This window comes from Dipodomys spectabilis, unplaced genomic scaffold, assembly GCF_019054845.1.
Source record: "Dipodomys spectabilis isolate Male_0828 unplaced genomic scaffold, ASM1905484v1 ptg000165l, whole genome shotgun sequence".
Classification (NCBI taxonomy): domain Eukaryota; kingdom Metazoa; phylum Chordata; class Mammalia; order Rodentia; family Heteromyidae; genus Dipodomys; species Dipodomys spectabilis.
This window is the reverse complement of record NW_024870842.1, coordinates 2,263,288-2,407,466: the sequence shown is the minus strand read 5'-3', so window position 1 is coordinate 2,407,466 and position 144,179 is coordinate 2,263,288. Positions and strand designations below refer to the sequence as shown.

At 43.4% G+C, this 144,179-nt stretch overlaps 2 protein-coding genes across 12 annotated transcripts; both read right to left on the bottom strand.

Moving 5' to 3' along the window:
- Positions 1–39,218: 39,218 nt before the first annotated feature.
- On the bottom strand, positions 39,219–96,973 carry Cyld (CYLD lysine 63 deubiquitinase). Of its 9 annotated transcripts, XM_042693421.1 has the most exons (19): positions 96,902–96,973; positions 96,148–96,228; positions 87,972–88,597; positions 85,544–85,846; positions 82,931–83,036; positions 66,569–66,667; positions 63,961–64,077; positions 53,653–53,751; positions 53,369–53,562; positions 52,432–52,597; positions 51,480–51,621; positions 49,938–50,060; positions 48,216–48,307; positions 47,114–47,180; positions 44,252–44,384; positions 42,813–42,921; positions 41,899–42,017; positions 41,422–41,638; positions 39,219–40,207 (listed from the first exon to the last, which is right to left on the bottom strand). In XM_042693421.1, the coding sequence occupies exons 3-19, from the start codon at positions 88,473–88,475 to the stop codon at positions 40,023–40,025; spliced, it is 2,775 nt and encodes a 924-aa protein (XP_042549355.1). In that variant the 5' UTR covers positions 88,476–88,597; positions 96,148–96,228; positions 96,902–96,973; the 3' UTR covers positions 39,219–40,022. The 9 variants fall into 9 exon arrangements, with proteins under 9 accessions (XP_042549355.1, XP_042549351.1, XP_042549356.1 ...); XM_042693417.1 differs by having other exon boundaries at positions 53,369–53,751; XM_042693422.1 differs by lacking the exon at positions 53,653–53,751.
- An 8,283-nt stretch (positions 96,974–105,256) lies between these two features.
- Nod2 (nucleotide binding oligomerization domain containing 2) lies at positions 105,257–140,925 on the bottom strand. 3 transcript variants are annotated; one of them, XM_042693435.1, is made up of 12 exons: positions 140,889–140,925; positions 134,707–135,173; positions 127,341–127,446; positions 123,654–125,466; positions 118,900–118,983; positions 118,582–118,665; positions 116,008–116,091; positions 114,466–114,549; positions 113,914–113,997; positions 111,747–111,830; positions 107,699–107,782; positions 105,257–106,419 (listed from the first exon to the last, which is right to left on the bottom strand). In XM_042693435.1, exons 2-12 carry the CDS (start codon positions 135,163–135,165, stop codon positions 106,347–106,349), a joined length of 3,039 nt encoding a protein of 1,012 aa, XP_042549369.1. In that variant the 5' UTR covers positions 135,166–135,173; positions 140,889–140,925; the 3' UTR covers positions 105,257–106,346. The 3 variants fall into 3 exon arrangements, with proteins under 3 accessions (XP_042549369.1, XP_042549368.1, XP_042549370.1); XM_042693434.1 differs by lacking the exon at positions 140,889–140,925 and adding an exon at positions 137,348–137,431; XM_042693436.1 differs by lacking the exons at positions 105,257–106,419; positions 140,889–140,925 and adding an exon at positions 137,348–137,438 and having other exon boundaries at positions 107,698–107,782; positions 111,736–111,830.
- Between the last annotated feature and the right edge of the window lie 3,254 nt (positions 140,926–144,179).

Here is a 144,179-nt window from a genome sequence, read left to right as displayed (position 1 = left end):
GAGGACAAGAGAAAGTCACAGCTTCTGTTTCCCCTTTTCCCACCCATCCTCAGAGCCCAATGCCATGTTATAAGGAAGCTCAAGGCACGAGAAGGCTCCAGCTGGCTGCTGCAGCTCAGGTTCCTCCAGCATTTCCTGTCACTTACCAAACATCTATGGACAGAATAATACACCTCAATATCTCCATATTCCAATGCCAGACCTGTGATTCTTGTTATATTGCACAAGAAGGGCTTGCAGGAGAAATGAATGGACCTAGAACAAATCATGTTAAGTGAGGTAAGCCAAGCTCAGAGAGGTGAAATGGCACATGTTTTCCCTCATATGCCGAAACTAGATCTAACAAACTGGGACATGATAAATTATATAGGACTCTAGGCATTTGCACACAGAGAGACCAAAGGAGGATACTTTTAGGAGAGGAAAGAAACGAAATGTCTATGTGCATCTGATCATACCAAGTAATATTTATCAAAATGAACCCCAGGAAATGGAAATGGAAACCAGAGGATTTTTCTTTGTTGCTGTGGGACTGTTAGATCCCTAACAGTCTGTTCCTTCAGGTGAGGAGCAGCTTGCATGATCCAGGTGGCCCAGCCAAACGATCTTAGTGCACAATGTGTAGTGTCTTCGAACATCACATCACCTGAAACACACACAGTCAAAATGTTCTAAGAACATGTCACAATGTCACGATTATTAAGATAGGTGTGACCAAGAAAGAAAAGAAAGGAAGAGAGAGAGAGAGACAGAGACAGAGACAGAGAAGAGGAGAGGGGAGGGGAGAGGAGAGGAGAGGAGAGGGGAGGGGAGGGGAGTGGAAGGGAGGGGAGGACAGGAGAGGAGAGGAGAGGACAGGGGAGAGGAGGGGAGGGGAGGAGAGGGGAGGAGAGGAGAGTAGAGGAGAAGAGAGGAGAGGGGAGGGGAGGGGAGGGGAGAGGAGAGGAGAGGAGAGAGAACGCCAGGGAGGAAAGGAAGGGGAGAAAGAAAATGACCAGTGTTGGAGCAGGGAAAACCCTGGTACACTGCTGGAAATGGTTTATTAGCACCTAGGGAAAGCAGCATGTAGATGCCAAAACTACTAAACCTAGAATTGCCACAAACCGTCATACAGTGCTACAATCCCATCTCAGAGTGCGTGACTAAGAGAACCAAAAATGGGGACCAGAAGAAAACATGAGTCTTCGAGATGGTTGTGTGAATGGAGGGCAATCCCCTGGCTTCTGAAAGACCTAAGAAATGTCTTGGAAAGATCATTTTATCTGTCCCCTGGCTTTTCTCCCCAGATCCACATCCTTAAGCAAACTCAATTCCTTACACCTTTGCCATGACTGCACAGTGCTTTCAGTTCCAAGGGTCCCTCACAAAGTCTAGTAAAAGTTGCTGCTGCTGCTGCTGCTGCAGGAAGAAAAACTTTGGCTCTGTAAGGCAGTTTATTAGGTTGACTTAAATTTCAAGTCACCAGCTCAAAATGTGCTGGTCACAGTGGTAGAAAAAAAAAAGGAGCTAAGGAGGAGTCCTGGTCCTGAAGGTAAATAATCCAGCCTAGAAAATGGCTGGATTAAATATTCGTGGTGTTTTGTTTTTTTTAATCAATCCTGGGACTTGAACTCAGTCCCCCAGATTTTTGCTCAAGGCTAGTGCCCTACCACTTTGAGCCACAGCATCACTTCTGCTTTTCTGATGGTTAATTGGAGATAAGAGTCTAACAGACTTTCTTCCCTGGGCTGGCTTCAAACTGAGATCTCAGATCTCAGACTTCTAAGTAGCTAGGATTATAGGTGATAGGTGCCCAGCTTGTATTAAATACTTTTAATACTACTTACTTTAATCCTTTTAAACTGCTGTAAGTAGTTTCTGCAAGTAATATTTTGGAGCCTCTACCTCCAAGGCAAACAGGAAAGACAATTCTTTTCTTTCTTCTTCCATCCCTTCCTCCCTCCCTCTCCTCTCTCTCCTTTTTTTCTTTCCCTTCTTCCTTTTCAGTACTGTGGTCTTAGCTCAGGACCTTTCACTTACTAGGCAGGTACTCCACCACCTTAGCCACCCCTTCAGCCCAAATTCCACCTTACTTCTGTGAGGAAGAGAGCCAAAAATACTTAATAAACTGCACAATAACCACCAGAATAACTTGCTATTTCAGATACTATACAGATGCACTGCACGAGTTCACATGCTCCATTTGGAAACATCTAGAAGAGAGAGCACCATACTCCTTACCCATCACGCAGTTGAGGGAGGTGCCCAGAGTTTCAGGAGGTCCTCAGGGTTACAGGAGGTACCCAGGGTTACAGGAGGTCCTCAAGGGCACAGGCTAAATGTAGCAGCTTGGTACTAAGCCAGGGCTCTGGCTCCAGGGCATAGATGCAAGAGAGCAAGTCCTCTTGGCCTTGGGACCGGAAGGTGAACTGGAGGGGCAATGTTTGAGACACGACCACAACAAACACATGAAAAAAATGCTCAACACTGTGAGCCATAAAGAAAATGCAAATCAAAACCACAGTAAGATTCCATCTCACCCCACTCAGAATGGCATCCAACAAGAACACAACAAATGCTGGTGAAGGGAAAAGGACCCCTCAGATAGTCGGTAGGAATGTAAACTAGTGCCGCCACTATGGAAGTCAGTAGGGAGGGCCCTCAAGGTATATTAAATCCAAGGTATATTAAATAGGTAGGTGTCATTAGGTAGCCAATAAAGGGACCATCATGCAGGAAAAGTTTATTTACCAAACTGCTTCCCCTGCTGCTGTGAATGGTGAAGAGGCAGGGCTGAAAGGGGAGAGCCAAGACACATCTAGGCTGGGAGGAGAAGAGATGTGGCCAGGTGGGGGAAAGGTGTGGCCTGACCTCAGGGTCTGGGACCCTCCAGTGGTCAGATGGGAGGTGTGACCAGGGGCAGCCTAGGATGTGACCTAGCAGGAGGGGGAGGTGACTGCTTCCTGGTGTGCCAGTTACCTAGGTAACAGATACTGGATGGAAACTTAGCCAAGGGATAGGGAGGTGTCTGCACTGGGCCTGCATGACCTGGGGCAGACTTCACACTAAATAGAGACCTTCCTTATGGCCCTGCCATACCACAACGGCATGTACCCAATGAAGAGTAAATCAACATACAAGAAAGATAAATGCACACTGGTTTATTATTGTAGTCAAGTTGTGGAATCTGCCTAGGTACCCACAAATGAATGAATAAATCCAGAAAATATGGCATATGATGGAATATTACACAGTCATAAGAAAGGCAAATTATTTGCAGGAAAGTGGATGGAACCTGGAGATCGTCATCTTGCGTGAAATAAGACAAGTTCAGAAAGCCAAATATCACATTTTGACTTAAGTGTGAAATCTAGGCCTAAATAGTTCTTTAAAGAAATAACAATAACAGAACTTGAGTGCATAAAAAGGGCACTTTGGGGGTGGGAGAGTTTTAGTAGGGGGTGAAGACAGAGAGGGAAGAATGAAATCCCCAGAATACACACACTTACAAGAGATCCATGCAGCATGGCCATGCCCACAGCCAGCGTCAGAGGTCAGAGATCAACAGGCAGCCACACTTCTATCATTGCTCTCGTCACTGATTTTTGAACAAAAAGTGCTATCTGCCTTCTGTCCTGCTCTCGTGGGGGGCTCCAGAGCTGGTGCCCAGACAGTCCTCATCCACAGGCCTCCACTTGAGGATCTGCCAGGGAGGGGGCTAGGTGGAAATGTCACCACCTGGCTCAGCTCCCTCCATGAAAGGCACTGGGTCCAGGTCAGGCTCCGTCCTGCCTCTCTTCCCCTTTTCACAAGTTTCTTCAGTCCTGGGGCTGTCATCCCTGTCTTTGGATCTCAGGGCTTTGAGCCTCAACCTCCCCCCACAACATATACTCTGCTCTTTGCTGAAAAGCAGCCCTCCTGCTTTGTGCAGAGGCCTTCAAGAAATGGGACAGGGTGCGTTCTCCCCAAGCCTAGGGATGGACCAGGTCTCTCTCCTCCGTACCCCATTCTCTGCCCACACAAGTAGGGGCATCTCAGATGGGTCTGCACAGATGTACAAACATGCAATCTTTCTGCCCAGGTGTAAACAGGAGCCCAGTCCAGTCTGAGCTCTGCATCAACCACCTACAGCCACAGTAATGATTTACAGTGAGCCACCCTTTTCAGTAGCTTATTTAAAACACTGGTTTTTGTTGTTGTTTCTCCCACTACCCTGAGACTCTCCACCCTCCTCCCTCCACCTCCCAGGAGCTGGAATGAGTAGGCATGTCCCACTTTCTCCATTGCTGCTTTTGTTTTGTTTCTGTTTTGTTTATCTGTCTTTTGGCAGGTGGGTGGGGGGCACAGACATGGAATGACAAAGGGTAAGCAAATGCAGCAGTGGTGCTGGGGAAAATGGCCCCTTCTCTCCCTCCCCCTTTGTTTTCCATGCAGGACCATACCTGTCCTCCCTCCCAGCACCTGCGTGGCCCAGGTGACCAGCAGTTGGGGGAGTTACCACCCCTTCCTCTGAGGTCACATCCTGGACCATCCTGTCACGCCTCCTTCGGGCAGTGGGAGGTTCTCAGACTCTGAGGCTTCACCGTATCTGCCTGGGCCACTCCTCCTCTCCACCCCCTCCCTACAGAACCCCAATCCTGCCAGGTGTGGACCCCTTCTCTACACAGCTACACCATGTCTGGGCTGGCAGTTCAGATAATAAAATCTTTTCTGCCTTGAACAATCATGTGGCAGTTCCTTTCGGCAAACCTTACAGACACTATGTTGAAAATGAACTATACAACCTGTGGGTGGGGACGGGAGGGAAGAGCGAAAGAAGTGGTGACCTTGTCCAAAAAGAAATGTACTCAGTATCTGGCTTATGCTACTGTAACCCCTCTGAACCTCACCTTTATAAAAATCTCTAAAAGTGCATGACAAAAAGAAGTCTTCACTATCATTTGCAAGTCCAAGGGTCAAACAAGAAGTTCTACTATGAGCTAGGCCTGTAGACTCCACCAAGCGCCTGTGGCCACCTGCACTGCACGGATGGCATCGTGAGCCCACCCAAGTTCCTAGGGCTGGGGGGGGGGGGAAGTCAGATCACTGCTGCTCTTCTCTGCCCCCATGGTTGCTCCTCCTCTAGCAAGCCAGCCCGCAGGGTTCTCTGCACAAAGAAAAATGCCAGAAGAACTTACAACTGGCACATGTCAGTCAGTTCTATGGGATTCTATTGGCCAAGACAACTCTTGTGTTAAAAATAAACAGATTCTAATTCTCTGATACAGGGCTTTGCCACTGCTGGTGACAGCACTCGCTCTCATTACAAAACCCCCTTACCCCCATATCCCAGCACTTAGCACTGGTACTCTCTGGTACCCAGGCACTGGGACTAACTACAGGACAGGTGGGGCTCAGAGCAGAGTGAAAAATGCACATGCATTTACAAATGCAACATCATTGTCACTGGCCACCAGTGCCTCACACCTGTCATCCTAGCTACATAAGAGGCTGAGGATCATGGTTTGAAGCCAGCCTGGGCAGGAAAGGTCCTTAAGACTCTTATCTCTAATTGGCTATCAAAAAGTCAGAAGTGGCCCTGTGGCTCAAGTGGTAGGGCACTAGCCTTGAGCATCAAACCTCAGGGACAGCACCCAGGCCCTGAGTTCAAGCCCCAGGACTGGCACAAGAACAAATAAACAAACACAACTGTCAGGAAAAGAAGACAGCCAGTAGCAACAGGAAACATTTCTAAAAGTCACTCTGATAAGGACTACCACCCAAATATGCAAAGAACTCATCACATTCGGTAATAAGAACATAAGCTGATTTACAAATGGATCAGGGGCTGTGGATGTGGCCCAGTGGTAGAGCCTTTCCCTGGCGTGCCCAAGGTCCTGCATTTGACCTCCAGTGGGGCAAATAAATAAATACTAAAAATTAAAGTAGCCAAAAACCTTAACAGACACCCAGCAAAAATGATATGCACATGGAAAATAGGTGTGTGAACAGGTGCTTCAGGCCATGAGAAAAGTGCACATTAAAAGCAGGAAGACACCACTCAGCTGTCAGAACAGCCTCAGTCAAGCACACTGACAACACCAAGTGCTGACGAGGAGCCACAGGAACTCTCCCACTGGCTGGTGGAATGCAATGTGGGCAGCCAGCTTGGAAAATAGCCCAGTTATTTCCTATGACACTAAACACTGCTTTGAGGTCCAGTGATTGAGCACCTGATATTTACCCAAAGGGTTGAAATCTAAGTCTACATCGAAACCTGCCCTTGGACCTTTACAGCAGCTTATACTCACTACTGCTAAACCTTTGGTCTTTTGGTAGGTGAAGAGATAAACCATGGTATAGTCATATGGTGGAATATTACTCAGCACTAAAAAGAGATGGCATGAAGCTTTCAGTGGATCCCTTGGGTAGTGTAGGGATGAACAGAGTGCAGAGGATTCTGCTTGATACTAAACTGCTGTCATTATCAATTATCAATTTGTCCAAACCCAGGGGATACACAAGCCCCAGAACAAACCCTAACAGAACCCTGGACTCACCTCTAATTCTCTCATGCTGACCCTCCCCTGTGGCCACAAGGACCTCCTGTGGTAACAAAATGAAACAAGGGACCACACTAATGGTTGATGTCAATGGAGTTGGCTAAGCTCAGGCTGGGGCTGGGCTGGGGCTAAACGGACCACAGCACCACCTTCTGCTTTGTGTTGCTCTGTTTCTGAAACTAAAAACATCGTCTCTACCATGTGTGGAGTAGTGAGCAGTACTATGAAGAAGAGACAACGTAGGAGAGGGGTACAGTTTGGGAAGCTGGTCAAAAGGGGGGGGGGGGGATAATGACCAAGAGTGGCCCAGGGAAGCTGCCTGAGTGGAAAGGAAGGGCGGAGCCATGTCTAATCTCTGGGGGATTCGGGAGCGTTTTAGAAGGGTGTGGTACTTGCAAAGGCCCTGTGACAAGAACCAGAGGATGGCATGAAGGCTCTTGAGTCTGCAGGGGAGGGGATCAATGGGGAGAGAGCTGGAAGTGAAGGCAGAGCAGGAGGGAGGCCAGGCTACAGGGGGTGTTGCTGGCTGTGGTGTGGATGGTGGATGAGAAAGGGGACTGGCCTGACTTTCATGGGAGGGGGAGGGGGAAGCAGCCTGGCTGCTGCCAGGAGGAGGGGAGGGGAGGGGGATTGGGAGAAGGGAGTAAAGTAGAGGCCAACTAGGACATGTGAGCTCTCTCTCTCTCTCTCTCTCTCTCTCTCTCTCTCTCTCTCTCTCTCTCTCTCTCTCTCTCTCTCCTTCAAACCTTCACCTAGCACTTGACCCTGGAGGGCTGAGGGTGTTCACAGCCAGTACTCAGGTTTCTGTAACTAACGCCCAGGGAGAGGCCGGGAGCCAAAAAGGGTTTGGAGTTCTAGTCTCCGTCCCTGCCTCCTAGCCCCAGGTGGGTCAGACCCAACGTGGGACTGACAGCGTGCGTCCCGGGTATGGCTCAGGTCCCAGTTGCCACGAGCGCTCACCTGTTCCACGCTAAACCATCTCTCCTCTACCTCGATTTCTCCCAAAGCATCCACTGGCCCGCCAACCTTGCTCCCAGGATGCACTTCTGCAAGACGCCAACTCTGAGCATCTGGGTGGCGATGCGAGGTGGCAGAAAGCCTCGGGTGCTGGTCAGCATCGCGCATGCCAAAGCCTCGGGTGCTGGTCAGCATCGCGCATGCCAAAGCCTCGGGTGCTGGTCAGCATCGCGCATGCCAAGGAGTCAGACATTGGGCCCACAAGAATCAAGGTCCAAGCCCCCCAAGCACCTGCCCAAAAGTAAGCTACCCCTTGCTGACGAGGCCCCGCGCTGCCCACAGGCCCCGCGCTGGCCGAGCCGGTGGTCACCCGCAGGCCCCGCGCCGCCCGCAGGCCCCACGATGGCCGGTCCATGGCCGCCTGCAGGCCCCTGCACTGCCCGGGCCCGTGGCCGCCTGCAGGCCCCTGCACTGCCCGGGCCCGTGGCCGCCTGCAGGCCCCTGCACTGCCCGGGCCCGTGGCCGCCCTCAGGCCCCGCGCTGGCCGGTCCGTGGCCGCCCGCAGGCCCCACGATGGCCACAGCCCCCCGCGCTGGCCGCTCCATGGCCGCCTGCAGGCCCCGCGCTGGCCCGGGCCCGTGGCCGCCCGCAGGCCCCGCGCTGGCCCGCCCGTGGCCGCCCGCAGGCCGGGCCCGGGCCTCCGAGGCTGGGCCTCCGAGGCTGCACTAAGACCCCCACAGAAGCGCCCCGGGCTGAAAATGACAAACGAACGGCCCGTTAGCGCCGGTCCCGCAATTACTATCCGCTGGCTGTAATATAAATATGCAAATTCCCCGGGCTTGAACTTTAACACCCTCTGCGGGGACCATTCATCTCCTTAAAGTATTCATTTACGTTGCAGAGGGGCCCATACATCACCGCGTGTCATTTTGAAAACAAATATTAATCAATTTTACCCTCGGATTGCTGAGGCGGCGGCGGCCCGGTTCCCGCGGAACCCGGGGCTGCGGGAGCGATTTGCATATTCATCCGGCTTCGGAGGAGGCCGATAACGCAGGTTCGCGCGCCGACCGGGCCGCGGGCTTTATCTGCCGCGCCCGCCCCGCGGCGCGGCCCCGTCCCGCCGCCCGCCGCTATCTGGATAACCTTGAACGGGGACGGCGGGCCGCGCGCCTCGGCTCCTCCGCGCCCGCCGCGTGGCCGGAGGGAGGCCGGCCGCTCGCCTCGCGGACGGCGGCCAGAGCCTGCGTTCCTACCAGCCCCGGGGGTGGGTGGGGAGCCCGGGAGAGCGAGGCGCGCTGGGGAGCGAGGCCCGCGGGGGATCGAGGCCCGCGGAGGAGCGAGGCCCGCGGGGGATCGAGGCCCGCGGGGGAGCGAGGCCCGCTGGGGAGCGAGGCCCGCTGGGGAGCGAGGCCCGCGGGGGAGCGAGGCCCGCTGGGGAGCGAGGCCCGCGGGGGAACGAGGCCCTCACAGGAGCCAGGCGCGCTGGGGATCGAGGCCCTCAGGGGATCGAGGCCCTCAGGGGAGCGAGGCCCTCAAGGGAGCGAGGCCCTCGGGGGATCGAGGCCCGCTGGGGAGCGAGGCCCTCAGGGGAGCGAGGCCCGCTGGGGATCGAGGCCCTCAGGGGAGCGAGGCCCGCGGGGGAGCGAGGCCCGCGGGGGAACGAGGCCCGCGGGGGAGCGAGGCCCGCGGGGGGGAGCGAGGCCCTCGGGGGAGCGAGGCCCGCGCGGGATCGAGGCCCGCGGGGGATCGAGGCCCGCAGGGGAGCGAGGCCCTCGGGGGAGCGAGGCCCGCGGGGGGAGCGAGGCCCGCGGGGGAGCGAGGCCCGCGGGGGAGCGAGGCCCGCGGGGAGCGAGGCTTTCAGATCCGTCTCCCCGCTTCCACAACCCCACCGTAACTGCTCCGGCCTCGGTTAGAGAGTCTGATCAGTGGACCCGGAGGTTAACGTGACCGGCTCGTGGGGACAGTGCCAGGTACTGGCAGGAGAAGGGGGCCAGGGTACTGGCCTGAGCCTGCCATGAGCACCAAGGTTCGAAGCCAGCCTGGTCAGAAAAGTCTATGAGACTCCAATGTCCAATGAGTCACCAAGAAGTTGGAAGCGGAGGTGTGGCTCGTGTGGCTGAACAGGCAAGCTGAGTGCCTGTAAGTGCAGGGAAGTTCTAGAACTGCATTGTTGGCAATTGTGTGTTTGTTTGTATGTTTGTGTGTGAATTGTGCGTGTTTGGGTGTGTTGTTTTGTGTTGTGGGTTTGTGTTGTTTGTATGTTGTGTTTGTGCGTGTGTTGTGCACGTGTGTTGTGTTTGTGTACTGTGTTTGTATGTTTGTGTTGTGTGTATTGCGTTGTATGTGTTGTGTTGTATGTGTTGTTTGTGTGGTGTATGTTTCTGTGTGCATGCGTATGCTTGTGTTGTTTGTTGTGCTTGCATGTATTGTGTGCATGTGCGTTGTGTTTTGTACTGTGTTTGTATGTTTGTGTGTTTGTTTGTGTGACGTGTTTGTGTGTTGTATGTGTTGTGTTTGTGTGTTGTGTTTGTGTAGTGTGTGTACGTGTGCATGTTTGTGTGTTGTGTGTTGCATGTGTTGTTTGTGTGTTGTACGTTTCTGCGTGCATGTGCATGCTTGTGTGTTGTTTGTATGTTGCGCTTGCGTGTTTTGTGTGCATGTGTGTTGTTTGTGTACTGTGTATGTTTGTGTGTTGTATGGTTGTGTGGTATGTGTGTGTTTGTGTGTTGTATGTGTTGTTTGTGTAGTGTGTGTACGTGTGCATGTTTGTGTGTTGTGTTGCATGTGTTGTGTTTGTGTGGTGTATGTTTCTGTGTGCATGTTTGTGTGTTGTGTGTTTGTGTGTTGCATGTGTTGTGTTTGTGTGGTGTATGTTTCTGCGTGCATGTGCATGCTTGTGTGTTGTTTGTATGTCGTGCTTGCATGTGTTGTGCGCATGTGCATGCTTGTGTGTTGTGCGCATGTGTGTGTTTGTGTACTGTGTATGTTTGTGTGTTGTATGTGTGTGTTTGTGTGTTGTATGTGTTGTTTGTGTAGGGTGTGTACGTGTGCGTGTTTGTGTGTTGTGTTGCATGTGTTGTGTTTGTGTGGTGTATGTTTCTGTGTGCATGTTTGTGTGTTGTGTGTGTTGCATGTGTTGTGTTTGTGTGGTGTACGTTTCTGCGTGCATGTGCATGCTTGTGTGTTGTTTGTATGTCGTGCTTGTGTGTGTTGTGCGCATGTGCATGCTTGTGTGTTGTGCGCATGTGTGTGTTTGCGTGTGTTGTATGTTGCGCTTGCGTGTGTTGTGTGCATGTGTGTTGTTTGTGTACTGTGTATGTTTGTGTGTTGTATGTGTGTGTTTGTGTGTTGTTTGTGTAGGGTGTGTACGTGTGCGTGTTTGTGTGTTGTGTTGCATGTGTTGTGTTTGTGTGGTGTATGTTTCTGTGTGCATGTTTGTGTGTTGTGTGTGTTGCATGTGTTGTGTTTGTGTGGTGTACGTTTCTGCGTGCATGTGCATGCTTGTGTGTTGTTTGTATGTCGTGCTTGCGTGTGTTGTGCGCATGTGCATGCTTGTGTGTTGTGCGCATGTGTGTGTTTGCGTGTGTTGTATGTGCGCGCACACATGTTGGTACTGGGACTTGGGCTCAGGGCCCGGCTTTCTTCCACTCGGCCTTTCTCCTCGCGGCGGGCACTGGGAGGCGTAGCCGCGGCCCCTGCCTCCTGGGGCGCTGGGGTTACAGGCGGAGCAGCCTCCCGCCCGTCCTGGGCCCCCACCTGCCAGCCACGCGGCCTCCCCCTCACCTGACCATCCGCCGCGGCTCTCCGAGGCGCAGGGCGCCCGCCACGCCCCGGGGGTGAAAGGTCAGCCGTCCCCATCCACCGGGCCTCCTGCGCCCACCCCCGGGAGAGGAGACCGCGCCTTGCTGCCGTGAGCGACGCCGGGGGCCGCCAGCAGAGGGCGCGCCGCGCCGGCGCAGGGGCGCGGGACAGGTGCGCGGGTTGCTCTCCTCCACCCCTTCCCTGCCGCGGACAGCTTGGCCAGCGCGTCTTCTGCGCGTGCGCATCCGCGGTCCCCCAGGCCCTGCCCTTCCTAGCCCGGAAGCAGAGCTCCTCCATCGCCCCCAAGCCCGAGGCAGACCCAGGCGCACACGCGACCGAGAAACCCCTTCTGAACGCGTGAGGCATCCACTCGTGTTCCTTCGGACGTGAGTGTGCTGAGCTGTGTGCGTGTGGGACCAAATGGCATTTGGCATGCGCGTGTTGGCCCACCTAGGAGTGTGTGCACGTGAGTGCTGTGTTGCACATGCGTCTCTGGGTAACCTCACCCAAGTGCACACATAGTCCATCATGCTGGTCTATGAGGTCGGTCATGTACAAAAATTCTGGGCACCTATAATCCTAGTCTATTTAGGAGACAGATCTGGAGGAATACAGTTTGAAGCCAGCCTGGCAAAGAAAAGTGCAAGAGACTCTCATCACCAGTTAGCCAGAAAAATGTCAGAATGGAGGTGTGGTTCAAATGGTAGAGCACCAGCCCTGACCAAGAAACCAAGTTAACCCAAGGCACAAAGTTCACACCCCCAGACAGAGATAGGAAGAAAATTTTGTTCAAAAATCTAGTATGGTCAACATTTTAATTCACACACACACACTCGTGTTAGGAAAGAGCTACACGCTGAGCTGTGGAGGGTGGAGCAGGCAGCTGGGGCTCCTCAGGCTGGCAGGAAGCAGATTGCTGAGGGACAGTCCAAGTTCAGGCCAGCCACTTTCCCACCCAAGCAGTAGCCCCACACCAGGCCACAGTTCCTTGTCTGCAGACCTCCAGGTTCCTAGCAGTCAATGACCTGATTAGCTGAAGAGCAAAGAGAGTACTCCAGGTGCAGAATCCCTCCTCCAACATGCCACATTTCCATTTCCTCAGTTTCCTCCTCTGTAAACCAGGACGGCATCCTGACCGCATCCTAGCATCGTCTCAGCAGCAAAACCCATCCAAAGCGGTCCCCCACACTTAAGAAACACCCGGGTGTCAGCAATCATTAATCACCATTATCACAATTAATCAAAGCCAGCACACATTTTATCAACTAAATGGGGTTTTTTTTTTGGGTAACCTACAGGCAACACTAAAAACATTTTTTAATTAAATAAAAAAAATTTTTTTTTAAACTCCAGCCACCTGGATCTCGGGGAGCACATTCTCTCAGGGCAGCATTTGGCTGTAGGGGAGGGCGGCTGCCCCTGCAGAGGTAAGGCCCTCCAGCTTGCCTCAACAGTCCTTCCCACCCGCTTGCTTCTCCCCTTATTGCCTGACTCCAGTGCAAACACAAGTAGGAAAACTTTGACCTCCTTATGGCTCTTCCCAGTGTGTGTGTGTGTGTGTGTGTGTGTGTGTGTGTGTGTGTGTGTGTGTGTGTGTGTGTGAGACAGATCAGAGGGAGGCCAAAGTCTCAGAGTGTGTGTGTGTGTGTGTGTGTGTGTGTGTGTGTGTGTGTGTGTGTGTCTGGAGATAAGAGCCTGACAATCTTGCTTAGGCTGGCTTTGAACCACGATCCTCACATCTCAGCCTCCTGAGGAAGTAGCTAAGATGACAGATATAGCCACCAGACACAAGCCTCAGGCACCCCAGCGCAGCTTAATTTTGGAAAGCTCTGCACGCCCCCTTCTTTCCCATCCTCCATCTGAAGATGGATGGGGATCTCTGTGAAGGGCGGGGCTGGGCTACCACAGGAACACAGGCCTGTCTGGAATTTCATGTTTTCTCCTCTCTTCCTTGTACTTTAACATATTACCAATATTAAGGCAAAGCAGATCTATTAGACAATTACCTCAGGGAACTCAGCTGCTGCCATAAAGCCAATGAAGTTATGACAGCGGGGCCCGGGAGGAATCAGAGCTGAGTAAAACCTGTCGAGGCGGCTGACAAACGATGATAAAGTGATCGCTGGCGCCAGCGCTCAATGGAAATTGACAAGGCGAACCTCCTCCCCTAATGAACAGATCCAACCCTTGCTCCCCACGAAATGCACGGCAAGTTTAATCTCAATAAGCATCAAAATAAATTTGCTTCAGCGTTAGAAAGAGCACAGACACGTGGGCCAGAGCCATGGCCTTCCTAGAAGGGGCCCAGTGGGCCATGCGCGTGGTGTCAGCAAAGGGACCCCAGTGCACCTGCCACAAAACTACCTCCGAAGCTGGCCCCACCGGCTCTCCACACAGACACCAAGGCTCCAACGGCGCCCCCCGAACCTCTCACAGACAGAGCCACCGTCCTTACAACTCTCATTAAAGGGCTCTTTAAAGTAGTGTCAGTTACAAAACAATAACCAGCTTGCCAGACAAGACACGTTGGAGGAACAAGGCGGATGGCATAAAGGGGGGAGAGACACCCCCATCCAACCTCGGAATACAATGCACCAGCTGCACATTAATAAATATGTAATGTTTGATTAGAAATATGTATAGTATTTTTCCCCCTTCCCAAATGCCGGCTGGCCCTCAGGCGGAAGACGAGGATCTGGCCCGCACTGACGGGTTTCTTTCTTGCTTGCTTTGAAAATACCAACTCGAATGTTTTCCTGTCCCAGCTGTTTCCCATTGTTGCTGTTTATCAGCTTGAAGGATGAACAGTGGGAGAAAAAAACACGCTCGCATTTCAAATGTGCCAGTCAGTCGGCCCATTGTTCAAAGAAGAAAGCTTAATTGTCTGTGCTGGCAAACTTCTTCTTGGTGAATGTCCAGGTTTTCAGAACAGCTATTCAGCTGCGCAATTTGTTTAATACATGCAGAGAAAAGCATTGAAAATCACACGGGGGAGGGATGAGGGGGTAGCAAGAGAAATTAAATAAGGGGAAAAAGAGGGATTTTGGAAAAGAACAAATCACATACTGAAGTTCTCCAACTTGCCCCCGCCAGGCCCAAGTTTCTACATCTCTTCTGTTGGCCCCTCTCTTGAGGTGAACCTTACCCAAGTGGCTGATCTGGAAGTGAGAGAACCCAAGCAGCTCTGAACGGACATGGCCCTGCGTAGCACCATCCACAACTCTGCCTGCCCCACCAGCATACCACCAGCATACCGCCAGCTCCTGTTCCAACAGTGCGTGCTTTCGAGGAGCAAAGCACAGACTCCGTTAGTCACTCCTGGGGACGTCTCTCCAGGCTTCACACCAGAGAACGAAAGTTCCTATGGGTAAGGTTCAGTTTTCAGAACACGAGGTACTCACGTGCCAAGGGAGGACACAGCCCCGCCCCCCCCCCCCCCAAGGCTCCCAGCTAGCTGGTCTTTAGGGAGAAGCTGCTCATCCCTATCATCCCCACCTCCCAAACGAAGTCAGAAATGGAGCTTTCAAAGAACATGGTCTTCTGCTGTGAATTTGCTGGATCAACATGAAGCACTTGGTTTAACAGGCAGAGGACTTCTAGCTGATCCTTGTCTGTGGAGGAAAGAGAGAAAGTGGGAAGAGGGCACTCGGGACACGCAGAGGCTGGGAGAAAGGGCCCATGGTGACAGGGGAGGCAGTTCACACAAGCAGTGACAGTGTGGCTCTGTGAGTGTGTGCATGTGCCGGGGCTTGAACTCAGGGCCTGGGCATTGCCACTTAGCTTTTTACACTCAAGGCTGGCATTCTGCCACCTGAGATGTATTTCTACTTCCAGGTTTTTGCTGGTTAATTGGAGATAAGAGTATCACAGACTTGCCGGGCACCGGTGGCTCACGCCTGTAATCCTAGCTATTCAGGAGGCTGAGATCTGAAGATCACGGTTCAAAGCCAGCCCGGGCAGGAAAGTCTGTGAAACTCTTATCTCCAATAAACCACTAGAAAACCGGAAGTGGCGCGGTAGCTCAAGTGGTAGAGCGCTCGCCTTGAGCTGAAGAGCTGAGGGACAGCGCCCAGAGTTCAAGCCCCACGACCGACAAAAAAGAAGAAAAAATAAGAGTATCACAGACTTGCCTTCTCAGGCTGGCTTTGTACCACAAGCCTCAGATCTCAGCCTCCTAAGTAGCTAGGATTACAGGCAAGAGCTAGTCTGGCCAGCCTCATCTTTCCCTGTCACCCCACCCCCACCCCCATTTCACCCCTGCAGTGTTTTATCTGACTGGAAAGAAGTGATAGAGCCACCAGCTCCATTCATAACACCCACTCAAGTTCCTCAGTGTCCTTCCTCTACTGTGTCCCTGCCCCACTGGCAGTGGACTGCCCACGGCCACCCACGGAGGGTGAAAAGTGCCACCTGACAGCAGTGCTACAGAAGATTCCTGCTAGCCCAAGTCCTGGCTCACCCAAGCCACAGAAGAGTCCCCGGTAGAAAAGGCCAAACTACACCTTTCTGCACTTCAGCTCCCAAACCGACCTCTCATACTAGCGCTCAGGGTGGGCTGAGCAGCCTCTGCTGGCTGTGTGTCTGTCTTGAGTGCTGGCCCTCAGGAGAACCCAGGAGAAGCTTCCCTTTGTCCCTAGCCTGCTCAGTCTTCACAGCAATGACCCCAAACCCTACCCCTTTCCAGGGTCCCCTAGCTCTTCTTCAAGTCTTCCTTCTCTGGAAAGCACAGAGAAAACAAGCTGGATGAAGCGGCAGCAAGAAATCCACTGTGTGGGGCATCTGTGTGTGTGTGTGTGTGTGTGTGTGTGTAGGGGGGTGTTGCAGAGGAGTTTAGCAGCAAGTCCCAGTGGGGGGGGGAGGACCCCTCTCTCCTCATGGGCAGAGGGTGGGGAGCAGAGAGGACAAACACACACAAGCTGAGTCCATCTCTTCTCCAAGTAGGGACAAAGCTCCTTCCGCTTTCCCAGACATCGGGACTCGGGGTGCTCTGGCCTTTGGGCTCTGGGACCTGAAGCAGGTCTGCCCCCCTCCCATCCTTCCCCCCTCCCCACACCAGCTGCTTCCTGGTCCCCAGGCCTCGGGCTGCAGACTGAGAGTCCCACTGTGTGCTTCTGGTCCCAAGCCCCCAGACGCAGACTGAACACAGGACAGCACCAGCATCTCCACTCTGCAGATGGGGTCTCCATGCCACAGTCACATGAGCCAGGTCTCCTGACAAACCCCCTCTCGCCAGGCCAAGTCCCTGCTGGTTGTATCCCTGGGGAACCCTAATAGAACATATGGAGCCCAGTTGGTTTTCCATCACCAAATCTGGGAGTGCACACACACCTGTGCCTATCCTTGACCTGTCCTGCCTGTCTAAGGCCAGCCCCCCCCCACCTTCAGTACATCCCAGTGACTCAGTTACTGCCTCTTACTATGTCTTCAGCCCCTCCCCCCCGACTCCCCCCATGCCTCTGTGTGTCCATAGAAAGCTACCTTAGATTCTCCTGACTCCTAAGAAAGAACGTGCAAACTAGGTCAGGAGCACCAGTTTACTTGTCCTGCCCCAAATCCCTGAAAAGTCACATTAAAAAAAAAAAAAAAGTGGATCTATAAACATACAAGGAAAAGAAGAAGCTGCTTTTCCACAGTTCCTAGAAGACAGGAAGCAGATGGGAGTTGGCTGGCAAGAGAGAAAGGAGCCATAGCCAAACCGTCCCAGCCGGCGCCTGAGGAAGCACGGCAGAGCAAAGTAACTTGTGCCCGCTCTGAGGAGTGCGGGTGAGGAGCAGGGGCAGAGGGTGAGGAGCAGGGGCAGAGGGTGAGGAGCAGGGGCAGAGGGTGAGGAGCAGGGGCAGAGGGTGAGGAGCAGGGGCAGAGGGTGAGGAGCAGGGGCAGAGGGTGAGGAGCAGGGGCAGAGGGTGAGGAGCAGGGGCAGAGGGTGAGGAGCAGGGGCAGAGGGTGAGGAGCAGGGGCAGAGGGTGAGGAGCAGGGGCAGAGGGTGAGGAGCAGGGGCAGAGGGTGAGGAGCAGGGGCAGAGGGTGAGGAGCAGGGGCAGAGGGTGAGGAGCAGGGGCAGAGGGTGAGGAGCAGGGGCAGAGGGTGAGGAGCAGGGGCAGAGGGTGAGGAGCAGGGGCAGAGGGTGAGGAGCAGGGGCAGAGGGTGAGGAGCAGGGGCAGAGGGTGAGGAGCAGGGGCAGAGGGTGAGGAGCAGGGGCAGAGGGTGAGGAGCAGGGGCAGAGGGTGAGGAGCAGGGGCAGAGGGTGAGGAGCAGGGGCAGAGGGTGAGGAGCAGGGGCAGAGGGTGAGGAGCAGGGGCAGAGGGTGAGGAGCAGGGGCAGAGGGTGAGGAGCAGGGGCAGAGGGTGAGGAGCAGGGGCAGAGGGTGAGGAGCAGGGGCAGAGGGTGAGGAGCAGGGGCAGAGGGTGAGGAGCAGGGGCAGAGGGTGAGGAGCAGGGGCAGAGGGTGAGGAGCAGGGGCAGAGGGTGAGGAGCAGGGGCAGAGGGTGAGGAGCAGGGGCAGAGGGTGAGGAGCAGGGGCAGAGGGTGAGGAGCAGGGGCAGAGGGTGAGGAGCAGGGGCAGAGGGTGAGGAGCAGGGGCAGAGGGTGAGGAGCAGGGGCAGAGGGTGAGGAGCAGGGGCAGAGGGTGAGGAGCAGGGGCAGAGGGTGAGGAGCAGGGGCAGAGGGTGAGGAGCAGGGGCAGAGGGAGGGAAGCGGCACAGAAGTGAGCAGAGCAGCCCGGCGCACATCAGTTTGTATGGAACCAATGGAGCCAACCCCTGCCCCTGACCCAAACAATAGGCAGTGGTACCATTGACCCAAGGCCAAACCCCAAGGCGGCATGCTAAGAGAAATGAATCCATGCCTGCGGTCAGGCTCCTCCACTGGGGCACCACAGTGAAGTTCACTGCTCCACACAGGAGCAAGCAAGCAAGAGAAGCCCCTCCTTTTTGCACTGGTGATGGGGCTTGAACTTAGCCTAAGCTTGCTTCTTTCTTTCTTTTTTTCTTCCTTCCTTCCTTCCTTCCTTCCTTCCTTCCTTCCTTCCTTCCTTCCTTCCTTCCTTTCTTTCTTTTTCTTTCTTTCTTTCTTTCTTTCTTTCTTTCTTTCTGGCTAGTGCTCTAGCATTTGAGCTATACCTCCACTCCCAGCTTTCTGCTGGTTCATCGGAGATACCAGTCTCATGGACTTTCCTGCTCTGGCTGGCTTCAAGCCACAATCCTTAGCTCTCAGCCTCCTGAGATTACAGGTGTGAACCACTGGCATCCAGGCTGAAGCCTTTTTTTTTTTTTTTTTTTTTTCATTTTCGTTCCAGCTGAAAGAAACAAACCTGAGGTAAGTACAATCCCAGAACCCTCCCAGCTCATCCACAATGAAAGTCAAATGTGTGTATGTATGAATGTGTGCACATGTGTGTGCAAATGCACACATGTATGTGACCTAAGAATAAACCTACTAAGAAATGTTCACAATCTACGTGAAGAAAACAATAAAAATTTACTGGAGGGCATAAAAGAAGACCTGAATAAATGCAAAGGCCCAACCATAGACCTGGATGGAAACACTCAATATTATAAAGGTGTCACACACCCTCAAATTAAGCTATAAATCCAATACCCTCCCAATCATCACTATACCTGCAGGATGTTTTATGGAACTGAATAAGCCAATGCTGAAATTCACTGGACAGAGAAATATGCAAGAGATAGGCCAAGAAAAATCTGAAAAAGAAAAAAATTATTGGAACATTTATTCTACCAAATATTAAAATAGATTAGAGAATGTTCAGAAGACTGTGAAGTTGATGGTATTTGGCAAAGAATAAGAAGCAGAATAGAAAGACTAGAAATGGACATTTTTTTTCTAGGTTTGCCTTTTAGATTTAGCTTCTTCATCCATCATGTTTTATATGTGATGTGAGGTAGAGATCTGATGTTTCCGCCCCCCTCCCATACCATTGGACAGCTATGTGTGCAGGTCATCTATAGAAAACTTTATTGTCTCCCTACAGATCGGCAGTCCTGGCTATCTGCTGCCACTGTCTCTCCTGCTGCCCCCAGACTAACTTTTACAGTCAGGTCTTTGCATTCTCCAACTGTGCTAGGCCTGCTAGACACTGCAGGTACTGATGAAGAGGTCGTGGCAGGACTGAGAGAGGATGTTCCCATTGTAGCACCTTCTGGGCATCTCATCCTGAGGACACTAGGGTAAGGTGGGCAGAATAGAACCCTGAATAAAGAAGCATTTAGCCAGATGCCCATGCCTCATGCCTGTAATACCAGGGTTGGGTTTGAAGCCAGCCCAGGCAGGAAAGTCCATGAGACTCTTACCTCCAATTAAACACCAAAAAGCCACACATGGAGCTTTGGCTCAAATAGTAGAGTGCCAGACTTGAGTAAAGAAGCTTGGGAATAGTGTCCAGGCCCTGAGTTCAAGCTCCAGGACTGGCAAGAAGGAAAGAGGAGAAGGAAGAGGAGGAGGAGGAAGAATTCAAAATTCCAGATGGCTTTTGTAGAATTTGACAATCTGATTCTAAATGTACATGGAAAATTATGGACCTAGAATAGCCAAAGCAATTCTGAAAGATAAGAACAAAGATGGAAGACTCAAACCATCTAATATCAGAGTTATAATAAAGTGACATGTTATCATAGAGATGATCCAGGGTTTGCCTGTTGTGCATACAAATCAACGGAGCAAAACTAAGAGGCCAGAAATAAAACACATCTACATGATCAGTGTACCCGGACAAAGTGCCAAGGTGATGAAATGAAGCTATGACAGCATTTTCAATAAATGGTGCTTCAAAGTTGGAGATTCGACGCTGTCGAAAAGCAAACTTTACAACTTTGGAGATGGGAGGGCAGGGTTGGTAGGGGAAAAACAAAGAAGGAGGCAACAATGCTTGATAAGAAATGTACTCATTATCTTGCTCATGTAATTGTAACCTCTCTGTATGGTATTTCCACAATAAAAAAAAAACTTATTTAAAAAAAGAAAAGAAAAAAAAAAACCTTTACCTTACATTGCCCTGCTCTCAAAAATACCACTTGCAATGAGTCATAGACTTAAATGTAAAACTGAAAACAACAACAAAAACAAAACAGCTAGAAGAAAACATAGAGGGAAATGTTGGTGCTATGGGCTTAGACCTGTAATTCCTAAATGGAAAATAAAATGTGGAGCCATAAAAAATTGGAAAATTTATCAAGCTATTCAGTAGACAGTATGTGGAATATGAAACTAGGGGAAAGGGAAGGAAGGGGTAACATTGCCCAAAAAGAAATGTACTCATAACCTGACTTGCGAAACTGTAACTGTTCTGTATACCACCTTTATAGTGACCATAAAAAAGATGCACTCATTGCCTGATTTATGAAGTAATAGCCCCTCTGTACAACATCTGAATAAAAATTAAATTTTATTTAAAAATTGGTAATTTCATCAAAATTTAAAACTCTCTTCAAAAGATATTAAAATGGGCACCTGTATCTCATACCTGTAAAACTAGGTATTCAGGCAGCTGAGATCTGAGAATCACAATTCAAAGCCAGCTTTTGCAAGAAAGTCTATGAGACTCTTATCTCCAGTTAACCAGCAAAAAGCTCAAAGTGGAGCTGTGGCTCAAATGGTAGAATACCAGCCCTGAGTGAAAAAGCTAAGGGACAGCATCCAGGTCTTGAGTTCAAATCCCAGTATCAGCAAGAGAGAGAGAGAGAGAGAGAGAGAGAGAGAGAGAGAGAGAGAGATCTGTTAAGGGCATAAATCCTCGATGGAAGTAATATCCCTTCCAAGGGGGCAAAAATTGGCCCTGGATAAAAATCTTATATCTGAATCATGAACAAACTCTCTTACAACATAATAATAGTAAGACAAAGAATACAACTTAAAAATTTTGACAAAAAAATCTTGACAGATACTATACCAAGAAAGACCTTTGAAATGCAAGAAAAACACACAACGAAAGTCCTGAAAGATATGCAACTTAAAACAACACCTCCTAGCATAGAAAAAGAACCAGAACACTGACCATCCAGACTGTGTGGGGATGCGGGGAAGGAGTGTAGAGCACCTGGAGCTCCCTTGGGAAACATTTTGCCAGTCTATGTTAACACTGCAAGTGCACCTACCTCCTGGCTGAACAATCCATGGGCATTTACCTATGAGAAATGAACGTGTCTAGAGTCAAATGCTTGTGACTGCATTATTTGTAATGGCCTACACAAGAAACCACGCATGAACCGATGTGATGATATACTGCCAAACATCAAAAACAATCAGCTACTAACAACAGTATGCATAAGTCTCAAAGCCTGATGGTACGTGAAAGAAGCCAGACTCCATTTGTACCATTTATGTGACATTCAAGAAAAGGTGACTATAAGAACAGATCCGCAGATGCAGAGTCAGAGGGTGGTGCGGAAAAGGCGTTGCCTGAAAAGAGACAGCAGAACAGTTGCAGGAAATGTGGCTATTACGTGACTCAAAACTCCTTAAACTGGGGATAGGGGTATAGCTCAGTGGTGAAGCACTCATCCAGAATTGCAAGGCCACGAATTCATTCTCCAGCACCACACACACACACACACACACACACACACACACACACACACACACAAAGTGGACACTTTGATTATCTAAAAGTAGGGTTCCCCCCAAGGGCCTCAGTGCTGACAAGGTGAGCATTCTACCAGTGAGTCACACTGCCTCATGCTTAAAGCTTTGTTCCCTGTTTTTTTTGTAAAGCATATGTCCACTGACGGAGTGGCCCTGCTCCTGAGAAGTTACAACCCCTTAGTGATTCATGCGGCCTTGTCCCATGACCAGCCCCAAATCAATGAATGGAGGAAGGTTAGGAAGCAAAATCAACTCAGCAAGGTAGACTTGGGTCTTAGTTCACTTTCTATGGCTATGACAGAAGACCACAACTGAAGAATTTATGAGATGTAGGTAGGGGGACAGGGGGAGAACTTACTTTTGGCGGCGTGTAGTTCTGGAAGCTAGCGAGTCCAGGGTCAGGGTGGAGGATCTGGTAAGGAAATCAAAACATGGTAGGAGAAGCAAGGACATGAGAGCATGTGCAAAGAGAACTGAGCACAGCATTCCTAGTGTTGAGCAGATAAGCCAAGCTCCAACAGCCGAATCCCCTAGTGCCGGTTCATATGTGGATCTAGGCCTAGCACACATCCATATCATCAACATGTGCATATGTATATATACCTATATACATACATTTGTGCTTGTGTTATACGATTCTCACGACGGTACTAGATAAGACAATGAGAGGAAAGGGAGAGAATAAAAGAAAGATGGAAGAGAAGAATTTCTAAACACAGTACCACCCTGTGCGAACATGGCCCAGGGATCTCAATGAAAATCCAGGATGGATGGGGCGGGGGAGGCAGGGAACGAGGAAGCTAGAGCGGCTTGTTCAGCGTGAAGCGTAGTACCTGCCTGTCTGCTCTACTATGGTGACATCCACTTGGTTCAATTAATGCTAAAAAATGAATAAATAAAAGAATGACAGGAAAGTGAAACAGGCTCAGATTGGGGCAAAGGACCAGAGGGAGTAAAGTCACCACAGACCACTAAGAGGGGGTGACTGAGGATGAACATGGAAGAAGTCTGTTTGCATGTGTGAAAACAGAACAATGGCACCTGTTGGCATTGTTTTAAAAGGGGAAGTGGGATAAGGGAGAGGGACAGAGGCCACAGTGGCCCGGATACATCCCACCAGCTGTGGAGGTGTCACAATGAAAGCCCCGCCCCTCCCAGCTAATAGATAAAAATGAGCTCCTGCTTGGTAACTTACCCATCCGTGTGAAGGACATGGTAGCCACCACCATCGTCGTGATCAGACTTCCACACGTGTTTCTGAAGGGACAAAGCTTGCTGAAACCCTGATGAGTAGGGTCGGCTATGGGCTGTCAATCTCCCATCAATCACCCTGCTGGAAATGTTTCTCTGGCCATCTGATGAGGCCCCCAGACCACCAGGACCTGCGCCACCTAGGGGTATGGAGGAATGCCTGACACCACACCAAGCACCTGAGTGGGAATGAACCCGTGTTCTAAGCAGACCTGTGACAAGTTCCCCAGATGTGTTTCTGAGTCCCAGACGTCCCAGTAAGTTCAGTGGTCGTGTGGTAAGCTCTGGTGTGGTCACACGTGCTCCCATCCGTCTCCATACCCCACTGCGCATGGATAGTGACTAAGGCCCGGTGTGTGCATTCTGAGTTCACACGTGCCAGTGCTCCTTTTTGGGGTTCTGGAACATTGACTTCCTACTATTCGACCAGTGCAAGATGAGGGGAGACAGTGTGAAGCTGATTTGAATGTTTGTGGAAGATTCTAGAGTGGTGCTTCATCACTTGCTGGAGGCAGATAGGTTCCAAGACCTGCAGCTTGAGCTGACAGCGCCAAACCCTTCACATACAACCATCATAGCTGCCATCAGACTTAATCCATATATAAGGCGTAAGAGATTATCAACAACTCATAATAAAATAGACCAATGGGAACCAGACACTAGGACAGAACTCACACAAGAAGCTGGGTGCTGGTGGCTCACACCTGTAATCCCAGTTACTTAAGAGGCTGAGATCTGAGGGTTAAGGATTGCAGCCAGCGCTGGCAGGGAAGTCTGTGAGATTCTTATCTCTGATTAACTACTCAGAAAAAGCAGTAAGTGGAGCTTGTGGCTCAATGCTAGAGTGCTACACTTGGGCAAAAGAAGCTCAAGGCCAGCACCCAGGCCCCTGAGTTCAAGCCTCAGGACTGGCACAGGAGTGCACACTTGTGCACCCTCCCCTCCACATACATTTCACACAACACAAAGGCCCCTGAACAGCGAGAAGCCACCCTTCTCTAAAATGCACAACTATTCTCCCTCAAAGGACCCAGCAGCACTGATCAGCCATCAACATCTGAGTAACACCATCGCTCTGGCACCTGCTAAAGGCCAAGAAGACACTAGATGGAGGCCATTTTGGTTAGTGGGGCATTCTAATTGAGACTCTAGAGCATACTTGCTCCACAGGGCTCATTCCTGGCCCCATACAGAATTCAGCTCATCTTCCATATTTCCACCTTCAGCTGTAACACAATTCACTCTCCACTCTTCATAAATTCATTTGTTCATCCCCAAAGTACTCACTGATGACCCAATAGAATGGTCTGTCATGGTAGTACACACTTGCCATCCCGGCCCTCAGGAGACTGAGGGGCAGGAAAACTGAGACCAGGATGGGCTACATGGCAAGACTTTGTCTCAAAATAATGACAAAAGTTGGGTTTTTTACAGCCTCACCCCTACAGTCCTAGCTATTCAGGAGCCTGAGCTCTGAGGATCACAGTTCAAAGCCAACCTGACCAGAAAAGTCTGTGAGCCTCTTCTCTCCAATTAACCACCAGAAAACCAGAAATAGTTCGAGGGGAAGGAAAAAAACTCAACGAGAGCACCAGGCCTGACCAAGCCCCAGGACTGAGGGGCTCATGCGGGCATGGGCACGCGTGCGTGCGGGCACTGGTACGCGTGCGCACACACACACACACACACACACACACACACACACACACACACACACACACACACCCCAGGACCTGCAGAGCAGGGACAGGTCACCGATGGCCCTTGCACGGCATCCTCTAGGTGGACAAAACCTCCGCAGAGCCCCAGACCACCCTCCCGTCCCCATGGCACCTGGGGTGCACGGCGCGTGCCTCTCCTTCTTCTCCGGGGTGCTCTTCTCTGCCTCAGGATGGAAGCACCCTTTCGGGCTTGGAGGCACAGCACACACCTCCACCAGATAGGGACCCCCTCCCGCGGGGGGAAGGCTGAGCGGAGCTCCCACACAGCCTGATCCCCCCCAACCCCGCGTGCGCCCCCATCCACCCGCACCTGCTGACCCGCGCTGCGCCCTCCCTGCAGACCAGCAGGAGGCGCTGGCTGGCCCCTGGGGTGGAGACGCGGAGACCCGGCAGGTGCCAGAGTCCCAGCCCTGAGCGAGGGCAAGGCCTGGGCAGCCCACGTGGGGAACGGAGGAGAACCACTGTGGCCCGGGACAGGGGGGAGGGGGCAGGTCAGCATCAAGGAAATGGGCAAATGGTGCTTGGGTTAGAGGGTGAGGCCGCAGCCACGCCCTCCCGTCCAGAACATTCCATCCTCCACCCCCGCTGCCAGAGGGAATCCCCATGCTCCCTATCCATTACCTGACATAACTAATTGCCCGGTGACGTTTCCCGTGTTATAGACAAATGTGAATTATGGGCTCAGCTGCTTTTCTTTTCATGACCAGGAATCGGTTGATAAATATGTTTATTCGAGGTCAGCCTGGCCTCATCCATTAGAAATATTGTTTTTCTAAACATTACATTGATTTAATTTAACTCTAATCAATTTAAAATGGTTCTGACAATTAACGAAAGCTTCAAATATGACCTTAAAGTAATAGGATTCATTAGCTATGTTTAGGATTAAACTTACCCTAATAGGGCCATTTTTCTTCTGGGGGGTATTTGGTAAGTGACTAGTGGTCAGTCAAAATGAAATCAATTATTATAAATTATACAGTTACACTTGATTATGCATCCCCTGCTAATTTGTATAAATAAGGGTCTGACAATGAGAGTAATTTATTAATAACTATCTCTCCGCGAGCCTGAGCGCACACTTCATATTACAGCTGCCTGCCGGGCCTGCGGAACCCAGGAAGTATTCTTTTCCAGGGTGGCTGGCGATGTATGCTAATGAAGCCCATAATTAATTGGGACACTTCTAGTTAAAGACACAATGCTGGTGCCCTTTGCTCTATTAGACATGACAGTCCATTCATTCAGAAAGCAATGGGATCAAAAATTCATACGCCAGCCTTGATGCCCCAAAAGGAAGGCGAACCTCCCATAAAGTGGGAGGGCGGGGTGACAGCTGGCTAGTGAGAGGCAGATCTCCGGCCAGCGTGAGCGTTTCCCACCCTGATGTCACCAGCCCGGGAACAAGGGTAAGGCACAGGCCCTCTCCTGGGGCAGGGTAGGGTTGGCCCCTCCGTGCTGGGCCTTGGTTTGACAAAGAGGAAGGACTCACAGCCGCACTTACACAGTGGGAGGTAACTGCTCAACAACATTGAACTTTAAACCACAAAGAACGTTTGGCTAAGTGTGTTTGTTTCCATATGTGCACGTGTGTCGCATCTAGGTGAAGGTGGCTGAGAGGCCTAGGAGAAGGAAAGATGGAGACAGGAATTCTGCTTTAGAAAATGGCCAGCAGGTCCACTGAAGTTCAGCATGGCCTTTCTCCAAGGCCCAGCACTGAGCCTTCCAACCGTCCCAAGATTAATGTTAGAATTCCTTGCTGAGTTTTATTAATTTATTAGTTTATTTTGACAGTAGAGGCTTAACCTCAGGGCCTGGGCACTGTCCCTGAGCTGCTTTTGCTCAAGGCTAGCACTCTACCGCTTGAGCCATGGTGCCACTTCTGTCTGGCTTTACCTGTTGATGTGGTACTGAGGAATAGAACCCATGGCTTCACCCCTGCTAAGCAAGCACTCTACCACTAAGCCATATTCACAGCCCTCCTTGCTTATGTTTTATTTTTATTTTCTTGGTGGTACTGGAATTTGAACCTCATGCCTTGAACTGTCTAGGTAAGACCTCTATTACTTGAACTATAACCTCGCCCTCTTGTTTTTGTTATGTTTCAGGTGTGTGTGTGTGTGGGGGGGGGGTCCTATGTTGCCCAAAGCTTGCTCAGGCCACAGACTTCCTGTTCTGTCTCCCAAGGAGCTGGTATTGCTGGTATTATAGGAATGGTCTACAATGCCCAGAAATGTATATTTCTGGTAAACAGTCCTCCTATCAAGGAGGTAGAGCTTATAATAGATGCACAAATGAAAAATCACAGGTTACTGTGCATGATGTTCACAAGCTGGTATGGTGACTCTGTGGTCAGAATGTTAGTGTGGCTGGAAAGGAAGCTTAACTGGTTTGGGGGGGAAAAGGGAGCCTGGGTCATCCTGAGGGAGGACTCTAGGCTGCAGATCTCCAGGGTGTGGGGTTTGGAAAAGGCCCATACAAACAATACCCTTTAGATTTCTTTTGTGCCAGTACTGTATCTTGAACTCAGGGCCTTACACTCTCCCTGACCTTTTCTGTTCAAGCTGCTGCTCCACCTCTTGAGCCCCTCTACCTTTTGGCTTTTTTTGCTGGCTAGTTGAAAACAAGGCTCTCATTGGCTTGTCTGCTGGGGAGGTCTTTGAACTGCAATCCTCAGATCTCAGCTCCCTGAGTAGCTGGGATTGCAGGCATAAGTCACCACACCTAGCTGCTCTTGGCTCTTTACCATGTTCAACAGGCATCTTCCAAACATCTAATTGGTGTTTGGTTTACAGATCACAAATCCTCACATCCATCACTACCCTCAGCTCAGTGGCCTTTGCCCAGCCCCCTCCCTCAATACTTTGCCCTTCAGCCAACCACAGCTTTCAAATGAAGAGCCATTATGGTGACATAGATTTTCTTAACCCATTTCTTTCCCCTAATACAGTGCCAACCTTGATTCATTTCCTTCAAAGTGATGCTCTAGAAGAATGATGAATGACAGTGTCATACTCAAGAGCCCAGCTGTGCAGTGGCTTTTCCAGGACTCACACACTGAAGCTCACCAAGTCTGGCCCCCCATTGTAAATGATGCTGCCTGACTACTTACAGCTGATGTTGGGCTTGCCTGTAATTTGTATGTCCTTAGCAAGTTGCCCCAGCAGTAAAAGTTCTGGGCTATTAGGTTTATGGCATATTGAAGAGTTAGAAAAATAAGCCTGTGTGTATTATGCATGCACATGACTCACAATGACAGGGGGCAGAGGAAGAACCAAACAAGAGAAGTAAGCAGTCTGAACAAGGGTCTGTGTGCACAGCAGACTCAAAAATCACCAGAAGTGCCATGTGGGAGGTAAGGAAACTCATAACGCACCCCAGAATATCAGAACCAGAAGGGATAATGCAGGTTACAGTCAAATTCCTTGGTGAAGGATGGAGATAGCAGGAGTTAAAGTGGCCTCCATTGTAGGCTGCTTGTGTGTGTGTGTGTGTGAGAGAGAGAGAGAGAGAGAGAGAGAGAGAGAGAGAGTGAGAGAGAGAGCCAGTCTTGGGACTTGAACTCAGGGCCTAAGTGCTGTCCCTTGACTTTTTTGCTCAAAGCTGATGCTCTAACACTTAGCCATACCTCCACTTCCAGAGTTTTGCTGATTAATTGGAAATAAGAGATTTTCCTGCTTGGGCTGACTTCAAACTTGGATCCTCAGATATCAGCCTCCTGAGTAGCTAAGATTACAGGCACCATGCTGAGTTATTAATTTTCATAATGAGACCCTAATGAAGTAAACTACTGGAAAGTTAGGAAGTCAGGATTAGGTATACACTGAAAAGTGTGTACCCCCTTAAGGATGGGACAACATCATCCTGCTATTTACCTGATTTCCTGGCATAACGCTATAGATTCTGCATTCACCCAGAAGATGGCGCTAACTTGTTTCAATTCGGGCTGAAAGCTCAAGACGTGAAGAGCCAGACACAAACAGACATGACCAGTATTAACCCACTCTCCTGAAACTTCACAGAGGAAATGTAACCCCCTGTACATAATGTGTAACTGGACAAGCGGCTCTAACTGCCGCAATTGTTTTAAAAAGTTACCTGCTGCTTCCCAAATGTGGGAGTCTGACTGCTGTTAGTTAACTGCTTGGAGGAGCTAGGCGCACTGTCATACCCCCATAATGACCACAAGATGTCGCTGCTGCACGCAGGACAAGATGTGGAAGAAAGGCTTTACAAAGCAATCTAAAGTACTAGCTGAAGCTAAAATTGTGGAGGGAAAACAGAGGTGTTGATTGGACTGGCCATTTGCCAGCTATTGCAGTTGTTGTTATTCATAGCTACCATTTAGCCAGGGGGTTCTGAGCAACAAGTACAACACATGCGTGGTTTTAAGTTCATAGAGTGTTGAGGGAAAGCATCATGTGGGAACCAGAGACTTTGACCCTTGTTCTTTCTCAAGAGGAACAAGGACAGCAATCTAATTCTGACTGCATCAACAATAATGAACTGGACAGTGTCTTTGCATAAGAGGCTCAGCTGGACTTGGAGGCGTGGCTCAAGTAGTAGAACACGCACCTGCCTATCAAACACAAGATCCTTAGTTCAACCCCAGTAACTCCATCCAAAAACTAAAATAATTTTTTTTGGGTCCGGTTGTGGGGCCTGAACTCTGGGCCTGGGCGCTGTCCCTCAGCTCTTCAGCTCAAGGCTAGCGCTCTACCACTTGAGCCACAGCGCCACTTCTGGCTTTTTTTCTTTTTGCTTATGTGGTGCTGGGGAATCGAACCCAGGGCTTCATACATGCAAGGCAAGCGCTCTATCACTGAGCCACCTTCCCAGAACCTAAAATATTTTTTTTAAGTTCCTTCTTCCTTTCAACAGATTCAAACACATATTTTATACTAGGGGCTGTTCCCATGGCTCCTAGGAGGTATTGCTAAGTATCAGTGGTTAAATCTTCAAGATAAGTGTTAGCTAATTCTTAAGTACAAGTTAGGAAAGCTAAGCAACATGCACTAGCAATTCAATTAGTTATATTTAAAACAAAGGCAAACACTGCGCAAGCCTCAGCCCTTCCTAATTAATTTTACATTATCTGTGGCAGCGATAAGCAAACATTTCTGGGAAAGACCAGGATAGTAAACGTTTTTAGGCAGTGTGGAACACAAGTTTTCTGTTCCAGTGATTCAGTTATGCTGTTGGAATACTAAAGTGACGAATGAGCGTGGCTGTGTTTCAAGAAGTTACTTGATACACTGGTGGGTTGGTTTTGGTCAGCAGGCAGCAGTCTGTCCATCCCTTGTCTATATGTGGGTATTTTTTTCTCTTTCTCTGTCTGTCTGTCTGTCTGTCTGTCGGTCTGCTTCTCTCTCTCTCTCTCTCTCTTGCTCGCTCTCTCGATAGTGAAATGCTGAATAGTTGGGTATGCACCCCACTCTGCGCAGCTTCCCAGCTTCTCTATCAGAGATAGCCTGCCATCAGCCATAGTATGAGTATTTACATCACAAATCTGCAAAGGCCACAAACCAAGGCTTTTCCTTGGTATACATTTAGCCATACCTCACCAGCTAAAGGGCTGGAAAGCCCCTGCCCTGGGGCCCTACTCCAAGCAGACCTCTGAAACTGCTTTCAGTCTGTCATCCAGCAAGCATCCTATCCCACTAACCATGGAAACCTGCCAGATGGAAACATAACTGAATACAATACCCTAAAGTATGCAGAGATAGCCAGAAACATTCCTGTGTTATAACACCACCCTGCCCAACCCCCGAACTAGAATGCACAGACAAGACACAATACATCCTGGTCCAAGGCCTGGCTTGCTTGCTATCACCAAAAAGAAGCTTGCATGTTATACCCAGAGGTACCTTTTAGTGTCTCAAAGGGTTGAGAAGATGCTGGGTGCCGGTGGCTCACATCTGTAATCTTAGCTACACAGGAGGCTGAGATCTGAGGAATGCAGTTCAAAGCCAGCCTAGGCAAGAAAGTTGGTGAGACTCTAATTTCCAATAAATCACCAGAAAAACCGGAAGTGGGGCTGTGGCTCAAAGTGGTAGCAACTAGCCTTGAGCTGATAAGCTTAGGGACAGCATCCAGGCTCTGAGTTCAAGCCCCGTGACCACCACCACCAACAACAACAAAAAATGTTTGAGACGAGCCTAGGGAGGGGGGTATCCTGGGTTTCCATTTTCATCAATTTTCAATTCTTTAGCTCCTAGGGTGATTTCAAGCTACTCCAGAAAAGGCAGCATTTCAAATGGAGCTGGGTGTTTTTTTGGTAAGATGGTTTGACATCTGAAAATTAAGAGTTTTCATGAACTCTTAGATAAGTGATAACACTTAGATAAGTGTCTCAAGAGTTGCCACCACTTGCAAATTTTAGTTGTGAGGATCACTCTGCTAAGTTACCTGATTTTCACAGTGTCCAGTTTAGTCTTGGCTCACCTAAGTGCTGGAAATCGGCTCCGGAAATGACTCCTCTCCAAATTAAAAAATAAAACTCAGCCTGCAAAAGAGTCTACCAATATCCACTCATCAAGATCAGTTCAGGAGCCACAGACCCCTCCCAAGAACGACCTTCATCTAGGGAAACTGGATGGGATTTTCTTTGAAATGCTATCTGAAATGTGGATGTTAAATTCAAAATGCAAGGAGATATGATGAAGTTAACAGGACGCAAGAAACAAAGAACCTCTTCTTAATGTGGTGTATCATTTCTAGATGACTGTATGTTCTAGACCTCATATATGGTATGTACGTGTGCACATCTGAGGGACCCTAGGAGGAAGGCACAGAATCAGAGGGAAACAGGAGAAAAATTACAGCAGAGGGGCCATCAGCTGCACTAGACATTGATGAAAGTGAACTAAGCAACTCAGGGGCAGCGATGACACTAAGCAAAAGAAAAGAAATGTACATATCACCTGATGTGGAAGAAATAGCTGTAGTGTCAAAGTTTGTAGACTCCATAAGCTTTATAGACCATGCTAATAACAATGTGCCTCATGAAGCTTAGAATGTGCTTGTGACTTTAACTAAGTATCACTATCCCACAATACTGCGAAATTTATGTAATCACTTAATCTCAATAAAAAAAAATAAATGCTATCAGAAGCTTGTGATGCCTGAGGTTCACACACATTTTGAAATATTTCCTGCCCAAAGATAATAGCATCTTTGTGATAGTCCAGGACATCTTTTCTCAAGCACTCTTCACCAATACAGAAATTTCCATCGTGTTTCCAAACCAGCCTGGAGCACACATCCACCAAGTCTCCATGGCCAGTGGCTTTCTGACAGATTTTCTAGCCCCTCTTTGGAGCTGGTCTGTACCCACAGTCCTGCTGTCTACTGAAGCAGAAGAGTCCTGGAATGACAAGAGCTTCCCACTTGTTGAATGGTGGGCTACGGAAGGGTTTTGTAAGGTCCACCCATGATCTTGAGGTTGTAACCGAGGTCAGAGGAGCAGTGTAGATCACCAAGCTCCTAGGGGCCCTGGGTGGGGCCAGGATTCCTCCGGCCAGATCAGCTGTCTTCAGGCAGGACTTGTCTTCATTGGTCTGTTGAAGTCCACAGGTGCAAGTACAACCCCTGCCACATCTCTATGCCTGGGTATGCATGGAACAGTACACCAGCCCCAGAGTCCGACAAGGAAGAGCAGTGCTGTCAGGCAGCCTTGTTTTGGTATCGGTGTGTTCATTCAGCTCTGCCAAACACCAATCAATAGAACTCAGACTATTGGAGCTTTTCTACCTTTACACAGTGATACCCTCCAAGGAATTTCTGAGGATGGCTCATTTCCTCAAAGAAAACACAGTAAGAGTTCAGTCGCACCAGCCTTCCTCTGGCTCTTACGTTGTGCTGAACTGCCTCATTGGCAGCTGTGGGATAAAACACACTCACTATAGTAAATAACTCCGTGCCTGGGCTACAGTGATGAATGACACACAGAAGAATCAACTCTCATTGGGGCAGCTTAGAGACTGGGACAAGTGAGCGTCAACTAGGATCATAGCTGGGAAATGCTAGCCACATCAAGAGATTACACAGACTTATCATGCTGCAGGGGGTACTTAAAAGGTATGTGTGCAGGGTGTGATAATCCCCACCAAAAAGTCAAGGTACCTGAGTGATGATTCACTGGCAGAAAGTTCCATCTATGGTCTAGCTTTAGTCACTCCAGCTGCAGGAAACTTACTCTCTCCCCTGAGCCCCTTTCCCTTGCAAAAGGATATCCATGGGAAGAAAAATGTGAAATCAGAAACATCCTCGCTAGAAAGCAAACATCTCTCCCTCTCTCAAGCTTCCCAGACTGGCAGCTTTGCAGTTTACCACAAACTTTGCTGAGTTGCTGTATTAGTCAGCAGATAATAAAAATCATTTCTGTAAAACAGACTACCCCCACCCAAGGTTATATTTTGATTTCTGGAATCCAAGGATATGTTTTGGCTTTTTGTAATTAAGTATTAATAGTATCAACAGGACTGACAGTATTAATCAGGTGACCAAGTCAAGATTATGTTTTGCCTATGCTCTTGTAACTCAAGGCTCTGTTTTGCTTCTGTAACCTTGCTTGCTTGCTTTGGTAAACATCACCTATGCGAAACTCCTTCGCATAAAAATCCCCCTCCAAAGCTCTGTGAGGATAGATGCCACGTGGCATAAAAAGGCTTCCAGCCAGTTTGAGTGACTCCTTTTGCCGATTGTGGCTTCAAGTCCCACCAGTCCTGGGAAGCTGGAATATTACACTGGGCCCACAGATTAACTAAAAGCAGGAGAAAAGTATGACATCTCTGCCTCCATTTTGCATGTGTCTCTGCTCTAAGCCATCTTCTCTGAGTCCTCTTGCAATTACCATGGAATTCACAGAGGACAGGACTTATCAATAACATCTTTGAGAAGAAGAAGACAACACCTAAGGAACAATAGAGCCTTCCAGCCAGACCAGTTGTGGGCAACATGAAGTTTGCTCCCTTCAAGTAATGATGGTGATAATGACATCTCTGGAGCCCTTCTTAAGCTAAGGACTGAAATAATGTGACAGGACTGTTTAACAAGGATGCACATTTCTTTCTCTCCCAGCCCCCATTTCTTTTTCTGTAAAAGCTAAAGCTCATCTCTGTACCCCTAAGGATGGCTGGAGATTGGTGCACGTGCATGCCATGTAATACATCTTTTTCCACTCTGGTTCATCCGTGTGTGTGTGTGTGTGTGTGTGTGTGTGTGTGTGTGTATTTAACAGAGTAAACTCTGTTACTTCTGGAGTGTGGTTGGGGTTTGAAACCTCTTTTTTCAATGCCCTAGAATGCCTCCTCGAACACTGTAAATATAGGAGGTTTTCAACAACAATGGTAATGATGTCTTGGTAAGGAGATGCCCAGGACAGTGTTGCCTCAAGGACTCTACTTTCCTGGCACATCAGACATCTCAGAAGTTGTGCAGACCCGATTCCAGCTTTCCCATAACCCAAAGAAAGCAAGGAAAAGGCACCATAAAAATTTCATTTTAATGATACAGAAATAGTATATAGTACATTTCTTCCCACAGCAGCACTGCATTCCTTTCTAAAAAGTTTAACAAAATTAAGGCTAAATCAGAGCAATCTGATAGTAAAGGGGTATTTTATATGTAATATTTCAATGTTTCCATAAACATAGGATAACCTTCAGGCAAAAAAGAATTAAATGCTAAACAGGATATCAGAAAGGGAAAAGGCTGTTCAAAATGTGCTTCTATCAACTTAGTTATATAATCACAATGTCCCTGGGAAGATACAGTGTTTTTGTGTGTTATAATGAATGTCTATGGTATGATGCTAAGACTTCCCAGAGTCATTTTATAACATAAAGCTATAACATAAAGCCAAAGACGGTGGAGTTTCCAATATAATCCCACTATAATTTTTAAAAAGAAAAGAAAAGTACACAGTATTTAAAAGCACAAGAGAATTGTAGTAGAGGCCATGGGACCTCGTAGGACAACACAGCATCCATGGTCCTGCACCTCAAACTCTGTTAGGAAAGAAATCAAGGCTTTAGGATTGGAAGTGTGGCTCAAGTGGTAGAGGGCCTGCCTAGCGAGTAAGGTCATGAGTTCAAACCCCAGTACCGCAAAAGGTAGGGCCAGAAAGAAAAAGAGAGAAAGACAGACAGACAGACAGATAGACAGAGACACAGAGACACAGAGAGACAGAGAGGCAGAGAGAGAGACAGAGAGAGACACAGAGAAACAGAGAGAGTCAGAGAGAAAGAGAGTCAGAGAGACAGAGACAGAGAGCGGGACAGAGAAAGGACAGAGGAGCGGGGAAAGAGCCACAGAAGGAGGGAAGGAGGAGAGAAAAAGAAGAAAAGGAAAAGAAAGGCAAGGTAAGGCAAAGGGAAAGGGAAATGAAGCCTGTAAAATCTGGTAAAACAAAAACAGAAAGCCCAGGCTACTGGATGGACCTCTTGGGACGCTGCTACAGGTACCGACTGCCCTTTACTGTGCTCAGGAAGAATTTTGCACCATCCTCAGCCGCTCCTCTGCTGGCTACTTCCTATCACCGCTCTGATTCAAGAGAAACTCTTTAGCTGCTCCAGGATTAAGAATAAGAGGAAGATGCTCCATCACATCGTGCCTCTTCTTCCCAATAAGACACCCCAAAGGAGACAGATAAAGTCAAGGCCAGCTGCCCACAGGAAGAGGACACCAAGTCTCCAGAGCACTGTCCTTGTGTGGCCCCCCCGCTTCACTCCTAATATTACCAGCATTTGTAGTAGGGAATTCGAAGACTGGTTTTTGCTGATGGAGAATTGCAAATGTCATTAAGTGCAGCATCCCCAACCCCTAGGGAAGGTGGTCTTGTTTTAATTATAGGCCTTTAGGACTCCTGGACTTTAACGAGGACTTTTACTTTATAAGAAACTAATTATCCCAGAGATAAATCTTCCCATGTAACTTAAGGTAGTAGATAGTAAGAGTGATGTCATTCTCTCCTTTTAACATTGCATCGGATTTTTTTTTTTCTATTTCTTTGGCTCCCAGAGTCTTGATTTCCCTTAAAGATACAAAAGAGGAAAATGTTCAGGCAAATAATATCAAACATCCTTTTAAAACTCCGTTCCAAAGACTGCTAAGATCTCTAGGAGATAAAAGAGTTTAGTACATTTACTAAAGTGCATTTCTTCCATGTAAACACAGATGAACAATGTGATAAACATCCAATTGCTCACATTTCCCTTTACGAGGAACACAACAGCATTGTATGATCCCACAATCACAGAAGGGGAAAGGAACTCTGTGGTCTTCCACTCCAGGGATTTCACACCTGGCTGGGTCATTCGGGTTCACCTGCTGAGCTGACCTGCAGACTTCCTAGCTTCAGCATGAAATTAGATCCAGCAGGCACAGCTTGGGACCTCAGAATTGATACTTTGTTTTCACTATGAAATAGAAATAGCCTAACCCCCCCATGAGAGAAAGAAACTAAAGCCCAAGAATCGTCTGAGGCTACAGGGCAAGGGACAGGGCAAGGGCCTGTCTCCTAACTCCTAGTCCTTTCCTTCCCAGTTACACCATTGCCCCTCCCACAGGCCCTGCCCACCTGCCACTCACTGGCAAGGGGAGAACCAGGAGCAGATGCTTTTGTGGAAATCCGTGGCAAGCTGTTGTGAGCTCAAGGACCAGGTCTCACATGCTATGTGACACAGAACTGGAAACCTAATACCTGTCCAATAAACATGCATGGTGGTCATGCAGCTGCAGTCTAATACCATATTCTGCATTCTCACCACAGTCTACAACCATCCGAAACCCACTGGATATGACATCCAGCCTAGGAACCGTATACACGGAACCTGTGAAGACACCACACTCAAAACAATGAGACATTTACGTGACCGGCTCCATTGACAAGTCATGCTTCTTCTCAAATGACTGTGTGTGAGCCAAGACACAACGATGCTGGACGTTCACCTAAGTACTTGGCAACCACAAAAGTGCTGGACTATTCTAAGGACGAAATCTGGAGCAACTGTAACAACTCTATTGATTTTTTGTGTTGCTGTTTCTCTTGATTTTCAATGTGTTTCCCCATATGAGTCTTAGAACACATTTCCATGGATGGAGTCAGACACTTATAAAGCTGACAGTGAAGGATTGGGCACACTGAGCCACAATATTACAATGTGGTTACGCTCCCTTTCTCCCTTCCTTCCCCCCCCCTCCCTCCCAACCTCTCTTCCCATCCTCATAAACACACTTATTTGGAGGTGGAAGAATATTATTTCTTACATTTTCTATTGTAGTTCTGGATCGTGAACCATATTACAAATGAGTCTACATCTTGAATGTAGATAAGAAAGGATAACCAAAACATTTTAAAAAGCCAACGGAAAAATATTAAAGATAACTTAGGACTACAAAACAAATCAATAGGTACATGGGGCTTCTGTGCCATGCAAACAGCCCTAATCCTGCCCCAAACAAACCAAACTTCACTGAAACAAGGAGTAGAAGTGAGTTGTTCAGAGGGATAGAAATGCACAGGGAGGGAAGAAGCTTCCAGACTTTCTTATGGTTCTCAGAAGCTGGGCTAGGACTCAGATCTGGCCACTAAACTGTACCAGGTTCCCCAGTAAGCTGACTTGTAGACCTCCACAGGAAGTCAGATCCAACAAACATTGCTTGGGACCCTGAAATGTATACTTCTTTTCCATTCATAGGGAAGTGAATCAACCCTCTCACTGGACAGGTGAAGAAGCCAAAATGTGGTCTGAAACTACACAGACGCAGCTCCTTCCCCAGCAGTGCTGAAAGACAGATGGCTCCCCGTGGAGAGGGAGTCATTGAGACTAATCCACGGGTGAGGTTCCGCACACTCATGCACCCAAACAGATCTTCGGGCCTTCTACTGGTGTGCCTGCCAGCTAGTCTCTCTCAGTTTGGATTTGGATTCCACTTGCAAAATAAAGGAGTTGCCTTCGCTTGCCTAGGCTGATAATCCAGCCTTGCTTGAGCAGGGATGCCCCACTATTCCTCTTGACCAATAAGCTCTGCCATCCAGTGCTTCCCTGAGCACCTAACTGTTACACAGTGTCTAGCATCCAGGTGGCCAGAGCTAGAAGAGAGCTCAGACCTTGCATTCCAGGCCCTTGCTTGTCCCAGAACAATGAAGGCAGAACCAGGTGGTGGCCAGAGGTCCTCACCCCATCCAGCCCTGGCCTTAGCACCAGCCTATACACCAAGCAGTACAAAACCTTGTACAGAATGCACGTACTGTTCCATTGCAAAGGTGAAAGGTTTTATGAGAAGTTTTGTACCTTATGATTATTAAGCTAATACATACTAGCAAAATGGAATGACAAAACCAAATGGATACGATGTCTTTTAAAAAAAACTGCAGGGGCTGGGAAGGTGGCTCAGTGGTAGAGCGCTTGCCTTGCAAGCCTGAGGCCCTGGGTTCGATTCCTCAGCACCATATAAGCAAAAAGAAAAAAAAGCCGGAAGTGGCGCTGTGGCTCAAGTGGTAGAGCGCTAGCCTTGAGCTGAAGAGCTGAGGGACAGCGCCCAGGCCCAGAGTTCAGGCCCTACAACCGGACCCCCCCCCCCAAAAAAAAAAAACTGCAGCTGGGTGTTAGTGGATCACACATGTAAGCTTGGCTACTCCATAAGCTGAGGTCTGGGAAGGAAAGTCTGTGGCGCTTCTATCTCCAACTAACCATCAAAAGAGTTGGAAGTGGAACTGTGGTTCAAATGGTAGAGTCCTAGTCTTGAGCAAAAAAGCTAAGGGATAGTGCCTAGGTCCTGAGTTCAACCCCTGAACTGGCAAAAATGAATAAATAAATAAATAAACAAATAAATAATGAACTTCAGAGTTTGAAAAGCCTCTTTCTACCTTTTTTGACATTACATATAAAGTCATATGCTACACATATGACATCTTGAAAGGTGGGAAGTCACCCCAGAAAGACAATACCTGACAACGATACTCAGAGAATGCACATCCCACGGCACTGACACTGATAATGGATGGCTCCAGCCTACTGCCTCCACCGTGGCCTGTACATACACAGGGACAGTCCTCAGTCGATACCCATTCTCTACTGAGTTCATCTGGAGGAGAACAGAGCTTCTACTACCATGCCAATAACAATCTGAGGTATAACTGTCATTATCTTAGCTGAAACCAAGCTGAGTTTAGCGAGTGTTTAGTGAGATTGATGGAGCTGAAAATTACAGTCCTGTTTAAAATAAACCTCTTATTTATTTAAAATAGGAGGTTTAAATATCTAACATATCCCTTTAAGAAAGCATAAGTAATTCTATGTGCCCAATTTGTTTTACATGAACTGTATATTTTTATAAGAATGTATTATTTACTGATCACTACAATCCTTTCATAAAATTTATTATTTTCTATTTCACAAAATAATTACAGCCCCTTAAAAACAACACCCTTGCGTCGTGACAGTTACTGCTATGACCAGACAGCTTCAGTTGCTGAGTACCCTAATCCTCTAAGAAAATTACATTGAAAAATGGACATTTTACGACAAAATCACTCATTTATCTCAAAATCAGAACACACAGAGAACACCACCATTAAGGGAATTTCAGTATTTTCTGACCACTGTTGTAGAAACACAGAAGCTCATCAAATTGTGGACATGCAGGAAATCAGCACTATATAGGGAAGAATTAACAATTAAACTCACTCAAGTACACCTTTAACAACTGGACTCAAAGGAGATTCTTAATAAAATCAAATTGTTTCTTCCTCAAGGCAACTGTTACAATGGAAAAATGATTTCATAGCATTGGTCCATAAAGAAGAAATATTTATTTACATTCTCAATGGACTAAAAGAGGTTTGAAACTGTCACAATTAAAATTTTATGCTTCCAAAAATATATGATCAATGCACTTAACTTAAAGCTTCAGATATTAATAACTTCATTTAGACTTTTTAAAAAACCAACATAAACATTCTTTCTAGAGTGCAAAATGCTTCTTATTAAATACTTTGGGAACACAAAAGTAACTTTTTGAAACACAGGAATCCTTTGCTGAGAGCCATCACCACCAAGATGCCCAACGCCCATTGCCGGCAATGGACGCTGGACAGAACCACCAGTTGAAGGCCAATGCACACTGCAATTCTGCGCTCAGGCTGTGCCCTGCTCTGGAAGAGCCCAATTACTTGTACAAGCTCATTGTTGGGCTCTGGTACATGCACATATAAGCATCACAGAGCAGTCTGCGGGCACAGCCTTGGATTCTTCTGGAGTCCAATGAGTGCAGATCCTCTGGAGACATCTTCAAGTATTCTCCCACTTCCGGACAAGGTGTCACTTGAGGAATGTTGAAGCCATTCTGACCACCTACAAAAAAGAAGAAACAGAAAGGTTAAGAACTCTTTGGCCTAGAGCTTAGTTACACCTCTGGTCAAGAGGGGAAAAACAAAGGAGGGGGTAACAATGCTCAACAGGAAATGTACTCATTACCTTACTCATGTAACCGTAACCCCTCTGTACAGTATCATTAAAATAAAAATATATATTTAATAAAAAAAGAAGCTACTGCTGGGGGTGCCTGAAATGATTATAGAGTGCCACACCAGAAAACCTTGGGGATTAGAGCAGCAAAAGGGAAAATGGGGTATAGGAAAAGGAATAGATACCATATTTCCAACTTTGTTCGGGGTTGGCCCTGTTCTACAAACTCAGACAGGCAGGGCGAGCAGTATTTTCATTCCTGAATCCTTGAGTCTCTAGCACTTATGTACAAAATAATGCCGAAGAATGCTAGAAAATGGCCTAGAAGCTGGGTGCTAGCATCTCATGCCTGTAATCCTAGCCACTCAGGGGGCTGAGATCTGCCAGACTGCAGTTCAAAGCCACTCTGGGTAGAAAAATCTATGAGACTCATCTCCAAAATAACCAGCAAAAATCTGGGCTCAAATGGTAGAGTGACAACCAAGAAGCAAGCAAGTTGAATGAGAGTGAGGCCTCGAGTTCAAACCCCGAAACAGCCAAAAAGAAAAATAAAATGATCTGGAAGGTTCAGTTCATCACCCAATTCAGGAAGAAACAAGGCTTACTTTTCCAAAGAGGACATTTACTTCTGCTCTTAGCTTATAGTTTAGTATAGAAAACATAATTATCATATCAGAAATACTGCATTAAATACCAGACACATTAAACCTCAGCTTACTTAAATAATAGAAACCTAGGATTTCAGTAGAAAGATCAATGAGCTCCCAGATAGCTTAGTATGCAAGGTGCTCAGTTAGGCTACTATAATTTACACAAAAATAAAAAGAAGTAGAAGGTAAAATGTTTCAGGCCTAGGAACATTATACTTCTTCATTTTAACCAAGATCATATGCATATCAGGTTATCAAAACAATATAACTTTTTAGTTTAGGTATCAGGGTTGTTCATGAATTACAAAAAGTTAAGTCTCTGTCACTACATATATTCCTGAAAGGATTTTCTGACAAAGTATTTTATTAGTCAGAACAAGCTATCCTACTGTGAATTAATGCCACTGCAAACAGACAGGCTGTAGCCTGTAGAGGAAGGATTTTAGTTACCATCCCGATCAGCCATGCTGTCAAAGAAGAGCCAGGCAGAGTCATCCTTCCCATACTTCACAAACGCAACATAGTGGCTTGTTTCTATGCAGAGAACAGCAAACAATTCCATCTTCTGGCAGGGAATGCAGCTGTGTCTCCAGTCCCAGTCAGGCAAATCTTTGGGGAGGGACACCGGGTTGTATTTGTGATTCAGCCTCTTAGGATGAAGGTGGACCTGAAATGGACCACAAAGAGAAGACCATGAGTAAAGTAAATGCAGCATTTTAAGTGGATGGACTCCACAGATCTCTTCCAAATAGCAAGCAAGGACGTCACAAATGTCTGTCATGTCACTAGATAGAAGAGGCAGAGATGATACCATTTTATTATGGGTTTTGAAGTTAGCTATGATTTTGCAAACTTTTTAAAACCTAAAACTTGTGTTGACCTATGAATGACTTATTGTTCTACATCCAGTAGCGAAGGAAGACTCACTTGAGTGTTGCAGGTCTTACAGAACTGCTTGATCTTTCCAGCTGAGATGTCGGGGTCATCGTAGCATTCTCTACACTCGTACATTGCAAGCCCTCCACAGATCCTGCACTGCCTGGGAGCTGAGGTGGGAAAGAGGAGGCGGGGAGGGAGCCTTTAAGAAACGCATTCTTCCATTAAAAAGTTATGCTCTAGAAAGATAATACTCCAGGCTTCAGAAACACTCTCCCATTCTTCTCCTAAACTGTATTAAGCCACATTTCCAGCCCCCAATTTTTGACAACATATTCTAGTGTTTTTTCCCTCTGATCATAAAATTTCCAGTGATAAAAATTCTAACATGAGAAGAAAGCTGAAAACATATACAATTTTAGTAAAAAGAGATAACAACTGTCAATATTATGGATTCCCTCTCATAAAGTTACAACTGAATATTCACTATGTGTGCATATGTGTTTACACAGACACATCTATATTAAGCTCCTCTTGTAGAATGTACTAACCTTCTCACTTAATATTGCATCATGGTCATCTCCATACACATCGGTCTTCAAAAACAGGATTTTTAAAATGGTAATCGTTTTATTATATGGATATATAATTTTGTTCAACTGCTTCCCTCTCATTAACATTTGGGTTGTTTCTAATTTCTTAATCACATAACATTACAATACTTATTTTCATCTTTGATTCTTTTTTCAAAATGAAATCCCCAAACTAAAATTACTGGTTTAATATCAAATTGCCTAATAAAAGTATTATATCTAAAGTAAAAATGAGAAAGACTAGCTGGAGGTATGGCTCAGTAGCGCCTGCCTAGCAAGTGGGAAGCCCAACATTCAAACCTCCAAAAACAAGGAGGATGACCAGATAATTTCTAAAAAGCAAACAATACAAGCAAAAAGTCTTGTACTTACTGTCTTCAAGTAAATCTGTTATATTTAATTCCAAGGAAGGAAAAATTTTTTTGAATAGTTTGAAGTCTTTTCCAAACCGAGGCATCTGAATAATCAGACATGATGGTGCCTAGAAACAAAGGTACACATTTTTAGAAATCAAAGTGCTGAAAAAATGCTTCTCTATGAAACTGGAATAGGCACGGCTGTCAAGCAAGCACTGACTTTCACATAATGCCCGGAGCCTATAAAATGCAATGCGCACATACGTGGGGAAGCCGAAAGTCTTCTGTCCTGTCCGAATGGATACACACCAGGACCAGGCCATTGCACGCAGCAATAACCCCACAACAACAACACCATGGGCTGGGAAGGTGGCTCAGTGGTAGAGCACTTGCCTTGCATGCTCAAGGCCCTGGGTTCAATTCCTCAGCACCACATAAGCAAAAAGAAAAAAGCCGGAAGTGGCGCTGTGGCTCAAGTGGTAGAGCACTAGCCTTGAGCTGAAGAGCTGAGGGATAGCGCCCAGGCCCAGAGTTCAGGCCCCACAACTGAACCCCCCAAAAAAAAGAAAAAAAAACAACAACACCATGACTATGCTGTCTGCTTATTGTGGGTTTATTTTTAATAAACGTTCTGGAAAATTAGTTTTTTTAAAATATTACACAGAAACCATTCTTTAGAGGATGCTATTCGTATAAATAAACAAATAAGTGAATATGGCTGCTGAGGTTGTACTAAAACATCCCATAGTAAAAATAAACCACAAGCATGAACTACTAAAGTCCTATGGATACTTAGACAGTAAAGAAAGAAAATTAATCCAAATGGCTTGCTCATTAACAAACCAATACAGAATGAATTTATTGACATTTTGTCTCTTTAACAAAGAGAGAAAGTAAACATTCTCTTTTAATATATTGCATTAGTTAATGAAAGTATATAATTAATGTAACGTGCCTGGGTAAAATGACAAAAACATAAATCTTTCTCTTGTGTTAAACTACTTCAACATTTTCAAGTTGGAAATTAGGTTGATGTTTTCTTTGGCACCTAAAATCCAAAAGAGCTCAACCTTAAATCTAAGGCATTTTCTGTAATGAGGACAAAGGTGAAACACTGCACAATTTTAAAACTTTGCTTTCTTTTTCCTTTTTAAAAGTTTTATTGTTATTATATTGGTGATGTACAGAGGGGTTACAGTTACGAGTCAGCTAAGGAGTACATTTCTTTTTGGACAATAGCTCCCAAAATTTTGTTTCCTTAACAGTGCATGTTTCAAACTGTTCTTCGCTCAAGTCAAGTCACTGAGTCTACCAGGAGCCTAAGACCCCTCCCCACTTCCAGGTAAAACCCAGGGAAGGCGGAGTGAGGCCCAGTGGAAGGCACTTATTTCAGCACAGTGCAAATGCCCTGGTTTCATCCCAGCATTGCAAAGCAAACAAAACAGTAACACGAACCTCTGCGAATTTCAGGTTACTGTTGATAAAAGACCATTCTAGTAATTGCTGAATTGTAGGAACTCCAACTTTCTCATTTTTCTCCATAAAAATTTGATAGAAGTAACAATCTTGCACCTTTTGACCTGCCGATCTAAGAGCATGCAGAAAGAAACACAGGTAACTTATATATTAATTTTTTTTTCTGTTGAGATGGGATCTTGTGAACCATTTTTTTCCAAGTTGGCCTAAAACTGTGATTCATTTGATTTCAGTGTCCCAAGTAGCTAGGATTATAGGTTTCCAGCTCACCCATTATGGTCTGTTGTCACAGACCATAATGGGTGGCCACTGAAGTCCTTCATACATCTGGGTTACCTGGGATTGAATACAATATAGATATGACATGTCCAAGGAAGAGTCTCTGTAATGTTCTGTAATGAGAGACACAAGTCACACAACTGGAAAATTCCCTGTCTTTGCTTCTTGATTCCAGTGTTACCCATTTTTTGTCTGTTCCCAGCTACCAGCCTCCTTTGATAAGAGGCTATGACATTAGTGTCATTTTGTTTTTGAAGCTATACACACAATTAGTCACTGTTACCATCGCTGTTATTGTTTTAAATGTGAAGGTCTAATTTACCCACATTTACCAATTTCTTGACTCTTCCTTGTTTCTTACATCCCACTTCTTTATTCTAATTTCAGTTTATCTTACTAAAGTACATCTTGTAATACATCTGTGAATGGTAATTTAGTCCTAGTTCTTAAAGAATTCAGTACATTTTTATTCTTAGAGTTTAAGTCTGTCAAACTTCTGAAAGTCTCAGTACTGCTCTTCCTTCAGGAGCTCTGGCTGGAATCAACCTTCCACTTCTCCCATCTGCCTTTTCTTGGGTTGTCCTACACATTACCCCTGGGCTCCACTCAGCTTTTCTTCCCCCCAGTACCGGGGCACTTCCCTATTTGTGGAAATTCTATTTTTGCTGTTTATTTGTTGACCAAATCTGCTTTTGCCCTCCAATGTTATTTAGCCCATCTCTTGTCTCTTCGATTATTACAAACTACTATAAATTCTTTTGTAACATTTGATTAAATCTCATTTTTAAGGTACTCATCCTCCAACTTGTTCTGGAAGCTGACTCTTGCTGCGTTACCAACAAAGACAAGTACAGCAGGGAAATGACCCTTGACAGAAGCAGACTAATTTAAAATACTTTCTATAATCTTCAGATACAATAATATAGGAGGTTGTTAGGGGTAGAGAGGACAGTGGACCTCTCAGGTGTGTAAGAGCCCTCTAGGATCCTTCCCAAGCTCACAAGGCCTTCAGATGGAGCAGTGTCTGACCCTGACAAGCTCTCTTGAAAATCACTGCAGTTTTCAAATTGTTAATACTGGGAGTTGACATCTTTCAGGTGTGCTAGGCTATGAAAAAAAACTAAATATAAAAATAACTCTTTGAAGCATTGTTCCTTTGAAATTCTTTCTCTCCCCAATTGCTGGCTAGATGTCCTATTATATGTACAAAATATATACATACCTTTCCTTTCCCATTTGTGTTTGAAAACTGAATACTATAATATTGAACCACTGTGCTACTTTCTATTCAGCTGTATTAATAGTTCTAATTTTATACCAATATTACACACTGTTTTAATGCCTATTATTTTACAAAAACAAACTATAATGGAACTTATTTTTAGATAAAAGAATTCTTCAATATTTTCACCTACTTCATTTTGTAGAGAATTCTAAAATTACTTTCTGTAAGACCCAAAAAAAAAAAAAAAAAGTAAAGATTCTGCTTCTGTGCAAATTATTTTGTAAAACATTAATATTTTTAATTTTTTTAAACTTCCTAAAACACGATTAATCAAGTCACCTTTCAGCTTGCATAAATCCTTTGAAAACATCTATCTCAATAAAATCTCAGTAAAACTGATTTTACTTTCATGAACTGTAAGTTTATTTCTTTTTTCCATGTGCCTAAAAATGTACAAAGATGCTCTTAACTTTCCAACACTGACCTCAACAAAATCACCTACACAGAGAGGTAAGAACAAGAACTTGTCAATGACTGGCTTTAAGGGAAGCAAGGAGTACCTTACTAAGATTGTCAACAGAAGAAACAAGACTACAAGGGAGAAAGGTTCACCAATTGAACTGCAAACACTCAATATACGCAGCTCCATCACTGAGGCCATCTCAGTAATGTTGTAACACCTCAAATGTGACATGGGGAAGAAAAAGGCCAAGTAACAAAACTGAGAGCAAGAGATGTAATCTAAAGCTAACTTAATTCTTTCATTAACAGGTGGTCAAAAGTATAATGCTTTCACAGAGCTGGATTAGGCATGAATTAGATTCTCCTAAAAGGTTCATTAGTAGAAATATTCACATAGTTTCATTAAAAATGAATTGCAATAATTCCTTTCTAGGGTTTATTAAAAGTACACATTTACATTAGGCTTGTTCTTTAAGTTAAACACGGTACTATGAAGAAGATAATTATTAACATTAATTTGCATTATACTTGCATAGCATAATTAAGAGTCCTAAAACAAATAGAAAATGAAATAAGCAGTAAGGAAATCATCCTATTGAAAAGTTATAGTGGAAATAAGAGTGACTGATTTTCAAATCCTTCTATAACCTTTTTAAAAGTTACTGTATTTATTTATTTATTTTTGTCGGTCATGGGGCCTGAACTCTGGGCTTGGGCACTATCCCTGAGCTCTTCAGCTCAAGGCTAGTGCTCTACCATTTGAGCCACAGCGCCACTTCCAGCTCTTTCTGCTTATGTGGTGCTGCTCAGGAATCTAACCCAGGGCCTCATGCATGCAAGGTAAGCACTCTACCACCTTCCCAGCCCCAAGTTACCTTATTTTTAACAATGGTTCAACCCTTAAAATATGATGAAACAGGATGTTTAGGAATTCTTCAGGATCTAGCAGAAAATTAAAAAAGATCAAGTTAGTCTTAGGCAAAATCTTAATGTAATTCCAATCTTTGTTTATAAGTCTAAATTCAATTTAATTCATTCAATTGTATTTCAACTAAAAGAATAGTTTGAGAGTATTTGAGAGTAAAGTCCTTCACTTATAGAAAAACTTTCTATTTGAAGTATTTTAGATTGAATAGAATAAAATATGAATTATGATACACTTTTCCCTGATGTTTAAACAATTAGCAAATTTCTAAACATTACAACTGGTTACAATACACTGCTAACCAGTTCCAAGTCAAAAGCTGAATTTCTTTTTTTTAAAGTACTGGGTATGAACTCAGGGATTTGTACTTGCTAGGCTAGACCTCTACCGCTGGAGCCATATTTCCAGCCCTCTTTGCTCTGCTAATTTTTGAGACATGGCCTTGCTCTTTGCCCAGGCCTGGAACAGTGAACTAGGATCTAGGATGGTTGGAGTGAGCTATTGCACCTGACTAGGAACTGAAGCCATTAGCTATGTATAGATTAACACATCAACTATAAACATAACCTTATTCTTTCATTTGAGAACTCCCTTGGACAACAGGGAAAAAGTAAATGGGAAAGCATTGCTAACTCAATGCACCCTTCCTTCACCAGAGAAAGAGAAAGTAACTCAGAATATATCAATGCTGGATAGAAAGGAAAGAACTGCTTATTAATTTATCTAATGTTATGGAACCAGCTGTCTCCTTAAGAAGGTCCTTAATCCACATCACCATATACTTTTATATGAAAGGAAGAATTACACAATAGGTCAAAATTCTTACATTGGATTGAAAAAAACCTTATTTGTTAATTTGCTCTGTGGTGCTAGGGATAAAAACCAGGGTCTCTTACATACTGGGGAAGCATGATACCATTGAGCTGTATCTCAGCCCCTCAAAAAGTTCTTATTTAAAACGAAATACAAATTTCAGCTAATACTTTAGCATATAACTAAGTAATCTGCACTCAAGTTATTTTTAGTGATACATTATAAATTAAGATGGCCACCTTTTTCTTCAGAGGTAAATCCTGATGCAGCCTCAACTTTTTCAAGTATTTTCCTCAGTTTCATAATTTTTGTAGCACACACATATCCATATCTGCATTGATAAAAACTTAATTTAAGTGACATTGGCACTTATAGTATACTATATAATACCTCTTAATAATCACACATTTCTTACACAACTCTAAGATGACATAAATCCATAGACGAGGCAATTATTTCCAAGAATACAATTATATGTTTCTTATTGAGGTTTGAAAAATTAAGGATATAAGACAAAAACAGCAGATGACAATATCATATTCCCTAAAAATAATATACTATAATAAGCAGATAATAATATAATATGTAAGATATTATAAATGCTTTTATTATATTTTTAAAATTTGCTTAGCAAATGTCACTTTATAAAACTGAATGTACAATTTTGAGAGAGAAAGTCCTGGGAGGGGGACAGATTGTTTACAAGTTTGCAAAAGACAAAATGATAATGTGAAAATCAACAATTATAATTACCTTAAAAGGTAAGCTGATGGTGGAATTCATTACAGAAGGAAAACAGAAGAGTAGGTAATTTATTCTTTTAATTTTACTTTCCTAGTCATATGACATAGTAGAGGTCACTCAGAATATACATTGTATTCTAGTATTCTGTGGGTTTTTTTTTGGTTAAAGTCTTGTGCCAAACTATTTTGATTGTTAAATGCAAAAAGTATGTCACAAAATTTAAATTTCTCTAAATCTGGACTTTACATTCTATAGTTTGTTCTCTATATTCCTGAATGAACAACTTTGCTTTATGACTTGTGGCAGCAATTCCTCATGACTTAAATTTTATAATGTGTTTATATCACATATCACCACTAACACTTACTAAAAGTCCTTATTACATAACCTCTGTCAGTGTACTTGTACCCATTAAAATGGCTTCCTGTGTTCCCACCCCGAAAAAGAGACTGATTTATAATTTCTAAACTAGGAAATGGAGAAGAATCACTTTGGTAAAGGAGGTAGAGGTATACCTAAATGGATTCCTTTAAAAAGAAAAACTATTACTTAAATACATCTCATTGTTTCTAGTATGTGTCAAATACCATGGGTCTATAAATAAAAACTCTTATACTACATCAATTTCACAAATAAGCATAATTATTGTAAGGAATGGTGATGGAACAAACTATTTCAAAAGATCAAAAGCCCAAGTATAATATAAACATACTGCCATTGCTAACTTGTAGTATCCTCTTCTAAAATTATTTAAATCACTCATATTTTATGTTTTAGACATAGATCAGATTTAAGAAATTATATAAGTAAAAGAAGTACAAGGATCAAAGGTTAAAATAAATCAGTATTTTACCAAGATAACCAATTTTCCTTCTTTCTTTTTTTGTGCTGATTATGAGGCTTGAACTCATGGTTTGGGCTCTATCCTTTAGCTTTTCTGCTCAAGGCTTGTGTTTACCACTTAAGCCACACCTTCACTTCTAGCTTTTTGCTGGTTACTTAAAGGTAAAAGTTTCACAGACTTTTCTGCTCACACTGACTTAGATATGTGATCCTCAGACCTCAGCCTTCTAAGTAGTTAGGATTATAGAAATGAGCCACCAGTACCTGTCTTATCCCATTTCTTATTACATGAATACAATCACAAATTAATTACTGTACCAAAACCAGCAAGCAGAACCTCATCCAAAGGTAACATATATGCATCTTCTACTTACATTCTCAGAGGATTAACAATTTCTGTCCTCAGTAGCTCTTGAGTTTCACTATAATATTCTACATCATTCTTTTCTTTGGGTCTAAGTAATACAGTGTCCAGAACAGAACTAAAAGCAAATAAGCTGTAAAATAAAAACAATAATTTTCTTCTTGCTATAAACACAATCTTTTTTGAGAAACATTCTAAGAAGAATTTAAAGAAAAAAAGAACATAAAAATCATGGATTTTGTGAACACAGGTAGCCAGATTCTGTGAAGATTCCTATGGGTTAATTGTAAGGGCTCACTGACTTCCCTGATCTCCAGTTTAAGGAGATCATGAGTATTAAGTAGGCAAACAAACTATGCATTGACTGTGTTAAAGGATCAAAACATGCCAAGAGTATATTAAGAAAAAGACCTGGAAAAAATGCAAAGAAAGCCTACAAATCTGACAACACAAAAGGAAATTTGGAATTTATTTCTCAAGTCAAACACAACTCAGTATAATACTTCTCACTCTCCTTTTGGCCATTTAACAAAAGACCTATGTTTTTCTTTTAATTACTCGTGTGTGACTAAAACCAGAAATTTGTTGGTTATCAAAGAAAACAATATTTGGGCAATATTTATTTTTATCAGAAAAACTAAAGAACACTGTATTATTGTTATGAGGATTATTCTTGTCAAAAGTATTTATCAAAAAATGATCCAATATCTTTCTTCTTTGTCTACTTTTAAAATTCTGATATTCCATGTTAACTTCCTAACTCTTATGACATAGCTGCACACAGCTTATAGGTTACATGCAGCGTACCTTATACAGTACATAGGGCCTAAAGATTCAGAGCCTAATAATTCTTTCCATGTTAAGCTGTTCCTCTTTGGCAAAACCTACATATACGAAAGAAACAGTAATTCTATTAAAATGTTAATTTTAAGCCAGGCACCAGTGGCTCATACCTGTAATCTTAGCTACTCAGGAGGCTGAGATCTGAGGATCATGTTTCAAAGCCAGCCAGGCAGAAAAACCTGTGAGACATTTATCTCCAATAAACTACTCTGAAAAAGCTGGAAGTAGGGCTGTTGTTCAAGTGATAGAGCACTAGCCTTGAGCATAGAGAGGCTCAGGACAGTGCCGAAGCACTAAGTTCAAGCCCCAGGACTAGCAAAAAAATTAATAAAGTACTTTTATGATTACATAAAACAAATTCAGTACACACCAGCCACTGGCTTATTACAAATCATGTTTTTTAACATGTGCCTCAAGACACTGCACTTATTCACTGCAGATGCCTTCAGTGTATCTGTTCAACATGCGCCACACATCAGGTACTATTCACTCATTATTCACTGCATTATTTTTACATTACTTTTTTGGATACAGGAATAGGCTATAACATCCATAACTTCCAAGAAACAAATTAGAGAGTAGAGTCTCCCTTTCTTGACTTCTAGTTACACACACACACACACACACACACACACACACACACACACACACACACACACACACACGGCCCTGTCCCATGGCCCTACCATGGCATTACTTTTGAACTTACCAGAATAAGGTTGAGTCTAAGTAACAAGAATTGTAATGACCCTGGATTCCCTTCTTCTTTCCAATCATTATCTCCAACCCTTCTTTTTCCATTTTTGGTGGAGTATTTTCTTCTACTACTTCACTTAAGTATCCCCCAAAAGCTGAAAAGATTTTTAAAAATGAACTGTTTTAAGCTATTGTAGTATATTTTCCCATATGTGTGTTCATATCTTAATTTTAAAATATATTTTGTTATTTTGATGCAGTATTTGTTCCTCGACCTTTGATTACCTGCTACTCAACAAGGCTTGTAAAAAATGCTTTTGTTCATTTTCAACCTCACTTCCTCCATAATTTAAAAAGCACTTTAGAGTATTATGTATAAAAGTATCTGTCAAAAATATTTTACTTTGAAGTCCAAAAAAAGAGAAAAAATGTCCCATACTTTCAACATTAAGAAAAATATTTTCCATGTACAATTTTTCTTATTTAGGTCTGCTTAAACCTCATGTTTCACCACTATTATCCAGAATTGGAAAGACAAAACTAGGAAACTGCCACCCATCACAGGTGATGACAAAGAGTTGTCATCTATCCATCAAACTAAAGCTAATCAGATGGGCACGATTTCTGATAAGACATGCTGACTGGTATACTTAAACCACTCACTAAGGGTATGTCATGCCAGAAAGATGGCCACATTTCAATTTCTACCTCCAGTGTTGCTCAAAACTAAATGTGTGTAACCAACAATAAATCCCACTATTTTTCAGGTCCTACTTTCCTTGACTAACACTTAAAAAATGCTCCTCCTATCACACAATTACCTAGATAATAAACCAAGCAACTATACCAACTTAGAAGCTTGAAGAGCACTGGAAAGAAAACCATTTAAACACTGTCACCATCACTTAATACAAAACAGAATGAAGTCATTCCAGCTTGGAAATAAATGGAAAGCATCCAAATACCTAAAGAGTTACAGCGTTCAATCTGATTGGAAACAGGCTGCAGGGACGCAAACCTAGAGTCAGGCCTGCAGCTCTTCAGTTTCACGAACAGCGCCTTTTTCAGGGCACAGGTGAAATATCGAGTGCCCCTGAAGGTTCCATCTGTACAGCCTGCACTTTCATCCTCCTGTAAAAGAAAGGCTTCCACTTGCATTACCCCATACCTTACAGGGAGAGCACTTAAAAGGTCTGAGGTGTCTCAAAGCTGACCCTTTCACTAGATTCCCTTTCAATACCCGTATGGCAACTACATCAAGAAAAAGTTGATTCCTTAGTGCTTCAGCCCTAAGCTATTGAATTAAAACAATTAATTCCATAAGTCTGACTAGACTACCTTGTATTCATGTGTGGAATTCACAACTAATCACCTCCCCACCTTGTACAACGCTAATTTAAAAAGTCATTATGTAATTGGCCATGCTCACTCTTCTGTCTGTGTTGGCAATGCTGAAAGCATGGAGAAGGGATCTTACTTGGCCTGGGTCCTGCTGAACATCCCATATGGCCCATAAAAAATTAAAATTAAAATATTGGTAAAAAAAAGAAATTAATTCCTTAGTCCAGAAAGAAGTCCTCAATGTTATTTCCTTTTGGAGCATATACTAGACATTCTCTGGTCAGCTGGCTGAGAAACAAAGAGATTAACTGTTAACAGATTTGCTTTCCTTCATACATTCTCTTTAACATAAATTATTTTTATTCCTTGAACATAGATCAACCAATCTTTAGATTAATTGAATCAGAAGCTTGAGGAGTAATGAGGGAAGTAATAAAATTTTTCTCTTCTAATGGCTTTTTTGACAAATATAATGGTTTCCCCAAAGGTTTATAATAGGTAAAGATCTATTCAAAACCCCGTATTAAAAAGAATTGCAATTGTTAGGTCAAGTTAAATTACCAGTTCCAGTCCAGCTAGCACGTCATTGAGTCCTGGTGGCTGACCAATCCAACGGATCACACCATAAAAAGGAGGGTTCTCTCTCACTTCAGCCAGCGAGCCCACCTCGAGGCCATGTGAGTTACCAGAAGAGCTGGGCACAGGTGGGCTCTCCTGGACAGGCATGCTGCTCAGCTCTCCCATCACAGACTGAACTGACAGAGAAAGTGGGTTGTGACCAATACTGCCATTGGTGTTGGGCATCTTCGTCAGACTGAAGGGTAAAGAGTGAAATCTGTTCTCACTAGATAAGGAGGAGTTCATGGAAGGTGGCTGCAGTGGTGGTGAAGAACGTCCGAAATCTGGAGATAGCTCTGTAAGTGACTTTGCAGGATCCTCTGCAACTGTATAAAAATTATTCCTCATTAGAGAAGGTCATTCAAAAATGTTAAATGTGCCTAACATCTCTAAAAATTGAGATCTAGTCCAACTGTCCACCTGAGCTATGAGGATCCTTGTAAACATGACAAATGATATCTCTGAAACAGTGCTCTTGCTTCTCTTCCCCACCATTGCAGTAAATATCACCCAACTGCTCAAGCTAAAAAATCTGTTACTGATTGATCATCAAGTAGATTGTACTATTTGCCTATAATATAAATAAGCCAGAAATCAATATAAAAAGATGGCAAAAAGTGAGAAATTAATTGCAAATAAGTAATGGACAAAAAGAAGAGATGATAGTATAAGTTTTAAAAATTAATTAAAAAGGAAAGAGAAAACAAAAAAACTTGTAGAACACAGATAAAGGAGTATTTTCAAAGAAACTTTATAAACTATTTTAGAATGAATTCAAAATACAACTTAAAATGTTAGAAGAAATCAAATAAGTTTCTCAAAGTAGGCAAGAATAAATAAAAGAACAAAGATTAGTGAAGGAGAAAACAAACATACAATAAAGAAGCTTAAGCCCCAAATTAACAAAGACAGAAAAATCACTGAAGAAAAAAACATTCAGTGGAGGCAATCATAGTCAAAAGCTGTTTCCTTAAGATGACTAATAACGCTAACAGGCAGCTACTACATATGGAAAGATGAACTTCTTAATAAATAGTGCTGAGATAATCACATACCCATATCTTCTAAAAAATTAAACTGAAATCCTATTCATCAGCTCAAGGTGCTATATTCAACAAATGTGACAGGCAAAACTAAATGTTTAGAAGTCAGTATAGAAAAACATTCTCTATGACTTTGGATAAAGATAAATTTCTTATATATAAGTATATAAATCATAAAGGAAAAATGATAAATACAATCATATTACAATTAAAACATTCTTGTACATTAAAAGATACTATAACAAGAGTGAAATTCTGAACCACAAGAAAGAATATATTTGTACTACAGGTATGTGTGTGTGTGTGTGTGTGTGTGTATACATATACAGACATAGAAACACACACATATATGACAAAAGATTAGAACTTGGGAAAAGTCTATAAATCAGTAAAAAGAGAAAAATAACAAAAGAAGCAAAAGAAAAAGGCCAAAGATAAAAAGGTTTCTTTTTTCCTTTTTTTTTTGTCTATGAAGTTGCTGTTTATTTATTTATTTTTTGGCCTGTTTGATGTATGTGTGAAACAATGTTGTCCAACAATAAACTGGAATTTTATTTTGCTGAGTTGTTCTAACAAAACAAAAAAAAAATTAGCAAAAGACAAAGTAATTCATAGACTCTTAAATAATTAACAAATCAATGAATAGATTCTTGCTCTAATATATCAATAATAGCCAAAAGCACTAAACTGAGATCTCATCTAGAAAGTTATACATCTTACAGAAGCATTGGTAGCTCACATCTGTAACCCTAGCTATTCAGGAGGCTGGGATTTGGAAGATCATAGTCTGAAGCCAGGCTAGGAAGAAAAGTGCCCAGCTAAGTAAGGAAGCCATGCAAGCACTAGGCCTTGAGTTCAGACCTCAGCCCCCACCAAAACAATGTTATGGAACATTGATACTCAGTATGCTACAGTTTGTATGTTTCTATGTTGAAACATACAAATGCCTATGTTGAAACCTAATCTGCAATGTGATTGTATTAGGGCAGGACTGTGAGGGTGATTAGATCATAAGGATGTAAATGACATCAGTACTCATACAAACAGGCATCAGAACTCCCTTGCCCTTCTGCAAAAACACAGTTGCTTGTGAATCAAGACATGAGTCTTCGGGCAATCAATCTGTAAATGCCTTGAACTTGTACTTCCCTGCTTCTACAACTATGAGAAAAGTAGTTCTTATTTATAAACTTTCCTGCCCATGGGTCTGTTATAGCAGTCTAAATGGAGCATCACTACTTTAAGGAACATTTTCGTATCATTAGATGTGCAAATCCCATATCCCAATACCACCACTCCTAGTTATATACTCTTGACCTGTGTCAGAATACTAATACCAAAACTGTTTATAATCACAAGATAATAAAAACCATCCATATGTCCACCAATGGTAAAGTGGATATGTTACGTTTGTGCCACAGCAATGAAAATAAGTAAGTTACAACCACATACTACAACTTAATCTTATGAAAACATAGTTAAGAACACTACAGCTACTCAGGAGGCTGAGATCTGAGGATAGAGGTTCAAAGCCAGCCGGGGCAGAAAATCCGTGACACTCTTATCTCTAATAAAACCACTAGAAAACCAGAAGTGGTGCTGTGGCTTAAGAGGTAGAGTATTCGCCTTGAGCTGAAGAGCTGAGGGGCAGCGCCCAAGCCCAGAGTTCAAGCCCCACGACGGACAAAAAAAAAAGAAAGAAAAGAAAATTACAGCAAAACATATAATCTGATTTCTTGCATATATACTTAAAAAACATGCAGAACTAACAGTATATCACTTCAATATACGAACACAACTGGTACTACTACAATAAAAAAGGAACAGATTGATAAAACATGAAATTAAAGATGCTGGTAGCTCAGTGGAGGGAATCAAGAGAAAGATGGAATCAAGAGGGAATCAAGAGAAATGATCCTTTTTCATAAAGAGGAAAATAAGTACTTGGACATTCAGTATAATTTCTACTTATTATTGTTCTTTATACCTGAACCAGCTAAAATTCTTTAGTAATAAAATATTATACAAAACATCTTGGTTCTGTTTTTTTTTGTTGCTTTGTTTTAAGGTTTTCTGAGGTGTGTGTGTGTGTGTGTGTGTGTGTGTGTGTGTGTGTGTGTGTGTGTGTGTGTGTGTGTATGTGCATGTGCATGTGTGTGTGCACACACACTTGCTGGGCCAGGGACTTGAACTAAGGGCCTGGGCATGATCCCTGAGCTTGTTTTTTTTTGCTCAAAGTTAGCACTCTACCACTTGAGCCACAGATCCACTTTCTAGCTTTTTTGTGGTTAACTGGAGATAAGAGTCTCATGGATGTTGCAACAATGAGAAGTACAAGTTGTCATGTCCAAAACGAGCTTTACAACGTCAGTGGGGGGGGGGGGGGAGAAGGGGGGAAAGGAGAAGGACTGGGATTAGGGGGGAGGGGGGAGGCTGGGAAGGGATGTGAAGGGTAAACCAAAGGAGGAGGCTGCAATGCTTGGTAAGAAATGTACGCATTATCCTGCCCATGTAATTGTAACCCCTCTGTACAGTATGTTCACAAATAAAATTAAATTAAATTAAAAAAAAAAAAGAGCCTGGCCTGGCTTCAAAGCATGACCCTTAGATCTCAGCCTCCTGGGTAGCTAGGATTAGAGGTATGAGCCACCAGTTCCTGGTATAATCCAAGTGGTTTTAATCAGACTCTTCTTTCCCAAGCTCTCAAACCCCTAAGCCTGACACCTGAATCCATCTATCTGAAGTTTATCTATTCTACTTCTACCATCATCACTTTAGTCTAGGCCATTATAATGATTCCGCTGTGCCCCAGTCTCTCCCCAGACTTCCTTGCCTCCCTTGTTGCCCCTCTTCAACTATTTATGATACAGTAACAAGTGATCATGTTTCTCATCCCTAAAACTTAGGGAACCTTCCGATTGTTTTTCTGGTATTCCTAGATATATTCAACTTCTAAGCAAGATCTAGGAGATCCTGGATGATCTAGCTCCTATCTATCCTATATCTCTAACTTTTCCTTCCTTTGGTTATAGACACACTTCCTGTTTCTCTAATCCATTTGTTCAACATAGCAACTGCCCTATTTCCTCTACTAAGAATGCTCTTAAAGTTCTTTATTTATTAGCAAGTTCATTCTTATCAAATACACTTTCTTCAGAATCTTGTCCAAACCACCTGGTAGTCAGCTTCCCACTTATCTGAGATACCTTGTCAATTCCTTCACAATGTGTTATGACTATCTTATCTGTTATTATCATGGAAATTATAAAACTAGAATGTAACTTTTACAGAAACAGTAATTTTGTTCCCCTTTTCCATGGATGAATCTGCAGCACTCAGTACAACCACTAATGTTAAAAAAAAAGCTTGTAAATTTTTTTTAATCCAAATGGATGAAATATTGTAGGAAAAGGGTGTGTGTGTGCACACGCACTGGCACTGTTCTTAGAGCTTGAACTCAGGGCCTGGATGCTATCCCTGAGCTTCTTTTTGCTCAAGGCTAGCTCTCTGCCATTGGAGGCACAGCTCCACTTCTAGCTTTTTGGTACTAACTAGAGATAAGAGTCTCATGGACAGCTGGTGCCAGTGGCTCACGCCTGTACTCCTAGCTACTCAGGAGGCTGAGATCTGAGGATCGCGGTTCAAAGCCAGCCCGAGCAGGAAAGACGGTGAGACTCCAATAAACCACCAGAAAATCGGAAGTGGCGTTATAGTTCAAGTGGTACAGTGCTCTCCTTGAGCTGAAGAGTTGAGGGACAGCGCCCAGGCCCAGAGTTCAAGCCCATGACTGACCAAAAAAAAAAAAAAAAAAGATCACGGTTCAAAGCCAGCCTAGGCAAGAAAAGTCCATGAGACTCTTATCTCCAATAAACCACTCAGAAAACTGGAAGTGGCGCTGTGGCTCAAGTGGTAGAGTTCTAGCCTTGAGCTGAAGAGCTGAGGGACAGCAACCAGGCCTAGTGTTCAAGCCCCATGACCGACAAAGAAAAAGACTCTCAAGGTCTTTCCACCAGGCTGGCTTGAACCATAATCCTTAGATCTCAGCCTCCTGAGGAGCTAGAATTACAGGCATGAGCCACCAGCAGATAAAAGGCTTTAAAATGTATAAGTAAAATCAACTAAAGAAACTCCATTCTTTGACAACCAAATTACTTTTATTTCTTGGTTTAAGGATAAAGACCAACTCCATATAGATTCCATTACCTCACATGGTCCATGGAAGTCTTTTTAGGACAAATATTATTTCATGTTATTATACCTTAGACCAGATTCTAGGGGAACTAAGTTAAGTTAGGAATAGTCTAGTACACTATAGAATTTGTATTAATAAAAAACATAAAGTAATGACAGACTTGAAGAAAGAATCATTACATAGTTCATGAACATAGTTTTACTAGGTTCCTTTACTTAGAAAAAAAATAATCATAAGGAAAAGCACTAGTAAATTTTCCAGGAAAGGGAAGGGAAGAGTGAGCTGAACTATGGACACTCTGGACAGGCTCTGAGAACATTAGAGGCCAGCAGACCTGAGAGTTTCCATAAGGTCCACCACATACTCTCTAGAATTGTTAACTCTGCTCCAGAACTGCCAAATCCTATCTAAAAAAGTTACTAGAAACGGGACTTCTTTGGGGAACATCACTTAAAAAAGCCTCCAGCTCTGTGGCAAGGAGGAATTCTTAGGAAAGGAAGACTGCCTGTACTTACAGGATAAAAATAGGACTAGAGGCATAGAGAAAACAGAACCATATATATGTGCTATAGGAAACCACACTGCAGTCAGAAAACCACGGGTTGTAAAAGCTGATGAACAATATACCAGAAGACCAATGACTCCAATTCTCACTGACACACTTCCAGCAGTGGCTTTCAGTCCCATCCTTGAAAGAGCTGTAGTGCCCCAGAAACCAAGAATAATCATAAATTGTTATATGTAAGCCTGTCTTTCTATTTTGGTTCAATTGTTTTGAGTGTGATATTTAATTGAATGGCCTGTATCTTCTGTAAATCAGAGGAAGGCAATTTACCATTTAACTTCTAGCACAGACCCTTACCCTATCCCATCTAATCTTGTATTTTGATTCTGAATCCCATGATCTGTTTTTTGGTATTCTTTTAAATCAAGGTTCATTCCATGCCCACAGCCCCTCTCTATTTATGCCCATCTTATGTCTACAAGTGGAACTCTTCTCTTATTCATACTTTTCCCCAATCCAACTTGTCTATAATCCTTAACTCACTCTTAGCACTAGATTAAACAGACATCATTTTGTGCTTTACTTTTTGTTTTTTATTTTCTGGTTTGTCTGCCTGTCCATTTTTTCATTTTCTTTCTCCCTTTTTTTCCTCTATTTTCTCTTTCTTGGGAAAGTGCTGTTGAGGATTTTTAATTTGTATGTACATATATAAATACTCAACTCACCTCATTTTTCCTCTCCCACTCCCTAAGCCAACACATTAATGAAATTCTTTTCTACTTACCTCATTCTACCTTCCAATTAAGAGCTCCCACAAAGCTTAGTTCTTACCTTTTCCCACATTATATAAGCAAATACCAGATATTAGTCCAACAGGACTAACCCCTTTATCTCCTTTTTAATATTACCTTGGTTAAGGAAGATCTTTGAGCACAAAGATACAATCTTGGATCCTATATCCATCTAAAAAGATTAGAACACTAGGGGTGGTTGGTTGGTTCATTCAACTTAACCACAGATACAAAGCTAAGGTTTACCAACTACAGTAGTCTGTGAAACCAAATTTCCTCCCTTAAATGGAGAAGAGTCCCAAATATAGTGTCTCCAGGACTTAAATCAATTGTCAACCAAAACCCACCTTCCCAATCTATATGCCATCACTGATCCATCACCCTATCTCAATATATCCATAAGAAACCACCAGCTGAAAGTGTACAAGAGATTCAAAACTCCACAAATCCAGGCCTAAAATGCATAAATCCCAGTGAAAGGTCATAAAATTCATGAACAAACAAGACAACATTTCCCTAAAAAAACTCTCACTTAAGTGTGAGTAAAAAGAAAAAAAGTCTAAATAAGAGTGCAATAAAACAATATAAGATTGGTTAACAATATAAAAGAATAGATGTTTAAAAAACTGGATGAATTCAAAGAAGATTCAAACAAATAGCAAAATAAATTGAACAATTAACAAGAGAAAGCAAACAACAAGAGAATACAAACAAAAAGCTGAATGAATTAAAGAAGGCAATGCAGGATATAAGAAGATTCAATAGTGATGAAACCTTTGAAAAAAAAAAAATCTTGAAAATGAACTTAGTTTTCCAAATAAGAAAAGTCAAGGGAAAGCCTAATAGAATAGACGAAGTTGAAAACTGGGTATTAGAAGGTTGGAGATCAAGTCAAAGACACTGAAGGAACACATAGAAGATACTAAGGGGGCAGACTCAAAAGGTCAAACCTACAAATTGTAGGAAAGACAAGAAATAAAAGCTGAAGGCATTAAAAAAAAAACCTATCCAATGAAATAATGGCAGAGAACTTCCCCAATGTCAACAAATAGCACACCGACATGTGAGGGGGATTTACAGAACTACAAATAATCAAGATGAGAGAACACCCTCCAGATACACTACAGTAAAAACACCAGATACATAGAATGAAAATTACTGAAAGCTGCACAAAAGGGGAGACAAGCTACTTACAACGAAAAGCCCATAGAAAGATAGCAGAAAGGAGGGCATGCAAAGACATAATTTAAGTCCTGAAAGATAATTGCCAACCTAGCCTACTTTACCCAGTGAAGCTATCCACCAAAATTGATGAAGAAATAAAATCCCCTCCATGACAAACAAAAGCTAAAGGAATTAATGACAACTGAATGAGCACTACAAAATCACTTAGGAGAATCCTACCACAGAAGAAGATAATCAAAAACAAAAAAAAAATAGAAGAAAGCATAAATCTTACTAGAGGAGCAGACTTTCAAAGCAGAAAGAGGAAAGAAAACTATGGCACAACAAAAATGACAAGAAACACAACATTCCTTCCAATATTACTACTGAATGTTAACTGTTTAATTCTCAAAACAAAAAAACAGAGTGGTAACTAGGATTAAAAAAATAAGGTCCAACCACTATCTGCCTATAAGAAGCACATCTCACTGACAAATAAGCTTAAAGGGGCAGGGGAGGGGTGGGAGGAGTGAGGGGGGGGAGAGAAAAAAGACATTGCAAATGGATCCTGAGAGCTGGAGGAGTAGCTAAATATATCTGATGAAAGAGACTATAAGCTGAAATCAGTCAGAAGAGACAAAGAATGTCACTGCAGATTAATGAAAGGAATAATGCAAGCACAGGAAATTAGACCATAATGGACTTAAAATTTGAGCTCAACAGCAAAAACTACTACAGAAAATACTCAAACACATGGAAATTTAAACAATACACTTCTGAGTGACATGTGATTCAATGAAGAAATAGAGAAACTTAAAAGTTCCTGAAAACAAATGAAAATAAATCTTACTAAAACCTCTGGGATATAGCAAAGGAAGTGTTAATAAGAAAATAAGAAGAGAATTCATAGCCATTAATGTCTACATAAAAAAAAGCAAGCATTCCAATAAACAGCTTTGTAATGCAACTCAAACGTCTATAAAAACAGGAACAAACCAAACTTAAAACTAATAGATGGAAAGAAATAGTAAAATATTAGGACAGAAATTAATTGAAATATAAACTAAAAAAAACAGACAAAGAATCAATGAAACAAAAAGTCAATTCTTTGAAAAAATAAGACTGATAGGCCCATAATTTGACAAAAGGAAGAAAAGATTCAAATCAATAATATTAGAGATAAACAAGGGAAAAATCACAAAAAATACCCAAACAATCCAAAGGATCATGAGGGTATACTTTGAAAGCTCATACCAAAATAAGCTAGAAAATCTAGAAGAAATGAATACATTTTTATATACAGTTGACCCATCAAAACTGAACCAACAAAACAGAACTGAAATGGCATCTTCATCTCTCACCCTGAACAAAAGATCAATTAGTTAAGACAGTTCTCACCAGAGGAAGTACAAATTGCTAACAGATACATGAAGAAATGTTTAACATCCTTAGCCATAGAAGAAATGCAAATCAAAACCACACTCATATTCCATGTCACCCTAATTAAAATGGCAGCCATAAAGAAAATTACAAGTACTGTCAAGGATATGGGGGGAAAAGAAACCTTCATATACTCTTGGTGGGAATGTAAATCAGGACAGAGGTTCTTCAAAAGACTAACCATACACTTTCCCTATGGCCTTGCTTTACCACTATCAGACTATCTAAAGGAGAGTAAATAAGTATACCAGAAAGACAGTTGCATACATGTTTATTGCAGCACTGTTCACAATAACTAAATCATAGAATCAGACAAAGTGCCCAACATCAGATGATCAACATGTGAAATATTATGAAATACTAATGAATGTTACACAGTCATAATAAAAACTGAAATCATGTAATATGAAGGAAAATAGCTACAATTGGAAAACATCAAACTGAGTCAGATGTCAGGCTCAAAATACAAAATATCTTTTTATTCATATGTGGAAGGGAGACCTAAAAGACTTACATATTTATAGACATATACATATGCACATATAAACACATACATATTTATATAGCTACATATGGATACACACAGGATATGAATTTAACTAAAAGACTACTTAGGAATCTTCCTGAGACAAGAAAGTGGGGAGAGAAAAAGAATAATGGAGGGCAAAGAATTTTGAAATATATGTTGCGAGGATGAATACAGTAAAATAGATGATTTACAACTATGTATACAAGGAACCATGTTGAAATTATTTTGAGAAGGTGGGAAAGGAGGGTGAGTTTGATAGAAATATATTGTGAAAGTGTGGAAACATAACAATTAAATCCTCCTGTGTTTAGATAAAGTAAGCTGACAAAAAATTAATTAAAAATTTTTTTGACGGTTATCAGGCTTGAACTCTGGGCCTGGGTGCTATCCCTTAGCAATTCAGCTTAAAGCTAGCATTTTACCACTTGAGCCACAGTACCACTTCTGGTTTTCTGAGTGGCTTACTGGAAATTAGAGTCTCTTGGACTTTCTGGCCCAGGCTGGCTTTGAACCACAATCCTCAGATCTCAGCCTCCTGAGTAGCTACGATTACAGGCATGAGCCACCAACACCTGCTTAATTTTATTTTAAAAAGAGGTCAAGAAAGACCCAATCAGAAAAGTCTTTAATGAGTAAACTAACAGTAGAGACCTAACTTACGTAGATTGGCTAAGAGATCAGAACAAGCTACAATATAACTCGTTTCATTAATCTTAATATTAGTGCATTTTATATGCAATGTTTTAGTTCATCCATATTAAAATTGTCTATTCATTGTTTCCCCAAACCACAGAAATGATTAAAAAAGCAAATTTTCTCTAATGAAAACAGAAGATAATTAATTACAAACAACACTAAAATTATAGATTACCTTCATCAATGTACCATGTATTTTTTGATTTGGATTGTGGTTGTGAGTCAACAGAAGACCCATTTAAGGTATAAAATAATTCAGATCTGTTTCTATTTCCAGGGTCTGAGGTAGATCCTATGGAACAAGAAAAGTTCCTTTAAAAAGAAGTCAGTATGATATAAAAGATTTTTATTTTTTAAAGAGAAATGAATAGGCATATGGTGCAAACAACTGTTCACACAACCAGTAGGTACACAATACATTTTTATTGCTATCTTCAGCTTTTGAAAATTAGTAACCAATGTGGCCACAATAGAAAGATCGTTCACCCCTAGAGTTAATACAGAAAAAAAAGGAACAAATGAGAGCCACTCATTTTCTCATTTCTAGGAAAGTTTATTCTGAAGTGTCAAAATCACCGTTCCCAAGTTTCATTTTATGAATCTGTTGGTTCACAACAATCCATAATGATGCAGTTGATGTTTCAGTTGATGACAGAGTGCATATACTTCAGTGTTATACCACATGGCCTAGGTCTATAGTATATGACACTATCGAAGTCTGTGGAAATAACGCTGTTTGATGTTCACACAAAGATAAAATCGCCTAATGATGCATTTCTCAGATTGTATCCCCATTAGTGACACATGACTGCATTTTAAAACAGTTCATTTCCAGAGAAGATAATCTTTTCATGGGGCACAGTAGGTCAAGTCTATAATCCCAGCTACTTGGCCATGGTATGCATATCTCTCACCTCCACCAATGTGAAGAAGCACAAGTAGAAGGATCACAGCACAGGCCAGCTTAGGCATTAAAGCATTGTACACATAAATTAACAAGTTTAATTCATACCTTTATAAAGCTATTTAAAGATAATTTTTTAAAATGCCAGGTGCTGGCAGCTTACAACTGTAATCCCAGCTACTCAGGAGGCTGAGATCTGAGGATCTCGATTCAAAGTCAGCCCACAGGAAAGTCCATGAGACTCTCATCTCCAATTAACTACCAAAAAGCCTAGAGTGGAGCTATAGGATAATGACCAAACCCCAGTATCAATAATTGAGTAAGCAAATAATTGATAAACATAAGAGCCAACACAAAAGTGATTGACCCTGAGTTAATTCCTAGTACTACTAAAAAAAAAAAAGAGAGAAGCTAATCTTCCAGTGCTGTATATACTGATTCATGAATTAAGAAGCTTTAACACTATGGCTGGGGGGAGGTGTTGATGTGGTGTTTCTTTGTGGTAAAGCACTTGCCTAGCACATCTGAGGCCATGGATTCAATCCCCAGCACCAAAAAAAGAACTTTAGGGGCTGGCTGAGACTATATTACTAAGTAGCAGAATCCTGCCTAGCATGAGTGAGCCCTGGTTTTGATTTCCAACACTGCAAAATATTTATTTTAATTTAGAAATTTTTCAAGAGATTTAATATTTAAACATCATAGAATTGTTGGTCATCAAATTTTTCTGTAGTTTTCTCATATATAAAAAATGAAGTACTCATATATCTTATATATCAGATTTATTAAATTCAATAGTTAGTATAGCTATGTCACAAACATTTCCAGACTCTGTCTTGCCTCAGTATTAACAGGTTGTGTTGTAGTAAAGAGCAGTGTGGTCTCCAGAACTCATTCAAAAGCCACCAGCTTTTCTTTTTATAGCTGATAGCGGTATACTTTATAATTTTAACTCAAAATTGCTATAACACAATTAACATACTCTGCTGAGTATAACAGTAGCACTATTTTCCTCAGCTACTTGGGAAGATAAGGAAGAAGTCGATTGCCTTAGCTTTTCTTGGATTACCCAAGTCCAGGAGTTCAAAGCTAGCTTAGAAAACAAAGCCAAAGTAGCTTGAGACCCGATATAGCTATATGTTAACATAAAAAATACCATAACCTATATATCCTGCAATAATTTTAAGTTTGGGGGCCTAATATCACATAAAATATTCCTTAAATTTCCTTTAAGCAAGCCAAAGTAGCTTTGTTCAGAGGATAATTGAAGGAAAACATATTCTTCTCTTAACCCACATCTGAGTTAACAATAATTCTTTCAGTTTTTTAATGAGCTGTTTAGTTTAGCTATAAACTTATAAATCTATAAAGTATGTAGAAGCTAACAGAAAAAGAGGTGTGAAATTCACATTTATCATAAGGAGCTTTCTGAAAGTGACAAATTTCTTCCTTATCATTTTAGAACTTAATTTGTGCTTCATCTAACTAGTAAAATGCACACAATAAATCTCCAGAACATTTTATTCTATATAACATTATCCAGATGTAATCATTTTATACAGTTACAATGCTATAAATTAATTTCAGAATATAACTATTCTATAAAATACTGTTGCAGTAAGGGGTTTCAAAATCCAGCTGTTAGGGACCAGAAAAGACAAAATTCTTCATTGGAAACATCTCAATTATCAGGTTTTTTTTTTAAAGGTAGGCAACTTTTAGTTGGTATTAAACAATACCATGTGTATAAAATTTTAATTTATTTAATATATGTGACAGAACAAGTCTATATAATATTAAAGCCTATTAGCTTATAATCTTTGGGGTGGGGTAATCAGGTTATGTAAGTTACCAAGAATTGTACCCTATTAAGCCATACCTGTAACCTTTGGTTTATTATGACTGGATGAACCTTTGTCCCCAACACCTCTTGACATAAAGGCAAGTTTGAGAGGCCTCCTTTCCTGTGCCACGCTATCTGAAATAGTAAACATGCTTTTTAAAGATAATTCTTGTATAAAATTAGTTAAGCAAACAATGACAACAGAAACAAAAAAAATCCCTTTCTAACAAAACAGCATAATTCTTAGAGTTTTACAAATTATTTTTTTTAATTATCAAAGACATAGAGGGGCAAAAAAAATCAATACTATTCTGAAAGATGTAATTTCTACAAGACAATACACTCCAAAAAGTACAATTTGACTAATTGCTTCAAAATTCTGAACATGTAATCACATGCAGTCAATGTTACTTGATGTTTTTAAGCAACACAAATAAAACCTTGTATTTTTTCAACATTTCCCAAACCAGTATGCTCAGCACATACTTATGTCTCATGAAGTATTCCTTACTCAAATATTTCTAAGAGATGCTGAAATAAACAGATAAGTTCTTTCTTCCTTTTTTGCTGTCCTGGGATTGAACTCAGGCTGGGCACTGTCCCTGAGTCTCTTTGTGTTCAAGGCTAGCACTCTACCACTTGAGCCACAGCGCCACTTCCTAGACAATTTCTTTACTGAATAAAACCTGAATCTTTATGTATTAATGTGTCTTGTGAATCTCTCAAGATGGATATAATAAGGTTATTTAACAATATATTTTTGTGCCACTTTACTTAGTATCTTAGAATAATACATTTCTTAGACAAGAGTTTAAAAAAAATGGGTGGAAATGTAGATCACTGTTAGGAATGCACTGATGAGGAATATGCATGTTAAAAACACATGCATATTAAGAACAACATAGATAAATATACAAACACACATAAACAGCAAAACAGTAATTACACAGATATTTAATGCAGAAAGCCAGAGACACAATAGCGGTACTTTTTAAAGAAATCACTATAAATCTCCCTTTGTAATCTCTTTAGCAAACTTACTTTTTGAAACAAAGAACATTCTAAACCTTAAAGTCCAGTATCATTTATGAGCCACTCATAAATACTGATCATATAGATGTAGACCAGTCAGTATAGCAAGCTTTTCTCTTGGGAAAGTCAACAACACAGCTGTGAGGTCCAACATGACACTGACGAATCATACCTGATAAAGCTGTATATCATCAAAAATGGAATCACCCACAGTAGATTTTTTGAGGACAGAAAGAAAGAAACAGGAAAATTTTAAACACAAAGAAAAGGCCGTTGAGAAAAAGGTCATAATGAATAAATTGTGTGTAAATAATCTTGGTACATTTTTCCCATGGTTGGAGGAGGGGAATACATTTTATTAGACTATGTATCTTAAACATCTCAGAATATGATCAAATGGAATGCTAGAATATTATTTTAACTCAAATATTATACTTACTAACCATATTTTAATAAGAGCTAGAGCAAAAGAAATTATATTCAACAAGTGGCATAGTAAAAGAAATACTATTACTAATACTTTTATGATGCTATCACTCTGATATCTATAAATGTCATTTATGATAGCTACTACAGAAAGGAAAATGCCTCTAGGAAAAGTTCCCAAATTACAGCAGACAAACTGACTAAGACAATGCCCACTATTAACAGTAATTAAACGCGCATACTGTATTTGAAAAGAGATCTCCGTATTTTATATGTGTATTACATGGCAAGGGATCATTACAACAAACATGGCTAAGGGTATTCCTGCTGTGAAGGTGCAAAGGAAGCATGCCAGATGAGGGGATGAGGTCTGACACCAGTTCTGCTGCTGATGCTAGAGAAGGGCTCAAAGATCAGGAAGGTGAGCTGGAAGGCACTGGAGTTGGAACCTACGTTACCTTCTGCCAAAGGCAGTCTGGAAGAGGTCAAAAAACAACTAGGAAGAATCCCAACAGAACTCTATGCAGATAAAGGGTCATATATCACATCTACCTTGTCTCCAGCAACTACAAACCAAAGTTTCTTATTACTTTGTAACTAACAAAGCCTTCTGGCATAAATACAGTTAAGTAGTACCAATTTAGGAAAATGTAAATATGGGTAGTGAACAAAGTAAGTAGTAAATTCAGTAGACAATTTTATGAGATTACAATGATCCTGATTAGAAATATTAAAAGAGATAGCAAAATAGGTCTATCAAATACAAACTATACAAAGCAATCCCATTAATAAATAAAAGCTAAAAACAATCCATTCTACAGAAGAATAAATAAATTGTGGTCTATTCATACAGCTGATCATTACAGAGCAATAGAAAGGTATACATAACAATATGAACACTGTGATTAACAAAAGAAACCAGATCTAAGGAATACAGGACTGCATTCAAAATGATACAATAGCAGCTTATTTGTTACTTTTCTATTTCATCAGAAAAAGAAAAATCCTTTGGAGAATATTGGGCTGAAAATAATAATAGTCAATTATGAAAGAAGTTATTTTTTAAACCAGAAGAAATATGAATCTGAATGACTCATTAAATTTAGATAAATTGTTTAATTGACATGCTGTTTGACATCTTCAGTTGCAGAGCCTAATTTAAGTCCAAATAAAAAGTGAAGCTATCTTTATACCAATAGATTAAGACACTGTAAAACCTTACACTAGGCATACTACATATAGCACTTCTCCAAATATCTACAAGACTGGAGTAGTGGTCAAAATAAATACTTTACTTACATTTTAGCTGATGCTGTATAAAATATGTATCTACATATAACCTTACAGAAAACATCTGAGTTGAATACATCTCTTTTATTAGGGCTCTGGCTCAAATAATCTTAAGTCCAGTTTCTATAGACAGCATGCAAGTCTATTCAGATAAATATTCTTTATGAAAGGTATTTATCATTATCTACCAAACTAAAATACACATATCCTTGACTCAGCAATCATAGTCCTAGGACATTATCTGATAGTTATACTATACTGTCTTACATACAAATTAACCCAGACACACAGACACACATGCATACACATACACACATACATGATAAAGTTATTCATGGAAGCACTGTTTATAATAGCAAAAGAATGAAAGTAACAAATATTCATAGAGAATTGGTTAAAAGTTTATGATACATTCATTATGTGAAATACAATATAATAATACAAGTAATAGTTACATGATTTATGTACTAATGTGAAAGCATTTTATATCCATTGTTAACTTAAAAAGAGGGTACAATATCCATTTTTGGGAAGATGGAGTGAATGTATGTTTCCCTATTTTCCCCACTAAGTAGATACAAAAAGTCTGTATATAAGATATAAAAGCTGGGCATTGGTGGCTTATGCCTATAATCCTAGCTACTTGGAAGGCTAAGAACTGAGGAATGAGGAAATGAGGAAACCAGTATGGGCAGGAAAGGCCATGAGACTCTTATCTGCAATTAACCACCTAAAAACAGAAGTGAAGCTATGGCTCAAAGTGGTAGAGCACTAGCCTTAAGCACAAAAAGCTCAGGGACAACACCCAGGCCCTGAGTTCAAGCCCCACGACCAACAACAACTCTGAAGGTAGGAAGAGAAAGTTAAGCCTGCTAGGGATCTCTGGACTTAATGAATGATGTGGATGAGAGCTCCCTACATTTTCTAGATATATAGGAGCTAGATCTATAAGATAGGTAGGTAGGTAGGTAGGTAGGTAGGTAGATAGACAGACAGACAGACAGACAGACAGAGCTACAGAAGTCAGAAACCTAGAAATGACCATACGCAAATTAAAGAAACCTTAATAAAAGTCAGCTTTCTCTAGCTAAAGGACATCAATTCTCCTAAAAGTATACACAGATTTAATGCAACTCTCATTTTTTAAAAAATCTCATACTGAAGTGTATGTGGAGAGGGAGAAGATTTAGAATAGCTAAAATAATTTTTCAAGCAAAGAATAAAGCAAGAAGAATCAATTTCTGCTGGCAAGACTTAACATTTCCCTAAGGTAATTGAGTCTATATGGGATAATCAGGGAATATAACACATAAATCAATGAATGGAATGAAGACCAAAGAAATAGAGCCACAAAAGTATGTCCAGAGAGAGAGACAGAGAGACAGAGAGACAGAGAGACAGAGAGAGATATTAAGAAAAGAACTCAGGCCCTCAAGTTTACAATGCAGAAACTCAACTATTTAAGCCATACTTCTAAGCCTCCGACTTATTTATTTTTCTTAATGTATATTTTTTATTGTAAAGATACTGTACAGAGGGGTTATAGTTACATAAGCAAGGTAATGAGTCCATTTCTTATCAAGCATTATTACACCCTCCTTTATTTTCCCCTATCATCCCTCTCTTAACCCTCCTCCCAACCCCTCCCACAAAGTTGTAAAGTTCATTTTCAATATACTGTCTTGTACATCCCATTGTACATTCCCCTCCCCAATCCTATTTATTTATCTATCTATCTATTTATTTATTTATTGTGGGTCATGGAGCCTGAACTCTGGGCCTGGGCGCTGTCCCTCAGCTCTTCAGCTCAAGGCTAGCATTCTACCACTTGAGCTACGGTGCCTTCCGGCTTTTTTTTCCTGCTTATGTTGTGCTGAGGAATCAAACCCAGGGCCTCATGCACCCTTCTACTGAGCTACCTTCCCAGCCCCAATTTATTTTTGATAACAGTAAAAAAGCAATGTAATGCGGGGGGAGAAGACTTTTTCAACAAATGGTTTTAGAACAATTCGACATCCACAGGTTAAAAGAAGTTCGATTTGTTTCATTTGTTCTACAAAATTAACTCAAAAAGGATCATGGACTTAAATATAAATTATAAAACTTTGAAATAATTTTTTTCTTAAAAGGGCACAGTGCATTGGTTTGTCCTTTGTCCTTTGAACTGTGCCTTTTTTAAGAAAAAAATTTTTTTGAAGATTTTTTTTATTATGAAAATACTGTACAGAGGGATTACAATTACATGGGCAAGATAATGAGTACATTTCTTTTCAAGCATTGTAGCCTCCTCCTTTGTTTCCCCTTCCCATCCCTTCCCATCCTCTCCCTGCCCCCTCACCCAATCCTTCCCCCCCACCCCCCCCCCCACCAAAGTTGTAAAGTTCGTTTTTGACATAATGACTTGTACATCTCATTGTTGCAATGGGTCCATCTGTATCCCTATTTAAGCAATTTGTTTTTTCCCTTCCCCTCCACAAATTATACCAACATCAAATACAGTGAAAGCAGGGGTTATACCGTGGGGGAAGGACATACAAAGCAACAAAGAAATAATCTTATAAATGTGTTAGAAACAATCGCATGAAAGAAAAAATATTTGAATACATATCTTACAGTTCACTTCCCTAACATCAACTTATCTGACCTTTCCTACTTGACTCAGACATATACTAGTTATTGCAAATAAGGGAGACCATAGGACCTATGTTTCTTTGGGCCTGGCTTACTTCACTTAATATAATTTTTTTCCAAGTCTTTCCATTTCCTAACAAATGGGGCAATGTCATTCTTTCTGATGGAGGAATAAAATTCCATTGTGTACATATACCACATTTTCTTGATCCGTTCATCTACTGAGGGGCATCTGGGTTGGTTTCATATCTTAGCTATGGTAAATAATGTTGCAATAAACATAGTTGTGCTGGTAACTTTAGTGTGGTCTTGTTTGTGAACATTTGAGTAAATGCACAAAAGTAGGATTGCTGGGTCATAGGGGAGCTCTATGTGAAGTCTTTTGAGGAACCTCCATACTGCTTTCCAAAGTGGTAGAACAAGTTTACACTCCCACCAACAATGAAGTAAGGTTCCCTTCTGTCCACATCCCCTCCAGCATCTTAAGAAAAAAAATTTCATTTCAAAGTTTCACAGTTGATATACAAGTCCATGATCCATTTTGAGTTAATTTTATAGAACAAATGAAACAAACTGAACTTCTTTCCAATGCAACAGAGATACAAGACAATATGTTGGAAATGAACTGTACAATTTGGCGGGAGGGACTGAGGAGGAGGGAAAGTGGGAGAAAAATTTTTTGTTTTTTGGTTTTTTTGTCGGTCATGGGGCTTGAACTCTAGACTTGGGTGCTGTCCCTGCACTCTTCAGCTCAGGGCAAGCGCTCTACCTCTTGAGCCACAGCACCACTTCCAGTTTTTTGGAGCTTTATTGGAGATAAGAGTCTCACAGATTTTTCTGCCCGGGCTGGCTTTGAACTGTGATCCTCAGATCTCAGCCTCCTGAGTAGCTAGGATTACAGGCATGAGCCACCGACAACAGGCAACAAGTTTAAAAGGAAATATACTTAGTACCTTATGAATGTAACTGTAGCCCCTCTGTACATCACCTTAACAATAAAATTAAATTTAAAAATAAAGGCATGGTGGCTCAACTCTGTAATCTTAGTCTCTTAGGGGTCAAAATGTTGACCCCCCCCCACAATCATCCTACAATATCTAACATGAAAATTAGGATGTGGATATACTGGATCATGTATGTGTATATGAGATAGTATGGTCACCCTGGAAAACTGTAAGAACTTGTTTAAAAATGAACCATTTGCATTCACTAAAAAACCCGCACACAAATGTTTGTATTGGAGCAAACTACATGGAGCTCCAATTAGTGATCTGATAAACAAAGCATGGCACAACAGACACCATTAACAATAAAAAGAAGAAAATATTAACATATAAAACAACATAGAGAAATCTCCAGAGAACTGTGCTGATTTAAAAAAAAAGCCAGACCCCCCCCCACAAAAGTCACATTCTATATAACTGCATTTAAATAATTTATTTAAAATGAAAAACCTGGGAAAACTGGAGGCAAGTTTGGTGGTTGTCAGAGGTTGAGAAAGAAGTGGGAATAGGAAGGAAATGGTGTAGTAACAAAAGGTAATATAATACATAGTAAAACCACCAGTACAATCATGTTTATTGCAGCACTATTTACCACAGCCAAAATGCCCCTCAATGGATGAATGGATCAAAAACATGTGATATCTATACACAATGAAATTTTATTCATACATTAGAAAGAATGATATTGTACCAGTTGTAAAGAAAGGAAAAGACGGAAGAAATTATGTTAAGTGAAGTAAATCAGGCCCAAAGAGACAAAGATAGGATACATGTTTTCCCTTATGTGTGGAAACAAGATTTAGTTTATAATCTCCTAAGTAAATACACTGGGTGGTATGCAAGTGTATACAAACGTATTAACTGAAATATGGTACATTCAAGGACGAACTCAAATAGTGTAATCCATCAGAAAGGCAAAATCAATGTTCAGCAAAATAAACTACCAGGAAGTGTTTACTCAAAATGGGTGGGGGTAGGGTCAAGGGGAAAGGACTGTGCAAATGAAGAGAAGAGGAGGAGAATACAGCCAAAAATCCAATGTATATCCTACAACACTAAGAGGAGTAAGGGAAAAGGTAGGTCAGGAGGGATGGGTGAGAATGTTGAAAGAAGTAACACTGATCAAGATACATTGTATTAATAAACTGCCTTGTTAAATGACAACTCCTTTGTACAACTACTTAAAGATAATTTTGAAAATAAAGTTAAAAAAAAGTCAGGAACAAGAGAGGAGGCCTGTTGGCACCATGGACATTTAATGCTGTTCTGGAAATTCTGACAAGTAAAACTGGTAATAAAGAATGAATATATTATTGGAAAAAATAAAAAGCAATTTAAGAGATTGTAGTGGAGATGAGAATGTTTGTGTCATGACTATATTGTGTCAGTACTATACTGGGTACCATATTTTTGTAAAATGTTACCATTGGAACCAGGTACAGTAGCTCAAGCCTTTAATCCTAGTAACTACATGGCAGAGGGGATCAGGATTACAGTTCAAGGCTAGCCCAGACATAAAAGTTATGGAGACTCCATCTTGACCAATGACGGGCGTGGTGGTACATACCTGTCATCCCAACTACAAAGAAAGTACAATGTTTAGGCACAGTGGTGCATGTCTATCATCACGTGTGACATAGGATGCACAAGCAGGAGGATCACAGCATGGGCTAGGGACCTCCAAAATAACTGAATCAACAATGGGCTTAAAGGCATGGCTCAAAGTTGTATAGCACTTGCCTGGCAAGAATAAGGCTATGAGTTCAATTCCCAGTACTGTCCAAAAAAAAGTGTTACTTGAATTGGGACACACTAAGACTCTTTCTGTAGGCGGATTTATAAAACTCTCAAGTATTTGAAAATCATAATTATCTGGTAAAGGGCTTATATTTGGAAAATATAAATATAAATAATTCCCCAAATTGAAGAAAAAATAGGCAATTGTCAAAAGATTAAACAGATACTATATGAATTGAGATGTACAAACAACAAATAAGAATAAGAAGGTGGTTGACATCACTAGCCACTACTGAAATATAAATTAAAGCCACAATAAGATGTCAATATATATCTATGACAACAGCTAAATTTTAAAAGATCATAGCAAGTGGAGCAAGGATATAAAAGAAATGAACTCTCTGTACAATTTCTGGGAATGCAAAATACTATAGCCATGTTGGAAAGACATTATGGTAGATTTGGGGGTTACTTACTTAAAAAAATCACCTACAATAGCCATTCTCATTTACATATGACTCAAGAGCAATGACAGAATATGTCCATGCAATGATTTGTACACAAATTTTCCTAACAGCATTACTTGTAATAGTAAAAACCATCAGTAAGTGAATGGAATAATAAACTGGAATACTTCAATCAATGATAAGAACAAAGATGAGTCAAATAGCTGAGTAAAATAAAAATAGACTTTTACAAAGTATATCATAAATTATTCCACAAGTATACACTTCTGGAAAATATAAACAAATATACAGTGTCAGAAAGATCAGTAGATTCCTAAGTTGGGCCAGGGTAGAGGGAAGGATTCCAAAGTGCATACTTTGGAATGGCAGATATTTACCATCATAACTGCTGTCATTGTCTCATAAATGTAAGTATATGCCCAACCCGACCAATTTGCATGCTTTAAATGTACAGCCCATTGTGTGTCAGTTATATTGCACAAAGCTGTGATTTTTTTTAAAGACTCATGAAATCTAAAGGCATACAAAATATTGTATAACACAAAGAAAAGAACTGGAAGATAGCAAGAGAAGGGATGACATTGTCCAAAAGGTAATGCACTCATCACCTGACTTATGTAACTCTAACCCCTCTGTGTATCACCTCTATAAAAACAATAAAAAATTAAAAATTGAAATCCGTCTAAGAATGAACTGTCTGGTCTAGCATGAAAAACAAATAGTATTACACTCCTAATCCCACAATTAGAAGTTTGGAAAGCAAAATGTATAATTCATGGGTGGCACTAATTGATATACTTCATCACGACAACATCAAAAACCTGAACATAATGTCAAATTAGATGTATTCAAGTTTTTAAGCATTAGAAACAACAAGGAGCAAGGAACATTTGTATAGCACATTTCAGATTCTTGCATCTTTTCAGCAAAGGTATCCAGAAGCCAACAGTAACAAGCAATTGAGAATTATTCTGTCCTAATCTCACCAGCTGCTCAACTGTTCCAAAAAAGAATCTTTCTTAAGTACTGGAGATATTAATTTTGTCTCACAAATGATGGTAATTGGACATGAAAAAGAAACTAAGGAACTAAAGGAAACACTACAATTCTTTTTTTCCCTTCAAGAAAAGTGTTAATGATGACATGCAATAGGGATAAGGCTCATTCAAATAAAGTAAATTAATTTTCATATAAACAATTTTACTTCTTACAGTCTATTTGCAAGCCTTATTTTTGTTGGCAAATAAGTATAATTTATGTATTATGTTATAAAAACTGGTATCATTCTTAATTAACTCCTATTCAAGGATTATGAATATCAAGCTTTAAAAGAAAGGGGGAAAAAAGCATTATTTTCCTCTCATTACTGCTCTGAGCGAGCAACAATGTCAATGACAATCTGAGATGTAGAAGATCCTACTGTGCCTAACAAGTGACTTCTGAGCAGTTATGTGGCTAATTTTGATTGCCTTAATACTATACCAGTATTCAAATATAATTATAAATGCTCTTAGAATAAATATTACTAAAGAAGAATTCCCCATCAGGTTACATTCAATACAATCACAGAAAGATCTGGTAGATTTTTCCTTTTTTCTCTTCTTTACTCTTTAAGTGCTACTGCAGGCCCAAGATAATTTACATTTCAAATTAAATTGTAAGGTGGAAAAAATGTAAAGAAAGAAATACAGCTTCAGAATATATGGTAGGGAGTGGGGGGATAAAAGCACTTCAAATTTTTATTTTGCAACAGACTGAGAAAAAAACATAATCAATTACACACAAGTCAACTTCACAGTTCAGGTATCTTTCTTTCTTGAGAATACTGAGCTAATGATTTCTCAGTCTCCCAATTTACTATAATGAAGTCTATTCTGTTGTAAAATGTGGAATTCAAAGAAATGTAATTATGGTAGGTTAAAAGGATAGTTACATTCAACCTAAAATGCAATTAGGTTTTGAGCTTTCAAAAGTACCCTTTGTACATTTCCTGCCCCGCCCCCCAAAATAAAAAAGAAACCTCCAAACAATATTTGATTTGCTAAATGAAGTGAAAGTACATTTCCATACATGATTGTGGAGAAATACTATCAGCCAGAATTGGTTATCCCTGCAAGAATATTTAAATAGTGAAAACATTTCATAAGGTATTTCCCTTTGTCATCCAGCAAGTTATCATTATAAAATTAGCATAACTCCAAAAAGTTTTTTAGAACAGGGTGTCTCAACTCAGCTCTACTGACTTTCAGAACCGGTTAATTCTTTGTTGTAGGGGCTCCCTTGTGTAGCGTTTTTCTCTTCTTCCTAGAAAGCAGTATAGATCCAGGTACAGATCCTACTACTTCAGATATTACAAGCAAAAATATCTCTATATATCCCAAGAGCGAAAGCCAACTACTGACTTAGACCTAAAAGGATCTTCTATTTATAAAGGTTTTGTTAATAGTGAAAATATTGTATTTCAAATAATAAAATACTAGAAATAAAGCCTAATCATAAATGTTATTATACCTCCAAAGGAACCCCTCCTTTTTGGAATATAAATGTCTATATAAATCTGATATAAAATATAAATATATGACAATAGATAAGTACCTTTATATTCTAAAAGGTACAATACTAAAAATTATAAGTGCACCTACTAGCCATTTCTCCTACCAATATTGAACTCTGATAAAGTATACAAAACAACTATCTGCAGGCAATGCTGAGTGAATAATAGCAGGCAGACTGATGAGAATCAAAAGTTAGAAGAAAGTAACAATACAGATAAACAATTCAAAGCTGTTCAATCTACAGAGAGAGAGAGAACTGACTTGTTCTAAAAAATCACTATGGCTACTAATCTACATAATTCTTATGTTGGAAATAGTATATAAAGGTTTATAAAACAGCCATCTTCTATGAGGCTCTTACCAGAAGTCAAACCAATCTGATACTCAACCTTGGACTATCATGAGCTAGATAAAGCTCTATTCTTTATAAAGTATCCAGTCTCAAGTATTTTACAATAGCAACAGAAATAAACTAAGATAGATGAGTTATATAACATACTAAGGAAAAGGTCAATAATATTGAAGACATACTAGCAGAACTTACCTGAGGAATAGAAAGAAATTATTTGAAAAAATAACAGAACCACAAGGACTCAAAGGACAACATCAAATATTACAGCATATATCTAATGAAGTCACAAAATGAAAGAAGACATGACAGAATAACATTTGACGAATTAATCATTAAAATTTTCAACCTTGTTGAAAATACAATCTTTAAAATTTAATAAAATAAATATGAGAAAATAGAAGTCATTTATAGTCAAACGACTGCCAATAGAATATAAAACAAAAGTCACCAATGCATCGAGAGTAAATAAATAGATCAGTGATCATTTATGACAAACACCAAGGTTTAGGGAGATGACAGCTAAAAATACATGCTCTGTACAGGGAGATGAAATGTTTTCAAACTGACCTCTCATATCTGTAAATAAAATACAGTACATCAAACTGTACACCTAAAGTGAGGAATTTAAACATGTGAATTAGTTCTCAATAAACCTTTTCCTTCCTTAAGACAGAGTGTGACCACATAACCCAGACTGGCCTCAAACTCATGATCTTCCTGCTTCAGCCTCCTAAGTGCTGGGATTACAGGCATGTAATATACTATGCCTGGCTAATGAAGCTATATTAAAAAAAGTTTTCCTATATATTAGTAAAACACAACTAAAAATGTATGTTTTACTTTATATTGTATCAATAATGAATATAAGCATTTCAGGGACAAATTATGTTTTTATTAATAACAAAGGAAAATAAATGAAAAGGTATACATTATTACTAGTTTTATAATAGAAATGTCAATTTTCCTCAGATTGCCCTAAAAATTAACTGGAATTCCAATCACAATCTTAACTGAACACTCTAATAATATTTGAGAAGCTGATAGCTAAGCTTACTGGTGACGAGCCAAGAGCAAAGAATTGCCAAGGAACTCATTAAGAAAGACACAAAGAACAAGAAGAGAAATGTACTCTCATTGTTGAAAAGACTTCTAAGGTGAAATAATGAAGGCAAAAAACCTTAGTATATACATAGAACAGAGTTCAGATTCTAGAGATCCATACAATCATATGTAGAAAATAGATTGTATGTAGCATGTCTAGCAGATCAAATTGAGTATTTTAACTGTGCTTCATATCCTATAAAAATTAAATCTAATTAGATCATAAACTCAAATAAGACAAGTAAAACTATTGTGCTTTTAGAAGACAAGTCAGGTACCAGTTACACACACCTGTAATCCTAACCACTCTAGAGGCTGAGATCTGGAGGATGGCAGCTTGAAGTCAGCCCAGGCAGAAAAGCCCGTGAGACGCCATCTCCAAAATAACCAGCAAAAAAATGGCTGGATGCTTGGTTCAAATGATAAGAGTACTAGCCAATTGAACAAACAAGCTGAGAAAGTAAAAGTCCTTAGTTCAAATGCCAATAACAGGAAAAAAAGTACTCTTAGAAGAGAATGTAGTCTGGGAAAATTCAGAATGGTGATGAAAGGAGACTAGCATTGCTAATAGTTAAACATATCACAAGCTAAGCGCCTAGCTTCTCAGGAATCTGAGATCTGAGGATCACAGTTTGAAGGCAGCCTGGGCAGAAAAGTCCATAAGACTCCTATCTCCAATCAACTACTCAGAAAAAGCTGGAAGTGGTGCTGTGGCTCAAGTGGTAGAATGCTAGCCTTGAGCACAAAGAGGCTCAGAGACAGTGCCCAGGCCTTGAGTTCAAGCCTTAGGATTGGAAAATAAAAGCTAAACAATATAGTATATAGGCTTAGAAAGAAGATTAAGCTATATCATACAAAAAAAGTCACTGAAGAAATCAAAATAGTGGTTTCTGATGGCAGGAGATTGCAATCCTAAAGAGAAGATAAATGTGTACTTACTAGTTATGTCTTATTTCTTAATCTGGATAATGTTTTATGTATCCTTTTACAAATATATCCATAATAAGTTTCTTAAATATGAAAAATTTCAGCACTACTACTCACTGTAAGGATTAAAATATTCTTATAGTATTTATGTAAAAAGTCAATTTAAATTGTTTAATAGGTATTTCAGTCTTAACAGGTACTCAGTCCAACTTTCATGGAATCTTTCCCCTCTCCCGCTTTCTTCACTCACTCAAACCCCATACATAAGTCATATACAAGTCTTGTTACTTCTCTTTAAATTATCCCCCAAATCCATTCACTTTCCACCCACTTCATCAGACCATCACCCAACAGTGAAAGCTACACCAAACCCTCATAGGGCCCTTTGTTTCTGTCCTTTATACAGTACATCCTTAAAATACAGCCACACCAATCATTTCAAACTGGGAAGTAAAGTAAGCTATCCCTTTCTCAAAACCCATCTGAGGCTCCATTTCTTTAAGAATAAAAGCCAAAAACATGTCCAACAGCTCAGTTGGCTCTACCTGTGCCAGCTCCCACTCCCTGATGTCACTTTCTCACTGATGGCTACAATCATAAAGAACTCTTCATATTGTTCAACAGCTGGCTATAACCTTGGGCCCTCTCTTGGAATCTGTGTGCTCATTACCCAATTTTCTTCATGTCATAAGCTCAAATGTCTTATTAGAGAAGCTCACTGGGACTACTGAATATCAAATAGAAAAAAAAAAACTCACCCTTCAGCACTTTTCTCCCTTTCACTTACCTTGTTTATTATTCTCCAGCTTCATCTCCATCTAACTGAACATATATTTTACTTATTTATTGTCTGTCTCTACTCACTAGAATGAAAGCTCCATGTGAAAAGACTTTTTATCTTCCTTTCTTTGTACATCCCCTAAAAGAAATCTATATAAGGGCTCTTGTATATTATAGTAATGCTTTTTAAGTAATAGCATTCATTCTAATATTAAAAGGAATTTTGATTCATAAAATCATAAATGGTGTTAGCTCCACAAACAGGTATGGAAAAGTAAATTAAATACCACTGCTAAATAAAATATGAAGTACATGTATGCTTTCCCTTGAGTATAAACCAATTCTTTCCAAATGGAAACAAAAAACAGCTTGAAATCCAATTGGCAAGAAATTAAAAGCTGGCTTTAAAAGAAACCAAGAAAAGCAAAGTAGGTCAGAAATTTCCAAGGCAAAACTGAAATAAAGCTATCATTTGAGTCTTATACCTCCAACTAAATTAATGTACTTTTGCTATGAAGCTAAGTAAAAAGCATTTCCTAATGTTGTAAACTAACTATTTACGACTTGCCATGTCAACAGGAAAACAAGAAGGCCACACAGTGAAGTCTAGAAGGAACCCTAAGGTTCATCTTTTATTTTTACAAAAGAAACTGGGGGCTTGAAATGACCTGTAGGAAACAGAACAGTGCTCTGTGTAACAAGTAATGGAGTAACACAGAAGGAAAACCAATTTAGTCTGCCTGTTCATCTGTGATCCTTGCTACTGTAAAAATTCAGCTTGTATAGAATTAGAGACAAAATGCATCTCCATGGAAACAATGTTCGCAAATATGAGAAACTGAAAAGTATGGTTTTCTATGCAGATTTTTATATCATCTGTGCACACATAGAACTTTGAGTTTGGAGAGGAGTGGTACTAAAAAGAAAGTCAAAACAGGTCTAGATTTGAATTCTGACTCAACCACTTACTTGGACCAGAGGCAATCTTAGCCCTATTTGAGTCTTATCAAATGGGAATCATTAAAACCTACCTTTTTTGGCTGGTCAAGAATGAAAATAGGGCTGGATGTGATGTACAAGCCTGAACTTCTAACTACTTAAAAGCTAGCAGTAGGATCATGAACAGATGCCTGCCCAGGCAAAAGTACAAGCCCTACTTGAAAAAAATAAACTAAAAGCAAGAGAACTGAGGGCACAGGTCAAGTGCTAGAAATCTAGAACAAGGACATAAATTTAAAATCCAGTATCACCAAAGCAAACAGAAAAGACAGTATAAGTACAAATCATCTCACTGAGGGCCTAGCATATACCTGGCTACAGAAAGCTCAATGTCAACACTATCTCTATTGGCTTTATTGTACTCTTACAGGATTAAGGAACCTTTTCCTGCCAGGACCATTCCCCTGTGTAGCCTATCACTGGGGATTCTAACAGCAAGTAATAGTACAATTGATACTGCTATTGCTAAGACTCTGTCCATTACCTGACAGCAGCCATTGAAAGAAAGCTACTTGTTTGAGGCAAAATAAGGTTTTTAGAATTTTTTTTAAGATGTAAAGTTCAGGACCTAGGGAACAGCTTAGTAGTAAAGTGTATGCCTAGCATGTGCAAGGGTTGGATCCCATCCCCAGCACTAAACTGCATAATCTGTTTCTGACTACAATCATGAAGCATTATTGATTATCTCAAACTAGAAAGGATCTGAGATCATTCAAGATTCCTGTCTAGCATTAATTAGCTTCAATGAAGTGATCAATTTCTGCTTAATGTCTTCCAGCTTAAAACAAGCTCTTACTCTATCAGGTAGCAGTTTATTATTTTCTAAACCTTCTAATTATCATGAGGCTTGCTTTTTCTCCACTATGATTATTAGAGAAGAAAAATATATATATATATATATCACCCCATACTTAAATACTTCTGGAAATACACATTTTTACTGTTTTCATTTGGGGGTAAGAAAGGATATTCTACTAAATAATAATCCTATAAATCGAATTCCAAAAAAATACATCTTGAAGGGCATATTTACATTTCATTAACAAAATGTGGTAGAAACTCTGCTTTACAAATATATAAAACATAAAAAAACATACCTGGGATGATATCATTGATGTGTAAGAGAACTGTACTTTCGACACTTGCAAAACTACAAAGTTGTACTCCATTAAATCTTCCATCCCAGTTGCCAATAGGGTTATCCTAGAAATTACATAATAAACTTTGATATTCTCCTTGATAAAAGTTAAATATAAAAGCCTGTATTTCTACAAAAGAATCTTCCAAACTATTTTACATCAGAAAATTTTAACTATTTTGCCTAAATGAAAGAGAGAAAATGTTAGAAATAATTGCCATAGTAACAAGACTTTGGGTTTTTATTTCAGCTTTTTGTTTGTGTTTGGAAAACTAAGTACCAAGAATAATGAAGTTATAGCAAATAATAGAGGAACAAGATGGGTTTCCTTTACTGAACATTTAGTACTAAATAAATACTAGTCTTGGACTAACACTCATCTGGTGTTTAAAAAGACATTGTTTTCATGAGAAAATTTGCTAATAGTATATTATCTCATGTAGAAACCTGCCCTTAAAAGCTGATAATAAAATAAAAAAACCTTTATATTCCCCGAGCACTAAGTCAATTGTACATCTTTCTTTCCATACATAAAAAGTGCTCTTTTGTGATTTCTTGGCTACACAAAGACTTCCTAGAAAATGGTTATTTCCTAACATTTCATGTACCACTAATTGTATAGTGTTGTTTGTAGAGAAGCCAATCATACAATTACCCTGAGCACCAATATGTGTATATGCTTAAAATGTCCCTAGAAACAAGCTCTGAAGAAAGGTACACTTGCTAGAATCTTCTCTCAAATTGTCTGTAAGAAGTGTTTAGAACAAACGTCTGCACAAGCCAAATGGTGCCAGGACAGAGCAGAGGGAAGAACTTTAGGCAAACCTTTAGGTATGCTGTCAGGGGTAAGCAAGATGATTTCTAGATCACCATCTAAGCAGGGTAAGGCCTAAACAGCTTGTGCCAAGTATGGAATCCAGGCCATAGGACTGGGCTTAAAGGGCTCTCCTGAAGTAAGAGGAGACAAGCCCCAATGACCACTGGCTGTCTTTCTCCAACCTCTCATCTTCCCAGCCTATGATTTCTCCTCTAAGCCACTGAATTAAGATTTAAAGATACTGATTATTCTTGATTGGCAAGTCCTTGATTGTTAGCAAATCCAAGGGAGATATGTTTTACTCTGGCTCCAGCTTCACAGAGTAACAGCTCAATAAATGTTTGTTTAGCACCTTACAAATCTCAAATAACACAATTTTCTGGAATTTCTAAGCACATAACAGAAACATGCTAGAATGTTCACTCTCTACCAATCTACTCAGATTATCCTAAATAGATTTAAATAATTATTAAAACCATCCCCATCATGAATACAAACAAGTCTATTATTATATCCTCTCTTGCATACTAATGTTCAACAATTCTGTGTGAATCTCCCCCACTTTGTAACTAACAAAAATTTTCCTGTGTTTTCTATGATAAAAATGATCTCATACTTTTTCTCTCATGCTCCTAAAGCCACATGTATAATTCAATGTACCACAATGAATTATTAACAAGTATGAATATAACATTAAAAATAAGACAAGTAAAAGAGCAAGCACCATATGATTCCACTTTTCTGAGGTACCTAGCACTAGCAAATTCAGAGACAAAACGTAGAGTAGCAGGGGTACAGGCCTAGCACCAATGTCTTACGCCTGTAATTCTAGCTACTCAGGAGATTGAGATCTGAGACTCGTAGTTGAAAGCCAGCCCAGGCAGGAAAGGCCATGAGACTCTTATCTCCAATAAACTACTCAGAAAACTGGAAGTGGCACAATGGCTTAAGTGGTAGAGCCCTAGCCTTGAGTTGAAGAGCTGAGGGACAGTGCCCAGGGCCAGAATTCAAGCCTCATGACAGACAAAAAAAACCAACATGGAGTAGAGAGAATGGGCAGAATTTACTTAATAAATATGAGGTTTTCAGCTTGAAATGATAAAAAAATTCTAGGAAAATTATTATGAGATTGAAATGATATTGTACTTAATACTCCTGAATTGCAAATTTCAAAGTAGTTAAAACTGTATGTCACATATATTTCACCTCAATAAGAGGTATTTTTAAAACGTGATAGCCTAATATCATATTCCCTAAAAGCAATATAAATTTCCCAAATGTACTCAGGTATTTTCTGTAATTTTTTTAACATTACTCATTAGAATCAGATTAGTAGATGAAATTTTATAAAATATATAAGAAGAAAAATACATATCACAAAAAACTTTTCAATACAAAGGAAAATAAGGTATCACATAATATATTTGGGTTTGGTGGGGTTTATTTGATTTTGTTGTTGTTTTGTTTCTTGTTTTTGTTTTGTTGTCTACTTGTCAGCTTTAATATGACAAATTTCCAAGATTGAGAACATTATTCTGGTTTTATTCAAACCAGGAAAAAAGGAGTAAAGGTAATTCTGTATCTAGACTCCTGTGCCATTTCAATGTTCTGCTACCAAAGACAAATAATCACATATTCTTTAAAGTATTCAAAATTTGTCCATTTCAAACACTTAAAGTATTCAATTTGTATCTAAATGTATCATAAAATTAATACATATATTTACAATGACAATATAATCCAAAATTTTCTTACCATGTCTACACCAACAAAATATCCTAAGCTCTCTTTTCCTGGTAAAACATCACAGAATATTACTGTTCCAGATTCTATAGTTTCTCCAACCTTCAAAGAAACTCTGGAGTTTATTTCCAAAGGGGGGACTTCAGACTGCATTGTGTCCACTGGGCCTGCATAATCACTTTCCAGCCCGTTGTCATCGTCTTCTATAATTTCTAGTTTGTCCAAGGCAACGAACACTCCACAATCTTCCTCACACTGAAACAGCTGTTTTCCTTGATATACCCCATCAGTGAAACCTTGACCACGGCCTTCTTCCTAGTTTTTAAGAGAGAGATTTAAAAATGATAATAGTAGGGCTGATATTAGAAAGGTTATCCACAGGTAAAAGGATGTCCTGGGGGTTTCAAGGAAATTACTTTGGAAAAATTCCAAATGACTCATTATAATAAGAAATACAATGATTAACAGCTGTTACTGGATATAAGGTGTTTAAGGAAGAATCTGAAATAAAATTACCTATCAATTTTTAAATCTCTGGTAAGAGTTGGACTGAATTCACCAGATACAGTGACTCATGTATACCTGTAATCCTAGCTACTTAGGAGACAGAAATCAGAAGTATTACAGTCATCCTAGGTGAAAAAAAAAAAAATCCTCATCTTAACCAATAAAAAGCCGGGCAGTGTGGCACAGGCCTATCACCTCAGCTGTGCAAGAAGTATAAATAGGAGGATTATGGTCCAGAGCAACCAAAGCATAAATGTAAAATCCCCATTAGATAAATAACCAGAGTAAAACTGGACAGAGGCATGGCTTCATTTTCTTGAACATAGTTCAAAATGGAACTTTTTAAGCCTAAATTCAAGGTTGGAATAGATAGGATTATGGTGAAACTCTCATGTAGTCATGTGAATAAAAGCTACATAAAGACAAAACTTTCCAAAGAAAGGGGCAGTCTAAAATGAAAACCTAGGGCTTGGAGGCATGGCTCAAGCAGGAGAGTACCTGCTTAGCAAGTACAAACCTTAAGTTCAAACCTCAGATCCACTATAAAAAGAGTTGGGCTGTCTACAAAGTGATCCTAGCACTACTTTTGTCATAACACTTCATCTTAAATTAAGTAATTCCATTTATTGAGTACTTACTATTTGTCAATCATTTTACTAAATCCTGTATCAATGTTTCACAAAAACACTTAAGTTGTGCTGTGTTATCATCATTTTACAGATGACAAAGTAGATTTATAGAAGTTAGATACACTGGCTAAGTAACCTGACAACATAACTAGTAATGTCAAATCCTTAGTAATTTTACAACTGAAAATATTGAAATATTGAATCAAGAGGCAAATAAAGCCTGAAACTGTATTCATCAAGAATGTCAAATAGTAACTGAAATTTCAATTCTTGAGAATTAATATTCATCTTAGAAATATTCACAAAGATATTGGGTCTGATTTAATACAAATAGTTTCTAAGCTGATTTTCATATCTATTATCATGGGTAATTATCAACAAGTTAAATTACTGCAACTTATTTTAAAACCTTAGATCTAAATCGTCATTAATAGCATACATTAAGAACTGAGAAAGTAGGGGTTGGGAAGGTGGCTCAGTGGTAGAGCGCTTGCCTTGCATGCATGAGGCCCTGGGTTCGATTCCTCAGCACCACATAAGCAAAAAGAAAGAAAAAAGAACTGAGAAAGCTATAACTGATAATGTCACAAGGTAACGAATAATTTTGATATGATTAATTATAGTTGGTGGCGCTAACTTATAATATAGACAATGTTAAATTTTCTAAAAATTTGTCAGGCATTATAGCTCATACTTATAACCCTGGCTATGGAGGCAAAGAAGATCAAAAGTCCTAAACTATCCTGGGCAAAACGTTACCAAGACCCTATCTGAACCAATAGCTGGACACCAGTAGTGTACACCTCTTATCCCAGCTACATTGGAAGTATAAACAGGAGGATGGAGGTCCAGATTGGTTTATGAATAAATGCAAGACACTATAGCAAGAAAGAACTAAAGCAAAAAGGGCTGGGGCATGGCTCAAGTGATAAGAGCACCTGACTAATGAGAATGAGGCTCTGAGCACAACCTCCAGTACTAGAAAAAAAAACAAACCCTGGAAGCCAATAAGTGTTATATTCTTACTGTAGTAAGCAGTTTTTAAACATTTTCAAGCATCATCTTTACATCATTTCTACGCAAAGATGGGGGTCTTAGTAGATACAAGGCCCTGACGTACATTCCCACCACTGCAGCAACAGCAGCAAAAAGTAAATCATACGGATCAAGAATTTTAAAAGTTACAGAAGACTTCTGAAAAAACTTTTGTGTTTAATGAGGAAAAATACAGCTATGCATATAAATACATTTGTATGCCTATAAGTAGATACACACAAGGTACACAAATGGCTGATCAAACTTACCAGTAATTCTACTCCAAAGAATATGCCCGACACTGTTCTCTCAGCTAACAAGGGTCCTCTGAAGCGCACGACTCCTGGAAATTTCTCTTCCCCAGATCTCAGCTGCACCTTCACAGGACAGCCGACATCTATCTGGAGGCCTTTACTTAGTCGGCTTCTGTTTTTAAACAGGCTGAGCCTCTCCTCACAGTTAGTAATTGCCAGTAGTAACTCTGTGAATTTTTCATTTATTTCTACAACATCCTTTTCATCAACAAAAAGAACTGCATGAGGTTGCTCTAGAATCTTTAATCCAATCTGATTTTTCTTGCCTTTCGCTGAAGGAATCCTTGAATGCCCCACAGAGCGATCTTGGATGTACTGTCCTATACTCCCCTTCGGTACTTTAAGCAGCTTTTGTGTCTGTTTGTCTGTCACACTGCATTCTTGAAGAAGCAAATAAAATATCCGCTCTTCCCAGTAGGGTGAAGTGACTTTTTCTTGGCTCCATAAGCCTGAACTCATTGTGACAGTAACTTCAGAACATTAACTCAGGAAAAGGAAGCACTAGTAAGTCTGTTGTAAGACCACAAAAGATACACTCACTGGCAGTCCCAAAGCATGTTTTTAGCAACTTGGTAGCCATGCTGTAAAAAGACAGCAAATCAAAATGTTTGTTGAACAAGCAAAGCAAACTTGACTACAGTTAAAGATTTAAAGTTTTCATTTGATTAATACATACACAGATAGACACACACATATATACATACACTAAGTATTTCTAAAACTATCTAAAAGGACTAACTTGTATCTACTGTGATGATTTAATTAAGGAAATCTAATGATAAATACAATAATGATTGTTTCCAAGGTTCTGAAATTGATAAAATCAGATCTAGCAAAAAATGTTAGATGTTAACTTCATATGCACACACATACACCACATATATATAGTTTGACATTAAACTTCAAAAACATGATTTTATAGATTCTGACTAACTTAAACAGGTGCTATATTTGAGCATAACATGCATAATCTAGCCTTTTTAATAAAGGACATTATTTCTGAATACATTTTAATAATTACATTATAGTGCTTAACCGCTTTTACCAATAAAAAATATCCTAATATATTATGAAACTTATACCACAACTCATTTATGTAAGCTCTATTTTTATGATGGAACATTTTTACCTCTGACTCAATTTCATTTCCTTAATCTTGAACATTTTGTTCTTAGACAGACAAATGTTAGCCACATTAATCATAGCCATCATTTAATTTCTCAAATCAAATATCAGGCATTAAAATATGATTATATTAAAGACATTTTTGAAAATCACTTTATAGCATCATAACTTGGGACTTTGTAACAAAAATACATTTGCAATATAAATGATGCTGATCTTTATAACAAACCTAAAGTGTTTTTATACCACAATTTAATCTATGTATAAGAGGAGGAGAATATACAAAAGATTCTCTTCCAGCTTCAAATTTTCATTTTTACAAAAAGCAATCTTTCACAACTAAGTAGCTTCCCCCTCAAGGCTACTTTAACTTATGATTAAAAGCTACACAATTTCATTCATTCCAATTGAAAAACTGGTTATTTTAATTAAATATTTTGCTGAAAGTAATAGCTCCTGTGTAATCTCGGCCACAAGAATGTAGCTATTTGGTTTCTAAACATAGTGCTTATTCCGTCCCTCTTGGAGATGGAGCTATCAACTTCCATTATTTTGGCTGATGGCAGCAACTGATATAGCACCATCATACTTACCCACTTTAAGCTTGCAATTAAAAAAAAACACCTAAAACTAAAGAACTCAACTTTTAATCATCTAACTTAATGATCAAACAATCCAGAAAACCCATACACAGAAAAACAGTATTTCTCTTAGAAAGAATTATTAGGTAATGAAGTATTCCATCACAGTAAAGCTTTCACAAGTCTGTCCTTTGACAAGCCAAAATGAGCCACATAGCTTACCAAACAGGCTAAGCAGGGCACCTTCTAAAACCAGTATTCTGAACTACGTGTGCAACAACTATGTTTAGTGAGGACGGAGCCAAAGGTAACTTCTCTCTCTCTCTCTCTCTCTCTCTCTCTCTCTCTCTCTCTCTCTCTCTCTCTAATAGAATGTGCTTGCTTGAATTCCACTTGAGGGCACTGTCTACTTCAGCACAAACAGAATCAATTTATATCTACCACTTATGTAAGACACCTGTGGACACCTCCATCTTGTAACCACAGAAACAAAACCTTAAAGAAGAGTGTCCAAGCAGCTCTGTACCTTTAAAGTACCAAAATGAAGTGTGTGTGTAAAGGGGGTGGGGGGGGGAGGAATAACAATGCTTTAAAAGTGTCAGCATTTTTTTTCAACAAGAAATTATGTTTTCCTTAGTCACTAAATTATCATTAGGAATATAAATAATCATGTGTGACTTTCACTGTGTTTGTTACTTTGCTAAAAGGCTTTATACCCCACCTTCTGGCTCTCCTCCCTGCTTTCTATAGAACTGCAATCTATACTTCTCTCTTGCAATCAGCCATTTTCTGTGGTTTCCTGCAGTCTGCAGTAGACTCCTATTGTGGCCTTGCTGCTTTCCAACATACTGTTTTTAATCAATTCTAAGAAGCCAGATGATGAGATGTGCTCGTGTATTTAAAAAAGCAAGACCAGTTTTGGAGCAGCTCTATGTCTTATTGCTCTAGCTAGACATTGTTGGTAGAAGTGTAAACTCGTTCAACCACTTTTGAAAGCAGTATGGAGGTTTCTCAAAACGCTACATATAAAGCTCCCCTATGACCTAGCAACCCCACTTTTGGGCATTAACCCAAACGATCACAAACAAGGCCATACTAAAGCTACCGGCACATCTATGTTTATCATAGCATTATTCTCCATAGCTAAAATATGGAACCAATCCAGATACCCCTCAGTAGATGAATGGATCAAGTAAATGTGGTATATATATAATATATAATTCATACATATATATATGAATTCTATGCCTCCATCAGAAAGAATGACACTGCCCCATTTGTTAGGAAATGGAAAGACTTGGAAAAAATTATAGTAAGTGAAGTAAGCCAGGCCCAAAGAAACATAGGTACCACCATGGTTTCCCTTATTTGCAATAACTAGTATATGTCTAGGATAATCCTACACTAGACAAGTAGAAAAGGTCAAAAGCTATGTACATAATCATATAAGATGGTGCTAAGTGAAATGAATCCCAAGATAGGGACACAAGAGGTTTTTTTCTTTGTTGCTGTTGTTTTTAAAGTATTTATAATGTACTATATGATTTCTTTTGATTCTTTTGTATGTTCTTCCCCTGTGGTATAACCCCTATTTTCACTGTATTTGATTTTGGTACCCTGCATCTTGTATATACAATTTTCTAATCTGGGGGAGGGGAAGGGAAATAACAAAATGCTGAAACAAGGATACAGATTGACCTACTGTAAGATGTACAAGACACTATGTTGAAAATGAACTTTACAACTTCGGAGTGGGGTGTAAGAAGGGAGGAGCTGGGGAGGTGGGGAGGGAAGGGAAAAAGCAGAGGGGGTAATAATGCTTGAGAAGAAATGTACTTATTACCTTCTCATGTAATTGTAACTCCTCTATACAGTATCTTTACAATAAAAAAAATATATATTAAAAAAGCAAGACCATAATAACAAAGGGGGATACACAAACTCTGGTAGGGTGTTGAGGCTTCATTTCAGTACATTATTTTGATTGTTCCCAGAGGTTGAAGTAGTCAAAAATTATTATCTAAAAATAGTGAGTTATAACCAGGCACTGCTAGCTCACACCTGTAATCCTAAATACTTAGGAAGCTGAGATGTGAGGATCGAAGTTCGAAGCCAGCTCAGGAAGAAAAGTCCTGGAACTCTTACCTCCAATTAAACACCAAAAAGCTGGAAGTGATCTATAGCTCAGATGGTAGAGTGCTAGTTTTGAAACAAAGTTAAAGGATAGAGCCCAACTCTGACTTTAAACCCAAAGACCATTACAAGAAAAAGTAAGTTATTATTTTAGTTCTCTTTAAGATATATTTAAATTTTGGAGACTAAAATAAAATTTTAAGGCACTATCTTCAAAAGAAACTTTCTGTAATTTCTAAAAACCTTCACTTTCAAATATTAAAAGTACCTTTCTTAAATTTTTTTTTTTTGGTTGTGAACTCTAGGCTTGGGCACTGTCCCTCAGCTCTTCAGCTCAAGGCTAGAGCTCTACCACTTGAGCCACAGTGCCACTTCCAGTTTTCTGGTGGTTTATTGGAGATAAGAGTTTCATGGAATTTCCTGCCTGAGCTGGCTTTGAACTATGAGCCTCAGGGCAGCCTCCTGAGTAGCTAGAATTATAGGCGTGAGCCACTGGCTTAAATCTTAATAATTGTTTATATAACCAATTTCTATCTTAGTGGTTCTCTAACAAAACATTTAATGTCACAATTTAAATAAAAGCCATTACTGCTAATAAATTATCAAGATAAAACAAAATTATTAAATGTAATGCATCAGGACTCTGTGTGTGTGTGTGAGTGGGTGGGTGTGCATGCACGCACACACAAATACCGAGGCTTGAACTCAGAGTCTGGGTATTGTGTCTTAGCTTTTTTACTCAAGGCTGGTACTCTATCACTTGGGCCACATCTCCACTTTTGGCTTTTTTGGTGGGCAACTGGAGGTAAGAGTCTCATGGACTTTCCTGCCCAGGCTGGTTTTGAACCATGCTCAGCCTCAGCCCATTATATTTTAAATTACTTTAAACTGCTTCCTGTAGATCAATTAAGAAAGGTAGTCTACAGAAAAATTTAAAATAACTACTAGGTTTATAAAAAGGTTGAGGGCAATATAGTAGCTTTCAAGTACCACTTTTTAAAGTGAACTATACAAAAACAATGGTACATTTTTGCTAACTTGTAATAACACAAGTGGAATGAGCTTAGCTTCAACAGCAGGATGGGTCAACATTAGACAAACACTAGTTAATAAGCAAAACAAAGATTATAAAATACTTTAAAAAATAACCCAAAGCTAAAAAAGCATGTGGTCTTTCCCATTTTAGAAAGAATATATTCAGGATAAATTTGAAAATATCATATTAAAAGTAATTCTCTTCATTACAACTGGTAGGGAAAGCTGAATGCAAACTTCTCTAGAGATAAAAACAGTCGCAAATTTAATGGCCATTAATAATCTCAAAATATGGCATTATGTTTCCTCCCATTATAATAACACATGTAATACCAATATTTTTCTTTCACTGGAATATTCACAGTAGATGCAGTCGTAAGAACCCTAAAGAGTAATAACTAGCTCAATATGAAGATTCTTGATGTAATGGACCACACCTATAACCCCAACTACTGGGAGATGGAAACAGTTCAAGGTCAGCTCAAACAAAAGGTAGGGAGATCCCGACTCAAAAAACAAAGTTTAAAAAAAAATAGAGACTGGGGCTGGGAAGGTGGCTCAGTGGTAGAATGCTTGCCTTGCATGTCTGAGGCCCTGGGTTCGATTCCTCAGCACCACATAAGCAAAAAGAAAAAAGCCAGAAGTGGCGCTGTGGCTCAAGTGGTAGAGAGCTAGCCTTGAGCTGAAGAGCTGAGGGACAGCGCCCAGGCCCAGAGTTCAGGCCCCACAACTGGACCCATAAAAGAAAATTAAAAAAAAATAGAGACTGGGGGAATAGATCAAGTGTTAGAGCCCTTGCTTAGCAAGCAGTAGACCTGCAGTGCTACCAAAAACAAAACAAATAATAATATGAAGGGAAAAAGCCAAGCAAGAAAGTGAAAGGCCCCAAGTTCAAGCCCCAGTACAACCACAAAAAAGTTCAAATCACATGGTAAATAGAGTATTTATCATATAATTATGGAAGCTCTACGGCAGTACTGCCCTCAACAAGTCATCCCATTTCATTCAACTTCTGTCATTAAGCATAGGTCTTGGGGGCAGTAACAGAACACAAAGAAAAAGAAGCCTGACTAAATTCAAAATGGGAGTGGAACTGGTCAGTGTGAAGGAGAAATTTCCATTTGTAGTCTCATTACTTTGCAGGTAGAATCATTTTGAGAGTGAGTATACCACAAATGACTCATCTAAATACTACCTTATTCCATGATGGATAATTGAGTGAGCACGAATATCTTGGTTGAAATTGCTATATGTAGTGAATGAAGACTGCCAGGGAGCTGGAATACAAAAGTGCAGCCCCCAACTGTTCAGCCCATTATATTGATGAACCGGCCTTTCCTTTAGGGACACTGAAGATGGAGAAACAATTCAGAGTCAGAGATTTGAAACTATGTCTGATTATCTGAGTTTGCTAATAGTCTGGACTTGGAGAAAGTAAAGGAGGAGCTAATTGTACTCAGATAGAACTACTAAACCAAAATGAGGGTTGTATGCAGGAAGTGGAAAGGAGGTGATCAAGAAACATGTCTTATACAAAAATATTAAAGATTAGAAATACTAAGTACAAATTTTTGTACAGAGTACAAATGCATTCATTAGCTACATAAAATGACTTGTTCTAAAACTCACAAGAAGCTCTGTAAACCAGAATGAAAATCACAATACTAAAATACTGCCACTGATCACAAATGGCAAAAGGATAGGAATGTCTTCATGAACACCCAAGAAAAAAAGACACATGAGCCTTTTCCCCAAATGCTTCTAGATATCTGGAACAATTATCATTTTAAGAAAGAACTTCTCTTACTAAAAGAATGAATTATACTATTTATATTATACTAGATAAATGTATATGTACTATATATACATATATACTATATATGTTATACCAATATACTATATATATGTATATATAATACTAACAGAAATTCAGGACCAGAAAAGATATAACCAGTTTTAGTTTTCTGACAGATTAATTTAGGACATAAAGACATAAAACAAGCATATTCTGGCTCTTGAACCTAGAGGTTTGTTTCAGAGAAACAAGGAACACTGCTGTCTCCCTAGAATGAAACCTAACCACTCCATTCCCAAACTGTGGGCTTCCCAATTCCTCCATCTTTGTAACTTTGGGGTACATTCTGCTTAAGTGACTAACAGCATCTTCCATGATAGGAAAAATTAAAAGGAAACAATTGAGGAGTTGGGACTATTTAATCATTTTTGTTAACCCATATTCTCTGACCAAATCAAGTCGTGACCACTGATGTACTATATCCTGTGTGTGACACGCACACAGGATAGGAACAAATGAGATTTTTAACAATGGTGAAACCAAGTTGTTTTGAGGTTAATTTGAAACTAGCTTTCTAGAACCTTACACTATGTGTGATGCTTATAAATTTTGCATGAATAATGTAAAATCCCCTCTGACAAACAGATCATAGTTTGAAAACCAGGGACAAAATACTAATACCTAGTTTGAGTAGCAGGATAAATACTCTCTTTCTCTTCTCCTATTAAAGACTTCTTAAAAGCACCTAAAACCACAGTTGAGGCCTGCTACACCAAAGAAATCATTCTGCCTTATATAAGAAGTGCCCTGGCCTTATCGGCATCTCACAGAAGTTTCTGCCTAAAACAAGGCTTCTTTGCAAGAATATCTTAAAATTCTGCAGCAAACAGAGAATGTTCTGAGTATTATCAACGTTCAAAGTACATAAACTTCACTAAGAATTTCCAGCACATCATTTTCTCCTAATACTGTTCTAATGTAAATCCACCCACTACCCAGTGGGGAAGAAACTGAATTCTTGGGGCCATTCAATCTCCTTGGGGTGTGAGGGGGTGTGCAGGAAACTGATGCTTGGATGCATGCCCTCTTAGGGCCTGAGTTTTCTCTAAGGAGCCAATGATTACAAAATGAGCAATCATATTAAGATTCCTAATTAATCCCAATTCAAAAGCAAGGAAGGAATGTTGCTCTAACCTGAGCAAAGCTAAGAAGCCAAGTGCCCAGAAAAAAATCGAGGGAAGCAGTGGTGACAGGGATAGGGGTACTGGGGGCTGGGAGACTGCAAGACCACAAGGCTTTGGTGCCTGGAAGATGACAATCATCCTAAACATTGCAAACACCGAGGGGAGGGACAGAAGAGATGCCAGGGATATGAAGAACCAGCAGGGCAGCTGAGTACCACCCTGGGTACAACTGCCTTCTAGCAAGTCTTCAAATGACACCAGAAAGGAAGGAGGAATACCTGGCTCACCAGGGCACACCTTGCAACGACAGAACTCCCAGCTGCCGAGGGGAAAACATCCTCACCCTGAAAAGGGGGAAACTGAAAGAAAAAGCAGAAAGCGCCATTAACCAGACCAGAATCCCCGCCTGCTCTTCCCTTCCAAGAGGGAGGCCATAGACACCCCCTCTCCCCCACCCCCAAAACTGCCAAGCCCAAATGCCCCAAGGCTCAGAGAAAGGTGAGACACTACAATCCGGGTCTCTCCACGCCAACTGGGACCCTCCGGGAACCAGCGGCCCGTGCCTCAGTTTCCCCACCTGCAAATGGAGCGCGCCAAGGAGGAAAACTGAGTTTTGCGCTACTCCTACCCCCAAACCCTCTCCTCTCCAGGGGTCCTGGAGGTGGCGATCCCTCCCGGGACTCGGAATCCCTCCCCCGAAGGCCGGGGGAGGGGGGGAGGGATGGGAGGCGGGGGGCGGGGGAAGCCCGGGCTGACGTCAGCGGGCTCGGCACCGCGCGGGCCTGGCGGGTGCAGCCGGCCCGGGCAGCTAACGGGCCGGCGCCACGGTGCCGCGGTCGCGAGGCTCGACTCGCAGTTCCCAGAGGCCCCCGTAGCCCCGGAGGACTGCGCCGCCCACCGCTCGGCCACCGCACTCTCCCTCACCCACCTCCGGCGGCCCGGCAGTGCTCCCCGCCCCGCCCCGCCCCGCCCCACCCCGCATCCAGGCCGGCCCCAGGCCCCGGGCCCCACACCCACCGCCCTAGTATTTACCTCAGACGCGCGGACCCCGCGCAGCCGAACCTGCTACCTGGGCCCGCCCCCACCTGCCCCGCCTCCTAACTGCCCGGGGCGGAGGGAGGGAGCGGGGGCGGTGGCCGCAACCGCCGCGCAGACCAATAACAGCTGAGGCTGCGTTCCTATTCACGTCCTGATTGGTTTTTCCTGTGGCAAACCTTCCGCCAATGGCAGCCGGTGTGGAGCCGCTGAGGGACTTTCCACGGTGTCAAGCTCGGTGGAGCCAAAGGGAAAGCAAAAGGGGGTGGCGGAAAAAAGCCGGGGGTGGGGGCGGAGCGCCAAGGCTGATTGGAGGAAAGGCTGTGGGTGCCGCCTCACTATTGGCTGCTACAGAATACGGGGCGGGGCGCTGTCTTTTCCCAGCTCCACCCCCCTGCTCCAGGTTTGGCGCTTGCCTTAGCTGTCAAAACTAGGGTGGGAAGCAGTCCAGACAGCTGGGAACCGTTTTCCAGGAGTCTGTGAAGAGCAAGCATGTAGAGTCACCTCTAAGACTGAATGTTTTGCTTTCCCCACTCGTCGCCGCGTGACATGCGGACCTGACAACCCCGCTGAGCCTCAATTTCCTCATCTGTAAAATGGAGGTGATGGGATCACTTGTCTGACGGGACTATAGTGAAGTGCTGCATGGAAGTTGCTGACACTACGAAGGGCTCTCCCCTCCCCTTCCACGCGGCTTTTTGACCCCTTGTGTTTCTGAACTGTTGCCTGTTTGGTGCCAGGTTTCCTGCAAGTGGAGAAGAAGGGATTTTCACCGGCGGGGGCTTGCTCGGTCCTGCGCCCCTGGCCACTAGCCAGGACTTGGAGTGTAGTTAAGGATCTTTCAATTAGAAGGGAGGCTTCTGATTCCCCAAAGTACTCAAAATATTTAAAGGAATGCTTTTTTATAATCAGTCCCAGAGCCTTGCAATATCTCTTCCTGCACTGGATACTCCTGTTAATTAATTCCTTCTCCTTTGACATTTTATGTACTAATTATGGGGAAGATGATTAATAGTGAGAAAGGATGTGTGTGTGTGTGTGTGTTTAATTATGACACAAAATTTCCCCCAATGGAAAGTAGCATATTTCTGAAGATCGGGGGAATTTTAACCAAGAAGTACTTAACCACACAGGCAACTGCAAGCACTCCTTAAAAAAAAAAAAGCCACCCGTCTCCCTCACCAAAATCTACCACAATGAAATGGGAATCTTTCAGAAACTCAAGCATCAGTCCACTCCTATCTTGTCTCAGTCCATTCTTGTCTTGTTCCCCAGGCTTTCTAGCATATTCTAGGTGGAAGCAATGTGGCCTTAGGCCTCACCATTTTCCTCTATATTACATTCTTCAGTGAAGCTGCTAGGATTTACATATCACAATCAGGCTTTCTGGGGGAATTTTTCCTTCTGTGTTGGATACAGGAGGAGGAAGAAGATGAGGAAGCAGAGGAAGAGAATGTTTGAATCCTTTACACAAGACAAGCATTCTCACTTTCCCCAGTTTGTCACACTTCTTACTACTCCCTATTGATCCCCTGGATCACTGCTCTCATGAATATTAACTCTTGGTTGTTTATTTTTTTACAGGAACTAGGGCTTGAGGTTAGGACCTTGCACTGTTGCTTGGCTTTTGTGCTCAAGGCTGGCATTCTACCCACTTGGGCTATACCTACACTTCCAACTATTGATTCTGGAAGGCATTTGCTTTGCCACTCCTGGACAAGAGCATCTTTACTTCCTTTTGAACAGTGACATAAAAGTGGCCAGTCACCTGGCTCACTGTCACACATTCACTGAATCAGTGTCAGAAGCTGACTTTATCCAAAAGATCCCTACCTCAGCCAAACCTGACAAAACAGGCTTATCTCAATTACCACGGCCTGTAGGTGACCAGTAATAGAACTGTGTGTTGACATGACCCTGAAATTGTATAGTCAAGCTCCCAGGGAGAAGAGATGCCTGCCAATGGAGAGTAGTGTCATGATGCTATTTATTATTTACAGTCTCTCATCTACCAGCCTCTCATTGTACAGAAGGGAAAGTAAGGTCAAGAATGGGGAAGTACTCACCCTGCCTTCCCCTATCACAGAGGAGACAGACTACTGAGACCTAGAGTCTCTGGATTGCAAGTCAGAGATCTTCCCTCACCTCTGTTTAAAATGGCTTCTTTCACTGAAAGGCACATCCTCTCTACCCTCCCAGAAACCTCCTTTATATGGTGTTCAGCCAAAGTCCAGCCTCTCCCAGAAGTCTTTGTAGATGGCTCTCGCCCTCACCAGTCACCTCGTTCCACCTACCCTCAGCCTGTTCCACACAGCTTGGCCCCAGGGTCATGCAAATGAGTGAATGACGTACTGAGCAGGTACCAGGAAACACAACAATGAACAAGCAAGATGCCACTCCTGCCTCTAGCAAGGAAGGCAGACGTTAAATAGCTAATTACACAATCACCCATTTAACTGCAGTTATAGTAGACCGGAAGGAGAATGTCTTTGAGTGCATTGGAAGGGTGGTACAGCTCCCAAGGAAGGTTGTTTGTGGAAGGCACCTTTAAGATGAGACAGGAAAGATGTCAGAGTTGGAGTGAGGGGAAGCACTCTAAACAAAGGGAAGTAGACAGTGTGTCACTTGTTGAAGGAAGTGAAAAAGGGGAACATAGATTATGAACCTACATTCAGGCAACTGCTCCTCATTCCTAGGGCCCCTTTGAAGGGTTTTTAGCCTATCACACATAGTGCTGTGATTGTGCCCAACGGGAGACTAGAAAAAAGCCAGGCCTTGGTAAAGTCCAGCGTCTGGTCATAGCCTATGACAAGGAGTCACATAGTCAAGCCTCTAAAAAATAACCTTTACACCAGATGCTGGTGATTCACACCTGTGATCCTAGCTACTCAGAAGACTGAATCTGAGGATCATGGTTTGAAGCCAGCCCAGACAGATAAATCTGAGATACTCTCATCTCCAATTTACCAGCAAAAGCTGGAAGTGTAGCTATGGCGCAAGTGGTAGAGCACCAACTTTGATTGAAAAAGCTAAGGAAAAGTGGGAGGTCCCGAGTTTAAGCCACAGAACCAGTACAAGAAGGAAAGGAAGGAAGGAGGGAGGAAGGAAGAAATGGAGAAGGGAAAGGAAGAGGGAAGGATGGAGGAAGGAAAGAAGAGAAGGTGGAAGGGAAGGGAGGAAGAAAGAAAAAGAAAGAGGAAGAAGAAAGAAATAGAGAATGGGAGGAAGGAAGGAAGGAAGGAAGAAAGGAAGAAGGGAGGGAGGGAGGGAGGGAGGGAAGAAAAGAAACAAGGAAGGAAAGAAGGAAGGAAGACAAGCAACACTGCTCTCTGTATAGCAACACTGTCCATATTACGGAGCAGATCCTGCTTGTGCTTTCTAGTGGCCACCACAGGCCCCCTTCTTCTGGCTCACTAAATTCCATGTTGATTTCTTATGCTGTTCTGCTACTGCAAACAAGGCTGCTGAAAGTGACTTCCCCTAACCTATGTAATCCTTCTGCCCTTCCCATTACAGCCAATGGAATCCCCCAGTTATTCACCCAGTTTCCTTCCATAGTTCTAGTCACTTTCACACCAATACAGTGAATATGACCATTCAGAAAGTACTCTGAGCCAAGGGGCTTCCTGAATCAGGCATTCCACAGGCCAGGATATGATACCAGTGCTTTCTCCGTAGGCCTTCAATGTGATGCCACCATCACTGGATGAGGAGCTGAGAATTCTTTATCCTATAGATTTGCTTAACTCTCAGGGAAAGGAAACCCTAATCATGGGGGGTCTTTACTCTAGGCTCTTAAAACCTCCTTTTCATGAGATAAAAAGAATTACTTTAATCATATTTAATCCAGCAGAACTGTAAGCCCATACTCTCCTGTAGGAGCTATTTGCTGCTATTGATGATGAATGATCTGTGTGTGTGTGTGTGTGTGTGTGTGTGTGTGTGTGTAAAAACAAGAGCAGGGCTAGAGCTATCATCGAGATGTTTGTGCTATATCTGCAATCCTATTTGGAGCAGGTGTTACACTAAGAATGGTCCCATGTCAGCACAGCCTCCCTTTCAAAAGAAGCACTTTCAGAGTTAGAAAAAAGACAATCCATCATTATAATCTGCCCCAACTTTGATTTTATGCTCCCTTTAAGTAGATTCCTCATGTAAGTTACCCAATAATCAATGAGTGCCCACTATGTGCTGGACACCCTTTTAGACTGGAAGACCATGCCATGACCATGATCTGGTGGCTGACATTCCAGGGGATTTGTGTTAGTCAGCTTTCTGATGCTGTGACAAAATACCTGAGAAAACTAACTTATAAGGGGGAAAGGTTTGTTTTGGCTCACAGTTTCATCCCAGGGTGAGTTAGCCCTATTATTTTGGGCCTGTGGTTGTACACATTACCTCATAGTGGTGAGCATGAGATGGAAGAAGGAGCTCACCTCCTGGCAGCCAGGAGACAAAGAGAGAGGGGGAAGGGAGGAAGGAGAGAGGGAGAGAGGGAGGGATCAGAGTCCCAAAGCTCCTTCAAAGACATACCCTTAATGACTGAAAAGGCCTACTAGGCCATATCTTTTGAAAGTTCCACGACCTCCCAAAGGCACCACAGGCTGGCAACAAAGCCTTGAACACATGGAACATTGAAGAACATTTCAAGTCTAAACCTCATCTGAGAGATCTTAGAGATTCACTCCCAGGGTCTTTGGAGTCCATCTTCTTTTCTCCATCTCCACAACCCACCCTGAGGTGGGCCCACTACCTCTTTACTTGCAAGAGCTCCTAGGCAGCCTCCAAACTTCTGCTTCCTCCATCCTCACTCCTACACATTCCAGTCCCATTCCCAGCCAGGAGCCAAGGGAACCCTATTAAGTGTAAATCTGGCTGCACCTTCCCTTTTAGAACTCTCTGTTAGCGTGCTAGTAGTTTAAGATCAAGATTAAGTTCTTCACCATGGACATCTAGACTCCTCAAGATTTTCACCTGTGGTGGGGGTCTCTGAAACATAACTCCTGTGATAGGTAAGGGATCACTATTTACCTATCTCTTTTTAAACCCACAATACAGTGAAGCCACAATAGGTGAACTGCCATAGAAAAAGGATGACTGTAATTAGTAATACTTTAATAATATTCAACAGTGCTCTAAATATGCTTATTTTATGTCCCAGTATCCCAGGAAGAGGTGGGTCCCTAACAATCTGTATCAAAGGCAGCACGGTCAAATGACCTTTGACCAAACCTCAGACTTCCGCAAATCCATCTAGTGTCACTCTTCTGAGCTCATCACAAACAGACTGTATTAGCTTCCTACAGCTGCTGTAGCAAACTACCACAACCTGATGGCTTCAAGTGACACCAGTTATCCTTTTACAGTCCTGGAGGCCAGAAGTCCAAAGTGAGCTGGAGGCTAGGTAGGCAGGGCTGTTCTCCTTCTTAGGCTTTGTAGGACAATCTGGTTGCTTGCTTTTCCCAGCTTCTAGCACTGTAGTCCTTGGTTCCTGGCTCCTTCATCCATCTTCAAAGGCGCGAGTGTGGCATCTGCTTCAGTAGTCACAGTTCCGACTTCTCCTGACTCAGCTCTCCCTTTGCGTTTCTCATAAAGACATTATCATTGCATTTAGGACCTAGCAGATAATTCAGGATCATCTATCCTTAACTCTCAAGATCCTTGACTTAATCAATTGTACAAAAATAACAACATTCTTCATGTAGGGCAACATTCACAAGTTCCTGGGAATTAGAACCTCAAAGTTTTTAGGGTCTACTACTCACCCTGCCACACATACCATGTTTATTCCATAACAAGAGTGTATAGATAGATAGACAGACAGACAGACAGACACACACACACACACACACACATACACATACACACACACACACACACACACACACACACACACACACACACACACACCTGGCTTCCTGTGACAAAGGTTCTATCTCCCTGGTCACTCATGGTATGGCCAGCTTCTTCCCATTCTTAGGAAGACAGTTTACCTGATACCTCTTCAGAGAACCTGTCTTGGACCAATCTTTCAGCAATCTGAAGAAGGTCCCTTTTACCTAGTGTCGTTATTTCTGTGTTAGTCAGCTTTCCTTAGCTGAGATAAACAATACTGGAGAGAAACAACTTACAAAGAAGGAAAGATTTGTTCTGGGCTCCTGGTTTCTGAGGTTTGGTCAAAGGTCATTTGACCGTGCTGCCTTTGATACAGATTGTTAGGGACCCACCTCTTCCTGGGATACTGGGACAGAAAATAAGCATATTTAGAGCACTGTTGAATATTATTAAAGTATTACTAATTACAGTCATCCTTTTTCTATGGCAGTTCACCTATTGTGGCTTCACTGTATTGTGGGTTTAAAAAGAGATAGGTAAATAGTGATCCCTTACCTATCACAGGAGTTATGTCTCAGAGACCCCCACCACAGGTGAAAATCTGTGAAGCAGCAATAAGAGAAGCATGATATAGTGAGAGACAACTATATAACGCTGCTACTTACTAGTTGCTAGCTGCTAGAGCCTTCTACATGACCTCAGCTACCTTGAGAAAAGACTGCCAAACCAGTCAGTCAGAATGTCCTGATGCCAGCTTCCAGTGCACTACTCTAACACCTCAAGATATTGCTCCGATAAGCATCTTGCAACGAACTCCAGCTGAATATAAGATGGACTATTACTTCTGCTCAGGTGTGGGGGGTGGAGGCAGGGATCGCACTTCAATCCAAATGCAGGTATGTGATTGGTGTAAACATAATCCTCAGTGAGCATAATAGATTATCACTTGATTGGTGTGTAAACACAGTGGTATTTCCCTCAGACACACCCTTGAGCCCTCCCCATCCTGGCTATCCCCCTTGGTATTTTAAAATCAGGATTACATAAAGACTTTCTTGTGCATGGGCTTGCCCACCTTTGCTGAACTCCTATCATGAAGAAAAAGAAAAGAGAAAGAAGCAGCTGTGGCAGGAAGGTAAGGCAGTTCAGGCCAGCAAGCTGATTAGACCAAGTGAAACTGATGCAAGTGGCAGACAGAGAGTAGCTCATCTGGTTGAGCCTCACATCCTCTACTGCCACCTTAGCTGTACTTCATCCCAGTTGTCAATAGTCCAGGAGAGACTGCTACTGCATTCTAACATTCACTCTTCCACCTACAACTATCCACCAAGAGCACTAGAAAAGCTTTCCTTTGCCTACTCACAATTTCTGTCTGGGGAGAGCAGAAGGAACTCAGCCAGCTGTTTATAATACTTTGGGCATGCGGCAGCATTTTACATTATGGCAAGAGTATGTGGTGGCGGAAACTGCTTACCGCATGGCAGCCAGGAAGCAAGAGAGGTGGAGAGCGGGGTTCCTGATATGAACCTAACTTCCTTCCACTAGGCTTCACTTCCTAAAGGCTTCACCATCTCCCAGTAGCACGCAGGCCAGGATCAAGCCTTCAATACATAGGACTTTAATGGACATTTCAAAACCAAATTAGGGCAATTTCCTTCCTAACACTTACTGCAATGGACACGTGTGGGGGGAGCGTGCATATGTATTTTAATATATTAGTTTTCTGCCTGCCTTCCCCTCTATGCACCTTCAGAGGCACCAAGACACTATACCTGCTTTGTTCATCTACTGATTAATAAGTAACTGATAATAACATAACTGATTAATAAGTCATTGATGAAGATGAATTTACAACCCATTATGGTGCTCTGCAAATAGGCTTGTGTGTTTTCCTTTCAGAGAAAGCAGATCAACCTCTCCCTTCCTCCTGATCATCTATACTAGAAAGAATAGTCCAACCAAGACAAAGCCCAATAACAAAGAGTGCCACAGACAGGCTCACATTAGGAGCCCAGGGACATGCAACAGCATTTATTGAGCCAGATGCTCACAAAAACCTTTCAAGAAAGCAAGAGTCCACCACAGGCCAGCAGTCACCTGAGCCCTTGCTCATTAAATATAGCTAAGAATGATCTCAGCAAGGCCTGCACAGGAGGTTGCTGGCAGAGGAAAGCTGAACACAAACCTTCTCCATCCTTCTCCTGTTAAAAGATTCCTGGAGCCACATGGAGAGACTTGAGAAAAGACCCAGAGGCCTTTCCACATTTGCCATAGTCTCTCAGCCCAGGCACTGCGGGCTCCTCCTGCACAGCTTAAAACTTCACGCTGGTTAGACTTTTCTATGCTGAAGCCAAATGTGTTCTGATTGCCAGCCTATTTCTGAGAACTGCTTTTGCCTTAAGCAGTAAATTATCTGGTTGAACACCCCCCAAAATTCAAGTAGAACATTGTGCTTTAAAATTTGACAAGCTTAAGGAATATTTTTAAATGTTTGATCACAATGAAGAAAGCTGGGAATTCGATAAGCATTTTTCTTCTGTATAATTTGTGCTATAAAGTTCACAGGCATGTTTTCTACAAAATACCAACTCGAGAGAATAAAACAATTGCATTTACAAATATTCACCAGTTTTCACACATAAATAAGATTTACAGTAGTAACATCTGCAGAGCACCTAACAGTTTACAAAGGTTTTGACCTACATTATTTGGAAAAATCCAGAAAGACATTTACTCTGAAGGAGGAGCTTGGTATTGTCCCCATGCAAACTTCTAATCCCCAACTAATATATCCCAGTGCATTCTGTCACAAGTGAAATATCATTATTGCTTTATGGTTGTGTTTCAGAAGTCTGTTGTCAAAGTTCAATTCATAGGCATCAGCCGGAGGCCTAATAGGGCTGTTTGAAATGCTGGCCCAGATTAATTTTAAAAAGCTGCCTTTGGACATGTTGCTGCTTCCAAAGGCTTAACTGGAGAGTAATTGATTTCACTGGAAATAAAATGTCCATGTGTGATCTCTGCTGGAGTGTGGTCACATTTTTCTTGCAAATCTAGAATGTCTGAGGGACAAAATGCTGCTGTGTTTCTCCTTCCAACAACGTTTTAAGCACCAGCGAGGAGAGCAGGGCAACCGTATGACCTGAATGCCAGGGTTAGGATGCTGTTGGGTCTCGGGCAGAAGAAGTGGAAGAACCAGGAAAGAATAGATGCTTTTGGTGTGAGTCCAGGCTACGACAGATGACCTGAGTCAAGATGTGGCTGAGAGCTAAGAGCGCCTCCTGAGACGTCTCGGGGCACCTTTCATGAGGGCCCAGGTTTCTAAACCAACAGGCATTTATGGGTCCCCTTGTCTTCCCTTCCCCAGCAGCCCCTCTGTGCATTTTATCCATGGTTTAGGAAGAACTTGATGTCAGAAGCGGGTTTGGGAAGAGTTGATTCTAGAGGGTCCTGAAGAGCCTTCAGTCAGAGTAAGATGACCTGCATTGCTCCCAGAAAATAAATCCAATCCTCAGCAGGACAAGGCATTGGCCAGACATCCAGCTTCCAGAGTCCAAACCCACAGATAGCTCACAAACAAAGTGAGATGAATGTCAGCCCAGAAACATCAAAGCAAGAGTCTAGAGTCTGTGTGGCTGAGCATCTCCATTTCCTCTGGAGAGAAAGTATTCCCTCGGAGCCTGCAGAGACAAAGTGAACAAAATTAGAACAGGTCTTTCAAAGGGAAGCTGCTCCTCTTTAAACCTATGCCTGGGAGGGGCTGGCCCTTGGGCCTAGCTACAAGCGAGGAATCATGAATGTGATGCTGTTTTTAACCCTCTGTCCCCAGAGCAGTTCATGAATTATTGCCCATGATGAACAAGATGCAGTGACCTGGCAGAAAGACTACAACACTCGGCCCAACGGGGCATATACTCCCCAAGGCTGGTCAATCTTTTTTTCAGGCAACAACCAAATCTGTCAAGAATGCAAGGATCAAGTTCTGACACCCAGCCCCATCGATGAGGACATCACAGCCCTTAAATATCAACCTGAGGCTGGCTGTTCCCTGAACACAGAATGTGACATTTCTTAAGATTGTGCAATGATTTAAAAACAACCCTCTTGAGCCTTTGTTCTGCTGACTTCACGGGCTATGGACTTGCTAAATCATACCAAAAGCAAAAGCTTTCCAGCCCTGGGGACAATTGAGAGTTTTTGCTTTGAATTTCAACATAAATTTGTTCTTACCTTGATATACTTTTTGAGGAAGACACAGGTCTATCTATAAGCTTAAAACAAGGGTCACAGGCTCTCATGGAGAGGCAGACAAAAGGTATCATCTGCATCTCCCATTGCCTTGGATCCTGGAGGTTCTATAGGGTGGAGATCATGACACAGCATGGCCACACCTGTATCATTAAAAGCTATAGTCTTTCATAGACTTAAAACAAACTAACATCAAGTCACAAAGATTTACACTCATTTCCAGGGACGTCAAATAATAAATAGAAAGGATTTCTTTAACTCACAAGTGAGTGTTAATATATGTTTTGAGCAATATATACCAATATTTAAAAACTTAACTTTCCTGCTCAGAATTGTATTTCAGACTAGGTATGAGGGCACATGACTCTGTGAAATTCCAATACTTGGAAGGCAGAGACAGATTTTGAATTTGAGGCCAGCCTGCCTAGGCTACATTGGAAGACTCTGTCACAAAGCAGGAGGGCGGGAGCTATATTCTTTTCATTCTCCCATTCTTTGATACCTACTTACCCTGTTGCTTAAAATAGAAAATAAAAATACTCCTGGTTTTAAGTAGAAGAACCATTCTCTGCTTGGAGACCTGATGTCTCTCTTCCCAGCCAGAGATCTGGATTCATCACAAGCACAAGGGATGTGGTCATTTCTCTCATCCCTCACCCCATTTCATAGATAGGAAAAAATGAGGCTCAAAGAGATCACCAGGAGCCTTACCAGACTTCCATGATGGTGGTGTTCATCTGGAGGGCCTGCAGGAGAGCTTCTGCACCCAGGTGGGTGATGCCATTGTTGGACAGCCTAGAGAAGAATGGAAGGCTTCAGGTATAGAAGCCAACGGCAGCCACCTATCCCTAGACATGTCCCTCTCCTGACTGAGATTTCCAAGGAGCACCTCTACAAAGACTCAGAACCTTTAGAACCTTCTTGCTTCCATTTAGATGATTACTGCTTCCACCTAGATGATTGAATTAGGCAGCCCCTCCCTTAAGGATAAAACTATAGTGTTGTGGTAAGAAATCTGAAGTTTAGCTCCAGAATCTCAGAGATCAAATCCAACCTCTCCCTCTTCCTTTTGTTATCTCAAACAAATTTCCCCACCTGTAAAATGGTTCTAAGAAATATATACCTTATGGAGTATTGAACATTGAACAAAAAACTGCCTAAGTCAGCCCAGTATCTAATTAACAGTAGATAATAAGTGGATAGATTGTTTTTGTTGGGGGGCCTTTGGGGTGCACAGGGTCACAGGCTAGAGACAACAGGAGGCTGGGACAGGAGGGAAAAGATGAGCCTTGATCAGTGAGGGCAGAAGAGCCCAGTATTTCCCATGCTGCCTTTTGATTACAGCTTTGCCTTCTGGTAACTTCTGGTGCCTGCCCTCCCTCTCCTTGCCATGCCAGAAAGGTCTTACAGCTATGTCAGCCACCAGCGTGTACTAAAGTTTCCTTCTGTGCCAGCTCTTTGCCTATATTCTGCCAGTGAATGTTCACAGCTCCATGAAGAGGGGTAATTAGTACCCCTATTTACACTCAGCAACTAAGGTGCTTGAGCAAGGAAAGAGACAGCTGGCAGTGGGGAAACCAGGGTGCAGATCATATGGCCACAATCCCAGATGCTCACCAACACTTGGCAGAGATGATGCTGGGAAAATGAGACAGGCTCTCTCTCTCTCTCTCTATACATACATGTTTGCAGCTGAGGTTTTATGGGGAAACAGTGAAGGAGAATGAAGTCCAGATGCTGAATAGGTGGCTGATGGCAAGATAGGGTGGTACACCCCTCCCCTTCATCAGTTGAGTGCCTGGCCTCCTCAGTTGGGATTGAGTGGAGGTGGGGTAGCTGTCACAGTAAGGAAGGACAAATTTGCTACATCTAAACCTGGAAATTAAGGCCCAACTATGGCCAAAGGCCCCCAGAGAGCAAAGCGAACATCTAGCTTGGACAAAGCGAGGCTCCCCAGCCTGCTTGCTCTCAAGTGAGGCCCTGTGGAAGTGTTTTCTCCAAACATTGGCAACTCCCTAGCCTGCAAAGCACCACAAACACACATTGCCAGAGCGGATGACAATCTGGCAGCAAGGCCAGAGGCAGCTGTCCGCCTGTCTCTGAAGACAAGTATATTCTTTGGGCTATATTTGTCAGGGCAGATGCCATCTTCCTCTAACCAAAGAAGTCACTGCTGATGGGTGTCCCCAGTCCCCGAGAAGAGAGACCTTTGCCTCAGTCTCTGGATGTACAGACATAAGTCTGGCAGTCTCGCATCTATCATCCCTGTCCCTGTGGTACAGGCCCCTGGACATTGAGTCTACCAGAGGAAGCCACAGCATGGCCTCCATCATCTTCTGGCCCAGGCTGCTTTCAGCCCTCAACTCCTACATCCACAGGGCCATGATCTCTGCCCTTTAACCTCCCTGCTGCCATCAGCCTACTCCAAGCTACTCTCACCTGGGTCTCCCACTTACTTTCTGTTTCTACTGGGCCATTCTCCAGGCTTTGGCTTTCAGAATAAGAATGACCTTCCTATGATATAGAGCTGTCAAGATTGATTGATTGATTTTGGTGGGGGCAGTAGTAAGGTTTGAGCTCAGGGCCCTGTACTTGCTAGGCAGATACTCTACTATTGAAGCTATGCTCCCGGTTCTTGGCATTCTATGATTTTTCAGCTAGGATCTCATGACTTTCTCTGGGCTGGCCTGAGCCATAATCCTCCTACTTGCTTTGTTCATAGCTGGGATCACAGGTGCTCACCATCATACCTGGCTTACTTTGTTCAGATGGAGACGAAGTCTCACTGTTAACCTAAGCTGGTCTCAAACTATGATCCTATTGACCTCCACCTCCTGGGTCATTGGGATTACAGGTGTGTATCACTGGACCCTGTAAAGCCCTGGCCAAAGTCCTAAATGTAAATCCCAAATCCTTCCAAGGCCTGTTCCCCACCTCTTGCCCCATTCCACTCCTGTTGCATTCCAACTGTCCAGTTCACTTTCTGTCCCCAAAGCCACAGGCCTGTCTGTCTCTCTGCCTTAGTGCATTTGCACTCACTGTTCCTTCTGCCCAGATTTGGGGCATGTGCCTTCTTTTTGTTCAGGTCTCAAATCAAATGCCATCTTCCCAGAGAGATCTTGCCCAAGGTTAACCCCACCCTCCTGCCACATGTCCCTCTTGAACCAGGAATGACCTAACTTACTGGTTCACCAGTTTAACATCTGTCCCCTCTTAGAATGTGAATGGGGGCTGTTACGACCTTTTCACCACTCTACCTTTGGTTCCCAAACAGTGCCTGGCAAAAGACAGGCCACAAGAGCGCGCGCGCGTGTGTGTGTGTGTGTGTGTGTGTGTGTGCGCGCGTGCTGGTCCTAGAGCTTCAACTCAGGGCCTGGGCACTGTCCACAAGACAGGCCACAAGAGCGTGTGTGTGTGTGTGTGTGTGTGTGTGTGTGTGTGTGTGTGTGTGTGCGCGCGTGCTGGTCCTAGAGCTTCAACTCAGGGCCTGGGCACTGTCCACAAGACAGGCCACAAGAGCGCGTGTGTGTGTGTGTGTGTGTGTGTGTGTGTGTGTGTGTGTGTGTGTGTGTGAGTGTGTGTGTGTGTGTGTGTGTGTGTGTGTGTGTGTGTGTGTGCGCGTGCTGGTCCTAGAGCTTCAACTCAGGGCCTGGGCACTGTCCACAAGCATTTTGCTCAAGCTTTTTGGTGGATATTTGAAGATTAGAGTCTCATGGGCTTTCCTGCCCAGACTGGCTTTGAACCACAACCTTCAGATCTCAGCCTCCTGAGTAGCTAAGATTACAGGTGTGAGCTACCAGTGCCCAACAAGAGACATTTCTCTTTTTTTTGGGGGGGGGGGTCTGGTCGTGGGGCCTGAACTCTGGGCCTGGGCGCTGTCCCTCAGCTCTTCAGCTCAAGGCTAGCACTCTACCACTTGAGCCACAGCGCCACTTACGGCTTTTTTCTTTTTTTGCTTATGTGGTGCTAAGGAATTGAACCCAGGGCCTCATGCATGCAAGGCAAGTGCTCTACCACTGAGCCACCTTCCCAGCCCCAAGAGACATTTCTTATAGAGATACATTAGTGGTTTGTAAATGAATGCATGAATGTCAACAAAGGGTACACTTGTAAATACAGGCAAGTGACCACATCTGCAGTCCAGATGCAGATCAGCCAGGAGCCTCCTTCCTGAGCAGTGGTGGCCTGGAACAAAGAGAGACACCCTGCCAGCCACACAGTGGGGTGCAGTTGGCAACCTGCCTATCCCTGTTCTTTCAGCTTACTCTTCCAACTCAAGAGTTGCATGCTGGCAGACTTCCCACACTTTGTCTGGAGCCTTTATGACAATAGCTGGAGAATGGTGGATGTGAGCTGAAACTTACCCAGTGACCATCAGGTCTGCAGGAGAATTTTCCCCGCAGAGTTCCCTGCACCACAGAGGTTGGGCACTTGGAGATCCAGGTCTATTGTTTGGGTAGTAACTAGGTATGTGTGAAGCTGGATGCTAGAAGCCTCATCCACGTGGAACTCCAGCTTCCTTCAGGGCTCATTGACTCAGTATCGCCTCACTGGTGACCTTCCTTTCCTGACTGTGTCCTACTATAGTGGCCCCACACTTCCTGGGGCCACCTCTCACACTGACTGCCTCGTGTAGTGCATTCCTCCCCTCCAAGACCAACACATGTTGCTTTCATCTTTATCTGGGCTAAGAAGCTGCCCTGAACTCTGCTTCACAACCCGGCTCCCAAGATCTGGCTCCTGCTTACAGGGTCCTTACTTCAGGACTCTCAAACTCGAATTTCTCTTCAGTCCTTCGGCGAGCAAACACACTCCTTCATCCCCGATATGGTTCTCCTCCAGACTGACAAGAACAGAGAGAAAATCAGGCTGATCTGATAATACTTACAATGGAAGATGTCAGTAATGGTTTCCCTATGTTCTCCATTCCCCACCCCCCATTTTGAAAATCCAAGCTTACAGATATATTATCATTCTCAATTCCAGGACATCTGTGCAAGGAATTCACTCCAAAGCGCTACTACGTAAAATACCCGTCATCCCCAGTTAGCCAATTCCCTTGTTTTTGTTTTTCATATTAATAGAAAGCTCATTTCTTTTCAGACAGCCATGTGCTGGATGGCAAACAAAACAAAACAAAGAAAACCACCTACATTTCCCCCTCCACTGCAGCCAGGGTTAGCCAAGTGAAATTGATATATGGAAATTTGACAGCTGCTGCTTACAGCAATGCTTTTTAAAGGACAGGACCCTGCTGACCTATACCTTTAGCCCTTTTCAGATATACAAAGTAGATCCCAGAATACAGAAGTAGTAGTTAAGAGAAGCAGCCATCTTGTGATAATGAGGCAATCTGCCATGAGAACTGAGGGCCTTGGTAGTCTTTTGTAGACACCATAGCTCCACACTGCTGAAGCCTAATGCAATGTTAAATTAGACTAAATTGGCTAGAAGCTGCTTTCACGTGCTCCTATGCAGCAAACTACAACCTAATTTAATATCTAAACAAACTGTGACCTAACTAAGATTATATTCTGGTAAAAAATAGCTAAGTCTCAGCCAGTCATAGGTTGCCAACTCTTCACATCATGCCCAAATAAGGCCAATGAGGAGCTGTAACCAATCAGACTGTTTCTGAATATCAAGTCCTTTTTCTGTCTGTCAACACCACCTGCCTACATTGCTATGTGGGGCACTCTGAACCTAACCTGGCTCTGAGTGCTGCCCGTTCATGAAACTTCTTGGCTCAAATAAACGCTGCTAATTTTAATTTGTCTGAAGTTTTTATTTTAACAGTAACCATAAGTGGCACACTCATGGTGAGGTGCTTCTCTATCAAGAAATGATCCAGTCAGGATATAATCAATGACAATTTAGCACCAAAGACCCCTGCCAATAGCCAGTACCCATCTGTAGTATCTGTAGTAGCAAATAATGTTTCTCTGCTTCCTAGAACTATCAAGCAGTCTGCACCTTCTCTCCCTGGTATATCTAGAATCTGAAAGATGTCCCTGGAATGGAAGACCCTACAAGCAGCACCTAAAAGAGGATAAGTTTGGAATCTGCTTCAGGTCAACAGCAGAAGCACAAATCAGGGGTCATCTTTCAGTCCCCCATATTCCATTTATTTTTCAAAGTGACTTTGGTTTAAATACTCAGGGGTCTTAGGTACTCAAACGCACTTTGAAAAATCAAAATGTCCTTAATAGTAGTAGTCAGAGGACTAGTAGAAATTGTTGTCATAGCACCAGCAACTGTAGCAGTAAGCTTGCCACAGTTACAATTTAATACTTAAGAACTGACACATATGCCAAGCTATATTAAGTCCTTCACAAGCACTACCTTACCTAACTCTCACAAATGTCTTTTTATAGTTAGAAACAGTCTTATTTTACAGGTAAGAAACCTGAAATTCAGAAATTGTTATTTAGCTTGCCAAAGATCACAGCTTGTATAAATCCAAAGCCTGTGATCTCCACCATTATATCATATGCAGGCAGTAAACAAACCAACAAAACAATAAATATAATACATTAACCCTAGGCTCTATAAGCTTCATATGACAAAGGACAAAAATGACAAAATCAATCACTCAGCATTCCACCTTTCTCTTATCTACGTAGCTGCTCCCATTGATGAGGTCGAAGTCAAAGACAGGCAATTAACATCATTCCAGTGATCCTATCTATTCAGGAAGCTGAAAGCTGGTGATCACAGTTCTGAGTCAGTCCAGGCAGACAAATCTGTGAGTGAGACACTTATCTCCGATTAACCAGCAAAAAGCTGGAAGTGGAGGTATGGTTCAAGTGGTAGAGAGCCAGCCTTGAGCTGGAAAGACCACTGCAAGGGCAGAAGGCCCTGAGTTCTAACCCCAGTACCAGATGTTGCCTGCCTCCCCCCGGAGCAGGGGAATCTCACAAACTTACCAGAGCTCTTCTAATGCTATGTTCTTCTCCAACATGAGTGCTAAGGCTTGGGCACCCACACTGCCAATGTTGTTCCCCACCAGGCTGACATAATCATGAAACAATAAAAAAAAAAAACAACATTTTAGAGCAGGGGAGACCTTGAAGGTGGAGATAAACTTACCTATGATAGGCAAAATAAATGGCACACTAACCACCACCCTCCCAGTGTGCTTCATTCAGACATTACTAATAGATTTCAGTGCTTTTTAAGACCAGGAGCAGTCTTTGGAATTAATCCTTAAGGCAAAATGTGACTGGTAGAGCTCAAGATCCTCAAGTTGCAGGCAAGGAATCAAGACTCTAATGAGGGAGGAGTCTCTCCTAAAGTCACTCAGACATTCTCAAGTTTCCTGACTCTAAACCCAATGGTCTTTCTCACCCTACTGCATAATACACCAGGAGGCATATTGGAAATGAAGTTCGACAACCCTCAAAATACCGCCACATCCCTCCCCCCTCCCTCCTCTCCTGGTTCTTCCTGTAACAATTCAGTACAAATCTGCAGCTTACCTAAGCCACGTCAGACTCCGGTGATCTGTTAAGGCTTCAGCCAGGGCTTGGGCACCTTTGTCACCCACACTGTTGCCCCAGAACCTGAAAAGGCCAGCAGAGGCCACAAAGAGTATATATGAGCACCTACTGCGTGTTCTACATGCTGTTCTCTGCAGCCCCAGTGCCAAGGACTGGACAATCCATTTTGGATAAGTCTGATGGGGCACAGGGGTCCCAGCAAAGTGGTCCTGTTACCGTCTTTGATGTGGGATAGCCAGACTTCGCTCAGACTTTTTAGTAGCTTTAAACCACAGACTTACTAATGGGGTCCCATCTACCTCATACCCTCAAGGGCTGGAAATTCTCAATAGCAATTCACATGACTGTGACTTTTTCTTTCCTGACATATACCAGATTTTCTTCCTGGTAGCTCTAAGTTTGTAATTACCTAGGGATCACCTAGAACAAGTCTAACTCTTCTCTCACAAGATAACTCCCTATCTTTTACTGATTCTTAAAATATCCAGTTCTTCATAGTGTCCAGCTCCTTCACATTCTGGGTCCTCCTCTCTGACCCACTGTAAGTTGGAAAGATCCCTTTTGTAAAGGTGAAGCCAGCACATAGCTTCCAATCCAGCTGCTTATAAGTGAGACAGCGCATGGCTTGCTTGCTGCACTTCTTTGACTCCTCAGGCTATGTGTAAACATTGCTCTATGCTCTGTAGATGGGGCGCTGTAATTGCAGAAACAAACTGGAAACAACCTAAGCAGGCATCCCTAGGTGACATTAAATAATTAAGGGCATCCAAGTGGTGGAATAGTATGCAGCTCTTCCTCACAAAATGAGGGCACAGTGGTGGCTCTTGCATACAGACTGAAGACAGTGAAAAGCTCTGCCACAAGCCAGTCCTACTCCTGGTTTACATTGAGCTTTTAGGCAACTTCCCTGCCATGGAAGTGAGTTAACTACCTGGGCATTAGGGTTTTCTCTCTACAGTCTTGGGATTCTAAAAGCCCTACTTCTTGTCAAATGAGATTGGCTTGCACAGGACAGGAAAGGGATTGCTGGGGGTGACATGGGTGAAAACTTAGGGTATAGACAGAGACAGTTTCCCCTTTGCAGTCCTGCTGGATGTGGGTCCTTCCTTTTGACTGGCTTGGATTCTCTCATTTCCCTAGTAGTGGGCAGTAGCTCTGAAGAATCTAGAACAGCCCCTCCCATTCCAGATCCTTTCTCATCCTCTTCCTCATCCTTCCCCACCTCATCCTTCGTTTGGCCAGGGATTCTGGCTTGATTACAGCTGACTGCAGTCTGGTGGGGTTCTTCAGAAATGCAGAGTAGTTCTAAGCCACAGCCTGGTTCTCAGCAGCCTCAAGCACTAGAGGTCTTCAGACCCCCAGGGCAAGGCCCTCACCACCCCTACCCTGCCATGTTGAACTTCTGGTTTATCAAGTGAAGACACCAGCATGGAGGCAGCCAAGATTCACTCATTCTCTACCCACCTGATCCTCCTTCAAACTGCCTCCCTGTAGGCCCCTTTGCCCTGAGCCCCAGCCTACCCGAGGAACTGCAGGGAGGTGTTGTCTTTGAGGCCCTGGGCCAGCACCTGGGCTCCTGTAGCTGTGATGTAGTTATTGCCAAGCCTGGAAGGAGGATAAAGCAGGGTGAGAGAGCACAGCCACAGGCAGGGCATGAGTGGGGCAGGGCCTTGGGTCCAGAGCCCTCGCCCACCTCTGAGCTTACAGACAGCCCCCACCACTTCAACCTCGTGGTCCACCAGTGAAGGCTAAGCGTGAACGGCTTGTTTTACAAAGCATACCAGTCTGGACAGGAGCCACAGTAGGGAGCTATTGTGGGAGCTTGGTGTCTGAAAGGAACCCAGATGACTTAAGATTTCCTCTTAACCTCTTTCCCCTTACCCTTAGCCATCCTCAGTCTACACCCTAGAATGCACTGCATGAACTTCCCAGATCCACTGTCACCACAAGGAACATTTTACCTCTGCTGGGAGCAGCGGGCAGTGGGGAGGAGGGAAGGAAGCAAGGGAAGGAAGGCTCTAGGGACAGCCAAATCCAGCCACCTCTGTGAGTTCAGAGAAGTGTTGTTTGTGGAACTCAGGGCCTGGATGCTCTTCCTTAGCTTTGTCACTCAAGGCTGGTGCTCTATCACTTGAGCTACAACTCCACTTCCAGTTTTGTTTTTTTTTTTGCTAGTTAATTGGAGATAAGAGTCACATGGACTTTCCTGCCAGGGCTGGCTTCAAATAGAGATCCTCAGATCTCAGCCTCCTGAGTGGCTAGGATTACAGATGTGAGCCACCAGTGCCTGTGAAGGGCTTTAAGCCTCTCTGGTTCACATGAGAAGGCATGCGGCACCATGGGAATGCACCTGAAACACTTCCAACCACATTTCCCTGAGGTGACCACAAGCATGGCATGCTAGGTTCTGGAAATTAACATCAAGGTCTTGCAGCAAGACTTGCTTCCTGCAGACTGCTCCAGCAGCAGAGGACCTCATCCAAGACTCATGGGGGTCTGACTAGGCAAAGTGGTCTTGAGGGTGCCCCAATGGCCTTGCAACTTCTCACGCTGCATCAAAGCCTAGAGTGCTTCCTCTCCACTCTCCTTCCTTCCCTGCTTTTCTCCTCCACTAGGGGCCTAACACCCTAGTTCCTCCAGCTCCCTTCCCTGGTCTCCCCTCACAAGCATTTCCCCCAATACATTTGTTGCACATCTAATCCTTTGTGGACTAAAACAGGGATAACAAGCTGTGAGCTTACATAATTTACCCACGATCCTTCAGTCCCTGAGCCGACTATATAAAGAACAGCCTGGACTGCACCAGCTCCTCATGCATGCTAACTCAATTCATCACATTCATCTCCACAACAACCTATAATAAGATGGCTGTCATTATGATCCTCAAAGGCAGAAACACTCGGCTGGTCAAGGTCCGTCCGAGAAAGCTCATGAGGATTCAAATCACAGGCGTTTCTAGACTCCAAACCCTCACCGTGGGCAGCCTCCCTCCCAAAGCCCTGGTTCCCAAGTCTGACCAGGTACTGGCCACAAACTGAGGCCTCCAATTCTGAATCCACCACCCTTATGACCCTCACAGCTCTCCCTGGTTGGACAGGCCAGGTGAGTCTCAGGGAGCAAGTGATAGTGAAAGAGCAGACTCTTTTGTACATAATGGAACCTTGGCCTGGGACTCTGCAGCCTTGGATGAGCCTGAGCTATGTGGCCAATTTAAACATGACAGCTCCCCAAACCCAGTCCAGCATCTGAGAAGAACAAATAGAAATGATTCAGTTACTGCATTACAAATCTCTGTGAGAGACAGGGGGAAATGGAGGGGAGATGGGAAAGGAATTGAAAGAAGAATAGGAAGAAGAAGAAGAAGAAGAAGAAGAAGAAGAAGAAGAAGAAGAAGAAGAAGAAGAAGAAGAAGAAGAAGAAGAAGAAGAAGAAGAAGAAGAAGAGGAAGAGGAGGAGGAGGAGGAGGAGGAGGAGGAGGAGGAGGAGGAGGAGGAGGAGGAGGAGGAGGAGGAGGAGGAGGAGGAGGAGGAAGAGGAGGAGGAGGAGGGGAGGAGTGGAGGGGAGGAGGAGGAGAGCAAAGGAAGGAAGATGAAGAGAAGTGAGGGGAAGGGAGGGAAGGGGAGGAGTGGGGAGAGGAGGTCTCAGAGGGACTAGCTGGGAGGCATTTAAGGGCATCTGGTAGGATAGAGACTCTAGTGAGACCAGCAGGTTCTGGAGCAGAACAGCAGACTTCTGGAATAGAAGTGCAAACCTTGTCTATTCCGCATGGTAAAAGGAGCTTGGGAGAGCATCCCAGCAATTGAATGCCACAGCTGTGGTGGTAAATGACTACTAGGCCTCCCACAGCAGGACATATTCAGTGTTCATCAGTAACCCAGACAGCCTGACATTCATAGCCACGGGAAGGCCTAGAAACTCCTTTTTTGCCTTAGAGCTAAAGTTCTAGCAGGCAGGAAATCTTGATGCTCAGGAAATCCACCTCAAAGCTAGAGAGTCCTACATGTAGTCAGGGATCACAAGCCAAGCAAGGCAGACCTCAGTGGAGACCAGATGACACTGATTCCTCTGTGGGGATTGGGGAAACCCAGAGCTCACCTCAATGCCAAGAAGTTCTGTTTGGATGCAAGGAGCCTGGCCAGGGAACCCGCACAGCCATCAGTCAACTTGTTGTTGAACAAACTGTTAAATTTCAGAAGAGAGAGGATATGGTGACAAGGCATGTGGCCAGGGAGGACAGATACCCATGAGTGTCGATTCTCTCTTCCATGCTGTCCTCCCAGGAGCCACCCTACCCCCTCTAGCCAGGCAATACTGTAGCCCAGTTCATTACCCACTCAGTTGGCCCAGCAACACAGCAAAAAAAATTAGACTTGAGGACACCGGACCCAGTGTCCACAGCTCAGGCCTACTTACGCTAATTTCTGTAGCTGTTCACAGTGAAGAGCATGTTCAATGAGCTGGCAGATGCCTCGGTCTGAGATATTGTTATCTCGTAAACTAAAAACATAAACAACCAAATAAATAAATAAATAAATAAACAAGACAGCAGAAATTTGATTAAAAATAAGTGCTAGCCTCTCTGCTTCTGGAAATGATCACAAGGTCAGGATAACCCCAGAAAGGAAGGAGATGGTCAGTATCTCTGGGCTAGGAAGCTGATCATGTAGAGGACAGTCCAAAGAGTGGGGGACCTAGAACTTTGAAGAACACTGGATTACATTTCAGGCCCTGTTCCCATCTGTGCTAAAGGCAACGATCATCACAGCAGTCTCACAAAGGATCCAAAGATATGGCCCATGGGGGAGATGCATCTGGAACCAAGTAGGCCACCACTGGGATACCTGTCATCACCATTTTCTAGCAAGTAGTAGATGGTAGACCAGTTAGATGAGAGTGACCAAAACTTTGGGAGCATACATGTAGTTGTGGTTAGCTGGGCCCTACTGGCTTTCACTGCTGCAGGCTACATCCTGCAGAGCAACCCCTTCCAACAAGCCTCCAGGGGGCACCATTTCCAAATCTCACCTGGTCAACTAAAAGTTTTTCATATATAGATATAGATAGATAGATAGATAATTTGCCAGGCTCCTTCCCAATACTGGTGATTCCATACCTGTAGACATATTCCAGACTCAGGAATCTGTTTAACTGCATGCACATGACTCTTTATCTTCAGGCACTTGGGAGGCATTAAGTGGTCAGCCATCAGCTGACCATTGGCAGGCCATTTACTATGTGCTGGTCCCTCTAACCACAAGATGGCATTGCCACCTGCACTGGGCTGTGTACGTAGCTAGATGCTCCCAGAGCATCTAGCACATGGTCAGAGTATTCATGGACACTCACAGGCATAGTGCATTTGATATTCCTGACCTAGGCACTTCCCTAGATACTTCTCAACAGTAATATTATGTAATCCTCACCATAGCCCATGTAGGAGGTGCTACTATAACGTGAAGAAACTGAGACTGAAACAGGTAAAGTAACTTGGCTGAAGTGCCTCAGCACCAACAGGGTTGAGCCCAGGTAGTATGGCTGCGAATCTCAGCCTTAACCAGAGCACCATGCAGTCACCGTATCACCTTTCGGGGGCCCTCATGATCCATGGTTTGCAGATTGCAGGTTATATGACTTGTTCAGGGGTCATAAAACCAATTTTGAAAGTCATGAGCAGTATTTTAAAGCTGAAATAGAAGACAGAAGAAGAGAGTAGAGCATATCCAAGTTAATTAGGGAAATCATTCACTAAGCTTTGTTTCAATCCCACACACCATGTGTCTGGTCCTCTGACTTGCTGTCTCTTGCTCTCTCTCACTGTAAGTGACAGTGGAAACTTCGAAACCTATCATCCTAAAGGCAGAGAGCCAGGTCTAAGGAGACCTGCATAGGGGCACTTTGCATTTGTCGTTTTATAGAGGTTGAGGATTTTGGTTGGCATGGAAACATGGAGTGGGAGCAATGTAGCCTGGCACTGTGGGGGAGGAGCCCATCCTCCTCCCTCCTCCCTCTTTCAATCTCTATGTGTGTGTGTGTTTGTGTGTGTACATGTGTTTGTGCATGTGTCTGTGTGCTGCCTGTTTCATTTATCTCACACACACACACACACACACACACACAAAATGCCCACAGCAACCTCATGGTTGTGCACAAAATAAAGAGCAGGAGAACTCAGTCAAGGACAAACTGTTGTGTCAGTCAGCTTTTGTAACAAAATACCTAAGACAATTAATTTGTAAAAAGAAAAGGTTCATTTTGGAGATTCCAGTCCATGGTCCATAGATCCAATTGCTTTGGGACGTATGGTAAGGCACATATCACCGTGGAAGTGTCTGAAGAAATAGCCTGCATCCTAAGGCCAAGATGAGAAGGAAGAGGCCTGGATCTCATGATTCCTTTCAAGGGCATGCTTCCAATAACCTAAAGACTTACCCCAGGTCCTACTCCCAATGATGCTACCCTGGAGATCAAGTCTTTATCTCATGGACCTTCATGGGATGCTATACAAACCATAGAAATGAGAATGGGAAAACCAAGCTGATTCCTTTAGAATACTTGTTCTCACAGTGAGAACTAGAATCAATACCTATACTAGAATCAACAGCAACTCTGTCAGCCTGGACCACTAAATCTACTGAACAGGAATTCCTGAGAGAAGTCCCCAGAATGGTTGCATATTGCAGTCAAAGTTCCAGGCTAGAAACAGGCTGGCTTCCCTCTGATGTATAGCTTCAGTAGTAATGTGCCAGCCTCAAACAAGAAAACCTAGTGAGAACATAAAGCCCCAAGTTCAAGGCCCCATACTGGCATGTACAAGTGTGTGCACACCACACCCCTACCCCACCCCCACCCCCGACACCCACAGACTAAGGGCCCAATGCAAAGAAAATACACATTCAATTTCCATCCGAATAGCTTCAACACAGACCGAAGCAAGGTAAAACCTTACTTCCCAAGAGAATGAACCAGTAAGCTGACCTCCATTTTCCATTTGCCTGTCCAGATCTATACTTCCCCCCTCTCTCCACACTCCCCCTCTCTCCATGCTTGCTCTCTCTCCTGGACTTTGATCCTAAGAAGCTGCTGCCTGTTTCCCTTCCAAAACAATAGCAAGCAGCCTGCTCCCTCCCCACGTAGTTCAGTGAACTTCAGGATCTGTCAGGTGCCCAGAGCCTGAAGGGAGAGAGAGAACCAGGCTTTCTTCCCCTAGATGCCACCATCTCAGGCTGCAGGAGCCAAGGCAGTCCTCTCCAGGCTTCCACTCAGCTAGTAAGTGCTCCCCATCCCCCTACTCCTCAGGCCACTTCTACCTGGCAGGAACGCCAGGGCCCTGGGCCCTTCCTCTGAGTCCTTCCTAACTCGTGGCCTCATATCTGTAGGCAGTCAGTCCCTTTCATGGACTCTCCCCAGTTTAAGTGTCATCTATTTCCTTCAAGACCCCAGTAAAGACATTCACATTTCTATTATATACTAACCACATATAGGAACTATGCATATTTAACACCATATTGTCATAAACTTATGACATCAATGTTAGTGTTACCAAGGCCACTGCACCATTTCAGGTAGATCTCCATGTGCCTGTTTCATGCTGCTTGGTCACAGAGAAGATCTACCATTTAATACATTCAAGCCTTTCCTTTGCTCAAGGCCAATCAAGGTTATCTGGAAAGCCTCAAGAGACTGTGAATAGGTGTGTGTGTGTGTATTCGCACACATGCACCTGACAGTCCTAGGGCTTGAACTCAGAACTCAGGCTAGTGCTTTAACTATTTGAGCGAGAGCTCCATTTCCAGCTTTTTGGTGGTTAAGTGGAGATTAGAGTGTCACAGGCATTCTTGCCTGGGCTGACTTTGAATCATGATTCTCAAATCTCAGCTTCCTGAGTAGCTAGGATTACAGGCGTGAGCCCCCAGCATCTGGCAGCTGTGAATAGATTTTTAACTGTCATCTATAACTTCCCCTTTCTAACAGGTCTAGATAGGCAGCAGGACATCCCCTCCCAAAGTCTGGAAAGGAAGTTGGGGGGCTGATGCTAGTCAACAAATATCCTCTGTTCTCACTTGCTTCAAGGTGTGGGAAAACACCCACATGTTCAAAGACCCAGGTAATTCAAAGAGCAAACCCTCACATTTCCATCCTAGGGGCAGAAAGCATGGGAAATGGTAAAAGGGAGGCTACTTTCTATCTCCTAAGTTCTAGGGGAGGAGGGAGTTGGTCATGAGGCTTGAACTCAGGATCTGGGTGCTGTCCCTGAACATGTTTGCTCAAAACTAACACTCTACCACTTGAGCCGCAGCTTCACCTTCAGCTCTTGAGTGGTCAATTGAAGATATGAGTCTCATGGGGACTTTTCTGCCTGGGCTGACTTTGATCCATGATCCTCAAATCTCAGCCTCCTGAGTAGCTGGGATTACAGGCATGAGCAATTGGCACCCAGCTCTGGTTGGGATTTTAAAGACTGATGGGGCATAAGTCATCTCTGATGACTCTCAAGATCTCTGAGACCTCAAGATTTTTCTAGAGCTGTTGAAGTGCATCCATAGACAGGTTCCCTGCCAGGACCAGGCCTTCAGAATCAGAAAGAGAGTTTATAAACCCACACTTGAGCCAGGTGCTGGTGGCTCACGCCTGTAATCCTAGCTACTCAGGAGGCTGAGATATGAGTATCAGAGTTTAAAGCCAGCCTGGGCAGAAAAGTCCATGAGGCTCTTATCTCCAATCAACTGCTCAGAAAAAGCTGAAAGTGGCTTAACTGGTCGAGTGCTAGCCTTGCTCAAAAGAAGCTTGGGAACAGTGCCCAGGACCTGGGTTCAATCCCCAGGACTTGCAAAAACTAAAAGTAAATTTAAAAATAAACAACCCACATTTGCCATTTCCTGTGTGACTCAGGACAAGTTATTTCATTTCTCTGAGCCTCAACTCAAGGATGATAGGGCTAATAACATCTCTGCTGACAGCCCAGAGATATGTTCATTCTGGAAAGTATAGTACAGAGCCTAGCACACAGGACATTCAAAGAACGCTACACTGGCTATCACTATCTTATATGGAGACTAAGAATAGGAGGGCAGTGGTTGGCAGAGCTGGAGTTTCCAGACTTCTGATCCCAACTGGCTTTGATCGTGGCCTTTCCCATAAGCCTGGGCAACAATACCCAGAACACTCACTAGAGAGCTTTGCAGACACTGAGACAGGGCAACAACTGTTCCACACCAATGTCTCCCACAGAATTATGGTCCAGCTGCAGGGCTATGGGCCGCCGGAGGTGCCGTAGCACAAAGGCCAGGGCAGTGCACTCAGCTGGACCCACACTGCAAAATGTCAACTTGAGATGCCCGATGTCCAGCCCACGCACAGCCTCCCGTGCCAGCTGCTCCTCCTGCATCTCATATAGGCTCCTGATGAGCCAGACAAACCCAGGCATGGCATGCATGCTCTTGGCCTCACCAGGCACTGCTGGCGGGATGGAATGGAAATGCTTGCGGAGGCTTCGAGCCAGACACTGGCGGGCACAGGCATGGCACCGGAGCAGGGCCTTCTCAGATGCCTGACACTGGGCCAATAGGGCCCGGTGCTCCTGGGACAACAGGCCTGCAAGGAAGGCTGCTGTGATGTGCAGGTTGTGAGGCTCGGCCTTCTTCAGCAGAGCCAACTCGCTGTCTTCCTTGTTCCTGGAGCTCTGGACACACAGCCTGAGCCGCACTCTAGCCGGTGGTAAGCTGCCTGTCTGGTGGCAACTGAAGAGATGTTTAAATGAAGCTGCTGGAGTGTCAGCACTAAGCACCAAGTAGAAGGCTGCAAAGAAACACTGGAAAGTAATGTGCAGGAATTCCAGAGGTGCTGCACTCCTTGGCACACTTTGGGCATGCACCAGGAAGCCAAGGGAAATGTCTTCAGAATCTACCTGTGCTGCCTGGAGCTCCTGGGCTGAGAACACATAGCGGCACATGGCTAGACCCCAGAGAGCCAGGCGGCCCAGGTGCATCAGGGTGGGGAGCCGGCCTTGAAGGAGGCCTGGGCCCAGGCCATGGGAGGCGGAGTCTGGCAGGGAGGCATGCAGCAGGAAATGCTGCAGGATCAAAAGGTACATGTCTGTGGTGGTCCTTGGGGACCCCCCTTTACGCAACAGCAGTTCCTGGTGGCACTTGGACACCATCCAGGAGAAGACAGGGAGGTGGCACAGGCCATGCAGGGCTGAGGTAGACTGTAGCAGCTGGATGAGGTGGTCCGCCACGCCAGGCTCACGGTGATGTTTCCTTAGGTACAGCCTGATGGCTTCTTCTGAGAAGCCCCTAATTTGGTACTCGGTGCGCACAAACTTCCTGAGCAGGGCTGACACTGCATCTGGACGGCTGGTTAGGACCTTGCGGGCATTCTTCAGCAGATTGCCCTGCAGAAGGTTGAAAAGCAGAATCTGAACTGATGCGGGATCATGTGGAGAGCAGTGACGCTCTTGGTCTGTGAATCTGAACTTGAACTCATCAAAACCATCAAAGGTCAACAGGACACGGTGAGGTTGGTCAAGCAGAAACTGGAAGATATCCTGTTGGCCAGCATCAGGCCAACAGCAGTGTTCAAAGAGTAGTGTTCTTAAGGATAGTGGTTTGGCCACGCACTGCAGCTGCCGGCAGCTGAATGGGAAGACAAAGAGAAATTCCTGGAAGTCTTGCCCTGTAGCCCAGAGCAGATGCAGCCGCTGCAGGAGAGTGCTCTTGCCACTGCCTGCCTCACCCACCACAAGCACAGTGTCTGCATCTTCATTAAGGTAGCTGTGGGTGCTGAAGAGCTCCTCCAGGCCTAAGGTGGCAGGGCTCTTCTGTGATGGTCCAGTCATGCCCACCTCTGTTCTGATCTCCAGGATATTCTCTGTGTATACATCCTCCAGGCAAAGATTCTCTGCCCCATCGTAAGTACTGAGAAAGCGAGACTGAGCAGACACTGTAGTCCTCAGCTTGGATATGTATTTCTGACACTCAGCAGCTGCAAGACAGAAGAGCTGAATGAATGGAGACAGAGGACAAGATGGAACCTGGTCAATCGGGGTGGGCTACCTGGGGGAATGGCATGCTACTGCTGGGCAGAGAGGAGCCTGTGGCCATCTGACCCTGGCTCCTTCACTGATATAGCTGTTGGCTTTGAGAACACACACAGAATCTTCCCAAGCCTTGATTTCCTTCCCATTGGTTGAGGAAAAGAAGTAGTCAAAGCCATGTGCCAGTGACTCATGCTTATAATCCTAGCTACTCAGGAGGCTGAGATCTGAGGACTGCAGTTCAAAGCCAACCCGGACAGGAAAGTCGATGAGATTCTATCTCCAATTAACCAGCCTTGAGTGAAAAAGCTAAGGGACAGTCCAGGCCATGAGTTAGAGCCCCAGTACTAGTGTGTGGAAACCAGTTCATGCATGTTTCAGTTCTCCTTTCAAGAAAACAGGGAAGTGTTGACCCAGAGTCCCAGACTGGGACTTCAGCATGGTGGTTGAGCCCATTTGTTTTCAACTCAGAGGCCACCAGGGACTTCCCACACAGAGAGCTCTCCACTCACTGTAGGACTGGCAGAGCCATGCAAAACAGGTATTCTGCAGCCATGTGTTTTCTTTTATGGGACAGAGTCTTGTTATGTTGTCAAATTGACCTCCTTAGCCAAGCAATCCCCAAGTAGCTAGGGCTACAGGCATGTGTCACCACAGCCAGGGTAGGGCACCTCTCTTGCTCCCAGAGCTGGTGATATTGCCCCTCCTCCCCCTGCTGGATATCCAGCATCCGAAGACACAGATTGTCCTTTTCAAACCCTGACTTCTAGTACAAGTCTACAGCCATTACTAATAGTAATATCCTTAAAAAATTCATTAAAAAAAAAAATATGTTGTCACCGTTAGAAGTATATTTTGGCTTGGCCCATGGCATTGTGTTGCAATGCCTCTGTAGATATCTATGCTTAATGATATCATCAGCAAATGTTCACCAAGGACTGTGTCAGGCACTGTGCACCAATACCTATATCCTGTTCTTGGATAAGATGGCCCACATTGAGCGCCACTCCCAGGGCTCCAGCCATCCAGCCCACAGGCTTGCTTGATGCCCAGAGGGCAGGACCCAGGGTAAGTCCATCACCACATCAGGCCCATAGTTAAGGGGCTCCAGCACCTATGAACTTCCCCTTCAGTGGTGTGGGAACAAGACTCAAAAAAGTGCCATGTTTGCATCTAGTGTTAGCAAGTGCCAATTTCTTCTTCCAAGAGACAAACAGTATAGGTGGGGGATGTCAGACCTATCTTCCCATACTTCACCATTCAAACTGTCTGCCCAGTTTCCATGTCCGTAAGGTGGGAACAACCCCTACTTCTCAGGGCAGAGAATGTGGTAAAGCACCCAGCAGAATAGAATGCCTGGTGTGCCCCAGTTCTGCTAACCAAGTCTCATCAGCTCTTCAGATGGGCTGTGACCAGGGACACACAGTCCACTTGGTTCTTGAGTTTCTGATCATGAGTTGCTTAACTTCAGAGATCAAGAGATTCCAACCCTGACTCCTCAGTATATCTGTATCTTTAAGGTACAGCTGATGAGAACTTAATAGTAAGGAGCACAGGTGGCGAATGTTCTTCCTGTGGAGGATTCAGGGATCAGCAACCATGCAGGTAGGGAGAGCTGACATGAATGCTTCCGTCCTCATGGTCCACACAGCAGCCTAATGAGCCAGGTGGCTGTGTTAACCTTATAAGGAGGAAATGGAGTCTCAGGGAGGTTTATGCAGTCATCTATGGAACTCTATGCTGGTGTGTGCTTTGCTCTTTAATTACAAATCTGTGTGGACTTCCTTTCCTTCTGTATTAACAGAGAGGAACACCTACATACCCTCAAAAGGCAGGGACCGTGGGATTGGTAACTCCTGAACATGTTCCAGAAGGAAAGCAGCCAATCCATTTGCCTTCACTGCAGCAAGATCTAGTAGCCTTCTTGCCTATGGGAAAAGCAAAGGCCACAGTTAATTCAGAAAGGCTGGTGGAGTGGTACAGGAGCGCTCCCCACAAGTACAGCCAGAGCCTCCCTAAACCTGAAAAGCCGAAATCCAAAAGGCTCCAAAATCCAAAACCATGGGTCCAAAAGCATAAAATTCAAAGCCGTGAAACTTAAGTTTCATGTACAGAATTATTTGAAATCTTGCATAAAATTACCTTCAGTCTGTTTGCATAAGATGTATAGGAAACATAAATTAATTTTGTTTAAACTTGTAATAAGATGTTCATTAGGGGCTGGGAAGGTGGCTCAGTGGTAGAGCGCTTGCCTTGCATGCATGAGGCCCTGGGTTCGATTCCTCAGCACCACATAAGCAAAAAGAAAAAAGCACTGTGGCTCAAGTGGTAGAGCACTAGCCTTGAGCTCAAGAGCTGTGGGACAGAGCCCAGGCCCAGAGTTCAAGTCCCATGACTGGACCCCCCCCCCCCCAAAAGCTGTTCATTACAATATGCACATATTCTAAACTTTGAAGGAAAAAAATCTGAAACACTTGTGGTCCAAGGATTTAGTATAAAGGACATTTAATCTGTACTACAATACCTTAACATCTCTCTCCATCACAATAAAAAGCCAGAAAACCAAGCAACGAAACACCTGAGTTAAAGGCAGCTGATAGTATTGGATAATGAAATGAGCACACTTCTAAACTGATTCTCTCTCAAAACCCACCAAAGAGTGGGTAAAAAGTAAGATGAAGGCTGGGTGCTGGTGACTTATACCTATAATCCTAGCTGTTTATAGGCTGAGAGCTAATGAAGGTTCAATGCCAGACCTGGAAGGCAAGTCTACAAGACTCTTATCTCCAATTAACTACCGAAAAGATAGACATGGAACTGTGGCTCAAGTGGTCAATTGCCAGCCTTGAGCAAAAAGGCTAAAAGACAGTATCCAGGCCCTGAGTTCAAGCCCCAGTATACACACACACACACACACACACACACACACACACACACACACACACACACACACACACACACATACACACACCACTGAAAGAGAAAGAGAGAGAGAGAGAGAACAAAATGAGAGAAATAATGAGCATATAAACCTGCAACCTGCAAGGATAGTAGAAATAACTCTGGAAGCTGAAAGTCACACGGGAAAGAAGCAGCTATCCCAAGACTCAGGGGCCTGAATACTTGAACAAGGTCTCTGCTCTGCTCACACCACATCTTCATCTCAAAACTAAACTGCTCCCCTCACTCTAGGCCTCACACACTTGTTTCAGAAGTCTCCTCCTCCCCCACCCCCACCCAAGTCTGCTGACACTATAGCCTTCCTCATCCCAGCTAATGCCTCTCCATCTTTTCAGCAGCTCAGCCCAGAGTTCTTGAGTCATCCTTGAAGCTCTACCTCTGCAATACAGAGCAAATCCCACTGGCTTCACATACCAAGTACAACCAGAACTGCTCTGTCCAATTTGAAACAGACTGCAAACTATGAGCGGGTGGCTCACACTTGTAATCCTAACTTCTCAAGAGGTTGAGATGTGAAGATCACAGTTTGAGCAGACCAACCTGTGAGGCTCTTACCTCCAATTAACCAGCAAAAATCTGAAAGTGGAGCTGTGATTCAAATGATAAGAGCACCAGCCTTGAGCAAAAAAAGCCAAGCAATACTATAGAACCCTAAGTTCAAGCCCCAGTACTGCACATACATACACACAAGTGTGCTCATGCACACACACACACACACACACACACACACATACACAATGGACTTAATCCTATATTCTATTTAACTAAAGATATTGTCAATTCAATATGGAATCAATATAAAGTGAGCAAGATACGTTACATTCATTCTTGGGAGTTAAGAAACAGCTGGTGTATGTGATGTTCTCCCCAGGGCTCTACAACCACGCATGGTTGGCCAGCGTACACATATACTTGATGTAGCGACAGGGCTCTGCCACGGCTAACCCCCTGCTCTGCCTCCAGCCATCATCACAGCACCAGGAAAACTGCTGCCTCCCCATCTCCCTGCTGGGTGCCTGCCCCCATGGTCTAGTCGCAGCATCACAGCCCAAACGTAATCCTTCCAAATAGGTCAGACCACCCTGTTATAAATGCCCCAGTGTGTCCTCATTTCTTCAGAGTCAAAGGTCAAATCCAGTAGTAAACTTTAAGGCCCCAAACTGACAAAATCCCCATTACATTTATGACATCAACTCCTCTTCCTCTTCCCCTCACTCCCTCTACTCAGCATAGCTTTCTGTTCCTAAATAGACTGAGCATGCTCTTCCCTACTTCTGCGCCTTTGTGCAGCTGCCCTGCCCTGCCCCCCCCCCCCCCCCCCCAGCCCACAGCTCTTCTCCTTCAGGTCTTTTCATAAATCTATCTTCTGGATGAAATAATTCTCATGATTCTATTCAAAATTGGGTCACTGCACTGGGTACCAGTGGCTCATGCCTATAATCCTAGGCACTCAGGAAGCCAATATCCAGAGGGCTGCCATTGGAAGACAGCCCAGGCAGAAGTCTACAAGACTACATCCACAAAACAAAACAAAACCAGCAAAAAACGAGTTTGTAGTCATGGCTCAAGTAGTAGAGAAGCAGCTGAGCAAAGAATGACACCACAATTCAGAAAGAAAATAGTGCCCAACTCAAAATTTTCCACAAGTTTTAAACATGCTCTGAAATTTCAACTGTGGTCAGGCACTGGTGGTACATACCTGTAATCTTAGCAACTCAGGAGGCTGAGTAGGATCTCAGAATCCTACTGAGGCTGATCTGAGAATCGTGGTTCAAAGCCAGCCCAGGCAGAAAAATTCATGAGATTCATATCTTCAATTAATGAGCAAACAGCTGGAAGTGGAGCACCAGCCTTGAGTGAAAATGCTAAGGAGATGGCATCTAGGCCCTGAGCTTATGGCACCAAGAAGGAAAGGAAGGAAAAAAAGGAAGGAAGGAAGGAAGAAAGAAAGAGGGAGGGAGGGAAGGGTGGAAGGGGAAGGAGAGAGGGTGAAAGAAAGAAAAGAAAGAGAGAGGGAGGGAGGGAGAGTATGGAAAGGAGGGAGGAAGACAGAGAGAAAGAGCAAAAGAAGGAAATTTCAATTCTCATACTCAGTGTAAAAACTAAGTAGTGGAAATATGATCAGAAGAAATGGAGTGAGCCAGCACAGAGTAAGACTACAAAGGCAAATATCTGGATGGTGGCTGATGCTACAAGTCGAGAGCCAGGATGGGGAAGAGTCTGGACTGAGAAAATGAGACAAGTTAGTGCCAAAATGCCCAGGTAAGCCTGGCCCTAATCCTTATTCATATTTGACTTTGTTTCACCTTGTACTAACACCATTCATCTGTCCCATGCACTTCACCACACAAAGCTTACCCTTCATCTGTCCCTGGGAGCTAGGATAGCTTTGAGTTGTCTTCCTGCAGAGCATACAGAGCAGCCCACTTCCTTTGACAGCACTCCAACTGGACATCCAGCATCTGGCTTGCACCAGCACCGCCAGGTCCTCTAAATTTCCCCAAATTTATTTACATCGTTGGCCACATCCCCAAGGCCCTGCTGAACTTCCCTGACCAGGGAGCCTAGGAAGGATATTTCTCTTTTCTTACACAAAGTACATTTGGCTTGCTGCCCTTTTTATTTTTTTCAAAAGAAAGCAATGCTTTGTTTGGGAACTGATTGTAAAAGCTATGAAAACCAAAGAAGATGAGCCCAAGACAGGTCAATGTGGCAACATGAAGAGACATGAGCATTTGATTTCTGCACCTAAGCAATGGGAATTGCACAAATGAAATGAATCCTCTATAGCCCTAAGACATTTCCTAGCTTTAAAATGTTCAATCTAAAGCCAAGCACTGGTGGCTCATGCCTGTCAGCTACTCAGAAGGCTGAGATCTGAGGACAGCAATACAAAGCCAACTATGGAAGGCAAATCCAAGAGATTCTTACCTCTAATTAACCAGCAAAAAGCTGGAATTGGAGGAGTGGCTCAAGTGGTAGAGTGCTAACCTTGAGCAAAACAGCTTAGGGACAGTGCCCAGGCCCTGAGTTCAAGCCCCAGTACCAGCACACACACACACACACACACATACACACACACACACATTTTTAAGTTAAGCTTGGCAGCAGTAGCACAAACCAATAATCAGGAGGCTGATATCTAAGGAGAGAGATTAGAAACCAGTCCAGGCAGGTAAGTCCCTGAGACTCTGACCTCTAATTAACCACCAAAAAGCCAGAAGTGGAGTTGTAGCTCAAACTTTGAGTGAAAAAGCTCAGGGACAGCAACCAGACCCTCAGTTAAAAAAAAAAAAAAAAAACAACACCTCAGTACCAAATACACACACACACACACACACACACACACACACAGAGCTACTGTAACAGGCAAAGGCATCTCAGGGCATAGTCTGACACCTCAGCCCTAGCAGCAGCAATAACAGCTGTCTGAGCTTCACAGACAGCTGGTATCACAGCTGGTGTTACCAGCCCACGTTCCCTAACAGCTGTTAACAGAGCAAGCTCTTGCATTTGACAACAGAGGGAAGTTCACCTGCTTTGGAGAAAAGCAGGCCTGCATTCAAATCTTTGCTAGCCTCTTTCCAGAGGGATGAAAAGGGCATGCTAATCACTGTTCACAAACAGTATGGCCATACTACATTGTTGGAAGGATGTAGTGTGGCTTAAATGAAACAATACAGGGAAGGGTTGGGTACAGTGCCTGGCACCCAGAGGCACTCCTGCAGTGAACAGTAGCTACAGCTTTCTACGGGTTTGGGTCTTTAACCTGTATTTGCTTCAGTCCCTAGCCTGCAATCAGTGAGAGTCACCTCTATATAGGAAATTGAAAGGGTGACGGGGGGGGGGGGGGGGGGGGGGTGACAATGCCACAAATGTCCCTTACACTGTATCAGAAAGGCAGCCACTGAGAGAAGACCAGTAAATCAGAGATAACAGAATTCCAGAGCTTGAAAAAGGTTTACAACCAAAGCTTAAATCTCAGGCATTACCGTCCCTTTGTCACCTTCTAAACCTGAGTCCACTGTTCCTTCCACTCACCCAGTTCAGCCCCGGCCTTTAAAGTTGGCTTTTGCTGAGTTCTTTCTTAGCTCATTAAAATTCAGCTTCTCTTTCCTAATCTAAGCATTTTAGGCTATAAATTTCCCTCTATGTTCTGCTTTAACTTCATCCTATAGATTTTGATCAAGTAATATTATCCATTTTGATTTGATTCTAAATATTTTCCGATACCCATTCTGATTTTTTTCTTTCACCCATGAATTGTCCCATTTTCTTTTTCTCACCAATCCAGAAAGATCTTGTATTCATGCCATATCCTCTGGGCCCTAAGGATCTCAGCCACCTTCTCCAAATACTCAGACAATCCAGTCAGAACATACTGAGAGCACTCAGCCAAAGCTAAGACAAGACACAACACTGTAAGCTCTTGAGGGGGCTGATTCTGTCCTTACCACAGATCACAAAACACTCCAAGGATCAGGGCACATCTCTGGGCCACACCTCTAATCCTAGCTACCCAGGAAACTGACACCTGGAACACTGAGGTTTCAAGCCAGCCCAGTCAGAAAAGTCAAGAGACTCCAGACTGGAGTCTGGCTCAACTGCTAGAAGTCTAGTCATAAGCAAGAAAGCCAAGTGAGAGGCTAAGACCTTGAGTTCAAGCACCGGTACTAGCACACATACAAACATACACAGAGACACACCAAGGTAAGTACAATAAGTAATATGTCTTTTGCATCTCCTTGGAGTGAACCAGATCCAAGGAATTTGTGCTGGGAATATAATTGTGGATTTCATATGCACTACCTGGAAAGAACAAGACAGAGGTACTTAGTTTATGAATCTCAATTTAGGTTTACCTAGACTTGAACCTCTCTCTCTCTCTCTCTCTCTCTCTCGCTCACACACACACACACACACTCACACATATACATGAATTATACCCATATGTATATATTTTAAGACACAAAAAGAAAAACTAGACCATCCCCCAACTCAGCCCACCTACTATTCCACTATCACCAGAATTCACTTGATAAACCCTCATTTATTGCATCAACAAGTATTTATTGAGTACCTACCATAGGTAGAGCACTTTAAACACACCTACTAGACCTTGGGGCCACGACTGAATGAATGAGCAAATGAATGAGGAGTGAAAGAGTCGAGGTGGTGGGGGAAACACCAGCCCCACCCTTCCCTGCTCTCGTCCTGATGACGTCCCTGCTTCTGCATTTCCCAGTCTACAGAGTGGAATGTTAGTGACTGTTTCCATCTGACTAAGAAGCACTGTGTAAAGGAAAATAAAATGGAGTTTCAAAAATACCCAACAGACTCTTTTCTGTCCCTGTAGTCTCTGTAGAACCACTGTATTATCAAGGGTGGGCTTATTCCAACTCTGAATGACTCATCTAATAAAATTTTATATCAGAACCCCTAGGTATTCATTTCAACTACATTAGAATTCAGTGTGCTATATCTTTCAGTACAGATTTAACATAATGAAATGCTATCTATCCTCTGCTGAGCTGTTTATTTAAAACAAAGCAATAAGCCAGGTGCCTGTGTGGCTCACTCCTATAATCCTAACTACTCAAGAGGCTTAAAATCGGGAGGGTTGTGGTTCAAAGCCAGCCCAGGCAGACAAATAAGAGAGACTCTTATCTCCAACTAACCAGCAAAAAGCCAGAAGCAGAGGTATGGCTCAAGTGGCACAGCACCATTCTTAAACAGACAAGGGGTGTGAGAGTAAGTACCAACAAACAAAACAAAACACCACAATATTATTTGTACCATAAAATGTACAAATAGAGAATGCTGCTCATTCAGAGCAGAAATAACAGCCACCTGGGGGGATGTTTCTAGGGAGTTCCCCCAGGTATTAGCTCATTGGGTTCTCCCTCAAACCTCAAACACTAGGCCCTGTATGACCACTGCCAGGGTTTTGCAGAAGGAGACTGGGACGGGAGGGTAAGGATGGGGAGTTCTGTAGAGAAGGCTGACGTCACATATACATCACTCCGGCTGCAGAGCCCCAGCCCTGGATGGTCACACAGGTCTAAGACACCAGCAACCCAAAGCAACTCTGACTTCCCTGACTAATGGTTTAAGGGGAACTCCTCAGGTCAAGATACCCCCATAGGACTGACTTCCCTAGAACCATAGTCTTGGTGACTAAGTATCCATTTCCTGGAAATTCTGCTGAACAAACTAGAGGGTCTTACCCTCTGGGATAATGTAAAGACTGGCAGCCTGATTTCATCACACTCGTACTGGCTGAGGAAGCCACGTTCCTGTGCCAAGTCCAGCACGGCTTCCACGTGGCTGTAGAGTTTCCTGACAACAGCTGGCCGGTGACTCTGCAGGTCTTGGGCTGGCTGCCTTGAATGGGGGGACCAGCAGGCATGCACCTCAGGGCTGTGGCTGCTGGCCTGTGCTTCTTGGATAGCCGCGATGAGCTTCTCACAGCCCCAAGCACCCTTGCTCCAGACTGTGTCCAGCAGGCACCTAGCTGAGTGAGACAGAGGCTGGCCCAGGAGGCGGAGACTCTCGTAATCCTCCCAGGAGAGCACTTCCCAGGACAGCAGCCAGTCCAGGATGCACTCGAAGCCCTCCAGGGACCCTGAGACCAACAGCGCCACCAGCTGGCTTCTCTGTGATTGGAAATCTTCCCGTGAGCACATGTCACAACCTGGGAGAGAAATTAAATCAGCAATGTGTCTACTCAAGACTATACAATCCATGCTGCCCAGTGTGCATGCATGCAAACGAGCCCCTGAGGACAGAAACTGCCTCAAAATCTTTGCCCCAGGGTCTGAAGTGGCCAAATGTTATATCAACACCCCTAAGTCTCTTCTTTAACAAGTTTAGCAAGGTGCCGGTAGCATACACCTATAATGCTAGCTACTCAGAACACTGAGATCTGAGGATTAGGGTTCAAAGCTAGCCCAAGCAGAAAAGTCCATGAGAGCCTTTTTTATGCATGTACCAGTCCTGGGGCTTGAACTCAGGGCCTAGGCACTGCTGCTGAGCTTTTTGGCTCAAGGCTAGAGCTCCAGCACTTGAGACACAGCTCCACTTCGGACTTTGTGGTAGTTAAATGGAGAGCATAATCTCAAGACTTTCCTGCCCAGGCTGGCTTTGAACTGTGATCTTCAGAACTCAGCTTCCTGAGTAGCTAGGATTAAGGGCATGAGCCACCAGAACCCAGCTCTTTGAGACTCTGATTTCCAATTAACCAGCAAAAAGCCAGAAGTGGAGGTGTGGCTCAAGTGGTCAGCGCCACCCTTCGGTGAAAAAGCCAAGCAAGAGTACCCAGGCCCTGAATTCAAGCCACAGTACTGCTACAAAGAGAAGGAAGAAAGAAGACGGGAGGAGGGGGAGAGGGAGGGGGAGGGGGAGGGGGAGGGAGGGGGAGGGGGAGGGGGGAGGAGGAGAGGGGGGGAGGGGGAGGGGGAGGAGGAGGAGGAGGAGGAGGAGGAGGAGGAGGAGGAGGAGGAGGAGGAGGAGGAGGAAGTTGTTGTTTAGAAAGGCCAGGCGAATAGGAGGAGTAAGAGCTGCCAAGGAATCGCCATTCATTCTCCAAAGCGGAGCAGGCAGTGCTGTTGGCTGTGTCCCACACAGTTTCAGTAATGACTAATAGCCATGAAACCCCAGTGAGGTACCGAGCATTGTCCCAGGGACTTTCCTGTATGAAATCACTTACCTCCCAGCCTCTAAGAAGTGGGTGCTGTGACCAGCCCCACTGTACAGAGGAAGAAACTTGGGACCCACGGGCAAGAGACTTGTATAGCTTGCCACACCCTGGGGAGGCAGAGCTGGAATCTGAATGCAAGCAGTGTGACCCCAGGATGCCCTCAAGTACCATATCCCTGGGCTCTTCATGGAGATCCAAGCCCCACTCCTCATGCGTGTGCCCAACAGGGAAGCTCTATAGTGCAGAATCTTTCCTGCAGTAAAGACCCCACCCAAAGGAAATGGCAGATCATGGCATCAGCTTACTGGCATCAGCACCACACACACACACACACACACACACAGACCTGCCATGAGGCCCTCACTTCCTCCTACACAGCCCCCACCACAATGTCCACACACTGCCACTGTCATCAGTGGCAGGCTCTGGGCTATATCCCAGTCTCTAGATGCTGGGACTTGGAGGGAAGGTGACCCACACCTCCCAGAGCTTCAGATTCTGGGAGGGTCCCTTACCAAGAAAATCTCAGCAGGGTCTGGGGACCAGGGCTGGTGTTGTGCCCTGAGAAAACTAACATGAAAAGTACTGGCACCAAGGCAGAAGATGACCATGGGTTTCCTCCAATACGTCGGGGACATTCCCAGATGCCCAGAGCAGATGCCAAATGGCCTGGGGCTTGCGTCTTTTCAGTGGGCTGTCTTTGTTCCTCTCGGAGCAACCAGAGTCCTCATCCTAAGCTGCACAGGCCACACTCATACTCTGTGGAATGTTCCTGAATCCCAACCTACAAAGGGAGATCAGGGGCTGGGACATCCTGTGACCATCCTGGGACAGCCCAAGGAAGCAAAAGGAGAAATCTATAAATCAGAATGCTACCAAGCATGGGCTGGCCAGAGAGGAAAATTGAGACAGCAAGGTGAACTGTGCACCTGGCCCTGGTGCAGGGGGCACTGGAGACTGGGTGCTAAAAGAATGTTTCCTGGTGGGGTAGCGGGGAGAACAAGGGGAACCCAAGCCCCCAAATCCTGAAGAAAATAATCACCTACCCTCTGAAAATGCCCAGAAAGAGGAAGCCTGGGCCCCAGGCCTGGTGAGCATGCATGTATACAACCAGGAAATTCTTTGAAGAAGACAGGAGTGATACAGAGGTGAAGTGCAGTTCCCCTTACCTACAGAATCCCACGCAGAGACATCTGCTGTTTTCTTCTCCTGCCACAGCCTGGCCCACCAACCCTAGAGGGCTGGAGTGCTACCAGACTTCTATGGGTGAGTCTGAAGTAGAGACAGCAAAGCCCAGTGGTGCTAGACTGGCTGTTATGAATCTGTCACAGCCCCACCTTAGGGAACTCCCAAAAGGATGAACCCCGGAAGCCAGAGCTTGCCAGCTGGTCAGCCAGCCAGAATGCAGTAACTCTTGGCAATTCTAGGTCTTTCAGATGCAGACCCTGGTGACATAATTGCCCCCACATTCAGATGGGCTCATCCACAAAGAGACACAAACAGGGGCCTTTCCCATACACACCCAGGCTATGGCCAATGCTCCAACCACACACACACCCCAGCTGGTGACATGAGGATTCAGCAGGCACAGGAAGGGACAGGCCCAAGCCATGAGGCCTGGTGCTGTCCTCCCACCCAGCAGCTGGAAAGCCCCATCTGTGCAAGTCTTCTAGAAGCCTCGGAACAAGAGTGTCTATTCCCATGGACCAAGTTGGCCAGCTCCCATCTCAAAGCAGGGCCAGCATCACTCTCTCTCGTGAAAAGTAAGATCTGGCCTTGGTGCTGTCTTCACAATTATCCTGCTTCACTTAAAATTAGGAGAGGGGAAGAATAAAAAGAGATCAATGTTCTGCTCTCTTCTATTAGTAAAAATTTGTCCCTAAAAGGTGGCTCTTGAATGACCTTACTAGGTCATTCTTTCCATCTTCAGATTAAATATATTAGTCTAAGCAGAGTACTGGTTCATATGTCTGTAATCCCAGCCATTCAGAAAGCTGAGACCTGAGGATCAAAGTTCAAAGCCAGCCTGAGCAGGGAAGTCCGTGAAATGCTTTTCTCCAATGAACCAACAAAAAGCCAGAAGTGGATCTATGATTCAAGTGATAAAGCACGACTTGAAAGAGAAAAAAAACTCAGGGACAGCACTCAAGTCCCAGGACTGGCACGCGCACACACACACACACACACACACACACACACACACACACACACACACACACACACACACACACACACACACACACACCCATTGGTCTACTTTCATCAGCTTTTCTTCTCTACTTCAATTTTTATGACTTTGGAGTCACTATTGTTCTACCCAAGGTGGAGCCCCAGTAAAAACAGGGGTACCCTCTTGCTAAAACAAGAGAGTAAAGGGGTGACCCACAAACCCTCTCACCATTCTCAATCCACAGCTGTGCACTGACACCTCCTTGCTTCTGGAGACCAAGATGGTGGCCAGGCTGGCTTCCCTGCGGCATCTAGCCAGGGGCTGGGCTTGGCACTGAGGTCTCTGCCTCAGTCCCAGCTCCTGTGGACGGCAGAGGGGCCCAGGAAAGCTGCTGCTGCTGAGCTTTCTGGGTCGTAACCTGGGTCAGGTCTCTCAGAGCAATGGCTCTACCTGCCCTCCCAGGCTCTAAGCTGCTGCATGTGAGGAGACCAGTCCCAAGCACCAGTTCCCCCATGGAAAGAGCAAAGCCCTCTCTGGGCCCACCCTGTCAGCTCAGTGTCCAGGGGTGTGGAGCCCAAGGCCTCCCCACTTTCCTGCCAACTGGGACCTCACCAGTACCTCCCAGTGCTCAATCCTCGGCTCTCCCCTGCTGGCTCCACCAAAGGCATTTGTTGTAAATCCTCCTTCCTCCTCTCCCTTCTCCCTTCTCCCTCCTCATCCAGAACACCCATTCTTCCATTCCTCCCCATCTCCTTCCATTCCTCCCCATCTCACTCCAGGCTCTTTCTGTCCCTGCAGCCCCCAGACCTGAATGATCTCCCTCCTCTCCTCTCTTCACCTCTCTTCTCCCCTCTCCTCTTCCCTATACTCTTTTCCCCTCTCCTCTCCCTTCCCATCTCCTCTCCCCTTCCCTCCCAGCCCTTCTCTTCTCTTCTCTCTCCATCACTCATTCTTTCTGGAGTGAGCCTACTTGTTCTAGCATGAAACCCCAGCTCCACAGTGACAATGCCCAAACTTTACTGCCAGCTCCAGCCCCACTGAAACTTCTCCCCATTGTCCACTGGATGTAGCTGGGCTGTAGGTGCCTAGAGGCATCTGAAAGCAAGCAAGCACAGAGCAGAACTCTGATCTTCCCTTAAACTGCTGAGGTGATGGCAGCCCCAACTTCCAGGTGCTCTGGGCAAAAACCTCAGAGCCAATGGCTCTCCCCAAGCCCTATTGACACCCTAGAGCCAAAAGTTTGGATTTTGCACTCTCTCTACCCTTTTATGCCACAAAGCAAGTACCACAGCCTCTCCCTAGAATGACAGCAGCAGCTCCTCACTGGTCTTCTCTGCTGCCTTCTCCCTTTTGGGTCTGTTTTCAGCTCCTCAGTTTGATGAGCCTGCTTGGCCCTCCTATGGGAGAGCTGGGGACTCCATTCTCACAGCCTTCTGATGGCTCTCATATTACTCAGAGTAAAAACCAAACCCTAGATGGGAGGCCCTCCCCTCCCCCAAAGCTCTCCTTCCTGCATCCACTCTTCCGAATTCCCATCCATTCCTCACCATCCTGCTATAGCCATCCTGGCCGCATCTTTGGTTCAAGGACAAGCCAGGCTTGCCTGTCATCCCCCCCCCCCAGCCTCCATCCTGCTTCTGCCCCAGGGCCTTTGCATAGGCTCTATGCTTGGTGAACATATCACATGACTTGCCCTCATCTTCTTAAGATTCTGCTCAGGTGCTGTCTGTGAGAGGCCTTCCTGAATATACTGTATAATGGCAGCCCCCAATCCCAGCACCCTGGCCCCTTTCCCTGCTTTATTATCCTCCATCGCAGATGCCATGTATTTACGCATGTCACTGCCAGGAGCTACTTTCTGGACGCTACACCTCCCCACTCCACCCCCCATGAGGGCTGAGAACAAGTCTAATTTTTCAATTGTTATCTCCATTTCTCCACCCGGGACTTGAGAGAATGAAAGGATGGGATTTACTCTACACCGATCCCGGGAGACAAGAGGCAGAATCTTCAGGGCACAGAGGAGCCCATGAGGCAGAAGGCCACTTGCTAAGTGACACCTTCAGGTCTGTGCCGCAGGGGGCACATGGAGTGTGGGGACCGAGCCAAGGAGGAGGCCAGCCCCCTGCAGCAGGCTTCGGGGCAGGCAGTGAGGGCCTGTGCCGGCGGGGGTAGGCCTCGAACCTAGCACACTCAAGAGCAACGGATGAGGACGGAGACGCCTGAAGACTCACAGGGCAGATCACCCAGGCAGATCTCACCTCCCACGGGTGGAGATGGGGAAACTGAGGCTGGCAGCGGGGAAAAGCCCGGGGGTGGGAACGGCGCTCCCTGACCCCCCGGGTCTCCTCACTCTGGGGTGGGGGCCTGGCGTCCTGCAGGCCTGGCCACAGCCGCTCTGCACACCTCCAAGTCTGCTCACGCTCCACCCCTCCAGCCTGGGGACCAGCCCTTCCCCAGGCGCTGTAGGCCAGGGCAGCTCGGGAGCCAGGGGTCCCAGGGGCCGAGCTCCCGCGAAACTCCGGATCAGCGACACTCACCGTCCGCCCCGCGCCCGGATCCGGCCCCGGCCCAGGCCCTCGGGACTCTCACTGGCTGCCGGGTTCCGGTCCCGCCCCCGACGAGAGGCCACGCCCCCTGTAGGTGGCCCCGCCCCTATCGGGAGGCCCCGCCCTGCCCTGCTCAGGCGTTCCCTGTCGGTCTGGTGAACCAAGCGATGGCCACACCCCTGCCGGCCTCGGCCCATCCCCACCCCATCCGCCTGGCTGGCGCGTCCCGCTTCCCTGGAGAAGTGGACTAAGACAGAGGTGCAGGGAAGAGGCCAGACTGCCTCCTGCTTCAGTCTATGCATCCAGCCACTGTCCTGGATCAATCAGGAGGGAAAGTGAACAGGAACGAACCCCGTCCCGCCCTAACACGGGCGAGTACACAAACACACACACAAAGCCATGCTCCTGAAATTAAAAGCTAGGGCCAGCCGGGCGCCCGTGGCTCACGCCTGTAATCCTAGCTACTCAGGAGGCTGAGATCTGAGGATCGCGGTTCAAAGCCACCCCGGGCAGGAAAATCTGAGACTCTTATCTCTAACTACCAGAAAACCAGAAATGGCGCTGTGGCTCAAGTGGTAGAGCACTTGCCTTGAGCTGAAGAGCTCAGGGACAGCACCCAGGCCCAGAGTTCAACCCCCACCAAAAAAAAAAAAAAAAAAGCTAGGGCCTCTCTGAAGGACTGGCAAATCCTGTGAAACCTTAGAAGATATTTCTGGGCAGAGTAGCCAGGACATTTAAAGTTCCTGTTTTCCCAAGTTAATCCTTCCTATACTGAGCAGAGAAGTCTGCATTTAGTATTAACTGGGCCTGAATACTTGTTTCTTTACCTTGCTCTGCAACAACCTCTAACTAGAATAGAACAGCATAGATATGTTTCCATTCAATATATTTTATTTTATGGTTTCTGGTTCTTCCAAGCAAGTGACAGTTGCTTTCCATTTAAGAAGTCAATAAAACACAATCTGAGCTTCCTTTAAAAAATAATAATAATAATGGAGCAGAGCACCAATGGCTCATGCCTGTAGTCCTAGATATTCAGGAAGCTGAAATCTGAAGTCTGAGGTTCAAAGCCAGTCCAAGCAGGAAAGTTTGTAAGACTCTTATCTCCAATTAACCACCCAAAGACAGAAGTGGAGTTGGAAACTCAAGTGGTAGAGAGCAGCTTTACGTTAAAACAATAAATAAACAAATAAAAGCTCAGGGACAGTGCTCCAGGCCCTGAATTCAAGCCTCAGTGCTGGCAATAAATAAATAAATAAATAATGATGATGATGATGATAATAATAATAATAGAAAGTAGTAGAGCACAGGCCTGGAGTGGAAAAAGCCGAGTGAGAGCACAAAGCCTTGAATGCAAGCCCCAGTACCAGCACAAAATAGTAATGATAACAACAATAATAATGAAAATAACTGTCATTGACATATATTCTCCTGTGTCTGCCCTCACTATGTCCCCTCAGCTCATCCCACCCACACCTACAGGGAACTGGCAGGTTTGTTTTTGGTTCTGGTCTGTTGGGGTTTTTTTTGTTGTTGTTGTCTTTTGGTCAGTCATGGGGCTTGAACTCAGGGCCTGAGCACTGTCACTGCACTCTTTTACCAAAGGCTAGCGCTCTACAACTGTGAGCCACAGTGCCACTTCCAAACTGTCAATTTTTTATCCCTAACTTACAAATGAAGAAACTGAGGTGGTAAAAACATAATTAACCTGCCCATGTAATGAGAACAGGGCAAAGATTTTCCCTAAGTCCCTGGTCCCAAAGATCATGGTCTAAACACTTCCAGGTAAACACTCCATTTCCGTGGCGCCCAGCCAGCTGAGCGGGACCCTTGCTGCATTAAAAGGACACAAGATGTTAGTTAGAAAAGCTGATGCAGCATTGGATACTGGAAAACGCATCTTCTCACTCACTCCATATCTAACTAACCCTGGTATCATGTACCTTCATTTTCAAAATATGTCCAGGATACATTCACTTCTTACCAGAGCCACCACAACCACCTGATTCAAATCCCTTCCATCTCTGACCTGGGTTCTAGTCATTGCCTATGATTCCAGTGGCCAACTTTCTTCAAAACAGCAGCTGGAGTGAGTCCTCCTTTAAAAATCAAACTATGAGCCAGGGGCCAGGGCTAAGTTCAAATGTTGTATAGGAACCCTCATACCAAGTTCAAAAGCAGACAAAACTACATTGCAGTGAAAGAGCCAGGGTAGAAGCTGCCCATGGGAGGAGGTTGGGCTTAATAATGGCTGGGAGCAAGGACCAAAGAGACATCTGGGGTCCTGGTAACATTCTGGTTTGGGTCTGAATGGTATTGGCATGAATGTAAAACAGGTCAAGTTAAACACTTATAACATGTGTATTTTGCTTTGGCGTGTCTGTTAATTTTCAGTCAGAATTTACTTTAAAAAATGTTTTTCTAGTCCTGGGGCTTGAACTCAGGGCCCCTGGCTCTATCCTTGAGCCTCCCTGTGCTCAAGGCTAGTGTTCTACAACTTGAACCACAGTCCACTTCTGGTTTTTTCTGAGTAGTTTATTGGGGATAAGAGTCTCACAGACTTTCCTGCTCAAGCTGGCTTTGAACCATAATCCTTATATTTCAACCTCCTGAGTAGCTAGGATTACAGTTGTGAACCACCAACACCCGGCTTCAAAATTTACTTTTTTTTTTTTTAGTCAGTTGTGGGGCTTGAACTTGGGGTCTGGGCACTGTCCTTGAGCTCCTATTCAAAATTTACTTTTTAAAAAGGCTAGAATGTATGTTTATTAGCACAGATAGATGTCCATAAGATAAAGGTAAATTTTAGAAGTAGATTGTTTTCATAACAAATTCAAGAAAACAATTCAGGTGGTAGGGAAACTGGATGGGTCTGGATTCCTACCTCATGCCATACACAAAAATTCATCCAAAATGGATCCAAGACTTAAATGCAAGTGCTAAAACACAAAATTTTTAGAAGCAAATAGATATAAATCCTTGAGGCCACAGAAGGAGCAAGGATTTCTTACATCTGACACCTAAAACAAAACAACCCAAGTGGGAGGGGACAGATCAGCCGGGCTTTTTCCAAGCTGTAAATGTTTGTGCTTCAAAAGACAGCTCTAATGGCCATGCCTCTAATCCTAGCTACTAAGAAGGCTGAGATTTGAGAATTAGGATTACGGTTCAGAGCCACGTTGGGGAAGAAAAGTCCAAGAAACTCCTAACCACCAAAAAAATCAGAAATGAAGCTGTGGCTCAAGTGGTAGAGTACTGGCCTTGAGCAAAAAAAGCTCAGGA

Excerpts from the sequence above, each read along its gene's own strand:
- Cyld (XM_042693417.1), bottom strand. The coding sequence starts at position 88,475 with ATGAGTTCAGGCTTATGGAGCCAAGAAAAAGTCACTTCACCCTACTGG. Across the intron at positions 83,037-85,543 it reads ATTTTGTTGGTGTAGACATG|GATAACCCTATTGGCAACTG; the intron begins GTAAGAAAATTT and ends TGTAATTTCTAG. Across the intron at positions 41,639-41,898 it reads GTAAGACCTGCAACACTCAA|GTCCACCTTCATCCTAAGAG; the intron begins GTGAGTCTTCCT and ends GGTCCATTTCAG.
- Nod2 (XM_042693435.1), bottom strand. The coding sequence starts at position 135,165 with ATGTGCTCACGGGAAGATTTCCAATCACAGAGAAGCCAGCTGGTGGCG. Across the intron at positions 113,998-114,465 it reads CGGAGTCTGACGTGGCTTAG|CCTGGTGGGGAACAACATTG; the intron begins GTAAGCTGCAGA and ends TGATTATGTCAG. Across the intron at positions 106,420-107,698 it reads ACCACCATCATGGAAGTCTG|GCTCCGAGGGAATACTTTCT; the intron begins GTAAGGCTCCTG and ends TTGTCTCTGCAG.